Source organism: Oryzias latipes, chromosome 17 (genome assembly GCF_053564925.1).
Source record: "Oryzias latipes strain Hd-rR chromosome 17, Olatipes_Hd-rR_3.1".
Classification (NCBI taxonomy): Eukaryota; Metazoa; Chordata; class Actinopteri; order Beloniformes; family Adrianichthyidae; genus Oryzias; species Oryzias latipes.
In genome coordinates, this window is record NC_136253.1 from 30,353,793 (window position 1) to 30,497,971 (window position 144,179).

General features: G+C 39.0%; 4 protein-coding genes and 2 long non-coding RNA genes across 20 annotated transcripts; 2 read left to right on the forward strand and 4 right to left on the reverse strand.

Moving 5' to 3' along the window:
- Positions 1-5,549: 5,549 nt before the first annotated feature.
- ss18 (SS18 subunit of BAF chromatin remodeling complex) lies at positions 5,550-17,708 on the reverse strand. Of its 7 annotated transcripts, none has more exons than XM_011486884.4 (11): positions 17,311-17,708; positions 16,794-16,870; positions 16,629-16,713; positions 15,157-15,313; positions 13,934-14,164; positions 13,607-13,777; positions 13,250-13,327; positions 12,154-12,276; positions 8,729-8,859; positions 8,245-8,307; positions 5,550-7,035 (listed from the first exon to the last, which is right to left on the reverse strand). In XM_011486884.4, the coding sequence occupies exons 1-10, from the start codon at positions 17,374-17,376 to the stop codon at positions 8,290-8,292; spliced, it is 1,137 nt and encodes a 378-aa protein (XP_011485186.1). In that variant the 5' UTR covers positions 17,377-17,708; the 3' UTR covers positions 5,550-7,035; positions 8,245-8,289. The 7 variants fall into 7 exon arrangements, with proteins under 7 accessions (XP_011485186.1, XP_078791141.1, XP_011485189.1 ...); XM_078935015.1 differs by lacking the exon at positions 17,311-17,708 and adding an exon at positions 17,093-17,292; XM_011486887.4 differs by lacking the exon at positions 13,250-13,327.
- A 325-nt stretch (positions 17,709-18,033) lies between these two features.
- On the forward strand, positions 18,034-21,499 carry psma8 (proteasome 20S subunit alpha 8). The gene is made up of 7 exons (XM_023964803.2): positions 18,034-18,265; positions 19,613-19,739; positions 19,912-20,036; positions 20,157-20,279; positions 20,395-20,514; positions 20,948-21,010; positions 21,118-21,499. The coding sequence occupies exons 1-7, from the start codon at positions 18,164-18,166 to the stop codon at positions 21,211-21,213; spliced, it is 756 nt and encodes a 251-aa protein (XP_023820571.1). The 5' UTR covers positions 18,034-18,163; the 3' UTR covers positions 21,214-21,499.
- An 18,283-nt stretch (positions 21,500-39,782) lies between these two features.
- LOC144986864 (uncharacterized) lies at positions 39,783-41,118 on the reverse strand. The gene is made up of 2 exons (XR_013650725.1): positions 40,908-41,118; positions 39,783-40,573 (listed from the first exon to the last, which is right to left on the reverse strand). It is a non-coding gene; the product is annotated as an uncharacterized LOC144986864 (long non-coding RNA).
- Positions 41,119-50,059: 8,941 nt separating this feature from the next.
- On the reverse strand, positions 50,060-64,045 carry kctd1 (potassium channel tetramerization domain containing 1). 8 transcript variants are annotated; one of them, XM_078935020.1, is made up of 7 exons: positions 63,945-63,961; positions 62,319-62,387; positions 58,694-58,833; positions 56,387-56,565; positions 55,352-55,496; positions 53,743-54,048; positions 50,060-51,086 (listed from the first exon to the last, which is right to left on the reverse strand). In XM_078935020.1, exons 3-7 carry the CDS (start codon positions 58,781-58,783, stop codon positions 50,925-50,927), a joined length of 882 nt encoding a protein of 293 aa, XP_078791146.1. In that variant the 5' UTR covers positions 58,784-58,833; positions 62,319-62,387; positions 63,945-63,961; the 3' UTR covers positions 50,060-50,924. The 8 variants fall into 8 exon arrangements, with proteins under 8 accessions (XP_078791146.1, XP_078791145.1, XP_078791147.1 ...); XM_078935019.1 differs by lacking the exon at positions 63,945-63,961 and adding an exon at positions 62,656-62,793 and having other exon boundaries at positions 62,319-62,546; XM_078935021.1 differs by lacking the exon at positions 63,945-63,961 and adding an exon at positions 60,588-60,698 and having other exon boundaries at positions 62,319-62,454.
- Positions 64,046-68,662: 4,617 nt separating this feature from the next.
- Positions 68,663-73,248, reverse strand: aqp4 (aquaporin 4). 2 transcript variants are annotated; one of them, XM_004079363.5, is made up of 5 exons: positions 73,055-73,248; positions 72,246-72,660; positions 72,004-72,168; positions 71,406-71,486; positions 68,663-70,299 (listed from the first exon to the last, which is right to left on the reverse strand). In XM_004079363.5, exons 1-5 carry the CDS (start codon positions 73,117-73,119, stop codon positions 70,048-70,050), a joined length of 978 nt encoding a protein of 325 aa, XP_004079411.1. In that variant the 5' UTR covers positions 73,120-73,248; the 3' UTR covers positions 68,663-70,047. The 2 variants fall into 2 exon arrangements, with proteins under 2 accessions (XP_004079411.1, XP_011485193.1); XM_011486891.4 differs by having other exon boundaries at positions 72,246-72,663; positions 73,055-73,196.
- A 22,964-nt stretch (positions 73,249-96,212) lies between these two features.
- On the forward strand, positions 96,213-99,749 carry LOC110016903 (uncharacterized). Its single transcript, XR_002292207.2, has 3 exons — positions 96,213-96,353; positions 96,443-96,618; positions 99,302-99,749. It is a non-coding gene; the product is annotated as an uncharacterized LOC110016903 (long non-coding RNA).
- Positions 99,750-144,179: the final 44,430 nt, after the last annotated feature.

Consider the following 144,179-nt stretch of genomic DNA (forward strand, 5'->3'; position numbering starts at 1 on the left):
AAAAAATAACACTTATGTAATGAATAAAATATGAGATTTGCCAAATTTATAAAGCAAATTATGACAATGTTGTATGTTGGATTTTTTTAAATTATATTAGCTCAGCTACAAGGCAAAAGTAAAGCTAGGTTTCCTCATTTCTTTTCATTTAATTCTAACCAGACTTTCATTGACGTCACAAAGTTGGAACCACATGCTCTACCCTGTGGTTTAACCTTTGCAAAAGTAGAGTGTGGAAAACAAGACCCTCAGTCATGTGCACATCACTTCACATTGTTTATCCCAATTACTTTGATTATTCATAACACCATCTTCTCACCATCTCACTGTAGCTGGCCAAACCAGGAAGGTGACTTATATATATCCAGTCATCTACCACAGGGGAAAGAAGTGAGATGTTTGGAGGGGTTCTAAGCTAACATGCACACACACTCACTCTCAAACGACAACCCCTCAGAGCTTGGCAAATCTCCAGAGCCATGCAGGGGTGGCGGAGTACAGCGGGAGCCTGAATGAGAAGCACACATTGTGCACTGAGGGACCCGACCAACCCCGGCCCGAAGGCACAACTCTCAAGGACATCGAGAACTGGGGCAGAGAACTTCCAAGCTTCCCACTGGCAGGGCAGGCAGAGAAAAAAGGAAAGTTTCCAAAGTGTCTCTGCCTGAGTGAAGCTATGTGTGTTGGAAAGGGAAGAACTACAGCTTTGTTTTCTGAACACTGTTATTACAATGATTTTTTTTTTAACATAGACTGATTCTGACCAATGTGGTTTTATTGGATTGTATGGAAAATTAACTTTGTGTACAGATTCTGATCATACTGAACTGGATGTGTTTGACTTTTTCCAAACATGGCAGTTCACAGTTCATTAAAGCCCCCTGTCCAATCATCTGGTCTTTTAATTATGATTATGCAGTTTTCAGGTAAAATTAAAAAAAACATCTCTTGTTTTCTAGGACATAGTTTCCGTAGAGCGGCAGAAGTCCATCAGAAATTTTCCATTTCCCCTCATTTCCCATTATCCCCTTGTTTACATTCTTTCCCACTAGCTCACAGCCTCTCACACCTCCAACCCAACATCCCTGGTGTGACAAAAATGGCGAACAATATATGAGCTATGAAGCTGTACCGTTTTGAGCCAGATGCCACCTCGAATGAAGAAAGTGAAGACATACTGTAGATCTAATTGTCTGCAAGTGGATGCATCAGAATGGATCGGAACAGGGAGCTTATACAGCACACTTAAAAGCTTTTTCTAAAGGCATGTTTTATCTGCTTCTGATTCACAACAATTTGAATAAAGAAATATACTCGGAAAGGCAGTTTTAATTATAATTTTCTTTATATATGTCCTCCATCATAAGAAAAATGCCACAGAAACATGTTAATTAAAGTGGGTCTTTAAATAAGAGCAAAATATCAAGTAATCTTTGAGGAAACATCTAATCTGTATGCAGTGTTTCACATACAATAATAAAAAGCAGCTTACAGCTTTAAAGACTGCTGGAGCATGCAGTGGTAGCAGCAAGCCTCTCTTTCATTGTCCTTCCTGTCATCTCTGCATCAGGGGGAAGGAACCACACTGATTCGAGATGGAGTACCCCCAACCACACCTTACAACATCGACCCATGCCACCATCCTGGGCCTCTAATGGAAGTCCTGGGCATCCAGACGCCTCCCCTGCTCCAACAGGGACGTCAAGTCGTGTTCCTCTCATCACTGGAAGCAGCAGGCCTCGCAGCCCTTCTCTTCTCTCCCTGGGATGGCTTTTTGGAAGATGGCAAGCAGATGTGTCCAGATGAGCACGTTCTAATTTGCAGACCCAGGTTAATGCCCTCCAGAAGCCTCCGAAGATCAATAGCTTTATTTCCCTAAAATACCAACATGGTGTGAGCCGGCTAACGGGGCGCTTTTATTAACACCACAGCTCCAGTGACGACTGGCTTCTATTGATTGTGCCCATGTGCAACTACGTGCGTATTCCAGGGAAGGATCTATTTGTGTCACCCTGGGCGGGGATGGGGCCTCCATTGGAGGAGGAGAAAGCTCAGCCAATGGAAGGTGCCAAAAACATCAAAACAGCCATGTTTACAGATTACCCAAAGGGAAAGCAAATTACAGCAATTATGCAGGCAGTGGGAATACTGATAACATCATACCTGCTTTTTTTATCCAGAGACTTCTTTTTGAGGCTAGACAGCATATAAAACATCATAAAAGTCAAACTGAGTTGGCTGTTAAAGCCCCTAACAAAGACGATCGACAATTTTTCTATTTCCTAATTTCATTCCAAAAATATTCTTTTATTTTGATGCAACATTAATAAAGAAACGTGACACGGACTGTTTTATATTAATAAGTAAAAGCATTTTGATTTTACAGAAAGAAATAAAAGGATTTGCAGACTTTATCAGAGAAAAGAGAACCTACAGAGCGAGAAACCTTATCCAAATCAAGGGCCTTTGTTTGCAGCTGTCGTGACATATTCATAACTAGGGCCATAATAGTCACATTCCTGTTAAATCCCCCAGGGAGCGCAGAGAGAATGGTGTCACATCCAATTACTGCAGCCCACTGTAGAGGTAAATCAACACTCATGCCATGAACTGAGGTGCACACACACTGCAGGAGCAGGAAGAGACAACAGGTATATCAACATTGATGTATTATTGGAAAACATGTTCTTTGGGTAACTTAGAGGTCATATATGGATAATCCAGAGACATGAAATAGACTGGAGGCTGTTGGCTTCCTTATCCTGAGAACTGATGTAAAGAAGATTTAGGGAAGAGTGCAAATGGCATAAAATCCGGATTTTACATTTGTAGTTTTTTTTTTTTTTTTTTTTTTTTTGCCTGTAAGCAGAAATTGGAATTACAGATGAGGATGAGCATCAATCGGGTCACCATGTTCTTTCACACCTTCTGCTCAGCACCAAAAAGATGCTTTTCTGCAGCGCTAAATGATTGCCTTTGTCTTCTCCTCCACAGTAGTCTTTGGAAAGCATGGTGGTTTGGTGGTTGGAGAGTTTCTCAGCAGTGCACAGCCCCATTTCACCCTGGAGTGGTGCAAAGCTCCTGCCCAATAAAGCAGGCTGGATCCCCAGGGCCCCTCCCTCAAGCCTCCAGTCAGCGCTTGTTTTTGCACCATTTATTTAGTGTGACACATCTCCAATTAAACTGTAGAGGCTGCTGCATTCCCCCCCATTACTACCTCTTATACCTCCCCATAGACTTTCTGTCACACCGAGAGTGTGGGTATGAAAGAGTGAAAAGGAGAGCTGGTGGAGGAAAGATAGATCACATCGTGCCTGCTAGCTATGATCACAATGTCATTTTCTCTTCCGTGCTCAGGAGTCCCCCCCCCACAAAAAGCCAGAAAATATAATTATCAAAATATTGAACAAGGTAATCACGTACTTTAATGATGCTGCCATGTTTTTGTTTGGCTTCAAATCGAGGTGAAGGTATGAGGAAATCTTTGACAAACTTTGATAACCCCTGCAACTGTTTGAGATTGTTTTTAAGAATCTGCTGCAGGTAAATCTAGCAGTCAGGTATGTCCATCTTTTTAAGGACATTTCAATCTTAGATAACAGTCTCCTTATCACCTCTTCATCATCTCACAATGGCCCCAGACTCAGTCACAGGAGGAGTGACTTTGTCCGACCCCAATACCGTCTGCGAGAGCGCAGCTGAGGGCAGAAATTGCCAGGAAAGACTGGTGGGGATGCGCCCAAAACGCCGGCTCTGCCAAGCGGCGGGGCCAGGGGGAGCCCCAGTGGCAGCTGGGAAGGGTGGGGCAGCCAGCTGTGGAGCAGCATGGTGTTGGGACTGCGCGTGACCACTAAATTTGAGCAGGGATACACAAACTCACACAAATACAATGTAAACACATAGGCGTAATGACAAAGATGCTTTGTCTCTTCCAACGCTGCATTTACACTAACATTTACATGCACAGGCTCATCACAGCACCAGGTCAATGGCCCCTTTAACACCAAACACCGGCCTCAAGTCATGTGATCTGGCCGCACATCTGGTGTGCCATCTGCATGCCCTCCCCCCCGCACACACACCAAAAGTGACAGGTAGTCCCTTTTCCGCCCCGGAGAAAGCAGAAGGGGAGAGAGGGACGTGGAAGGTAATTCTGAGTGTAAATGCGCTCTGGACCTCTATGGATGCGTCCAGACACGTGATGCTGAGCAGAGCAGGAACGCAAACAGATGTAAGCTCACCACCACAAATATGGACAAAACAGTTGGATCAAACTGTCACCTCCTGACGGCACTGATGCTGCACGGCTCATTCATGAGGGCAGAGCACTGAGCAGCTCTGTTGGAAAGGAAAGCAGTCAAGTTGACCCTATTTAACCGTTCGTATCATATTTGATACATGCATTTCTGAGAACCTCCTCTCATTAGCATGATCCAAACTTTTCCTGAAAACCCATTGTACAGAACCAGGCCCAGATTTACCCAGCCCCACTTTGACATGCAGGTAAAATATCAACGGGGCAAGTCTCGGTGTATTAAGTGTGTCGGATCCCTCAGAGCCCTTAAAATGTTTAGAAAACCATGCTATCATCATATTAATTCATCCATTCATATACCTATCTTTTCCTTTGATCCATTTGATATGTCTTATCATTTTTATGTCCAGTGCTCTTCCTGACAACGCCTGCATTTACCAGGATTGAGACCGGCACATAAGTTTGAGCCCTGTTGAGGCTGCATTCATCTTTCTTTTGTCTTTTATCTTATTATTATATTGTTTTTGTATATACATTTTTTTGTTTTTTGTCTTTATGAATGTAGGTGGCTGGGAGGTTGTGATTTATTTCTGTAATTATTTTGGATTTGGGAAGCCAATCACGACATTTAAGGGGTCACTGTCCAACCCCTACCCATGCCTAAGCAGGCCTTGTATAGAATTTGGAACACGTTTCCGGACTGTGGTGGATTATTTGGGGTTTCAAACTCCAGGTCTCGAGCGCCGACCTCCTGCTGGTTTTGCAGAATTCCTGCCTTATCCGGCGCTGATTACCTGAATCAGGTGTGTTTAGCCAGTAAGGAGTTGGTTGGCTGGTTGGAAAACGTGTTGACACCGGCCCTGGAGGCCTGGATTAATACCCCCCCTGAGGGTCAGAATAAGGGCAGTAAATGGGCATCTCCTGCTCATTTTAAAACGACTGCTTCCATTAAATCTCAAAAACACTTCTGTCAAGATTTCTTCCTAATTTCATGGTGAGAAAAACGTGTCTATTGTTAACCTTTGTATCACTACTTGCTGTATTGAAATAACGCAAAATCGGTTGATATTTCTTTTCAAATAGTTATACCATGTTAAAAATAGGTGGATCACTTCTGAGACAGTGGATGGATAAGGGGCCTTTTCCCTAGTGTCAATATTTTTGGACCTTGAACCAACATTGTTACTTATATTATCTACATCTTATTAAAAAATGCTTTAGCAAATAAATTAATTTTTCTGTCAATTCTTTGATGTAGTGGGTTTCACAGGGTTAAAAAGGTAAACACAAAAAGTATATTAAAGATTTTTCCGATTTATTGTAATGTACAGTTTACATTGCCATGACACGAATGTGACCACAACTTCAAATGGGATCGCAGAATGAAAAATATTAGAACAGCCATATAAACAATAAAAGAGGACACCGGATTCCTCTTCTTTATGATGCTGTACATATGGGATCAATAAAATATGCACCATAATACAGATATCAAGCCAGTGATATAAAACTGCACAACCAGTATTTACCGTGAAAATTAAGGAATCCATTTCAAGAACATTATTTTCACATCTTATCTTACATATTTGACACAAAATGTGTTTTTTTTTTTTATTCACAAATAACACTTTTGAAATGACATCAATGTAGACGGTTATTCCAAGGGCAGATGGGATTCCAGTACTGCCGTCTACCATCTAACAAAACTAAGAGTTATTTGATCTTTCCAAGTCACTTCACTGTAAAAAAATAAAAGGGGGCCTTCAACTCGATAAATTCTGCTACATATTACTTTTCTCAATTCAAATGCCACCTCTGCCTGGCAATATCATAAAAAATGAATTTGTGATCTAAATCTTTTTTTTTTTTAATTTGTCTTAAGGCCAAATTTTGAAAAGAATTTCTCTAAACATCAAAGACTTTCATGTTCCAGACATGCTCTTCATATTTTCTCTGCTTCTGTGCATTTGAATGTGTGTACATGTTGAATGATTTTTTTTTAGTGAGTATTCATACAAAGTCAAAGCCGATGACTTGGCAATCTAATTTAATAGTTACACAGTTTTAACAACAAAGAAAATGTGCTGAAAAGGACTCATTTACCATCAAAGAGCATAAAAAAATAAAAAATACAGACACATACACTTTTTTCTTCTTCGAAATAAACAACATTTAGTACTACTTTTCGAGGTCTTATACAAAGTTAGCTTGATCTAAAAAGCATAAAATATATTTTTACATCATCACATACATCGAGACATGTACCATTGCCTAGCTGGAAGTTCACCTGGTGCGTTTGCACTGTTTCCTCCAAGTCCCTAACCGTTTCCAAACTGCTGGTATTATTGCTTCTTTAGGTGAGGGATGCAGGACTGAGAAACAATGCACCACAGTCGACTGAAACTACATTTGAATCATTTGTTATTTGACGTTTTGACAGCCCGTTTCACAATCTGCAATGCTAAGGATAAGGCGGTTCCATTTTTAAGGCATTGCTTTTTGGAGACATACTGGGGTGAGTCGTGTACTGTAACATTATCGTGCCAATGTGCAAGAGAAATCGGGACAACGTTAAGCAGGCGACTGTGAAAAGCCGTAAAAAGATGCTAAATGTGTCTTGTTTTCTTGGTTTTTGTGGGTATCTAAGCGGAGCTGAGCTGAAACCATCATTAAACAGAATGTTTTGCAGCTGACCAAAAGGTCAAAGCCCAGACAGAGATCAGAAGAGCAGGGGAGGATGCTGTGACCATCTCTCATTGCTGGTAATTTCCATACTGGGCCTGTGGAATAAAGTTTGACAGAACCATGTTATTGACCCTCTCAAAAAACACAAAGAAAAAGCTCATGTTCAAAAATCGCAATAGGGTGCAAAAAGAAAATCATAAATAAATCAATCTGTGGTTTCAAAATAATTTCAGTCATGCCTACAGTGACTAGTGCTGACCAGCAGGTGGCAGCATGGTCACAACTTCAAAGCCATGTTCTATCGGTATACATCAGGCTTTAGCAGCACTACTGAGGAGGATGTTCCTCATGAGTGAACACAACTAAATCTAATAATTGTACAAACAGAAGTGTTTAACACAATCCTAAACAGGGGTCGAAATATGTTTTAGATTTAACCCAAAGTGGAGTGAAAACAAGAAAAAAAAAGAGGTATTTTTAGAAGATATCATTGAATGATTTTTAGGGGTGTAACAGTACACACAATTTTACAATTTAGTATCAATTTCCGTCAGGTCTTTGATTAAAAAAATAAAATTAAATCAGACTTTTCATAAAGTAAAGATGTTTTTGACTGTTGATCATCTTAGGTGCCTTAACTTTGCATTGTTTCCTTAAAAGTACTCTTAAACTACTTCCAGTCAACTCAAAAACAACTACGGTAGGAAAACCCTTACAATTAAAAATAAACATTCATGATTAACTTCAATCATTTGAAAAAGCTAGACAAAGCACTGCTGGTTTGTCCTTTTCATTAATGAAATCACAATATTTGAATTTTTGTCCCTGAAAATACTCAAAATCACAAAAGAATAGCTGAAAATTTTGTTTTGTAGAAATTTAAATTACTAAATGTTTAGATTGTGCAAAAACAAATGGGAACTAAATTGAGAGGCAAGATATTTGTTTGGCAGCACAGGCGCATCACCTGGAGCCCCAGTTTTGAGGAGATCACATGTACCGCTACACCCCAACAATCGCAGCTTCATCACAAGCACATTGTTCGTCGAGTGTTAAAGTTTGAGGAGACGTCTCACTACAGACTACGCATGCTTTTGTTTTGGGACCTCATTTCTGACAATTCGACCCCTGGTTAAAACAACAACAGTAGAGTTAAACAGAAATGGAAGAACTTAAAAAAGGTTGAATCAAAAAATAAAAAAAGAGAAGAAGAGGACAGATAGAAGAAACATTAGAAAATGCAAATTAACTCTAGGTGGTCAAGTGTCTAGATTGGACCCTGAGGTCTTCACAGCAACCATTACCTTTGCTTCTTACAGAGCTAGTCAGGGGTTCAAATCCCCGCTTCCTTATTTCCTCATGTGCCCCTGAATGTTCAAAGATAAAGATATCAACGTGTAGCTCTGGTCCCCACAGAAGACCATGGGAAATACAGGGCAGAAAACGGATTGCACTTTAAACAATGGAGCAAACTGACTCAAGTTTAAGGAAGAATCCTATTTAAAGCCCTGGTATTTCAAAGGAGGCACACCACATGAACCAGAAGAAATAACCAACACTACGGTTAACATTTCAAACACAGCAGCAGCATATACAATCTTCTGGAACAAACAGACTCAACCACCCAATAGGATGTTTGCATGCATAACACAACATGATTCTTGACTTTAAACTTCATTGTCTGTGGTTTCACTGAGAGCTAGAAAAGCATTTTTTCTGGCAATAAACTTGTTTAATTTGTAAGAAAATCGGAATTCCAAACAATCCGGTGACTGCTGCTATACTCACCTGGTCGTAACTGTACGGGCGCTGCTGCTGGCCCTGAGGGGGTCCGGGCTGGGGAGGACGGTAGCCCCCATACTGTTGGCCCTGCCCCTGCGGATAGTTAGGGTACTGTCCCGGAGCACTTTGGGAGGGGCCTAAAGTGAGCACAAACAGATGTAAGGTGGCGCTCTTAAAAGGACGGCTAACTGAAAAACCAACACATTCCATTTCTGATAAACCAAAAGTCTTAATTTTGTCAGTCTGAACCAAAGGACTAGTTGTTCAGCTAAAATAGGGGTCTAAACGTGACTTTTCCACCTCCGTTGTGGATCCCTGGTTAAAGAAAAACAACAAGCTTTTAATATAAGTGACTATAAAGTTAGAAGTAAACTTTATTCAACTCATTCACAGACAGTTGAAGGACAGTATGCATCACTCAGTGAGAAACCTGACTACAGTACCCATAATGCTCCAACAATAAAAGCAATTCGGACACCATGTTCACTACTTTCTTTTTGAAGCCTTATTCTTCTGAATGGTGAAGTGAGAAATTGACCCAAGTGACAATATATTAGGTTAGTATCTATAAAATGTGTGTAAGTATCCCTAAAGTTGTATCTTTTAACACTAACAAAAGAAAAAAAGCAATAAAAATAATTTTCAACAAATATTGACTTTATTTAGCCACAGAAACCCAGTTATAGTCTAAAAGAAAAAAGCTTAAAGTGCCTGAAATAAAAAAATCTATCAGTCCTTATTTAAAATAGAAACATTCTGACCAACTGAACCATTTGATGCTGAGAAAAATAATTTAGTCAATCAATAATATTAAATGTAAATTGATCTGAAACATTAACAGAGCAGCACCAATATATTTAACCTTTTTAGTCTGTAGAGATAGATAAAAACATTGTGCTGATGTTTTTCTAAATGATGGATTGTTTATTTATGATCTCATAAAGTGCAGCGGTTTTCCTGCATTACCTGCTGTCTTTATTTCAAATACTGACACCAACTAAACGACAGGCAGACAAAAAATACATTTATGAAAAATAAAGATGTCATCAAAATATCTATAACAGTTAATGAAGGATGACATTATTAGCATGAACTGAGTAATCTAAAAGCATGTGATGATCCTGGTGGTGCTAATCCAGGCAGTGCTTGCAGCTCTCCGCGTGCCCCATTTCACCTGGCAGCCTGAGCCTACTACCCCTCCCCTTTCGTTCTCACACACGCGTGTGACAGGAGACGGGAGCGCGCAGCTGCAGGGACGGGGATTCAAAAGTTTCAGGCTGTTACAAACTCTGTGTGTGATTTAACAGACAATAGGAACCGAATAGTGGCGCAGATTTTTTCCTCGCACTGAGCCGCTGTCGTCACCACCCCCATGTTAAATTTGCGCCCCGGACATTTGCCCGTATTACCTGTGCCTAAAACCGCCACTACCGCGCGCCCCTCCTGGCATCGCATCGGCGTGTCCCACTATTTGAGAAGCACTGCTTTATAGCAAGGATCAACCGACAGAAGAATATCAAATATTTGCCTAGGCTGCTTCTGAAACATGTTAGCAAGTTATGGATGCAACCAAATGAGTCACACTGAGGTCAGGGAGCAGTTACACATAAAAAAAAAAACAAGCTAAAGAAAATAAATATGTATATATGTATAAAGAGAGAGAGAGACCTATTTATAATCCAGCTCTGTACACAGGAGCCATCTTTGCCGATACTGTGAAGGACCGAGCAAACTAGACTTGGGTGGAAGTCAAATGAGGCCCACGCAGCATCGTTAGGCCCTCCTAATGCCTTATGCTGCTGTGCATAACCTTGTGGGAGCCTGAGAGAGCAGGCGTGTGTATGTGCCAGATGGATCTCACCTCACAGCCTCGGCATCTCAGCTGGCTCATTAATAACTACAGCTCTGGCTCACAAAGAGGGCAACTGACAGAAAGTTCTAGAGAAAACTGCCACAAAGAGAAATCCCTTAAGAGCTCCTGCAAGTAAACCCACACTTCAAATGATATCAGATCCTGATTAAATCATGTTTATTTCTATACTCTTTTTTTTGTTTTTTTTAAGTAAATGCTTAAACCCGGATAGCCTATTGACGCGTACAGGTGCAACAGGCTATCCAGGGCGATGGAGGATCGTAGAGAGGAGCGGCTGCGTCTTAAGGCGAGCACATGTGTGTCCTGAGGCCATCTTAAGGGATGTCATGAGAGCGGAATGTACGATTTCCCTGCGTGTTGGGAAGTGTACTGTCAAGTTTTTGTAAGGATAATGCAAGTTCCACACACTTAGAGCGACCTAACCCCGCACTCTAGTCTTCAGCAAGGTGCGCGTCCTGGCTCCTTACTAACCGCACGCAAACGCTGCACGCAAAGGTGTGCTGGTGATATGTAAATACAAATAGGACACTCGCATAATTGTTTCATTTTCTCATTTGGAGCAGGCAGGCTGCTCGTAAGGAGCACACACTAACCAACGTAGGGGTGGTTTGAATAGACGCATCTCACCAACTTCCCCCTTACTTAAATATGAGTTGTGCAACTCTTCCCTATGACCAGTCGCCCGCATCAGGCCTACAGAAACACATGTGCATGAACATTTTCTTGATATGGGCTCATGGAGCAGTCTACCATCTGCATGCCCCCTTCAGGTTTGCCCATTTTTTTGCCCTCAGACAGCCCATGTCCACTTACAAGGGCAGGTGTTACCGATACTCCAGAGAGATTTACCAGGAAACATTTCAAGTTTGTCTGTAAAACCTACTATTTCGTAAGGATTTATTACATACTCTATTAAAAATGTATTCTTTATTACATTCTCTATTATTAGCTTGGATCTGTCCATCATTCACTTAGATTTATTAAACGCTGTTACATATTAGAGAACTAACAACAAGTCTATTTGTGGTTTAATATTTTTGTTAAGACACTAAACTAATTATAGGAAAACTAAGTAAAACCTGAAGAGTTTGAAGTAAAATAAGGCTCTATTCTTAGAGAAAACTGTTTAAGGTTTGTTTATGCAGTATTTAAAAAAAAAATGTGCCTCTTAATTCTGCAAAAAAAAAAGATATAATAATAATGTAGTTGCGGACCTTTAGAATAAATGTTTTATTTGTTGTTGTTGATGGCATTAGTTCTAAAAGATCCTTAGAGCAAAAACATCTGAAAAATCCCAAATGTTAGTTTATCTGGACTGGCTCTGAATTTTAGAGTTTACAAAAAATTGTTTTGAAATCAGTAAGCGGTCCTCTGATTCCTGAAGAATAGTTTTTAAAGTAAACTGACATGCTAAAACAAGCACTAATGATTTATTTTTCCACTAAGCTCCAATCTCCTCAATATTTGATTATGTCAAGACATGTTCACTGTTTGGTTATTTCACCCATCTGCATTCCAGTGGGACATTGTGGCTTTCTGGGTTTCTGAATGGACTCACCGTAAGCTTGTTGTTGTGGCGGGTAGCCCTGCTGACCTGGGTACTGCTGCTGTGGAGGATAACCCTGCTGCTGAGGGGGGCCTTGCTGGTATGCTTCCTGCTGCTGGCCATACTGGGCATTACCTTCAAGTCAGAGAGGGTACAGTGATGAAGATACACTCATGCAGGGGTATACAAAGCAACTTTAAAGCGATTTTATGGAATTTGAATAAAAAAAAAGAAAATCTAAAAATAGGAGATGCTAATATAACCTTTTTTTTATTTATTTTTTTACTTTGAGTCAAATAATACATGAGGTCATAAAATAAGTACATAGTCAAACAAGTAAAATACCACTTACATTGCATATTATTTTATGACATTACTACCATAATATCTGTATATTCTAGCTGTAGTGTTTCAGCTTCACAGAGGAGATCACAGAATATAGACAACAAATAAACAAAAACAGGTCAAGAGTTTTGTTTTTAGTTTTAAAAACATCTGACTCTGAAAGGCTGTAGAGAAACGGAGAGTCAGTAGAGGAAAAAAAAGGGAATGTTAATTGAACAAAGACAGAAAAGAGTTTCGTATACAGTGTTCCCCCGTGTATTCGCGTTTCACTATTAGCACTCCAGTTCATCACAAAATCTCAGCTCAAGACGCTTGTATAAGACTTTTGCGTCCAAAGAAGGGGCTGGAGTGCATTATAAAGTACGCTGTGGTCAGTCTATTGCTCTGAATAATGTAAAAAAAAATCTTTATGCTGAGCAATATTTCAGTGCTTTTTAATAAATGTTTTACGAAGCATCAGAAAAGTTTCAGAAGGGTTTTTAATGAGTAAGGATTGGTGACGGACATTCTCCAGCCACAGGGGTGGGGGGGTTCTCCGTATTCACGGATGTCTCTGGTTCCTTACCCCCGCGAATAAGGGGGGAATACTGTACCATAATAGGCTTCTGCTGTGATTCTAGTGTGAAATGACCAATTTTGGGGAATTCTTAAAAAAATGCCATATTCCCTAAACATTTGGCTTCCCCAGAAAGTCATCAAGAAACTGATGAGTTTTGGGCTGATGCATCGCCTTTCTTTCCCAGAGGTTGGTGGGTTCACCTACCTTCTGAGGCTCCCTGGCCTGCGTGACTGTACTGGTCCCCATAGTAGTCTTCCTGTCCTGGGTACTGCTGAGGGGGTCCTACATACACACAACATACACACAAGTAGATTCAAGGTGTCGTTGGTATGGGTTTATGTGGGGGTGGGGTAGAGAGGATGGACTCCCTGCCATGAGCTCTAGAGAGACGTGTTCTCTTAGGATCTAAAAAGACTTGATGCTTCAGGGTGCATCAAGGTGTATGTGAACTCCACAAGAAAGGTAAATTGAGAAGAGAAAGAATGGGAGATGAAGGAGGAGGGTTCCAGGGAAGATCGGACTTCAAAACTTCCATGCATAAGACCACTAACAGCTTTATACCTTGCTGTGGGGGTCTGTAGGGGGGCATTGGCCTCTGTCCCATGACGTGGTTCCCCTGGTTGACCTGACCCATCATACCCATAGGGTTCTGTTGTCCTTGGTAGTGCTGTCCACCACTACCTGGAGGCATGTTGTACTGCTGTGACGGAGGCTGCTGATGCATCATCGGACCTGGAATTACCCCAAAATGAGTTAGATATCTCCCTATAATAGACCCATAATAGATAACAGCGCTAAACTTAATACACAAACACCAGTCCCGCACAGCAAGACGCAACAGAAATCAATAAAACTCCACGGATTGCAAGACAGGAAAACTTGCTTCACCTTGACTTGGCTGCATGTTTATGTTTGGTCGAGGTCCATAGTTTCCCATTGGCTGGCCTTGGGTCATACTCATTTGGCTCTGAACCGGCATCCCCTGAGAGGATGGGACAGCATGATTGTAACCCCCCATGGAGCCATGACTGCTGGGGGGCATGTTCATGGAACCACTGGACATGTTTGGAGGCTGGTTGGGGCCTGGACCGGGTCCTTGCATGGGCATGTGATTAGGACCTGAAAGAAAAAAAAGAAGCACAAAATAGTTATGGAAGGTCAAGAACATTGAGTGAAACAGTAATTTACACATAACTTTTCTGTGGCCTGATTTTGGTTTGATTTATTCTAATAAAAACTTAATGGAAATGACCATTTTTCCCGTATTACATTAAAAATTCTAGTGGAATGCTACAACTTTGGAATAATTAGAGTTTGTATTTTTTGATTTCATAAAGGTTCTTGCGAGTTTAACTTACAGATGGATGAACATTTTAGCAATTATGTTTACTTTATCTTCTAATTTAGGCCAGTTTTAAATGCACTGAAGGAACTACAGAAACTTCTTCTAATCTGTAGATGGAAAAATCATTTTGTTTATGATGATATAAATATCTGCTGGAAGTCTAAACACATTAATATGCAAACAAAAGATTGGATTGCAATTGTAAAAAAATTAAAACGCGTATCAGAAAAAAGTTGTATAGTTATCGATCAAATTCTTAAAGCTATTTTTAAAGTAAAACAGCTCTTTCTGCCTTTAAAATGAAGTCTTTGCCTTTGAAAGAGATTCCACATAACCTTTAAAGCAACCCTGATGGATGCAGTTCTTTTCTCTAACTAGTTAAAAAAGTCCACGGAAAACATGTGCTATATATTTACAGCATCAAATTCGTATAAAAAGATGGTTGAGTAATTTTTAGGAGAGTGACTTGATCCCCAATAAAATCTGTTAAACTTTACCCAGAAAAAGAGTTCCAATAAAATATATACCCGTGTATATTTTTTAGATTTATGTATACTTTTGTGCTTAAAAAGAAAACAAAAAAGGTATCAAGTCAAAATCAAGTTCAAGGCCATCACAGCACCCCAACGAATGACATCATCCTTTAGCAGAAGACCTCCCTCTTGGTTCTGCGGTGTTGCTAAGCAACCTGAGCAAGACAGAAACTGGGAGAGAAAAAAGAAAAAGAAAGAAAGACAGAGGAGGACATATTGAGTTAGTGACTTACCAGGCATCTGTCCATTCATCTGGCTCTGCATATGGGGGGCTGGGGGGCCAACACTGACCATTCCCTCAGAGGGCATATTATGACCATGTGGGGGCTGGGGAGGAGGTCCGCTTTGGGTCATGCCACCAGGGCCCATAGGCATGTTTTGAGTGGGTGGCTGAAAGCATTAAAAAAAAGAACAAATATACCAATCAATGGGAAAAATCATATCATCACAAGAAACAAAAAAAAGAAAGCTAAATCAAGTAAAAGTAAACTTATGTGCGTATGATTAGCAAGACATTTAGGCACACATTGACCAACTGCCAAATAAAACAACCTCGTTTAATAAACGTGCTTGTGGCCACATACAATGCCATGTGGATGCATAAAAAAAAACAGAAAGAAAAACAAACTTTTCAAAAATTTAAGGCATGTAAGAAACAATTCATAAATCTTTATGAAAATGCATCTTTGGGAAAGGAGAACCAAAGTTACTCTTTAGCTCACAGAGTCAGACTGTAACTGCCTTCCCTCTAACTATCTCTAACCTTTCTTAAATACGGTGAAAGTAGATATTAGACAACTAGATATTTAAAATTACTTTTAAAATATAATTTTAATGAAATCAAAGATGCTTGCTGGCTTTATTAAAGGAATGTAGCAAATAGCCTTTTTAATAATTGAAAAGAAAAAATGTCTAAGTGACTGAACTTCAGTATGACGGAGAGCTTTAAAAGCAAAGATGTTTCATCAACAAAACAACCAGAATAACTTGAAGGGCATACATCACGCTAGTCAAATACTCCTATGCAAATGTGGACTTGGTTTGGTAAATTGAATTTATATTCTGTTGGATAAATACATAAACTGACCCCTAATTTATAGCAAAGAGCAACACGTGTTTCTGTAATTAAACAAAGAAGTTATACAGGAGTGCTGAAAAACTTGTTTTAACTGTTAAATGCAGAGGTGTAAAAACACAAGTGACCTAATCTCTTACAATGAAAACATTTATTATTGTGGTTGTTTTAAGACTTCTGTCTGCTCTTTTAATGTTTTGCCCTTAGCAATGATCTAGCATGAAGAGCTATTAATTAGTCTTTAAAACAGAAGTGACAATAGTAAGTCTCTGCGTATTTTAATTTGTTCTTTTATTCTATTTAAAAAAAAAAAAAATAGACTATAAAATAAACTAAAAAATCCTCAGTCGAATTCCTAAAAAGAGCTGGATCATGTGAAGTAGTTACAGTCATCACAAAAAATACATTAATAAACCAGAATACATAAGTGTGCAGCCTAAAGTTATTTTCATCTACTTTTCATCTAAACATAACTTTTTTTATCTCTCATTAAATACATGTATGACTTTATATGTATTTTATCATTGCTGCTATGACACCTAAAGTACACAGGGGATCATATGCATGTACCGTAATGTACAGTTTAAAAAAGTGACAGACTAATAACTATGGGCAAGGATGAGTACTCACAGCAGGAAGGAGAGACTGCATGTTCTGATTAGAGTCTGCTATCGTGGCCAAGTACACCAAATTTCTATGAAGCATCTGTTGATACCTGGGGAAAAGACAAGTATTTATTATACTCAACAAACAGATCTGAAACCCATTCAACACAAAGGCTTTTAAAGGACTTACTGTGAACATTCTGCTGTTTTTCCTTTACTCTGGAAGTCCATTATACACTGGATCAGGTGGTTGTTTTCATCAAGTAACTGCAAAAAATAAAAGCTAACATTTAAAAGACGTCTGTGATCAATTGATAAATATAAACAAAGAGCTGGGTAGTATGTGAGTCGTTGGTGTAGGGGTCTATTTTTGTGATTTTTGGTGTGAGATTGTTGCAGTTTCAAAACAAAGGAAAGCGGGTTTGTGAGATGAGAGCGTGCGCTAACAAAAGACTCGTCTTCTTGGCTAGCTTTCGTTTGCTAACAAACCTGCAGGCCTCCATTCATCATTTAAGCAAACAGTCTGTTAAATCCGCTTCGTGTAAACATGGCGTCTCGACTGAAGAGAGTTTCGTATTCTCCGCGCTCTGATCGTGTGACATAGTTCCCGACCTGTCCGCGGTTAGACTTGGACGAACACTGTCAATCTCAACTGCTAACAACGTCTGGTAGCTTCCATAAGAGACGCGCTAAAAGAGATGCAATACCTTCTGTATTCCAGCGGCTGTTATATCACCTTTCCGCTGCCTGTGAGGTGCAAACGCCACCGACATGGTGATACAATAGGGGATGAAAGTAAACTACAGCATAAAAGTCAAAACTAAGCTAGCACTCAAGACAAATCGGTGGAACTCAGATCCCACTAGCCGTACTGAAAACGATGCAGTTTCTAAATTCAGCGGTTCGTGTAGGGGGGGAGGGGGTCTTATTAATTACAATTATTTTTAATATTGAGGTTTTTTTTATGTGAACCAAAACGATATTTAATTTTCCCTACAATATGATCCAAATTGTTTTTATGTATTAGTTAAAATTTAAATGTAATCCTATTTCGACATGATTTTAAAAAGTAGGTTCCCCATATTTCAGGAAGTGGAATGGTCCAACTGAATGCTAAAATGCCAGATAGCAATGAACATTGCTTCACAAAAAATAAATGTTGCTATAATTTAAAAATACAATGTAACTTTAGACATAGAAATAGTAGTGGATCTAATAAGTGGTCATTTGTTTTTTCTTTAAAATATTTTTCAACATCGGCCATTCTGGATTATCTAAGTGCCAAGATGTACCAGAAAATAAAAGTTAATGGATAAAAATTCTAACATTACTGAATGGTTACTTATTCATTAAAAATTAAATATGATGCAATTTATCTTTGCACCAGTGCATGTGTTCGCAGAAAAGTATGTTTTAATCAAAACTTTTGTCCGGTGTAATCTTTTTGGTATCCCAACAGGTCAGAGGTCGGGCGCATGCGCAAATCTTTTGTGCGTCTCTAGCTAACTAGCTGATTCATTTCGCAAAAACCATCACACTGTTTGATTTTCCTTCTACACGATGGCTGCAAGATATGATAGAGCTATTACTGTCTTTTCTCCAGACGGCCATCTCTTTCAAGTAGAGTATGCACAAGAAGCTGTAAAGAAAGGTTCCACTGCGGTAAGTCTTCAGGACAAACTAATGCTAAGGATAACGGTGGCAGTGTCTGTGTTAGCTAGTTAGCGGCTAATAGAAATGTTATACTAATTCATTAAGTGTTCTGATTAACGTTGTTGGTAAACAATGTAAGTTCGGGTTACGACTTAACATTTTGTTGGGCCGCTTACTAGACTTTTTTGTAGTTTGGATGGTAAAATGAGTTTTAGCTTAAACGGGAAAACGTGCCACTGGTTAGCATTTTGTCGCTGTGTCACTCTCGACACACTTTCGGTTCTGATTGAGCAAGGAAAATACAATCGATAATGTTTCACGGGGTAAACATTTCACAAATTGCTAGAAACAAGTATAATTTCATACTTGTTTGTGGAGACAACAAGGGCAAAATGTCTATTACACATTACGACGTTTGAAACTGTCTTGGGATGCAGTTTACTTACTTGTCATAATCCTGCTACCCAGAATCCCTCTCTTCTTCTTCTTAACTATTCGGCAATTTATTCATATTACAGTATGTATATGACACTGTTTATATATAATGAAGTATATAGTATCTGCTCCTTAATATGTCTGGTTCTACAACTCATCAGAAAAAAGGCATAAAACGTCATAAAAAGCATCATCAACAGTTGCAGAAAAAAATAAAATAAAACAGATACATCTGTTACTGTCAACTTAGTGGCTTGAAATCAAGTAAGCTTCAATGCAGTTGGTTCTTAACCACCTGGCTACTTCTTTTCCTTCCAGCTTTTCCCTTCAGTGGTCACCACAGTGAACCATCTTCCTCCATCTAACGCTGTCTCTTGCATCCTCTCCTTTAACACCAGCTACCTTCATGTTTTTGGTCACTGCATCCATAAACCTCTTTTCTGGTTTTCCTTTAGACATCTTGCCAGGCACCTCAGCATCCTTCTACCAATATTTTCACTGTCTTTCCTCTGGACATGTCTGAACCATCTCAGTCTGGCCTCTCTCACGTTAACTCCAAAACCTCCAACATGTGCCCTTTCTCTGATGTCCTCATTCATGATCCAGGATGGATAGAATCAGAAGGCTCTGAAACAAATCACTAATGTTTTTGCTTTCAAGTTAATGCTAAATAATGGTAATGTTAGTGGTTTGATGCAAAGCTGCATCAATGGGCATCAAGGGGTTACATTTAAACGGAGATCTTTATAAAAAAAAAATCAGATTCTTCCAAACAGCAATCAGATCCTGAGGTAAAATATCCAAACAGTTTTAAATGTTGATTTGAAATTGTAATATTCATTACCATCTCTTTTGTAAGATGTTCTGTTATTTTGAATGTATTGTTTAACATCATTGAATTCTGTTTTTCCGTCTGATCAGGTGGGAATCAGAGGCAAAGATATTGTTGTCCTTGGCGTGGAAAAGAAATCTGTAGCGAAGTTGCAGGACGAAAGAACTGTCCGCAAAATCTGTGCACTGGATGAACACGTCTGTATGGCGTTTGCAGGTACTGCTAAGGAAAGGTTTCTGTATGAAGTGTACATTTGCCGTAGATCTGTTGGATGTACATATATTTAATTTTGACATTTTTCTGTCGGGACATTAGTTTTTATACTTTCCCTGTCATGAACATCTTTACTTGTTGTCATTCTATTTCCCAATGTTTTTTTTTTTTACAGGTCTGACAGCAGATGCACGTATCGTGATAAACAGAGCTCGAGTTGAATGTCAGAGTCACAGGCTAACAGTTGAAGATCCAGTCACAGTGGAATATATCACACGATACATTGCCACACTGAAACAGGTGTGTAACTTTATTTTGCTAAATTAAAGATGACAAATGAGTGGATAGTGTTTTCCATCGTAGTTCCTGATTCTTTTTAAAAATCCAGAACTGATGTCTTTGTATCTTTGCTCTTCGTAGCGCTACACCCAAAGCAACGGCCGCAGACCGTTTGGAATCTCTGCGTTAATTGTTGGCTTTGATTATGATGGCACCCCCAGGCTGTATCAGACGGACCCATCAGGAACCTACCACGCCTGGAAGGTCAGTGTTGCTGTTTTTTTTTTTTTTTTTATTGTTCACAAGCATTTTATTGACCTGAATATAAATCCTTATTTTTTATTTGCTTCTGTTTTTTTTTTAATTGGTGGTCAATCAGGCAAATGCGATTGGCCGCAGCGCAAAAACTGTGAGAGAATTTCTGGAGAAGAATTACACAGACGAAGCCATAGCTGGAGATAATGAGGCAATCAAGTTGGCCATCAAAGCTTTGCTTGAGGTAAGGTCACATTAAAGCTCTTCATCCATGTTTTATGTATATTTTTGTTCTTTGTCAGATATAAATTTGGGATTTTTGAAAACTGCTTTTCATTTGCATGTATTTTGTTAAAAGCTTTTAAAACATTTTCTTTTGGAAACAGAGAGGATGTCAATCTGACCAAAAAAATGTGCGTCCTTATTTGTTTATGTATAATTACATTTTTTCTGGTCCATATCTATAAATATGAGCCCAACAATACTTTAACGGAATACTGTGGATGAAAAAGCTGACAAAGTTTGGAGAAAAAGAAAACAAAATAGCTTCCAAATGATTTGTATAATCCCAAAAATATCAAAACAATTTGAAATATGTACCTGATTGTACTTTATTTTTATTTTCCTTAAAATTTCCCTCCAATTTGATTGATTGTTACTTTACATTGTGGTGACAGGTCGTCCAGTCAGGAGGAAAGAATATTGAGCTTGCCGTCATCCGGCGAAATCAACCACTAAAGGTAACCGAAATAATAAAACTCATCATTACATTGACTAATTTTTATTTTATCCAAGCTTGTGTATTAAGTTTGTTGTATCTTCTGTTATCTTTTTTTTTTTTTTACAGATTTTGGAGTCAAAGGAAATCGAGACACTGGTGGCTGAAATCGAGAAAGAAAAGGAGGAAGAGGCAGAGAAGAAGAAGCAGAAAAAATCCACTTGAAACGCTTTGGTCCTTTTTGCCACTTGGATGGAAAAGCATATTTGGGTTTCAAATGTCAGGTTTATTCCTAAATGTCACTGTAAAAGCCTGAATCATAACTTGCTGCAGTGTTTTCATAGATTTTTGGGTCATGCTTTAGCAGCTACAAGAAAAGCCAATAAACAGATCACAGTTTGCTTGGATCTCAAGTTAAGATGTAGGTCTCTTCAACTCAAATCATCAATACAAGTGGACTTGTTTGTATCTTATCTGCAAAATTCATTTCTTAAATAAATTTACAAAGTGATGTTCATGTGTTGTTTTGATTCAAAAGTAAATATTCCTAAAAATAAGTTTAGAAGGATTTTATATTCTCTGCGATTGACTGGCAACCTCACCAGGGTGTAACCTGCCTTCACCCAGAAGTAGCTGGGATAGGCTCCAGCATCCCTGTGACCCCAAATGGGATTCTAAGATGCATGAATGGATTTCAATCTCGGCAGAACACTCTCACTCCTGATCTTTTAACTGTACCAGATGCTGAAAAAGACGGTTCAAGACCTAACCAATATAGGTGACAAAGATAAGTAATCTAGGATCTTTATTTTCAACCTTGCAAAATAATAAAAAAATTGGTTACAATCTAATGGTGAACAAAATAACCCACCCACCTTCTTTTTTCTATTTTTTTTTTTTTAATTTGACCCCAAATTCGCTTATCAAGCAACCAGTGCTCTGAATTCTCAACGACACAATTATGGCCGGCGGTGCAGTAGGGCTGCTTAATGGGATCTTGGCCTCAGACCCCAGTGGGAACTTTCTGTGACTTTAATCTGGAGCCCTTTGAAAAGTTGTGCCATGCTGTGCTGAAGAGCCTGGGGGCTTCCCTCTGACTCCTACCAAAGACATAATGCTGAATGCTGAAGTCCTTCATTTAGACTCATCTTCCTTGAGCCAGGATTTCCTCACCGGTTGTCCTGACTACAGCGATTACACTTTCGTCTTCTTGTTTGGAGTTATCATTTACCATTCAGCTGAATTGTTCAAACCTAAATGCTATTTATGAACAAATTTTGTCTTAAGACCATTAATATTTGATGTTTTACAAGCGAACCATTTATGTACTAATTGCCACACGTTTATTTTAAGGTGGAGCTACATGCAAGTGTTCTGACTGTGCCAGAGGGGAGGTATTTATAAGACAACTGCTTTTTGGTAAATGATGGTTTATTTCAGGTAATCCAGCTTTAGAGGTCGTCTAATCTTTTCTGTTAATGAAGCAAAAGCAACTTTAACTTCGCTCCTGCCTCTACTCCCAGTCCTTTGAAATGCTTGTGGGAAGATTTCTCTTTTTTATTTTTGTTGGCATTGTTGCCCACAATCAGAGCTGCTGTGCCTCAGGCCAAAGTCCATCTCTCTCATTGCTGGCTGCTGCTCATCATTAATGCAGAAAATAATGGCTTCACTAGAGGTCATTGAGGGAGGAACAACGCCTGAGGACATGTACTCTCCAAGCAAGAATGCAAACTGCTGCAGGCCGTCTACGTCGCTCTCTACATGCACACTCTCATTTTACAGGATATTTGTGCATGCATTTAAAATGTTTTAATGCGAAAACAACAGATTAAAAAACAACAATTTGCACATTGCTTTATCTCTTTATCTGCCTTAGCACTTGAGGCAAAGTGTGTTCTCATGCTGCAGATATTCTAATATATAACAGAATCTCTGTTTGTGTATTTTTCTTGAGTCCAACATCAATAGAAAATCTTTTTCCTTTGATTACCAGAACAATTCTCACACTGATTTCTCAGTCACGTGCAGGTTTCACTTTGAGGATCTACAATATATATATATATTTTTTGTCTCTGCACTTTGCTTCCCAGAGGCCAGATTTTAAATCCTGTCCCTTTCAGGATGTTTCAAATGTTTCAGTGCAAAAAAATGTCTTTAGGTCTAAATAAGGTAAGCGCTTCCAGGGAGTAAGCACACACTCTTGCCTCCCCGGGGAGAGATGGTTACATCAGTTCTCCTGTAAGTCTCCCTTCTGCAGAAAAGCTCAACGTTTCCACGTTTAAACCAGCAGAGTGCAGTGTTGCATAAAAGCAGCTCCCATCATATCACTTACAGTTTCTCTCACTCCTTGGTCCTGCAGATTGACGGGATGAACTCTCCTGCTAACAGTGAGCAGAATCTGCTGGTTACTAATGCGTCTTTTCTATTTCTTTTGTCTCTGTTCTTCAGCTCAGGACCACAAAGGCACTCTGAACAATTGAATCCATCAAATGAGTGCTGTTCGGCTTAAAAATTGTCAGATGAAAAATCAACATTGCTCATGTCCTCAAGCGAAGGCCAAGCTGTCAAAGTGTGTTGGGTCATAAAAGGCTACGCTCTCAACACTGTCCCTTTTCTGCTTGTCACATGTCAACAGTTACACTCCAACACTATTTGTGTGCAGCGGATGGGCCTGCTTCTCCCTAATGCCCTTCAGGGCTCAAGCCTTAGTATGAAGGAAAGTTTGGGCACACTGATGTAGAGGCTTGCATCTCCATAAGTGACCCTAATATGTTTTTCTTTTAATGTTCTCTTTTGACTCTTTGCTCCAGGGAAATATTTTGAATATTATCGCACAACACACCTCTTATCTCCTCTGCCCTTAAATCTCTTTTCCCTTTTCTCTCCCTGCCCCGCTCTTCTGCACAGCACACATCGATTTTCAGCCGGTTCTTGAACACACCCTCCACTCTAATCCTACAGAGCAACATTTACAGCTGAGAAACAGATACTGCCATCCTTTTCTGTGGTCATTGCCTTTGTGTTTCCCTGAAAGGATCTGGAATATTAACAGTTTGGGTTAAAATAAAAGCCAAAGGCGTGGTTTAGAGTTATCCCTTAAGAGTTACCTGTCACTTGTTTTGTCTGCAAGAATAATACCTCAGAGTGCATCCTTCTCCGGTTGATATTGGACACCACTGGCCTCGACGGGTACAAGGAAGCCAAGAGGGAAAGGCAGCAAGGATTGAAAGCTAAAATAAACAAATCCCAGGATGCTCCTGGCCAAAATCAAATGGCCCCAGGGTTTCGTGGCCTCTCAGGGCCATGGCAGAAGCCAGTCACACACATCACATAGCATTACTCGGGATGGGGTTACAGGAAAATGTCAGCCGACGCATAAGGAGGAACCATCGGCCCATAGGATAATTTGATTGCCTGAGGGAGGTGCAATCTTGCATTCCCACGATTCCTTTCTTTCCACCCACACCCTCTTTTCATTGTATTTTAGAATCCATCTTTCTTATTGAGTTATTTCAGATGTGCTGTTTGCTCTGATAGCACATACTGCATGCATGTTACTCTCCTGTGTGCTCTAATAAATGCAGATTTGCAAGATTTCTTCAGTAGAAGGCTACAGCGCTTTATTTTTTGAAGCTTTTCCATCAATCCTCATGGGCATTTTATGGGTCACTGGTTTGAAGTGTGGCCTCTGATGTCTTCATTTACTGCCTGACCCTGGTAATATGTTAGTTTACATGCCGTGTGATTGGTCTTGGAACAAATCATATCTGTTGCAGTCTTTCTTGTGACACATTCAGCCAAAACAAACACAGTGACAAGAAAAAAGATGATGTAGATTACATGAAGAAAGTGAACATTTTTGGTTAAAATTGTGTTGTTCGACTGGCGTCCACCCTGAAAGTGCTGCTGCACCTTGGCTGCATGATTTCCAGAATAGTAAAAATGTTTTGTGCGCTAGCAAATGAACACACAGCTGCATATGTGCACGTGCATCAGATAAAGAAGGATGGCGAGAGCAAAAGAAAGAGACAGCAAGAGAGTTCAGCCCAGATATCTGAGTGCGTCTGACAGAGAGGACAGCCCTGCAGGCAGGTCCCAGCCCTTCAGCACCGAAAATGACACATGACTGCTTTGACTTTTGTCATCCCCTGTCTCCTTACGGCCCCAAAACCAAGCCTCCAACAAACACTGAGGCGAGCTGAGCTGCACGCACTCAAAGACACACAGTCACACACTGTATACTGCTTAGATTACATTATCTTTGTCCCCGGGACATGAGCCCTCCTTGTTGGATGACATTTGGGCTTGTGCAGCAGTAAGGTTACCTTTCTTTGCCCCTGAGTTAAAGATGCCTGTCTGCAGCATGCATTCGAAATGAAGGACGGGGAAAAATCAGATGAGAAAGATTTCCAAAAGCACTTTGATCAGAGGCATCAACAGTCACGCACAAACTTGTTAAGCAGTATGTAAATTTGGGCTGATACTGAATAAAGTTGCCAGAATGGCATGAATCCATTGTGCTGCGATGATCAAAATAAAAGAGGGCTTCATACGCTGGAGGGCAAGAAAGTCACAGACATGAAGGTTTTTTCCTTTCCTCCTTTTTTCAACAAAGGGGGCTGATGTGATGCAGAGAGGAGAGAAGAAGGGGAGGGAAATGAAAGATAGGGGAAAGCCTGGAAGGATCTCAATCTAAATTAGCCGGGTAGAAGGAAGACTGTGCTGAGTGAGACATATAATTAAAACCAAAGTGATGAAAACATCAGCACTCATTCTGTTACTTGCTAGATGAATTTCGGAAATCTTGCTGCTGGGATGATCTGAGATGATTCAGAACTAAAGGTAAATCTCACCTATTGTTAACACACACCAATCTCCCCAATTATTCCCGAGTCTCCTTCTTGCCATCTCTTTTTATCTCCCCGCTCTCCTCCAGTTTCTCTCCCTTGTTCCTCCCTTCTCTACTACTGACATCCAGAGATGAATAGATACTGTCACAAGGACCCTTGTAGCCTGTCAGTTTTTAAACAAACGGTTAGTAAAAGGATCACTTTCACAGGAAACCTCTCAGTCCGAGGTTAGATTTTGATGCGTTAGGTTGCAGTGTCCAGTCTGATTAGACTCATCTTAAGATTAAAGCAAGAAAAGCACTTTTTTGTCAGTTTTGTTAGCTAACAAATAAACTTGCAATAGATAATGGTTTTGCACAGTAAAAATGAGAAAATGCCTGTAATTTTATTTGAAAATGTTGCTTCAATGCTGCCTTGACTAAGGCAGACATCATTATAATTACCTGCAAAAAAATCACTTGCAATAATGCTTGAAAATCATAGTTTTATCAAATTCTCTGCATTCAACAGATATAAAACTGCCAAGTGTGGCCTTAACCAAAATACAATACAGATGCAGCATGTTACTTTGACAACAAGTTGGGAAACCTTTATTCACTATTTATCAGGTGCTGCATTCTACATTTACATTAGTGAATAATCAATTTATCCCCAAAGAATTTGACTTTTGCCTTCATGATTTTTTAAAAAGTAATTGTAGCAGCTTTATGTGACGTTCACACCAGCCTCTCCAACAGGTTATCAAGCGGCCACTTCCAATAAAAAGTCTATGTGACCACACCTAAACGCGTGTTTCAGGTTTCGGTGATCGCTACCCAAGTTTTAAAGTCCGCTTTTGGGCTTTACGTACAAAACGCCATTGAATGCACGTTATAAGTTAAACAGTTGAACTTTGACTGATCTCTGATTTGGATGTGATGTATGGAGGGTGTCCTTTTTGAATTCACTGAAGTGCCAATCGTTTGTAAATTGATCATTGAGGAGAAATTAATAATTGTGATCAAGAATTTCATGTAACAGAAAAGAGATGTGAAAGAAAAAAGACTGGAGCAAAATTCATTACATTTGCACCGTTCCGACATTTCACTCCAAGCCTCTTCCAACTGTAGGTACTGTACATGCGCTAGTATTGGGGAGCGACAGTGCAGTGTCCACCACATGCTGAAAGACATTCAAGAACCCTTGTTCTGTGTATTCTTGAACGCATGTCAAATGTCGAACTAAAGTTGTGGCCTCTAAAAATAAATTGGATGGATGAGCATTGGATGAACATTGGTTGAGTTTTTTTTGTTGACACATAATAAGGATTCATTACAAAATAGTTAGGGCTACACCTTTCCTATCCTCTGTAAGGTAAATCAGTGGTTTGTGCTGCTTATAATCTGTACTTTGTGTTTGTCATTAAACCCATAGCTATTTACATAAATGGTAATCTTTTGTTTTCACTTCCTTTATTAGCTGAGAGAATTACAAAAACTCTCTGATCACAATTACACATACATACCAAATAAAAAATAATAATAATTCTGTAGTACTTTTATTTTTTTTTTTACTTCAAGTTTGTCTCCTGTGTTTTCTGTTCGTTTTGGTTGTTTGTGGAGAAGCTCAGCCCTGCTCCTTTCTCCCTCCATTCTTCCCTCCTGAGACCTTGCAGCACCTGTTTTTCATTAAACTCATGTGTACTGTATATATATACTCCTTGTCCTCAGCAGCTCTTTGTCTGATCACTTGAGTCTTGTTCCTGGGTTTGTTCGCCTTCTGCTTTCATGATTGCTCTTCAGTGTTCTTTGTGGCCTCAGGTCCTGGTTTGGGTTTTATGCGGTGAGCCACACAAGTTTGTATTTTTAATGACTTTTATTTAAATTCTCACTTTTGGTTTTTTAACTGTCTTTATATTGATTTGAATAAACCGTTTACCTTTTTTTTGTTGCTTTTATTCTAAACTCCATGTACATAATTTTTGTAACGATCACAATAAAAATACAAAAGTTAAGTGTTACAAGCCTTTTCTTTCTCTGCTTTCCTTTCTTTTTATGTAACTACAAATGGTAACAGAGGGTAAAACTTGCAGCATTTATTTACCTTTTTTTCTTCCAATAACTGAATAATTTTACAACTTTGTTTTTGTTTTCTATCTCAAACTTAAGGTGTCCAAAGTCTTTGGCTCTTCTTGCTGTCCCTAATTTATTCCTCAGTTGTTTCCTAATGAATGTTTTTTCACTACTTAAAATCAAAAGATCATTTTTGTTGTATTGCAATGCCTTAAACTTGTGCTTCCAATTCTGTACAATATTTCTTTAGAAAGTTTTATTTGTTCTGGCAGCTCGGATCTGTAACCAAATATCTGGCAGTCAGAGAGGAAGCATTCCAACTAAGAGCCCTCCTTTTCTCTCCAGTAGCTTATAGTGTACCTCCAGTGATTAACTTCCCCAGACAATAAGGGTACCTGCACCATAGTCCCACAAAAACCAAGCCTGCCTTCTCCCACACAAAAAAAACAAAGAAGAACAGTTCCCACAGGTGAGTCGTTCTTTCTGTCCTGCACCTGCAGTGGGTCTCTCAAAAAGCTCAGTGTGTCTCTCCACACAATGGAGACGGTGCTTTGCCTCTGGCTGCTCTCTCCAGTTGAGAGCCACCTCTCTCCAGAGAATAGAAGAGGAAAACTGCCAGCACTAACAACTGATCCTGGGTGATAAAGGTGCAGATAGGAGAGGATGGTTGAACAAGGCTCATCTCACCCTGGTGGCCACTTCTGCTTCTATCAGCTTCATGGTGGCATGAAAAACCACACAACGATATTTCTTTTATTGTTTTACAATGTCATCCATTCCTGCTTTATTCTGAGTCGGGTCCGTTGGTCTTATGAAGGAACTGTAGTGTGGCGTCACTCATAGAAAATGGCTTACTTCTGACTCCAACCAAATCAAGTCAACTCAGTTGCTTTTTTTTTTGCAATTTATATTCCACCATAGTGGAGCCAGACAACATCAATAAGCATTGATTAGTGCAAGTCTGTCTGAGTAAACATTTCTATAGCAACCCATCTCACCAGTCACGAGTGAGCTTGTGGGAAGTCCACAGCACCACTGAAAACAGGCTTGAGAGAATCTGTCAATCAAATGTTTCGAACCACCTACTTTTTTACTGAGGCATCTTATTGGCCAATTTATAACATAAAGATCTTGTTCTACAGAAAAAAATATTGAAAAACCTGAATAACTTGCAAAAGTAATCATGAAAAAACTATCAAGATTATGTGAATTACAGGTAGTAGCGCAAGAATGGTAATGCTGACAAATATGACTGTTTGTTTCTCAATAAAAGTCTACGGGATTTGGCCTCTTGGACCTGGCAGGTATTTCCTGTTTGGAACTCGAAGGGGGAGAGGTCACTCAGTCCAATTGTCTCAAAGTCAATGGCCGGGTCAATATGACAGCTGGACCATGTCCCAACCACCACAAGGCAGAGTCGGGAAACATGATAGACTGGCCAAAAGGCGCAGAAAAACACATCCATAAACATTTACAAACACTTCTAAGAAGCAGTTTAGTGTCCAAAATCAAGCTTAGAAACACCATTTGTTTTGAACTGTGAAAGGAGGTTGGAGGGCCAAAGAAAGCCCCAATCATGCACAGAAGAAACATCCAAACACCACACCGAAAGGAACCACCAGGATTCAAATGAGATTTTTTCCCTCTGACTGGTAAATGGAGTATAATTGTATAGCACTTTACTACCATACTTGAAGGCCCAAAGTGCTTTACAGTCCCATTCACCCATACACACAACGATGGTGGCTCTGCTGCCTCACATTGGTGCCAACTTATCACCAGGAGCAATGAGGGATTCAGTATCTTAGCCAAGGACACTTAGACACATGGGCGGAGCTGTGCAGACACCAAACCTGCGATCTTCCGATCAGAGGTTGATCGCTCTACCTCTGCCTTTCCCTGTACCGTTCATCTGCACATCATAAAATGCATATCCTCATTTGTGCTTTGATTCAATGCAAATACAACTTTTCATTTGTTTTCCGCTGCAAACACAGAGCTCAGAGCTTTTGAGGCCTTTATTTATAAGCTGTACTGTAGTGCCAGACCAGATGACCCAGCACCAGATCAGTGTAGCACTCATTCTCCCGAGGGCAGCTCACTGGAAGAGCAGTTAGGCGAGACAGCCATCACAGGTCACAGAGGCCACAGCTGGGGGAGCCCTGGGCCAGAGGGCTGACCTGATGTGATTATGTGTACATCCAGCTGCACATTATAAGCTAACACACTGAACTAGCTGTGCACCTGACAGTTTGAAACCTCTTACTCCATATTGTTTTTGTCCATTGAGTGGGGTCTGTTAGAGTAAAACTCCAAGTATTTGTCCTAAGAAAGACCTTGAAAGAAATGGGGTCCGAGCAAGAGTGGCTATTTTATTCCCCTCCACGCCGCTGCAGGCTATGGCTGTATTAATGCAATGGCAGGGATCTTTGAAGTTGTGACTTTATGAGACAAAAGCTAATTTCCTTTCCTTTGTTCATTATCGAGAGAGACTTCCAGCTAGGCGGAAAAGCATGCTGTGCTAATTATTCCATTCATGAGCCGTTTCGAAAGTATGTAATGGATTTCACCAGGCTTTCTACAGGTAAACAAGGCGACATGGTGCACACTTCTGTCGGCATGCTGGTTCAGGGTGATTACACTTCCTGAATTTATTCAATCTTTGCTATCGGAAGAAGAAAAAGTCTCCAAAGACAATCATTGTGGCAGACAGAAAACAATTTATTGGAATGGAACATGGTTAAATCTCTCATTTTGATTTTCCAGGTCACTGATTGGTTGTAAGGGAACCTTAAGTCAGGGCTGATGGCACAACGACACTTTATGTCTCAACAAATATATCCTCTCCTCTCCTTATAAGACCAAAACCCACTTTGCAACTCGTTAGGATCTGAACCCAATTTCACAAATGAGCTTCAGAGTTTGCAGGGCTAAGTTAGGCATGTGACATAATGGGATTTTCATCTTCCCTTAAAACACAACTTGGCAGAGCATGAAGGGAAATGGAACATTTCACATTCCCTCTTTGCCACGTACAAGGATGCCGCCCACAACACCTGAGCGCTCCCAATCTGTAAGACGCATGTGTCCTGTCATGGATGTAAGATTTGTATCCTGCGACATGTGAAAAAAAAGAAAAGTTTAGCTGTGTTACAAGTGAAGCCATATACCTCCTACACTGCGTTCTGACATCCCTACCCTTCCTCCTCCCTCCTCTGCTGCTTTGTTTGTGCTCATTTCATTCTGCGTGCAGCCTCCTGGATAGGCAGGTCAAGGTTTACCCTCGCACCACACACCATTTCCCTCACATGGCGCCTGGGGGAGGAACAAAGGAGGCCTGAGGCAAGGGCAAGCCCAAACAGCTCACACAACACTGCAGCTATAACCATATGTATAAGAGGACTGGGTATACTGAGCAGAGAATCACAAAGTTTGATCTTTTTCTTCCTTTTTCTCTTTGTCTCTCTCCTTCTTTCTGCATTTATTGCTTCAAATCCTTATTTCTCTTCTGCTTTCTATCTTATTGTGTTATTGATTTCCGTCAGTAGTAAGGTATATGTCCATTAACCGACAGATTTAATAGAGCGACAATAGAAAGCTGTTTATTTGTTCCCCCCTATAGTGTTAGTGTTCATTTTGAGAGTCTGATACTAACCCTGGCTAGAAGCTAGTGCTGGATTTTTAGCTGTAAATGGAAAATGCCTGTGGGCTTTTCATTTTCTGGGCCCAGACGTTCCCTTCATGGTGTCGGAGCCCTTGTGTTCACAGAGTTCATGTTTTGCTGCAGGGCTTTTTTTTTATTTTGTTTTATCTCATAGCTTAGACTAGCAGGGCTTTAACTCCCAGAGGACTCCTGCGTAGCAACAGCAGAGATCAACAAAGTAAGTTTGTTTATGTTGGCTGTGTCCGCATGTTGTCGACTTATACATTTCTCAGTCTCCATTTCCTGCCTCTCCTTGCCCCAGGGGAACGGAGCCCTCTAATTGGATCGTGTTCTAATTGAGCCTAATACTGGAGCTAACCGGAGTTGGGCCCTGTGGCTAATGAAGAGCTGAATCAAAACTAAGCACTAAAACTTTGTGCATATATGCGAATACAGAATGCCTGCTTTTTTTTCTGAATATCTTCTCCCCAGTGCATCATTGCTCGTTTCAAATTAAAAGATATTAATTTTACATTCCGCAACACATCTATAATTTCATTCAAGAGCAATCCAAATGTAAAGAAATAACAGAATGAAAACTCATATTTTTGTGTTATTTTAAGACTCAAACTGCTTTTAGCATATCTGCAAATCGCTCAGAGAAAAGTTGCACTGATATTTTAAAGATAATCAATCACTGTATGAAGGAAAACATTCAGTAGACGTGAATAGAGACCATTTGCAGCTTTAACAACTTTATTCATCTTTATTTCAGTTGATCTTGAATGAGAGGAGCTAGCTTTTAGTTTCCATGCCACATCATCGTGAATGTTTTTGACAGTGTTACAGTCACTTGAGGGTCAATTTCACTCTGAATCATTCAAGCAATATCTATTAAGATGCTGCATGGGTTGTAAACAGAAAAATGATGCTAATATCTTAAAAAGGGTAAAACTGGACTCAATTAAAGCAATACTGCCCTAAAACATGCCCAAAGCAATATTCCTCTTTTAGAAAAACGCCAAAGCTGGCATTGGTCTGCCATGTGGACAGTCGTCTCTACTCAGTTGACTGGAAAATAAATTTGATTTATCGGTAAAAGGCACATGTTTCTCAAAATTCTTGATAGTGTGCATAATCTCTGTTTTCAGTGGTTTCATTCCACCTTAAAATAGCTGTATATAACATGCATGCAGCTATTTTGACACGAAAGCCCATATCATGAAACTACCACCACATTGGTTTTCTGATTTCTGCCTGTTTTATTGTTTCAATTATGTCAGGAAGGTGGAATCATCTTCAGTCATTTTCTAATCAAAGTGTTACTTGATATCGAAAATGGGTTTGATTTACCTGTGTTTTGTCATTTTTGTATTATAGTACTCTATTATTTTAAATGCTGGAAATAAATCAAATTACATAAAATCAAGTCTTAATATTACAGGGTTCAATTTGAGGCCTGTTATTTTAAAAGGGTCAAAAAGTTGGACTTTATTGATTCTGAATCAGGTCACAAGGTAAAGAACCCTTTCATCTTAGGAAAATAGACGATCCTTTTGTTGATCTGAAAATAGAAATATAACTCTGCACAACCAACCATAACAAACACCTAGATTAGAATGCTGAATTGTAGACCTGTTCAAACCCTTGACTGTGTTTTATTTGTATTATCCACAGAAGGCTTGAAATTATTTACAGGGTATGTGAGATGTAAATAATTACATCTAATACTGAGAGTAACAGCAGTATCACTTAAAAATAACATATACAAACAAGATTAAGTTGGTAAGAAAAAGGTATGAAATCGAAACAAAGTTAATAACTGGTTTCTCAAACTTTGCCATTTTCTCTTCCTGTTCTCTGCATTTGCCATTTATACATGTGATGAAAACAAAAAGACATCCAATCACAAGTGTGCTTCTATCAAGTCGGGTCAATTTTCAGTTGTCTGAAGGTGAACTACAGTGACGGTTGAAGTGTGTTGTGTGCACTAAACATGTGATAGCCACCTTTTTTAACAGCATTTCAAACAATATCTTAATACATGAACATAATACACTTTTTTAACCACAGAGAAAAAAAACAGCCTAAAAGAGCCAAAATGCCAGGTTTTTATGTTTAAAGCTGTTTGCTCTTCAGACATTTTGTTATTGTTGATTAAAATAAATAATACCAGTAAAGAAAATGAGTTTTTCTGTTAAAAGGCATTTTTATTTACAGTTTTAAATGCCAAATGAAAAATATAGATTGCATCCTTTCTAGAGGAAAGATTTGAACTATACTTTTTCGGCATAAAACTATTAGAATCCATTGTGTATCGATTTGTGGACTGCTTATGGAGATGCGTATCATCATGTGAGACAGAAAGATACACACCCCTAGAATTCAATGAACAACATGGATAACTTCTTTTCATGATTTTTTCCCCCCAAAACTTCAGTTGAATTTTATTTTATCAACAGAAAACATCTACCTTAAAAAAATAAATACTAAAATGTTTTTACTGTGTCAGCTGTGTGTTGGACGATTAAAAAAATCTAACAGTCACTTTTAACATCCAAAGAAGTAAAAAACAAACAACAACTTTCAAATAAGTTGGACAAATTTGCCGGACATGTTTTGGAAAAAATTCCGAAACCAAAAATTACATTGTTGAATTTAAATGTACACAACTTTGTTTCAAAATTAAATCCTACTTTACCTGGAATTTGAGTGTTCATTGGGGTTGCCTTTTTTTCCCCCCTGTCAAGCTTGTTTTTTGGCTCTCACAATTAGAATCTGTCAGTTTTTAACCCTCGTCTATCCTAGGCATTTTAACATTGGGAGTTGGGTCATCTAGACCCACTAGACAGTGCGCTGAACCTTTTTTCTTCAATGATTTGTGATCTTCACTGGTGTCCATGGATTAGATGAAATCTTTCCACCTTTATCCACCTTTGTCATGGTAGGAATAACACGTCAATGTAAGGGTGGGGTCATCTAAGATAGCACAAGGGTTTTTGTTTACTTCCCCAAATTTCATTGTTTACTGTTTCTGTATTAGTTTGATCACTTTCTCAGATTTACATTAATAATTAGTAGTAAAATAATCCAGATTATTGGATGAACATAAAATATCATTATGTAAAATGTGACATGAAAAGCAAAATCTCTGTAAACAGTCCAACTGAGAGATTATTAGGGTGCAATCACAGAAAACAATGATCTCGTTTGATAGGATATGAGGAGATCCATGTATAAACATCATACATCATACATCATACATTGTTGGAGGGCTCTAGTCTTTGACCACCTCTTTAATGGTTATTTAACTCACAAAAACATCACACTCTACAGCTGCTGTGTGAAGCTATTTTCAATTAACCAGGATTTTTGTTAAAATTCTTCTTTTCTTTTTCCAGGCCAGCTTTCAATTCACTGGATGTAAAGTGAAAGCAAAAAGGAGACCACGCATGTGCTGCAGTTTCAACATTTGCGTGGGCAACACTGAAATGAAAATGAATGATGCACGGTTTGTTGCTGGAGGGCTACAAAGAAATGGCCTCTCTTTCGCCTCCAACGGAAAGACTGTCTTTACACGTGAACATGTCCGTGCATCCACTCATCGCTCTGCCTTTTGTATGGAGTTGTGTGTCCTAGATTGGGGGTGGGGGTGGGGGGCACTGAGGAGGCTGAACCATCTTTACATTTCTTCAGAAAAGTTTCCGGAGAAGTTTTAGAAGTTCCAAACCTTCTCAGTTAAAATTGTCCGCTGTGGCTAAAACTGTCTTGGAAAAACTTTTAATTAACATCTTGTGAAAATATTTGTTATAAATATGTACAAATGAACAACAAACTAAGTAGCTGTAGGCCAACAGAAAGCCACTGGAATGAAAAAGTTGCAGGCAGCCCAAACATGTGGATGAACGTACCCGTCTGTGCCTCCTTCTTCCTCTTTTCTATTGAAAAATCTACTCTTTTACCATGGAAGTTGTAAAAATATTTGCATTTAGGAGCTTGCATCAAATAATTTAATTAGCGCTTTTTAACAATCGAGTCACCTTATCTCTAAAAATACAATTTGCCCACTTAGCAACTTTACCCTTGACTTGATCAAAATTTGAATAAGCTAGTCGTGCTCCTGGCTATTCCTCCGGTTGAGGATTAGCTCAGAACTCAGAACAAATGTGTGGAAACCAACTTTATCCATAGTTGACGTGATTTATTGTCGAGCCTTTTTCGCAGTCAGAGGCCTTTGAGGCATTTAAAGTAATGCTACAGATCACTGCTGGCTACCACCAGAGGGGGGTTAGGTGGAGGCGCAGCACTTCAGGTAGTTGCACCCCCCCTCCAGGCTATCTGGCATTTCTCAAAAACAGGAGGGGAGTGCAGTAAATAGTTGCAGAGCTAATATAGGCTTCCAAGTATCTTGCCTCGAGCATGTAGCTCGAGGCCAACAGGAAAATTGGAGACAGATGAAAGAAATATACTTAGGTGGAGCTTTTAGTTGCTCCTATAAAACACGAATGAATGAAAGTCTTTCTTTAAAAAGTGAGGAAGACTTAGCTGCAGATTTTTTTTTGTGTGTGGTATGACCACATAGACCTGTAAAGACCTGAAAAAATATATCTGTGTGTGTGTGTTTTATTTGCTCACAATTATTCAAGACTGCATTGCTTGAGTAGCCCCCAAGCTCTTGTCTTGTTTGTTGACCGTATTAAACAAATGGTCAGAAAGCCCATTACTCAGGCAAGGATGAATGGGAACTGTGTGTCCATATGTATGTTTAGTTTTCATGCCCCGCCCAGGCCCTGCAGGTTTCTCGCCATCCTGTGTCTTGAATGTGAGAGGGCGAGTGATAATTGAACACTGCGGCACTTTTAACAAATGTATTGAAAGGTGGAATCGAAATCCCGTTAATGAGATTTGCCTCCTCGGGCATTGCTTGTGGTTATTTTTTTGATATCATTTTCCAAATCGAATGAATAAGGTTGATTCTTAAATGTGTTCTTTTTTTCTGAGTCACCTCTGCTTTTTGGTCACTGTTTGACAAGGGGCCAGAAACTTTATTAATATGTCAGTTTACGGTGTGGGAGGTTGACTTCAGAACTAAAGGTCTGTCAAACTGAACATAAAAAACAAGATCTAATGGAAAGCCGTTGTGAATTACGAAACAACTCCGGCCCTATACCGAGTTGAACATATTTGTGTTTGGGTTTGTTTACCTCACAAGAAGACTCCTGGCTTAGGGAATGGACCATGAAAATGGCTGCTCTCTTGTGCCTGGAGCGCTCTATATAGATTGGAGTTTTTCATGTGGCAGCTAGGCTGCTGGGATATAAACCCCCCAGGGGATGTGCTCTCATTAAGGCCAGTAGCTAGGGGCACTTTTTTCCCACTTCCTGTGGCCACTGACCTCATTTTCACCCATGGGCTTGCAGCTTCACCACAGCTCTCCTTCTTGGACTCTCTGTCACTCCCAATGACGCCCTGGGCTCTGTCACATGACTTGAGTGACTCCTGACCTGCCTGGCCTCTTGCAGCCCCTCCTCGCCTGTCAGCGAATCAGTTAGAACGATCACGGAAAAGGGTCACACGTGCCCTTCTAAAATGGCGGCAATATCCTTAGGCTTTTGAAGGAAGAAATTTTCCAAGTTGACAGTGTCAAAACATCACATCAGAAATGGACAACTTAGTGTGTCATCTTTTAGCAGTACAGCTGCAGTGTAATTCAAGTGGAAGAAGTTGGAGAAATAAAGTGAAACCAAGTCATCCATCATTTAAAATGATGATGGTCACTTAAAGGAAACGAAAAATTGACATCGGATGTTTCTTTAAAGACTCAGCCTTGAACTTCAGCCAGTGTTGGGTCTTTTTAAAGGTGAATTAAATAAGGGTTGTGCCAATAAATCAAATGAATCAATGAATCAATTAATATTCCTACAATCTGACCAGATTAAACTGTCTGAGGCAAGTTGTTAATTGAATTGAACTATACCATTATACAATGGTTTCGAAGTGAAATAAATCAATATAAACCTAATTGATAATGGAAAATAACATTAGGATTTAGACATTGTAGGTTTGTTTTACTATAACGTAATAATCTGCAAGAATCATTACAGCAGACAACACAGATGCGATGTCAGCAAAAAAAGGATCAAATCAATCATTCCAGTCCAATGTGTGGAAACACTATGAATTTAGCAAAGACATGTGACCACAGAGTGTGCTAGAATGTTCTAAAAATGTTCCCTTTGGATTATTATTGATGTGGAAAAACAACAACTTTGTGAAACTAAAATATGAATGGATTTGCCATTAATTCTGTTTACTTATTTGTTTGTACACATATTGAATTTACACTTGATTCTATTGCAGGAAATACAAATAATCTGGAAAACTTCACCTGCACTGTTCAGTACCAAGTATTTATCTCTGAGTTGAATTTTTGGGTAAAGATGTCCTGAATCGATTCTAGGTCAGTGAATCGGATCATTCAAAAGGAACCATATTATATGAATCGAATCATTGTGAAAATGAATAATTACATCCCAGAATGAATACAAACTCTCAATATTATTGTTTGATTCCTCTTGAGTCTTGTCAGCCGCCACGTTTCCATCATTATGTGGCTCATTTTAGCCACAAGACACGCTGGATTCTGTAGACCCACCTTAGGGTGATCTCGACTTAGGTAGTTAATCACATATCATAAAAAAAAGAGAAAAATCATTAGTGTGAACTTGGGGCATCATTCTGCTGAGCCTGAAGTGAGCAATGAAATATCAATAAAAGTCATCTTGATCTTTTAGTGAAAATCCAAGAGCGCTTTCTCCCTGTTCTTGCTTATTTTATAACACACTTCAAGTTACTATTGTTTTATTTTTTTAAAAAGTGACATTTTATAGGTTAAAATTACAATACTCTTTATACTAATACTGAGCTGCTTAAAGAGTATCATTCTAACAAGGTGAGCTGTGAGGTGGCCCAGCACAGCTGACTGTTAGACGGTGATATCAGATCAGCTTTCATCCATACTTATACCTCCAGGCAAAATAATCTGTCCTCCATTTGTAAGCAATTAGATTATATTTAAAGGCACATACAAAGAAAGCCCACATAAATGGTAACCCCCCCTCCCTTCTTTCCTTGTATATCACTTGCTTCCTCCATATTGAGTTTGTGTTAACATAAGGACAGGAGCAGCCACACATGCATAGATACAGACATACACCCTGTGGCTATAAGGTTCCAGTTGGTATATCTCTGTCTCTGAGCCCCAGTTTGATGCCCTAGTCTCATGGTATCCAACCCCCACTCCTACTGCATCCCCTCAGGCTTTTATGTGTGTGTGTGTGTGTGGAAGATGGCCACTGAACCAAGAGGGCATTGTTTCTCTCCAGCGGTATTTCATAGTTGAGCGTTCACATTTATGCAAACATTCAAATGGATCCTAAAAGTAGAAGTGAGGCCTATAAACGACGTTTCACATTCTCGAATCCTCCCGAAGCTCAAGATGCAACTGTTGTAAAGTATCACACACACGACTGCCACACGTCGAACACATTTTTGCACATGCAGCCGATAATTGTGTGAGCACTGATTGGAAGGCTTCCACGGGAGGTGCAAACTCCATTCAGCCTGCATCAGGTTGTGTGCTACTTAGGCACATATGTGAGTGGAGCAGGGAAGTGAAAAGACAGCGGGCAGCAGGGACAAACCCGTCAGCCACTCAGATCTCATCAGGTCTGTCGGGACACATTGGAGCACAGCAAGCCTGATGGGAGATGGCCCCCAGGGGTGCGAAGCAGGCCAGATGACAAACAGACATAGGGGCAGGAAAGAAAGACGAAAGAATAGAGGATGGCACGTCCTGCCCTTAATGCACAATATGCTCTAGTAACATGCATGCAATTATGAGGAGTAATCCTGACTACGTTCTGCACTAATTATACAGTAACTCATGTACATCAATATATGGTTACTTTGATTCATGCAAACAAACCCACTCCTACCATGAACCGACAGCCATAAAAAGACTTGCATACATGCTCAACAACATGCACACAAACATGTAGCCTGGATCTTGCAGCAGATAACCTACATCTTAAACAACACAGTGCATATGCTAATGTGAGACGTGAAGGCATGATGTGCATGAGCTGCACACGGCGCATATGCTTCTGAGTGTGGGTACATGCACAAATATGCTCGGGTACATATGTCTGCAGGGGCAAAACGGGAAATAGACACTTCTCTTCATGCCTGTTCTTTAATTGGGGCATTTATTGTTTTGTGCTGGTGTTTACTTCATTAAGTTAAGGCACATTTCAGAAATGCAGCGTGTTTCAAGGTTTATATAAGCAAAATTATGCTTTCAGCCATTAAGCTGCAAATTAACATATCTTTATGACTGTGGGATATGCCGGTTGAGGATGCTTTTACATTTTCACACTAATCATCTTGACTTTAACATGTTGGATTTCAGTTTGATTTTCTTTCATCACAAATATTGTTTCCCCCTTTGGCTGTGTGTGTGTCTGCATGTGCATTTTGAATGGAGGTGTTTCAGTGTGCACACACAACTGTGCCTGTGTGCGCCTGTTAGTCGTCCATGGCACCTTCTTGTCAGCCTGACTGTTCTCTTTCTTGGGAAATCAGGGAATGTGTGAGTGAAGGGGATAGAAGGGGTAGATGGGGGGTGGGGGGTGGGTGTTAGAAGAACAAAATGAACTAATGTTGAATATTCCGTATTGGTTTTACTGTAATTCTTTTCTAATTTTTAGTTTATTCAATTTCAGGTCCTTGAGGCTGGTAGGTATGGAAATGAGGTCTGTTCCTCTTTTCTTTTTTTTTTTTACCCTGTGTAAATTGCAGCTATCACCTCAAGCCTTTTGAACAAGATTACCCAGATGGCCTTGCGTGATGTGCCTGAAGTTTTATTTTCCTCCCTTTGCCTGCTTTTCCTTCTTGGCTGCAGGGGGAAAGGAGAGGGAGCTGGGAAGCCTCCTGAAGGCTTTGGGTGAGGCCAGGAGGCAGCAGCTGTGGCAAAGAGAGATCTGGGAGAAACAGAAGAAGAAGAAGAAGAAGAGTTGGGGAGGGAGTGCTTGGGGGCAGATGAGGGTTGTTGTTCTGTGCATGTGTGTATGGAAGGCACAAAAATCTGAAGCTGAGAGCACCAGCCACTGTGAACACTAACCCCAACCTGGCTTGTTTGGCTGGCAAGCGTGCTGGGATAACCTTAGCAGGGTGTGGTGGATGGAAACAGGAAGAACTTGATGGTTTTTCATTTGATCCTTTCCTTACAGAAGTTTATGTTTGCAGATACAGTGTCCGTATGTAAACATGGTTCTACTAACTGCTGATTTGGCAGCACTTACTGTTTAAACCCACCTTCATCTGTCAAGATTTGGTGCAAGCCGCGATGACTGGCATCCTCCTGCCCAGGTGATCGCTGTTGTGGGATTTGTCATTGGGTTTCCTCTCACTGTACTCTGGACATAATCTGCTGCTGATTTTATGCCTGGAGGATGAATATGATTTTAATGCATTACGGTGGCGCAGAGATAGAGAATTATACATACTTAAAGTATTCACCTGTTTATTATTCTATGGTGCAACAGCCTCCATCCACAATAATCTCTAAAAAAGAACACACCCGGTTCCACGATCGTTGATCTTGGCTCAGAGGTAACTGTGAAAAGGGATTCTTACCTGAGATTAAACATCGAAAGAAGCAGGGAGGAGTAGGAGGAGGAGGGGCTGCATTTCATCTTAAATATTCTCAATAAACATATTAAAGGGACACTTTTAGACAGCCTTTAGACATGCTTTTGAAAGTTTTCCTACTTGCAAGTTTGTTGCAACAAAAGGCAATATTAACAAGTAATTCCAGATTTTTCCTCATACCAATGTGCTCTGTTAAGTGCAAAAAAAAAAATGCTCCCTGTGATAAATTAGCAACAGCTTTTTAGATGTTGCAGCCAGAGAGTCAGCACTCAGTTATCACTGTTTATTTTGACTCCCTCAATTTTTTTTTTTTTAAGGTTTTACTCTCCGTCATAATAAATGAATTTTTTCATCTTGTTCTTATTTATTCTCGTGGCTGGAGGTAGAACGTGGTGGTTGATGAGGGGCTGAAATGAACTGAGCCCTAGCCTTAGCCCCAGGGCTGGTGCATATCTTAGCATAAGTGATGGCCAACCGAAGGGCTAGAGCCTGGCTGAGAGCGCCCCCAGGACAGCAACTCTGACAGATCATGTATTTATAGGTCTGTTGAAAGACCTCTATTGTGTCCCACATAGCCTCGGAGCATGTCTGTCCTCTGTATTATAATAAAGCCGCTGGCCTTACCACTATGATGGATGGGTGGGACTCGAATGGCAAGCTCCAGAATCATTAGAGCACTCCTTACTTGCAGGTCTTTCCATGCAAAAGGGTGGTGCAAAGGAGGCTTGCCACTGGTGAGAAACAAAATATAGTTGAGACCTTTTAATCAAGGCTAGGTATGCCTTATTAATTTTCAGCCAAAGGAGGAAGGGAGTGGGAAATAAATAAAAGAGTGAGGGAAGGAGTAAGTTTGCTGATGTCTTTTGCCGAATAATACAAGTGCAATTATCTCAGCGGCTCAAAACGCCCCACAGGGTTTTTTCAATGTAGGTTAGAATGTGGCACCTTCAGCATTTTACACAAAACTTTACTGGTCAGAAAGTGTTACAGCTGAAAATGTAGGCAAACATTTCTGAGTGATGCAGGCTTTTAATGTGAGCACCGAAAAGAAGGGAGAATAAGCAAAATAATGGCATACTTGAAACTTTTGAGCAAACTGGAAAAACATGTTTTAGAGACCACAAGGAAACAAGTTTCTGTCTGTTTCTGACTTACCAACAGAAAGTTTCCTGCTGATATAGGGTGTAGTTAAGACTTCCACGTTCACCCACATGTCATCCAACCTCTTAGATGAAAAGTGAAACAGAAAAGAGGAACATTGGCTTGTGGTTTAAAATCCTGGGAATGCCATGACCTGAATGCCTGAGAGTCAACACCAACATGCGCTGTGCCTCGAGTGTCACAAGCAGAGTGGTCTTTGAGCTGCTTCCCAATCTCGTGTTCTTCCATTACCTCTGGAGTAGAATATAAACGATCCCCTCCAAGTGTGCAGAGTATGGCAAGGGGCCTGCAGGGGTCTAAAACTCTTCACTGCAAGCACAACATAATTCAAGGCCTGACTGATAAATAAACAATGGAAAGCATAGGATGTTGTTGAGCATTACCTCATATTCCCTGCCCTTGGAGCGCAGCCCCATATTGCAGTCCAATCATTAGAGGAAGTCTCCTGGCTGGAGTTGAAAAATGTCGACAAAGAAGGTAAGTTCAGAGCTTTTATCTTCTGTTTGGCAAGATACCAACGTATTATTGAGTGTGCAAGCTGCTTGAGCCCAATTTCTATATAAACATGTTGAACTCCCTGTAATTAAAACGTTTTATTGCAAAAGTAGGATTTTTAGTTGAACTTGAACTCATCTGTCTGCTCAATATGTTACTTCTGGAGTGATAGAAGTCTCGTACAGAATAAATATAAACGTACAATGCCATAACCCAGTGGGCAAGCAGTCAGAACTGAAGAACAAGTGGGACCTTTTCAAATCTGGGTCTAATTTTCCATGATGAAGATAAAAAAAAGTCTGATTTAGTATCCTTATACCACATGTGTCAAACTCAAGGCCCGGGGGCCAAATGTGGCCCGCCATGTTATTGTATGAGGCCCGCGTGAGCATAGACGTTTTTAATTTCTTAAAATAAAATGTTTCTTTAGTTGATTACATATTATTTATGTGTAGCTGTTGTTGTAATTATTCAATGTTTGCAGGTCTTAATGTGTGTATGCAGACAAATTGTTGTCATCAAACCACCAGTTTGATGGAAGGCTGTGTGCAGCCTTTTTTTGTCAAGTTTTACACATGTAATACATGTTCTTTCTAGCTCAGTAGTTTTGTGTTGTTTTTCTTTATTCATTTGGACAGTTTGAACCTTCATTAACGGAGTTATGTGGGTTTTAATAAATGGACAAAATTTGGACAAAATTTAAAAGGATTTATGCTAGAGTAACAAGCAAACATATGTTTTCAATGCAACTGTAATTGTCACTTTACAAAGTTAGAATAAATAAATAATGAGTTTTTTAACATTAAGCAGTACTTACATTTATATCACATTTAGTTACATGTACACGTTGTATCTGGCCCTTTGAGGACAGCCACTATGCTGATGTGGCCCTCGATGAAAATTAATTTGACACCTCTGCCTTATATCTTGTTTTCCCACTTTTACAGCAACAATCTTCATTTTTTCACCTCACACTTGTGTCCAGTTTACCTTAAATTAGACAGTAAGATGAGTGAATGGCTGTTTGGGGAGCAGTGTAACAAACATGAAACTGCAACCATGAAGTAGCAAGTAAAGACATGATTTTCTTTCACTATAATGGACTCACTATAGATTAAAAACTTAAGAAAGGTATTTGGTGCATGTCTTTGTGCATGACTTTTTAGGCAGAGTGATTTTGGGGAAATTTTCCAATGTCACGGTAGGGGTTGAGGGAGTACCCAGGTGCAGAGAGGAGGAGGCAGGAGGTTCCAGGGGAACAAGATAATAACTTAAAAAAAACAACTAAAAAACAAAACCACTGCTGAGGAGGCTTGAGAAACTCAAAAACACTTGAATGGGGAAGTAGCAAGCTATGGACCAGCACAGGAGGAAGGGAAAGACAGAACTTAGATACATACAGACAAACGAGACACAGGTGACAACAATTAGGTCAGAGGGAACCAAAAGTAAAACTCAATACTACAACAAAACAGGAAACCGTTCAAAATAAAACAGGAAACTGAAACTCAAAACATGACCGCATAAAAAAGAACAAAACACAAAAGCAAGAAAAGTAAACCGTAACATCCAATGTGAGTGAGTTGTAGCTAATGCCAACACCAGACTGTTAAAAAATTATTTTTTCTGAAACTAAGGATATTGCTTTGACAATCAGATTCATCCATTTTTAAACTCGCTCATTTAATCTGCAGGGCCTTTTAATAAACTGTGAAAGAGAGTGAACCTCTGCAATTTAAAGACTTTCAGGTACAAAATGAGGAAGATTTCCAAGAGGTACTATCATATTTTAAAGCGATGCCTGCATAAATAGGAAAAACATTTTTAGTCCATGTTGTTAAAAAGTAAATTATATTGCATCTTTCTTTCTTTACCATCCATATTCTTCCATTCTTCTGGGAATTCAGGTCACAGAGAAAACCACAGTTTTATTGGTAAATTGAAACATTCATCCTTTTACATTTTCTTTGCAGCATAGGCTGCTAAATAATTGCAACCAAAAGAGTTCAACTGTGCAGGCAGTGTGACCTTTACTTTCTTATGAGGAGTTATTAAAGCAACAAAATGGTTGCTCTGTCTCTTTCCCCGCATTTATCTACTCAAACAATTATTAAAAAATGTGTTTTCTTTACCTTGAATGCACTTACCATAATAAACATCTAAAGTTGAATCAAGAAGCAAATACATTTTATTTGAATGACACCGTTCGTACGCAAAGACAAGTGATGATACCTTATGGCTGCCTGAGAAGCTTGGTTAGAACCTAAGACATGACAAGAAAATAAAGACTTTTGTTTTCATTCTTACTATTTACATTTACAACAAAAAAACAGTTTTTATTAAGCTGTGTTAACCTTAACTTCTGTGTTTACATCAATACTGGCATTTCCAAGATGGAAAGCAGTGAGTGACACTGGTATTAATACTATCAGCCATGGCAATAGTTACCTTTGTGAGTTGAAAAACATTCTCTGGTTTAAATGTTTTTTTTTTTTTTCTTGAGGCCCTTAATCAACATTTTTTCTTTTTGCGTAAGTATATAAGACATTCATGTGTTTGACAATGACAGACTGTTTCCAAAAATCTTTAAAGTCCCACTCCAATAATTTTTTTATCTATTGTAAAATTGTTCCCAGATATCTATTAATGATGATTATGATGCCTTTAGCCAAAATGAATAATTTTTTAGGGCATAGCTTCTGCAGAGCAGCATTGGTTCATCCGAAATTTACCTCTGGGTTGTGGGCGAGACTGTTGGTGGGGAGAAAGCCTGTCCTCATTTCCCATCATCCCTTTGATAACACTGTCTTCTGCTAGCTCACAGTCCTCACACCCCCAACCTAACAGTAGCGTATGCAAGAAAAATGACAAGCGAGTATAGTTTTGAGCAAGATACCAGCTCAGACAAGGAAAACAGAGATGTGCATGAATCTATTTGTCTGTAAGTGGATGCATTGGAATGGAGCAGAGCTGGGAGGTTGTGGCTTATTGCCATAGTAGCTTCTGGGTCACATGTAAAAACTTTTTCAATTACATTTTTTTGTCTGTTCCATATTCACAACAATTTTTAATTAAAGAAATACAAAAAAAAATAGCATTTTAAGCTTAATTTTTTTTATTTCTGTTCTCCATTATGAGAAAAATGCAACAAGAACATTTTAGAAAAACCAAAAACCTGATTTTCATTGGAGTGGGTCTTTAATGTACATAGTGTTTGGTAAGCAATAAAAAACGTTTTTAACCTCTGTGGTAAAAAAACTTTTCTTTAAATGGAAAAGTTTTGGATATTGTTTAAAGAGGAATAAACTCTCTTAAAATAAGATGCTTTATTTGGAAACTCCTCTAAAGGCCGGTACACACCGGGACGAATGTTCGCCAGGCGTTATTCGCCAGCGTTTTTCGCCACGTTTTTTGTGTTCACACCCAGGCGATTTTCGCTGACGATGAGCCGAGCGAACATGCAATGTCATTCTCTGACATTAGATGGCGCTTAATGTAAAACAGAAATACCCCTGTACACAAGGTGGTGCTGAGCAACTTTGCGCTTCTTAAAGTCGCTTTTCACTCAGAAGAAGAGAGCAAGTTGAGAGCTTGGTTCGGGGATATTTTAGAATGTCCGTCATTATTTCTTCGTGGCAGTGTAGACGTTACTTGGCGTCTATCTTCTTCGCCGTGACGTATGTGTGCTGAGCAAGACAGTTTTGTGTTTGAGCGCCCCCAAGTTGTGTTTTACTGTAACTTCAGAAGCTCCAGACACGTGTGCAAAAGCGCCATTCTCATTGGTCGCATAGTTTTCGACGCGGCGCGTCAAACCAAAAAAACAAACCCGAGGCGTTTTTTAAAAAGTGACGCTTTGACGCATGGCGTTTTTTCGCGTTGGTGTGCACACTCACATTGGTGCCCTTTGTTTAGTCACGAGGCGTTAAACGTCGGCGAATATCGCGGGCGAAATTCGTCCCGGTGTGAACGGGCCTTAACTCCAACCTTTGTTTGAAACTTACTTTGATATAATCTGAATTAACATTTTCTATGTAAAACTTTCGAAGAGATTTTGAGAGCAGAAATTATTTTCCAGTTAGGCTTTTACACCTGAGCTTAAAACTGAAGAATCAAAAACCTCTTGGCTGAACTACTCTGCTAGTTGGGGTCTTTTTGTAGTATGTTCCTGTCAGCACTTGTCCATCAAAACCCATTTAAAGCCTCTGTGACAGCTTTTATCTCACAAATGAACTCATTCTTACACTAGAAATAATAGGTGGAAATGTATGACCATTATATTATAATAAAGGTATTTATGAACCTTCAATCTCTCAGCCTCACTATGAGATACCTTTGAAAATTTGAAATCAGCTCCTGAGGCTGGATGTGGGGGAGGGAGGGAAGGAGAAAAAGGAAGAGAAGAAGAGAAACTGAGAAATGGCAAGGGAGAGGTGTGGGAGTTGTTTCTTTTTTGCCATGGGTTACATTTATAATTATTTCGCGGGCAAAAAATAGTCAATAGTACTTTTTTTTGCAATTAAGGTAGGAGGAATGTGTAGTACAAAATACAGCACTGAAAAGCTAAAAAGAAAAGTTTGAAAAGAGCAATAAATGTAGTCAGAAATCCAGATGTTGTTGATGAAGAACTGACTGTTGGGGTCTGTAGAAGGGTGGTGATCTTGAGAGGGGGTGAGTGAGTCCATCCACTGACCTTCACTTATGATGAGTAAGCAGAGCCTGAGGAGTGGGCAAAGATGGCCAGGGCCACCTTCTCCAGGGCCTTCTCTGCCTTTTGATGACTCTGTCTAATCACTAGAGCAAGTGAAAAAGACGTGATCACAGCCACAACACTGAAGAGGGGAGGATCTCCAATTGCTTTATTCTCCTCCAAGTCTGTCCTTTAAAGTAGTGGAAATCAGTTTCTTAATGCTATTCATCTTTTATTCCAGCAGACTGTGTCCTGAGAGGAGAAAATCTCTAATTCCTTTTAAAGTTAGTCAAAAGTCGGGAAGTGAGAGGCGAGCAGGCTGGACAAGGTCTCATTATACTCAAGCTTTGCCTCAGGTTACACTGTTAAACAAGGTGCAAAAAAATATCTTGCTACTAAGTTAAAAACCAAATTTCTGTTAATACTCTGTGTGAAGCTACTAATAAGACTCATATTTTTCCAAACTTAAACCCACTCATCAGAAATTGAGATAGAATGAAAAAAAACAGCTCTAATCCTTGCATTTGCTTTGGTTTTTAGTTCATTATTGTAAAAAAAAAAAAGCAATTATATTTCGAACTTTCTTTTTGCAGACGTCATTGAATGTCTTCATAAAACATTGATTTCTGTCTCTTGTTTGTAACACATTTTTGTGGGAACAAAACTAATATTAATTAATTCTGTTCAGATGACAAAATGTATTTAGGTAAGTAGGATCCAAGCCATGGCAGTTTCCCTGAATTTTTGGACATCATTCTGTCCAAAACCAAAACTTTGCTATCTCTATGACCACATAAGAAACCTTTGTGCAGTCCTACAGTACCAACTTTCCCTTACTAATGTCTCTATTTACCCACACTGTGATTTTAATGGGAAAAAGTTTAATCTTAGACATTCAGGGTATATTCAGCCGGGAAAAGTCTGTTGGTCTGGACCAAACCCGCTTAATTTGATCCGGATCAAATCCTGAACTGCTTGGTCTGTATCCAGAATGCCTTTCAACCTGACATTTCTATTATGAACCAAAGCTTGCGAACAAAACTAACTGACTAAAGGTCTTTTCAGTCATTGGTCAGGAATTACGATGCCAAAGCATTAAGAGGCAGAAATAATGGAACTGCTACACTTTGCAATCCTTGTCAGTATAATTCACATATTTTATATCAATGTTGATATTATATCAACATCAGGTACAACATTTTTTACTTGCTACTTTGGACTTGCTACTGAGAAGACATCGAGAGGTACGCTGATGAGTGTTTATGACACATAGATTGTCGGAAAAACAGTATGAGAAGTGATGTGTATCACGTAGAAGGCTGTTTTAGTGAGCCTGTATTCATCCAACCCCCTTTCAACAAGTTGCTGTGTACCATTGTTGCTCCGTTACTCTGTTTACATCCCGTAATGCCCGGCTACACTGGCCGTTTTGGTTCAGTTGTTCCGCTCCGAGCACGGAGTGTGTTCAGACTAAGGAAACTCAGAGCGAACCGGGGCTCAGTTGAAACAAATCCAGAACACTTGGAAAGATGGGTCTCAGAGCGGTTCCTGTTCCCAGACCACGGTTTCCTTGAGTGTACTCAAACCGAACATTGGTTCTGGATGATCGGGGTGCATGAACTCTCATTCACTTTAACCCATCCAATAGTGTCCAGTCTGAATACACCTGTAGAAAGAAATGTGATACAAATTGGCAACTTTTCTTTTAATGTGTAAAATCCAAGGATGAACAAATTATTTAAAGACTAGAGAAGGATCCCTGTTGATGGCTACCAACTGTATCGCAAATGCCTAACAAAACAAAGAAAGGAATAATTGGTTATTCATGACAACAAAGGACTGGTGTGCGAGACTGCAGTTGCACCTCTGGTCTTTTAACTTTTAGCTTTAAAGGGAATCTGGGGCAAAGAGGCCCAAAAGGGAGACATATAGCATAAACGGCAGATAGCCAAAGAAAGTGGAGATTCTGCCAAAAGGAACGGAGACAAGATGACAGGGCTCTGTGTGGGATTTCACTTTGGATTTTGGCCCTGCAGGAATATGTGGAAACACAACTGACAGAACTTGCTTGGAGAAGTCAACTCCATTCAATATAAGCAGTGTCCTGTGTAGTCTCCGATGCACCAACATAAACCTCCAAGGTAGAACACCGCTTGATAGTTTGCTTTACTTCTCTGGTTAAAAAGAGCTAAGAAATACCAAGACGTGAAAAAATGTGATTTCACAAAGGTCAAACTGATAAAAAAATGTGAGAAATCCGGAAAGTCCCGCATCATTTTCACACCCTGTAGATGTATGGAAAGTCTGTGCAGCACAGTAAAAAGAGCAGATGACAATTTTAGCCGAGATTTATTTCACATTTTTTTTGCTACATTCCTCTTAAAACTAGGGAGCGTAGGCCAGTAATCTTAGAAATACTTTATATACGTCATATCAACTTGATCATCAGAGAAAAAAAAAAGCGATCTTGTGGTTGGGTAGAACAATAACTTTTAATCTGTTCAGTCATGTCTTAGGCAACAAATTAGCTTTAAAAAATGTAAAAAACACAAACACATATACAATGAAAATGTACAAGACTCAAGGTAAGGTTATGATCCAATTAAATAAGTCCCAATGTTGCACATGAAGTTGAGGTTCATACCCCCCAATGAGGCAAATGGTGTAAAACATTACAAAATAATATCTTTTACTGCCTTAATCAGGAATTTAAACTTTGATGAAACTATTATCTTTTTTTTATTTCATGGCACAAAACATTAAAATAATCTCAACTAATGCAAAACCACTTCATTTGTATCACAATATAAACAATATTAACTGGAAATTCTTTTTGAAATGCATCATTGAAATCAAATTTTTATGACAATTGCAACACTATTTTATTTTAGATTAAATACTTGAAAACCAATTGGGCCAGTTTGTCGGTTTGACAACCAAATCAATCCACCAATAACAACCTAGTCAACGTACAACATCAGCAATAAAAGACTTAATTTATGTTTGTAAATTAGAAATTATATTCAACCTAATGTAGGCTCCAAGTTTTAAAATAAACTTTGTTTGGGTATCCAGCTCTTATAAATCCTTCGGAATTGGTTTAATGGGGGCTAGACAATCACAAATGTCCTTGCAATCTCAAACTTCTCAAATGTCTTGTATCTTCTCATGTCAAAAATCTCCTCTTGCACTTTATTGTTATTCCCTAGATGGTTCTTAAGTTTAAGAAAACTAGAACATCAACAAGGAAATGAAGAAAAATAGTCCACAGAGGTCTGTAGCGTCATACGTTTGACCGCGACAGAAGAGTCTAGTGCCTCCTACAGCTCGGGAGGGTTTTAGTCCAGCTGCTCCTGCTTTATCCTGTTTGAATTAGGGCCTCGCTGATTTGTTCTCCTCAGTTCCCTCCGCAGGACGTACTCGCTGAATTGGGATGAGTCCACGCCTCCACCGCAGGAGCCGGCGATCTCAAAGCCACGTTGTTGGAGACGCTCTAGAACCTGAGGATGAGACAGAAGGGAGAACCTGTGAGTAGGAAATAAAAGGAGGAGCAGAAGCCACTGCAACAAACCATACTTTCTTCTTCTGTTGCATGCATTGATTGTCACCGTTTTACTAAAATGATGACTCTGAAGGATAACCTTTTGTTTAGCATCTCCAGACTGGGAAACTGGGGATTGTACCAAACACCTCCAACACATGCTGTGGCTTGAGTGCTATGTCTGGAGCTGGAAACAGCTTTGAATGTAAGCTGCAGCAGCATATGCTTACTGTGTGATGGGATTTTGGATACGATTTTCACAAGACTTCCACGAAACCAAGAGGCTCTCACGCAGGTGAATGCTCTGTTCTCGTTGTTTTTTTGGGTGTACATGTGTGTTTTTCCATGTGCGTGTCTAGCTGTTCCTGATCTTGCAGCCTTGCAGACATCTACTAACGTGTCTGGGGGGGCTGTAGGATCACATTCCATCGAAGAGGCCCCAGGGAGCAGTGAGGCTTTTCTTTCTGCCACTTGGCTCAATATGGGCTGCTCTGCGAACACCCCTCTCCACAGATTCCCCCCGGGGTCCAAGCCTCCACCAAAACTACAAAGGTCCCCCAACTGCTGGCAGCTCTCTATGCTCCCCTTCCTTCTCTCAAACTCCCCCCGTCCTGCCTCCATTAGCCGCAGATACAGCATTCACCGGCGGCGTGCTTTAATAACCAAACAGGATTATGGGCTCTGCCTGAGGACAACCTGCCAGGGAGCATGCTCACTCTTTGCTTGCTCTCCACGACTCACACACTTCAGAGGCCGGTTTTGTTTGTGTGTTTTTGGGAAGGAGGTGGAAATTTGACTTCAGATGGCAACACAATCCAAATCATTGTGAAATCTTTCTAAACAGGGTCTCTCCTAATCAGTTATTGATAGCTGTCTGAGGTTATTAACATCACTGAATTAGCAAAATATCAATATATTAACCAAAGTAGGGTCATTGCCAAAATGCATGCTGCTCAGAGCCTGGTTTAAGAGCCAGAGAGTGTTTATTGGTACAACACAATTTCTAGATAGTCATCAAGGAAAATTTTGCTGAAGGTACTCCCTTAAATGTTTGCTAATTTTCATTTAGGTGCAAATTACTGTTGATCATTTGGATTTTATGAAGATAGGAAGCAATAGATAAGAATAAGCATAAAGAAGTTTGATGTTATTCTAAATAATCATCGATTCAAAGACCCCTCGGGAGGCAGTATCTGTTTTTTTCACATTTTGTAGGGGTCCTTGTGGCTCATGTAGACTTCATTCACTCAATTCTCATCAACAGTGCATGAGCTAGGGACAAAACCAGCCCTTGCAGCTTATTTTGAGGACTGAAGCTTAGTGCGGACACACAGGCATGTGACGCACTTTAAGAACGCGCTATACGTGGGTTCTTTAAAGTGCGAGTAGCCCACTGTATTCACATTGGACAAGCAGGGAGGGGCTAGCACATGTCCTTCACCTACAGTTAGTAAAGGCTTGGTGAGAAATGTCAAAGTGGTGCAAATCTCGCAAATCTTTCTCCAGGCTTTTTCTTTCACAGCTCTATTCCGACATATAAAAGACTTGGTGTCATAATTTCACCCGGGCACAGACCGCAATTATTAATTTCTCCTCCGTGATCAATTTAATGAATTAATAGGGACACCATTCATACGTCACTACCAAATACTAGTCTCTGGTTGGTGAAAGATCACCCAACCTGCGTTCAGTGAATGCAAGAGCTTTGAATGCAGAACCCCGAAATGCACAAAGTGTTACATCCAATTTTCATTGGAAGTGGTTGCTTGAACATGAGTTGCTGAAGGCAGTGTGAACGTAACTTTACAAGATCTACTGCAATATATAGGCTGCTAAACTAGTTGTTAAAAATTCTGATCTTTCAGGACTCTGAGAACCTCTGTTTTCGCTTCAGACTTAGAAGACTGACAGACAATAAATGCAGGAGTCATCTGCAGGATCCTCAACACAGGAGAGAAAAAGCACAATCAATTACATAGTTTCAAAGGCATGTAAGTGATTTTGCAAATGGGACAATTTTTCTTTTTTCATAACCCACCTGGTAATTTCCCCTTAGTTAACATTCATGTCATCTTCCAAAATGGATTCAGGGCAACATAAACCCACAACTAAAAATGTTAGCACACATTTTTGCAATCATAAATGCCCACAAAAGAGAATAAAACAATGTTTACGCGCATGGATGAAAAAAAAAAAAAGAATCCAACGTCTGAGGCTGACCATCCATCAACTCTGATGTCAGAGTCTGAATTACTATTGCAGTCAGATCACAGGGAAGAAGTAAAAAGTGTGGTCGACTTGTGCGTTGATGCCTTGCTAAAGTGTTGCTTTGATGAACTTATCAAAGAGCTTCTACTCCTGCAGGGCTTTTCTGATGATTTTTGTTCATTTAAAAAAAAAATAAATAAATAAATAAAAAGACTGGAATCAGACGCAAGATCTCTGAAGACCATCACAAAACAGCAGATGAAAGACGCAAGATGAACAGATTACCAACCCTGTCAAACGACTTTGTGGATACATTTAACATATAAAAAGAGAGTAAAAATACACACTGTATACTTGTGTTCATAACTGGACACTTTCAGATTAAAGCTGCCGTGTGCATCCATTACCTGGACTGAGTTGAGATGGCAATAACCATTCAGAGGGAAGCGGATGACGTGTGTGGAGTCATGGTTCCAGCCTGCATTCACTGAGTTACACATGACATCTCCGATCTCTGGAAAAACATCTTCAATGAGGGCCTTGTCCCCGCTAAGTGTGATCCTCTCGCCCAGGTCGGGTGCAACACGCACCACCAAGCACTCGCAAGGACGGGACACCCGGCCCAGCTCCTGATCCTGACGCCAGCGCTCCAGCTCAGCCAGCATGGGCTGCAGCTGGAAGTATCGAGCCTCTTCGTACAACAGGCTGTAGTCCTGGAGAAAACGGTTCAGAAATGGTTTTACAACGCAAATAACACTTTGAAATAAATGTTCAGTGATGTATAATATATCAAATGTGTTAGTAACTATTAATTCATCCTTTTTCTAGAAAAAAGTTTTTCTTCCTCCAGTTTATTTACCGGTAACTGAAAGACAGGGTAATCAATTGTCATAGACCAGTGGACAAAGTGACTGGAATATAAAGGTGACATTTAAAAAGTCAAATGTTAACCTTTCTGTTGCCCCCTCAAAAAATATACAACTGGGACTAAAAAGTAGGCCTGCACAATAAATCACACACTTATCGTTAATGATTGCAATAAATAGTTACGTCAAATGTTTACATGTTAAAACAGTCTCTTGGCAGCTTTAAGTATTTAACGAATCACATAGAGCCCTTAACACATTGGATCAATCGAAAGAAGCCTTTTTATGTTAGTTACCCACCTCCTATGTAGACAAGGGTCATTTGGTGCATAATTTAAGTGATGCTGACTTTTGTTTTAATAAAACTGTTGCGCTGTAATGGAAACTATGTATTTGTTGTTTTTTGGTTGGCTATTTGCTCTTCTATCCCAAGTCACATTGTCATCACAACGTTGATCATTAATATTGCACATTGCAAGTTTTCCTCATATCGCCCTGCTAAAAAGTCAAACTATCCAACCTAAAACAAAAAGGCTTGAATTAAAACACTATTTAGTAAAACCTAAAAAAGTGAAATTGAAAAGGAGATTTATTTAAGTTGAAAGCATTTTTTTTTATTTGCAGACCAGCAACTTTACCATTTTCTTATACTTCTCTCAAAACCTACCAAAGTGAAAAATGGCTTCAAGTTGAGCCTGCGCTTATTTTAACTGGCATACTTTCCACTGATTGAGTTGTGCTGGACAGTCCATCAGATAATGCAGATGTTTGTTTTCTCCAAGGGTAAGTCATTACTGACTCAATGACACATACAAAATATAATAGAGAATGGCTAATGCAGTAAAAAACCATCGTGGACAGACATGGGGGCCAAAAACTGTGCATAGATGCATCAAAAATATATGTTTTTAGTAATGTCATATATCTAAATTTAGCATCTGGGAAACAATGGCAGGTAGGAACCGTAATTGCACACCCTGGTATCGTGTTATTAGTTTATAGTGCACAGACATGGTAACTGCTTTGGGTAACTTGAGGACATCTAGTGACCAAAGGCATTCCACGGCCTCAGCATTCATTGTGAGAGACGAGTTACAGGACTGCTGACTGCTGAGGAGACTTCACAGTTTCTGGGGATTCTCCTACTCACTTTGAAGTCCTCTGGAATGAGGAGCTTGGACGTCCTGAGGAAGTTGAGGATGTAACGGAACATGTGTCCATCCCTGTCAATGAAGTAGTGCTGCTTCAGGCTGTCCAGGACTATTGGTTCTGTGCCATCAAAGAGACGCCCGATTCTAGACAGAGAGAGCAGGGGTGGCAGGTCAAGCATGGGGGGAGAGGTATTGGAGGATAAATAATCCTTAAATGTTAAGTTTTATCTACTCTGCAAATGGCAGAAGTTTATGATGGATCTATGCTTTTTTTATTGTTTTACATCAAAGTCTGACATTGTAATTGAAAACATAAAAACAGACAATATTATTCAGCAGCCTATTTTAATTGGGCATGTTTGCAGCTCCTGACAGAAGCAGAAGACCCTTCTGCTGCTGTAATCTTTGCACCTCTAAACATTAGACTGATTACATTTTTCAACGACCATCCTTCTTCTGAAAATCTTAAAAGAAAAAAGAAACTATTTCACAGAATTTCTAGTCGCTTAAAATTACTTTCCTTTTTATTCTTCCAGATTCAAAGAAAGAAACAAAGGAATGAGACGCAGTGTTGGTCTGGAGAGGTCAAGGCAGCTGGTGCACGTTGCCTGAGGCAGGCTGCCATCACCCCCAGGCCTGAGCTGGGAGCGACAGTGCAGCCTCCCAGCCTCCAGATGGCTCCATGCCCTTCGGCACTTTACTGCTGCTGTGACATCTGTCAGAATAACCAAGTTGCTTTTGTCTGCGCGCTCTGCATTCTGCGGTTGCAGCTCCTACAAACAGTTTGGCCCCTAAAAATAACTGATCTTTTTATTTCATGGGGAATTGTCTTGTGACACACCTGAATGATTAGAAACCAACCTGACAACACTATCTAAAAAGTACATCAAAATTTCTTAATCACATGTGATGTGAAGAGTTGTGACATTTGACTGTTGCTTGATGACATTAAATGTTAAAGAGGTTGACATTAAACTATGAGAAAATCCTCATCAGCCAAGCGCTTCAGCCACAAAATGAAAAGACGGACTTACCTCGACTCTGGAAATTTTGTCAAGGTGGCCAGACTGCTGGTGTACATGTGCCCGCCTACATCAATGTGCACGGGGGCGTTGGACTTGGTGAGCTGTGCAGGTGCAGGGATGCCCTGGTTACTCAAGGGGGACACTGGTGACCGTGTGATCATGGGCCTGGACATGCTGGAGCGGTTATCCTAAAGACATAAAGGTATGGTTCACAGACAGGAAAGATACTGTGCTGCTTCTTCCGTGAATTAAAAAAAAAAGATGAAAACAAAAGAAAACAAATGAAAATGTAAAAATTTATATCTGCCAAGAAAGCCCAGAGTAAAAACTATATTTCCTGCAGGATGGAGCAGCCTGACCTTGACCTGGATGTTGCCACAATCCATAAGCATCTACTCCTGTGGGCCATGATCTCCGAAACCAAATTAATTTGGGGCATCAATCTCTCTTGGAGACGAGCAATAATGACTCTTGATTTGAATACCTTAATAGGATTTTTTTTGGGGGGGTAAGCTACATCATGTTAACCTACAAACACCATTAGGAGACAATTTTCGGAAGAAAACTACTGCATTCCCAAAAGTTTTAGCCCCCTACATGACTGGGATCGTGGAGAGAACTAACCCCTGACAGAGCTACGAGCTTCGACCACATATTCGACACAAATGATTGAGTTTAACAATAAAATAAAAGCTGTAGAAGGCTGTGCGCATTTGGGTTAAATGACGCAGGCGGATAATGTTTCTTTCTTTGGAAGTTCTTTGCGCTCCTTACCTGAGCCGGCATGACTGCGGTAGGAGAGGAATTCACCGAGTGGTCGTTCTGCTTCAGGGATGCTGCGGGGAGAGGCTCTCCTCTGACCGCAAACATCAGCGCGGGCTCCCTGCACTCCGCTGCCCGCATCGGCAGCCGTTTGAGGGACGCGTGCACGGACTCGTCCACAGAACTGACCGGACGCGGGCGCTTCTTCGCTTTCTGATGCGTTAAGTCCATGATATCCGTTTCCTCCATCGCGGCTCAGACGCTGATAAGAGATCGGACGAGGTCTGGGGTTGTTTCGTGAGAGATAAATAGACGCGAATAGGCGCGAGGAGCAGCGAGCGAGCACCGGGAGGAAGAGCGCCGGCGCCGTGGCTGTCACACGGAGCAGTTCCTTTGCAGTGGCGGGGAGAAGTCAAAGCCCCCGACAACATTAGCATTGTAGCGCCTGCGGCTCTTCTGGGCTGTCGCTGCTTCAGTGGCAGGTATGTGTGCCGCATTTTCGGAATAAAACGGATCCTGTCCTACAGTATAGTATGAGATGGTGGGAGTCGGACGCACATCTGGACCCTGCGCAGCTGGCCCTTTGGCCCCTTGGAACGGCGCGGTCACCCCCTCCTCTAATTTCTGCTCCCATTGTTCAGCAGCGTTTTTTTTTTTAATTCAGCCCTACTCTCAGTCAAGATTTCTAAAAAACAAACAGACCCCAAAGCTCAAACAATGATATCACTGTGTTTGACATGCTCAACTACATGGACATGAACGCACCATTTCACTCCCAACCTACTCACCTGATGCTTTCAGGAGCACAACCTTCCTCAGAAATTACAATATCCTTTGCCCCAGTACAATTTGAAATCTGCTTTGCAGTTGAAAGGGATTTAAAAATAAAGTGTATGCTTAAAAAAAACGTGTTTCAGACATCAAAATAATCTTTGTCAAATTTGTGACCCATATCCACATTTTCTTTGTCCTAATTTTGGCAGTTTTCTGAGCCTCTGGGCAAAACCGAGCCCTTCTGACACTTGCCACAACCCATGTCAGACCCCATTGGTCAAAGCTGGTACATGACAGTGAGACTAGGTTAGGCCCAGCTGTTGATTTCCGGACATAGCAGGTGAACACAACAGTCACCACCACGTGTCACATTTTGCCCAGGTTAGGCCAAAATTAGTCTTTTAGTACAAAAAGGTATACCTCAAGACATAGATCACTTTCAGTAACTTTTGTGGGTTTCTAGAAGAAGTAAGTTTAAAAATATTTTATTTTTTTCAAAGTAGTTGTGTAGAATTACACAAAAGCAGCACCTCCGGCGACTTGTGTATATGCATGAGGGTATAAAAACAGACCACAACACGTCCAACTGCACTTAAGACTACTTTCGCTGTGCTCTTCCGGGATAATTTTTCAGAAGAAAATGCAGGGAATCCACAAATTTTAATAACATTCAGATTAAAATTAATTAGTTCAACCACTGGCCTTAAAACATCCACATTTCTGCTTCTCATTGGCAGTGTTGGTTTCACACCTAGACACCCAATTAGCAATTAAGCTTGCCTTTGAGTGTAGGCCTCCAATGCAGTGTGTGATCCTGGTTTGATTTGCATGCCACTTGTGCACGCGCTGATAAGCACAGGCAGCAGCCATACATAGTTTTAAAATTCAACTCCAGAATCCCTCGCAGAAGGCAAAGGGGCCTGCAGGGCATAAGAGAGAGAAATCACATGGCTGCTCTTCAAAAGGGGACCTGTGTAAGGCAGCCGGCAAAGTGCGTGGGATCACACTCAGAATGCAGGTAATTTGTTCCCTGACTAATTTGTAGAGATGGTAGTGTGTGTGTGTGTGCGGAAGTGTGTGCCTGTGGAGAGAAAGTTCTGAAAACAGCTTGGTGGAATTGGATTTCCTCAAAGCCTTGTCATCGCAAAGGTGGATTGGGTGTAAAATCTGTCAGGCATTATGGAAAATTGCAAGAGAGAAAGAAGAGGAAGTGAGAAAGGACAGGTGGTTAGGTGGGCGTCATGTGGGTGTTGAGGGAATGATCTCTTCCATCACAACATCATTCAGAGCTGGTAGAAGTAGGAAAACATTTTCTTACGCTGGTGTCCACATCCTATAAGTGCTAACATTTGGAGAAGTCAGAACTTCAGCTGCATGTGTATGTGCAAACCCTCGCTGAAACGCCAGCAGGAGCCAGTCTGTCTGGTCTATTCCTGCTAAATTATCACCTGATCTCCTTGTTCATGTGCGGTGGCCCCGAAGTGCAAATCACTTAGCCCAAAAACATATATTAAAGATCACAATGACAGTTAAAAAAGGAAAAAAAAATGGTAACAAAACAAAAATTTCATTTCTGAAATTAGACAAGTTTTAGAAACAAAACTCAAGAGAGGGACATGGCTGCAGACAAGATGGAGTCTGACATCATCGGCCGGAAGTGGAAATTATACAATTGACCCTAATCGTAACCCCAACTGTGACCTTAACCTAAAAGAATGGTACAGGAAACTTGTATTAAAGCTTAAAACAGGAAAAGCTGTGACTGTTAGGGTTTCCAGTAAAAAAGTTTTTTTTTTTGAGAATTTTCTGCACCCAGGTCCTCTCGAGACACAAGAAACAAAATATAAATGAAATGGGGGTAAACTTGATGCAGAGAGCAGTTTATGTCTGATCGGAAGATCGCATGTTCGGTTCCGCCCATGTATAGAGGGGTCCTTGGGCAAGACACTGAACCCCATGTTGCTCCAGCTGCTTACAGGTTGGTGCCACTCTGTGAATGTGTGTGTGCATGGCTGAACTTTAGGTCTTCCAAAAAGGTATTAAAGTGCGAATGGGTCTTGAATATCAATATTTATAAAAGTTTTACGATTAGTACAGAGCAAATCCAGTATTGCTTCATGCCAATAACTTTCAGTTAAAATATGGACAAACGTCATTATCCAATCAGCGATGTCTCATGGTACCTATACCATTTCTTGTCTCTTCTTTAGTATTGTTTTAAACAATTTGTGTTTGTTTTGTTTTTTTTAAATGGCGGCATCTTTAATATGTTTTTGCGTCAAGTGATATATGTTGGTCTGATTTGCACTTCGGGGCCACAAATGCCTCGTGTGGCATTTTCCTTTCACTGAAGAACACAAATCTAAACCAGATATTAAGGCTGTTGAAGTCACTCCTTACATCCTTCTCCCCCCCCCCCCCCCCCCCCATGTTTTTTTAAACAAAGATCACAAATTTAAAATTTCAATGAAAAAAATCTAGAAATGCAAGACCACAATCCTGAAAAAAATAATGAATCAGTCTATGGAAGCAACTAAAAGTTGCACAGTAACTTTTCAGTTGTCTCTCCCACAATTCAGCTCTTTGGTGCTTTCAATACATCCTACAACATGGAATTAGCATTTTAGATCAGTGCATTAACATTCAGTTTTCAGGCAAGCAGACTGGTATTTACATAATCTGGATGGGCTGTCTCTGCTCTATTGCCTGTGGCTATTTGTTTCAAATGTCCCCACGCAGGCAGCCACAGACTTTGGCGAACTTCAGTCATCTCCTGTTGTAAAGGCTACAAAATAACAGGTAGTTTAGTGTCACCACAATCTGGCCTGAGGAGGTTTTCAAGGCTGGTTTACCGGACATTTAGGAGTCGGGAAATTGAGTTGAAGTTTCTCCAAAGCCAGAATATCTAAGGCAAAAAACAAAAAACACTCCTAAAAAGTCCCAAAGTTTCTGTTGAATCTGAATTATATTTTATGTAAAAAAAGTGCATTTTAAATGATAGACACATTTAAAAGGCTTAGCGATACCATAAGTTCAACTTTAAAAAAAAACTATTTACACCAGGACTAAAAAAAAGCAGAGGACTGTCCCTTACTTTTTTTTTCTGGTTGAGACTGTTTCAAAATAATCTTGTGGGGCTTCTGCAGCTGTGCATCAGCATGACATCACAGATAAGGAAGTGCGATTCGCTTGGAAGTTTTTTTTTATCCACTTGGAAACTGCTGCAGGCCGTTGGACACAGTGCTGAATGCTTACTGGCACACACCAAAACTGTCCCAAGGCGCGGGAGTGGTGGGACCCCGATATGAAATATAATAACAGCGTTTGGCCTCGAGCGGTCCGGGTTTATAAGTGCTGGCTGTATGCGAAAAACACCCCCTCCCTCTCCCCTCCTTCCCTTCTTTTTAAGTTGTCCTTCATCAGTGGTTTGACGTGGGAACAAGAGCGGCAGCTTTCACACCGTCGAGTCGAGACGAGATGGTTTTTGTTACAGCGCCATCAGGTGATCAGAGCATAAAAACCAACATCCATGCTGACCTTTTTTTTATTCTGCTCGGAGGGGAGGATTGCACTAGATGACCCAAACTTTGCCATTATTTTATAACAGTTTAAAATTTGAGACTAAAAAAAAAAATTAAAAAAAACTAAACTAAACGACAGGACAAAAACAGAAAGTTTGAAATGTGAACTGGAGTGGGATTCTTCCACAGTTGAGTCCATGTTGTAACTCTGAGGCGCATAAGACAAGTCCATCCATCCTGACTTTCTACTAGATTGCGCATCGTGCGTCCAAGAGGCAGAGCGCGGAGAACTAACTCCTATTCCAGCCTCACATAAATACAAAACTGTTAAACACGTCGCTTACATTTAAGGATGATTCACAAATTCTGCATTGACGTGCGTATCCTGTCATACAGACGAAGAAATACGCCCGCGGCGAAATGACTCCACAATCAATGGCGTCTTTCAGTAGATGATCCGGGCCAGCCAGGAAATGGAAATTGTTCACGAGAGTTAAAATAAATACATACATAAAACCCAACAGAAACGACTAACGCACGTTTAAGTAAGTTCTAACAAAGTTAAAAAAGCAACGGAGACTGTGGCGTTTCTCGCAGCTTCTACGCGCCAGGAGCGAATTCACGCGGGGCATGTGGAGTGCCTGCTCGAAGACATCGCAGTCTAATCCGCTGGTCTCGTAACGCAGAGACACCACCGACCACTCCATCCGTGCCGCGCGTACATTTGTACTGTAACCCCGTTACAATAGTCAGGAAATGGTTAATATTTTTAAAGAACTGAGCCGCTCGAACCGCTTGGCACATGCGTAAAAGCTGCTGCGCCTTGATGTCCCAGTCCATCCAACCTCGGAAACGAGAGCCAAACCGAATAAATCTTTTCTTACCTGAAACATGGAGCGTCCTAAAGTGTTTTTTGTCCACCTTTTGCCTCCGATTTGGCCCACGATCTGCTTCTGCTCCCAAACCAGAGAGAAATGCAATAGCTTGGCTAAGGTAGACAGAACAAAATACAGAGAATACTTGCTCCAGGGCTCCGAAACCCCTCAAGGCAAAGATCAGGATACAATTAGCTCATGTCTCTGCCCGAGTCTAAACCAATCTGCAGCAAACAACTGCGAACGAAAGAGGAGATCTTAGTGGCAGAGCTTCAGATTTAGAGTTCATGTATTTTTTTGTATAAAATCAAAGAAATATATTTTTCTTATTTCCCCCCTCACTTGCCTCTTGCCTCCTTGCAGAGAAGCAGATTTTAATCGTTATGATTAGTTTTGATGTAACGTTACCCCAGGCGATTTCTACAAATGGATGGAGTGTTTCTTTGCAAGGGAGGAAAGGCGGCAGATGATGATAATTATATAGATTGTTGGTGGAGTCTTTTGACCCCCCCCCCCCTTTTTTTTACTTGTCCTCTCAGACATCAAACCTGTCTAGTCTGCTCATTTTGCCGCACACAACGTGCGCAACGGACAACTTGTTGATGAAAGTTATTAAACAAATGTATATAGCGACATTTGCCCTGTTTCTTTGCAGTCTTTTCAGCCTCTTTTCTCCCTCTGGACAACCTACAAAGTGACGTAGTTGTATAAATAAGCACTTGCAGCTTGCCTTGCCTCAATCAAGTCTGAATCAGTGCCTGAGGGTGATGTGCGAGCTCATTTCAAATGTTCAACCATGCATGATTTTAGAAAGATTGAGGCACTTCTGAGGCTTTTAGTGTTACTTGGGGACGCGCATAGTACCAAATCTAATCTTAAAAGTTCTTGTTTCTTTTCAGCACTTGCTGTAGAGTTTGCTTAGCCAAACTTTACACCAGAATTTTCCACTCACTGCAAAACTGACGGTTATATTACTTTACATTCTTAACAGTCAGTGAACCCCTGCCAAAGAAACGGTAGGGATAGGCTGAAAATGCTCTCCCGCCCCCTACTGTTGAGAGGATCAAGTTGTAAGCAATAATGTAATTTTACCCGACATGAAAGGCAGAGGTGCATGTGAAAGAGATGAAAAACATTCATGTGAAACAAACATTCACCAACAGATTCTGTGTAAATAAATAAGTGTTTTTTTTAAGCAGGAATGTTTCAGCAGGAGACCGCTGAGTGATGCATGCCATCACACAAAATCTGTCTCTTCATCAAAGCAATGTGCATATCTGGTGATAAACAAGATGGCTTTTGAAGACCGGGTCAGTTATCCTTTTGGATCCGGCATTAAAGGATGCACTTTTTAACCATCGTGTCCCACAAGAAAACAAAGAGAGGATTACAGTGTAACAAAGTTATTCGCCCCAGAGTTTCCTTTCTGCTGCATTTTACACCAAGGTTCAGCAAAGGAAGGACACACACATTTCTGTATGCCTGTAGTCTAAAAACTATGGGGGGGATGGAGAGCTCCCAGCTTTAAAACCCCATCCGTTTTCCATTTTGGGCAGAAATGGAACCCAAATGTAGTCCTCTCACTAAAGCATTTAAAATATGCGTCAGATGCTTAAACTGACAAGAGAGGCTTACTAAAGTCTGCTGTTGGCTCCCCAAAGGCTGTTGCTCCACAATGTGAATGTGCAGAGTTTAACTTGGATTAGACCAAATTTACAATGACTACAACAGGCAATGCTGTGGTTGGCTGAAAGTGTTTTTTCTTTTTTTTTTTGAGGGCAAATTATCCAGATTAGTTACAGATGTGAGCTTGCCCTGCCTATACAGATAGAGTCACGTGAATTGCACCATAGCCGCTGTAAATACCGCTGTCAAAGCAGAAAATTAAGTGAGAAATTCAGGAAAACTACGGAAAAGAAAGGAGAAATAAGAAAAACGTTGTTTTATGTCACATTGTTTTTCAGAAATAATGCTCTTCTTTTGTATGGAGCCCTGGATATTACATAAAAAAAGTCCCCACAAATGTTAATCTGTGGCAAAAAATTAGCATAACGTGGCCACAATTTAGTACTTTGGTGCTACAAATGATCATTTTATTAGCATTATGTGGGAACAAATTAGCTTTTTGTGAGCACAAATAAGAATTTTGTTAGCATTTTGTGTGCATAAATTATTTCTTGGCCACAAATGAGCATGTATTCAGAAGTCCATTGGTCCAAGTTGAGTTCTCTTAATTTGGTTTGGATCAAGTCCTAAACCTTGCCCTTGGTCTGTATTCAGACTATTCTGTTTCTAAACCAAAGGTTGTAAACAAAACGACTCATTGGCCAGGAACTACGAGGGCGGGGCAAAGCAACGAAAAAAAATATGGAAGTCCTGGTCTGTGAAATCCTCATTGGGATCCTCCTTCTCTGTTTATATCCTGGAATGCCCGGCTACAGTGGCCATTTGGTCCAGTTATTCTGCTCTGAGCACAGAGCTTGTTCAGACTGAGAAAACCTTAGAGCTAACCAAAGCTCAGTCCAATTGGAAGCAAACCAAGACCACCTCGAAAGATGGCTCTGTCTCCTGGTCCCAAACCTCCGTCTACTTGGGTGTATTCAAACTGTAAAGATTGTTGCGGATTGTCGGTGAAACGAACTTTGCTTCACTTTACTCTTAATTCAGTTTAAAGGAACCAAATGTGTCCAGTCTGAATACACCCTTAGAATTTTAATAGCATTTTGTGCGCACAAATTTAAATTTCATGGACACAAATTAGTAGTAGGAATTGAAAATTCTAAAATACTAATTGTAGGCCACATAATACTCATTTGTGGTCACGAAATACTATTTTGAAGCCACAAAATGCAAGTAAAATTCTAATTTATGGTCACAAATTATTAATTTAAGGGAGCAATTTACTATTTTTTCTTTTTTGACACCATGTCCAGGGCTCCATACTTTTGTCTTATTTTGAAAGGAAACCCAACAATTCCTCCTTTTGTAAAATACATTTTCTATCTTAAAATGATACATTTTCATCCTTTTTTGTTTTTGTTTTTGGATGTGCAGTGTTTAAGGGTTTTCCAGTCAAAAAGGTGGTGTGTGTTAGTAGCTTATATTGATTTATGTCAGCTCACGATTTATGCCGACCTCACTCAGTTGCTCAGTGGACTCAGTGACTCTTCTTCACTTGCGACTTTGCTGCAGTAGACTTCACAATTATCAAGCACCTGCCACTAACAGTCAAATTGCTCATTGTTTGTTTACCTCATGCAGAAATGTAATAGAGTTCAGTAAATAAAAAGCATAGTTATGATTATTATTTAAAGGGAGTGTGGTCAAGAAGTTTTCCACATCAATTAATATCCTTTCTGAAAGGATTTTTCCCTTACCAGACACTCCTCATTCCTTTTTTTTTTTTTTGGTTGACTTAAGAACATCAAATCATGTATTTATGAAACTCTCCTTTCGTTTGGTCACATTGCTGCAAGAAAAGGGCAGGTCAGCCTCAAACTTCACGCAGATCTATCTGAAAAGAAAATCTAGTTTCAAGAAAGTTTCAGACACAAGGGCGTTTAACATTTTCCAGAAATGCACTATGTAAAATAAAAAAATATATAGTTCTTTGTTAACACCTATAATAGACTTTCAATGAACCTGAACATGTGAAACCAAATTCTACAAAACTAAGTTTGGCAAGAAGCACCTTCAAATTGTTCATTCTTGTGTCACATAATGTAACTAAATGATGCAAATAATCACTGTACATTGGGACAGCTGCTCTTTGCAAGTTACTGTCGACATGGAGATGTTGCTGTAGCCTCAGACCACGGTAATAACTGCTCCTATGCTCGCTGCTCTGATGGCCTTTGGTTATGTAAGAGAGTGGGATGGATAAGGCAAAGTGCTGAAGCCGTTCCAGATCCTGACTCAGTTTGCCCTGCAGGGTTGCACAGTTTTAGGCCAGAACCGTTCATCAAATATTATCTTTGGCACAATGAAATGTAGCTCTGGAGAATGTCTCTGCTGCTGTCGTGTTGTCCAAGTCATGCCATCATGGCCTCCGAGGAGAAGACAGTAATTCTTCGAGAGAAGAGCTCCTTTATTCAGTTAATAGTAAAAAACAAGCTCATGGTTTATGTGTCAGTGTCTTTCTGGAGCAGACTAAACTCAGTTGAGACTAGACTCAGGAGGAAAATAAATGTACTTTTGAAATACTTGACCAAAAATGTTACATTTGAAGTGTTGTGAAGTTCCCTGTTTGGTCTTGTTGTTCTCCACTTGTTGGCATCTCTATGAGGCCCAAACGCAACCATCCCACCCACACTGGACAGAGGAGTCGGTGACACTACTGTGGGGGGGAACAGAGAAGAAAGGAGGGGGCTGCTTGGGTAATGCTGGGAGGCTCTAATAAAATGTAATCCTATTATATAGTTCCCACTAGAGGGCAACAATAATAAAGGTTTCCCTAATAACATGAGCAGACCAAACCCAAATGGAAAACAGCTCCTCAGGTCAAGTCCCACACTTGTACATATATCCTCTCATTAACCCAATTGCTGATGGGCCACATTACACCGACAGGCCTTTGAGATTTAGCCATGATGGCGAGGCAAGAGTTAAGTCAAACAAATGTGTTTCATCAAACTGCAGTTTGGGCTGCTCTGCATAAAGGAATTGGAGGGGGAGGAAGAGGAGGAGTGAGGGAATGTGTGCGGGTGGGAAGTTGGAAGCAGAGCCTGGAGGAAACCAATCAGAACGTCTCCACCCGCCCTCCCCGTGTCAAAGCCACCGGGGTCTCAGGTGTGTGTTACATGAGCTAATACCTCCCAAACTTGATTGTTTGTGTCAGAGTAATCAGAGTTTGGTAAATTACCAATTTGGAAATGATAGTCCTATCACTGGTAAACAAAATCACAATATGGTACCCCCCAAACGGGAAATGATGAGACTTGATAGCTTGGTGAACCCCAGAAATATTGCAGTGTTTAATTTCTCTTTGTGAGCTGAAGTGAAAGAAAGATTTGTTTGTAAAGTTGTGGAAGAGTTGGAACATCAGGAGGACGGATCCTTATGAACAAGCTTGCAAAGGAGGCTTGAGTGAAATTCTGCAAAAAAAAATCTCAACTTTCATTTCTCTGCTGGAAAAGGACAAAAAACATAATCTCATCTTTTCATAATTTGATAACATAATGAATGAGTTATTTCCCTTCCTTGCTATCTCACAAAAATGCTGCAAAAATATTCATCATAAGTGACAAGGTGAGTGAGAATATCAATCATATTCTCAAGACAGCTTGAGTTATTAAGTGAGCCAGTGTAACAGTATTACAAAACCCAGAATAACAAAGTTATTTATCTCTCTCTGTGTGCATGTGGAGATGTGTGCATGAGTGTTTATGTGGATGACAGCATCAGATGGAGAGTGTCGCATGCCTTCCTGTTCCTGTACCGCCCTCCAACCCCAGAGCCGCAGACTCAAGGCGGTTTCCAGAATCAAACAATTTCACGCAGCTACTGGAGGAGGAAATGAACTGAGCCCAGAGCAATAATAAAATTATACAAATGTTATTACAGACTTGCCTGCTACTGTCCTACTTTAATTCAAATTTGGGCACTCCAGGCGGTGCTGGTGGCAGAGACCTTCCTGAATAAATCAACATTAGCTTACGTCTAAATTATTAAGGAAGTGGGAGACTTTCTTGTTTATAGTATGAATTATTAAACAAGTGTTTAACGCTGTTTTTCTTCATGAATCCCCAAATATTAATTGCTAATGACATTTAAGGTGTATGCTGTGTCTTTTTGCCCTCTTTGCTGTTTGCTGAAAATGAGGAATTTGAGAATTCAACTCGCAGGTCTGCTCTTTTCCAGACAAACAAACTTCGAAGTGCAAATAAATCTTTGAAACTATCATAAAGCCGCGATTAGTTTTCTCATTGAACGTAAGCAAGGCGACATCAATGATTATAATGTGTTTTCTCTGTAACACCTTGCTAAAATGTCATCCAAGACAGTGACAAACAGACAGCTGAGAAATCTGTGCTTATTATCCTGCCAGCTCCTATTTGTTTCCCATAATCAGGATGTCTGCAGCAACATTTAGGAAGTTTGTCAGAGGACTCGCATCTGATTAGCAGAATACAAGGTCTTATGGTTTAAACAAGACTGAGGAAACAATGAAGGACAGACATCTTCCTATGATGAAATCTATTCATGATCTTCAGGTGACAGGTCATTTAATCTGTCTGAGCCTGTAATCCAGATCAAATCTTTAAAGACAAAAATCTCTCATGCATCACTACCATGAATATTTGTTTTAATTAAAAAACACTTTTTCAAGAAATAAGTATAAAAAAACACAAAAATGTATTTACAACTCTTTATTTAATAGCAAATTGAGGCAATGCCACACTGAATTAATGACCTGGTTAAATTTCAAATTGAATTACCACACCAAGGCTTATGAAAAAAAAAAAACTGACATTTGTCCACCCAGGCCTAAATCTTCACATCTGAGGCTCACGGCTGCCCTCGTCTGGATGAAACCAAACAAGGAAATCTCTTTATTAATGCAGGAGATTCACTCTTTGGCCAGCAGGCGAGGCAGTTGCTACATGTGAGAGCGCACAAAAGGTGGTGTGTCAGACAGAATATAGTCTGTGTGGGTATAAACACAATGTTGATTTAGCGTCTAAATTATAGCACTCAAGCCTTGAAAACATTAAGCATACAGCTTGCAGTAGAATCTTTCACAGAAAACAATATAGAGGTATTGTGAAAGACATAAAGTGTAAACATTCTTTTACAGATTACCTTTTATTTCTAAAGTAAAATTTTCCACTATGTTACTATCCAGAATTAGTTATTTTTTTGAAAATAATTAATATAAATCCAGATGTAAAATACCTAGCCCATCATCAGTATAAATCTGCCTGTTGTTTCACAGTCAAAACAAAACAACAACAAAAAGAATATTTTTTACGATGCATTTTATGTTGCAGAGAAAATCTAAAGCTCTTCTGTTGATGCATTTTAGAACATGCAGACACAAAGAAGAAAACTAGCATCTAATTTCTAATCTGTCCAAACAAGAAATAAGACATAGTCCTAATGGAAAAAAAAAAAAAATTAAATACTTGAAGAAAGTGTAAAGAACATTACAAAATATCTGTGAAAATGTGTTAAAAATTCTAAATTAACATTGCTAAAGTGGAATAAAGCAAAGACTGTACAGCTATAAAGGAGTGATTGGATCCCAATGAAAGGCATAAACAGCAGAGTTTGCATTAAATTAATGGCCTCGCTGATGCACTGAAAATGGAGAATGCTGCCATACAACTGTGTTATCACAGCTTGTCAGAGCTGTCTTACATTTCTTGGGATGTATACTGTGCTTAATGATCACATGGACAATTTTTCTTTCTAACACATGCACAGAAGGCAGACTAAATGTGACACTAATCCCAAATTAACAAGGCTACGTTCTCTTCTTCTTCACGTCTCCAATTCAGAGTGATGACCCCATGTAATTGGTTGACCCCACACATATTTCTTAATACCAGTCTGCCGTCCTACATGATATAGAATAATGCACAGACTTGTTCTCAGAGAGCCATGAGGAGATTTTGTCTGGATTAAATGTTGTACAGATTTGACACAGACAAAAAAATAAAAAATAACAAACATGCTCTGCTCCAAAGGTTGTCTCTTTTCACTACAAGTTGGTCTCCATCTCCAGTGCATGTGATAGTCATACCGAAGACAGCACTTCTCCCGTTGAGTCATGGAACAGCTCTTTTTTCTCCGCTTTTTCCAGATCGATGTTGTGTCCGGAGACAGACTTGACTCCAAGGTCTTCAGTTTCCACTTCTTTGTAAGTCCCTGATGGGGTCTTCTTGAAGATTTGCTGCATTCTCTTCTTTATCTCAGGGTCGGGGCAGTACAGGTACTCATAAAAACCTGCAGCCAGCAGCCCTCCAAGAATGGGACCTAGCCAATACACCTACAAAACAAAGGAGAGGCTTTGGTTAATGGATCATTGCAAACATCAGGGATCCAACGAATGACTTTCCTCACAATTTTGTTTAAAAGGTATAACATACTGTTTGGTTTTCAACTGAGAATTGTGGCATCCCAGGTAAACATAAAAATAAATTTAAGCCTTAATAAATGTAGGCCTTGTATGGCCTTCAGGTGCTAGCCGCCCTCGTCACCCCCTTTTACCTGCCCTTACTGGCTGAGCAACTGCTTCAGGCCCTTCACTTTTCTCTTCTGCCTCTAACAGCCTGGTCAGAGCTGCTCATTACAAATTCATGAAAAAACTCTTTTTCAAAATGGCGGATTTTTTGAGGGTTTTTTATTTTTTATTTTGGTCACTTAAGGGTGATGACCAGGTCTACGTAATTCTTAGAAGAATTAGCAAAAGTACATATTTGAATTTTCTTGGCAACAGAGGTTTTTTGTAAACCACGCCCACATGCCTAATATAGTCATATCGCATGTGATATTGTTTTGTTTAGCTTGAGCTAGGCATTCAAGTTTTAAAATTTCACAATATTTCAATAAAAATATGAAAGCAAAAGGGAAACGCCACTTGGAGGAGTTTGCAACGCTTACGTGGTTCAAGATCAATTAACTTCAACAATCCCAGTGATGCTCAGGGAGTTAGGAGGCAATAGATGCCAATCCCTTAAGGGGGAGTTTAAATTTGGAGGTGGACCTAAAGGTGTTTTTGTTTCTTCAAAATTCAAAATTGCCGCCTCTTCCCGGGGTCAAAGGTCAACAAAATATTGTGCAAAATTGTAAAAATCGTGACACTTTGGCACAAGACAGCCTCCGAACCGTAGGTCCTCTTACCATGTTGGATATTCACAATGTCAAAAATCATTTTCACCGGGTACTAGGTGCATGCAAATTCTGGTGAGTTTTTGGGAATGTGGCAGGTCAACATTTTTGCTCAAAGGCACTTTTAAACGACATTATGCGTAGAAAAAATTATAACACAACCTATGATGTAACGGGCTCTTCTTTTGGACAAGTCAAAACACATGACACCTACAGCCATGACAGACAGAAAAAAAAAAGAAAACTTTATTAAGTTTTTCTCACCCAATGGTTCTCAAAGTTAAGTGTGACCACGGCTGGCCCAAAAGAGCGAGCGGGGTTCATGCTGGCTCCGGTATAAGGAATCTACAGAAAACAATAGCATTGTTTCAATCACCAATATATAAGAATCAGTGCTTCTTTTTGACTCACTTTTATCTACTGATAATTCATAAACGCTATAGCATAAATGTACGCTCTCCACCTGTGTGAAACAGACCAGGCTTACAGGGTAGTATGAGAGATGACTTCTTTTTCTCTGAGCATTTGGTCTGCAGGGTTTAGGACGCCCCGAGAGAATGGTTGCCATGCGATAGCAGCCTCTGGTACAGATTCTCACACGTGGGTGTGAATCAGTAAGAAGCATACTGAATCACACATGGAGGAATAGATGCTTAATGCACCTGTTCTCTCTTAGCTAAAGAAGATTGCTTTCAGAGACGTTCTTGTTTAGCACTTTTTTATTCCTGAGAACAATGTTATCCGGAATCATCTTTTTTATATTAAAAAATGATTTTGTGCAAGATTTTAATTTGGATTTTTAATTAAGCTCTTTAAGCTGCATTTATAGCTTTATTTAGCAACATTTTGAACAGGTACTCACTCCAAATAAATGGCCTATAGCCACTGCTAGTCCAATGGCCAAGCTTGGAGATCCACTCAGATCTGTACGCTTGGAATCACAGGTGGCAAAGATGGTGAAGACCAGCTCAAAGGTGATGAGGAGCTCCACAAGAAGGGCATTTCCCAAAGCAACATTAGTGTTCACCTTGAAAATAGAACATTTCAACTGATTTAATGACTGAAAACCATTCATATAATATAGATTTTAGTTGGAACCCCTACCTTGGTCACACCAAGGGATCCTCTAACAGTGTCAGGTGTTACTAGGTACAAAATCCCGGCTCCAGTTATAGCTCCCAGGCATTGAGCTGCCACATAGAACAGAGCCTTTGCCAGGCTCAGCTTTCTGGTCACAACCATGGCTGCTGTGACAGCGGGATTGATGTGCCCGCCACTTATGTGGCCAAAACACTGCACCATAGTGGCTATGCTGAGACCAAAGCACAAGGAGATGAGGACCAAGTCAGCTGGGGGAGGTTTCTCCTCCCCTGCAGCCCAGTTAATAGTGGAGCCCAAACCGAGGAGGACAAAGATGACAGAGGCCAGGTATTCTCCAGAAACAGCCCTCCAGAATTCCTTGGTCCAGATCCCTTTAAAAGCCACCATTATGTTCTGAGAGATACAGCAGGACAGGAACCTGCTGGCCAAAAGAATAATGAGAAAAATGATTAGCTTACTTGTATATTCTTAGTGTGTGCACATTGCTAGGAATTTGCTGAACTCTATCAGAGCTGTTGCCTCTGGCCAAAACATTTATAACCTCATGTGAGATTTAAGCAAGTAACTTACTTTCACTGACAAAATGCCAAAGCGAACATTCTTAAGCATTGTGTATGAGGGCAAATGATCATCCTCTCAAGTCAAACTAGACAACAGCTAATTAATGGCAGGGTTTAATTTAAGTCAAAATGCTGGAAGAATCCAAAACTTTGCACCTCTGTTACTGAAGTGCATGACTAATAAAAATATCTAGTAAAATTTACTAAAAATTGAATGCATTAACACAGCAATAATCACTAGCACCAACTTACCAAAAGTAACGATGTGTTCTGTTTCCGTCTGCCTCCGTTGCATGTAATGAGTTATTTTCATTCATTAGTCCTGCAGATTTACTTCACTGAACTGACAGGGACTTGTCTCCCTTCATCACAGCTACTTGACTGGAAGTCCTCACAAAAACGCAGCAGGTTGCGTGAGTGCAGGAATCGGAGCGGAGAGAGTGCCTGTCAGATCAACGCGAGTCACTCTTTGTGTCCTGGGACTGCATCCAGTAGCTTTATTGGGTTACTACCCATGCATCCACTCATGGGAATAGAAGTGAGAGCTTAGGGGGAGGAGTAGAGAACATGTTTGCAGTTCAAATGTGACTGCACTGCAAGTCATACACACTGAGGGTTTTTGGTCAAATCATAAACGCATTTTAGAGAAAAAAAAACAAGTTGACAAGAAGTTATAGCATGCAAAAATTACTTGAAACCATGACCACACTTCAAAAAGTAAAGAAAGTAAAAGACCCTTGTAAAAAGAGCAATAGCAGATTTTTAATAATCTTTAAGAATTTAAGTATTTAATTTAACAATACATGTCTTGGTAATGAGAATTTTATTCTTCAAATAAGAATTCTTGATAAGACCATTTTTCTGACCCCATTGACAAGAGATCCTTATCAAAGGAAAACTGTTCAACCTTTAAGAATTTTTTACCTTTTTATTTTCAGGGAGGCTGTTTATGCGGGACAACTGGACTAGAAAGGCATTCATTGACTAAACTTACTCAACTTTAACACACTCAAAAAATAACTTTTTTGTGTACAGTACAAATTAATTAGTTACAAATGTGTCAAAAAAAGAAACAAATAAAAAAAACTTTGATAGAATGTTTCCTTTGTGTAATATAAAACTTGCTCAGCTGCTGCTATGTGTCCAATCAACACTGCAGCGATTCATTCCATTTCAATTAAAAAACAGCCAAAGGCCAAAGGTCAGCCAAATGTCACACAGGTGATGCACTTTAAATATGGTGAAAAAAGGGGTTTTAATATTTGATATTTCTTAGAAGCTATCAGTTTATTTTGTTTTGTTTAAAAAAAATCTTAACAATGTTCTAAACTTCTTGGATTTTTATTTTGCTCTCTGACATGTTTTTTTTTTATTTCAAACGGCCTGCAAAATTAAAAGGATAGATGGTTTAGTCAAGACTAGATGGCCATTATATGTGAAGAAATTGAAATTTCGTCATAATTGTGTTTCTAAAAATGGTAAAATTTTACATTCAAGGATAAAATTTAAGATATTTCTGACCGGAAATTTGGCCCCCAAACGTATTTACCTACAGAGTTTGTGACATGATCTTGTCCTGTTATTGGACAAACATATCTGAGCCCACGATTAAGGAGTATAGCTGTCTGAAAGCTTAGTGTTGACCTTTTCTGTTATTAACCATTTTGGATTCTGAAGGGGAAGTCCAGAACAGAAATTTCAAAGTACCTTCCTCCATCTCCCATTCATATTTCCACAAGTTTTTCTTTCTCTATTCACCTTCCCATCCATTGACCTTGTGTCACCAGAGAAACTGGTTTTCCACATCTTGCAGGTATTTCTGTTTGATTTAATCAGCTACAGATGCTCTGCAGCATGACTGCTGAGATGGAATTCAACCCCAGCCAACACATGCTTACTTTGTCCCTCTGCCCAACAACATCTCCAACCACTCCAGTCTGAGCACTGTCTCCTTTGGCTTCCACTTCCTTCCTGCAAAAACTTTAGGAGCTGCTCTCTACACAATTGTGTCCTGGGTTGTGATTTGGTCATCTTGGGAATTGTTTAACCTAGTTAAACCTCTCCGGTTAGACTTGTTACCGGGAGCCCTGGCTCCCCTCTTTCATGCAAAACCACACTAAGAGTAATGGTTAGTTTAACCAGGTAAGTCACTTGAAAATCAATTCTCATTAACGTTGAAAAAATATTATTTCACTAACCCAATCATGATGCATTGCTCTCCAAAATATTCCAAAACTTCGAACAGAATTCTTTGTGCTGCAGAGCCAAATGTATTTGTTACATTTAGAAAAGCTATTCATGCCATTTTTTCTTTTCTGTCTTTGCTGCCTGTAAATATTCTGGTCAGGGTATTATTGCATCTTTAAATCAGGATTAATATCCTAACAAGTTGGCAGAATCTCTCTCTTTTAAAATAAATATTCCTCCTGCTCTTTTTCCGGATTTAGGCCCAGTCTCAGTCCTCCACACTACTCTCATTAGCCACCGCAAAAATCTCAGCACAGTTGTTGCATTCTTATAAAAATTTTAAGAATCACCATTTAGCTAATGATGTTGCTGACCTGGTGTAGCTAACTGTTATCTCCACCTTTTAAGGAGTTAGTGGTCTTTTCATGGTCTACCAATCCAAAAAGGCAAACATCCACAGTTCAAGTTTATTGTGTGTGTTTTTTTTGTCTCCAAATTTATTCAAATTGTGTAGGAAGCACAGGCAACGGATCACTTAGTGTATTTACTGGAAGTTTAAACCTTCCGACCAACCAGTGAAGAGGGTCACAATAACTCAGGAGAAACCCAAGAACATTCCATTTCCAGAATCCACTGAATCCCATTTAGGGTCATGGGACTGCTAAGCACTCTGTGTTATACTTTATATGAAAAATGCTTTATAAATAAAGTTTGATTGATTGATTGATTGCTAGATCCAACCCTACTTTTGACTTACTCACTTATTTAACTGTTAGCCTAATTACTTACTTTGTAAGTAAGTAATTAAGTGAGAAAGTAAATCAATCAATAAATACCGGTAAATCCTTTCAAAGCAAACCATCAGATCTGGCTGCATTTATGTTTAAAGAGACAATATCTTAAAAAACATAAAAAATAAAAACTTACCATAACTTTTAATCTCTTGATGCCTGCATTTTTTGTAAAATATTTGCATTCAAACCACTAAACAAATACTTTTAAGAAATCAGAATTAATGGCTCATGCAAACAACATGTTAGTAACATTGCCTGAAAGGACAACGGTGCAAGTTGCCCTGTATTGATACATGTCACATGTTAATGTTTGGCAGTTACTCATGTCATTTCAGCTGTTTTTCTGTTGTGCATCAAAGACCAGAAGGTGAAGTGAAGGTGATATTGAGATGGTTTCAAGGCCAATTTAAAACCAAGACTCACATTTATTTTTCTGAACACTTAAGTCAAGTATTAAAGAAAATAAATAAATAAACAGAAACATTTAAGGTCAAGTATGTGCCTGCTTTTATTTGATGCTGTAATTGGGGTCCTAACTCTACACCTCCCATCACAGCCTTGTGATGGGAGGTGTAGAATGCACTATGTAGTGAATGCACTATGTGTCGCTATGATGCACGACTCAACAACTGTAAATGGTTTACTTGATACCTTAGACTTCCTGCAATGTATTTTCAGCTCTACTTTTTCAAAGAGGACAGCAACACGGCAACGTGAGCAGAGCAGATTGGAGAAGCTCGTTGATTTATGATGCCGTCTCACCACACAAAATCTGTTCCATTCACTTTCAGCTGCTGTGTCTGAAGGAAAGGGGAAGCTTGTCACTGCAAATAGCATTGTTGCAACAAATAAAACTCACCTACATTTAGATTTTGGCAGATTTATTAACACCTTAACACGTTCTGTGTTACACCTAAGTGTAACAGATGAATATATAAATCATGTTGTAAAATAAGCAAAAGAACACAAGGCTGCTCTATACTGGTTCTTGACATGTACAACATTTTTCCCAGCTGCACTGCTGGCTGCTGTTAACCTGGATCAGGTGTGTTCAGTCAGTTGCAAAAGTGAAAACACATGAGTCAGGAGTAAGCAAGTCATGGAGAGGCTGAAAAAAGGCTAGGGAGTGGTTGTGAAAAGGGTTCATGACTCAAAGCTTTAAGAATATTATAACAGAATAATTACAGTAACAAGATGTGATCCCATAACTTCAATGCAGGGAAGTCATTTTGATATTTTAACATCTAACTTTAGATGTAAAGACATATTGCTTTAGAGTAAGAAGAGACAGTGTTGACACCCATCATTCCTTCCACCATAGTGAGCATCTTGTTTCATGTCCAGCTTTGATACCTTTAAAATTAAAAATAGCACGGTTCGTTTAAAAAAAATCCAAACATGTGCATTGCATGATAAATATGCATGAATGGAGTTTTATTTACAATAGTAAACATGACCATGAGGCTCATTTCAGATTGAAATGTAAATCTCTATTCTAAACACAGTTAAATATTGATGGGCTACAGAAAAAGTCTAAAACTGTTTCTCGGTTTCATGAGGAATTCTTTTCCTGGATCTTTTCCTTCAGGCCCTACAGACATCAGAGGAGACTCCTCTTATACTCATTAAAATCTTGCCTTAATTCTTTGGATTTGCATACATTTCATTTGCAGTTAATGTTTGTTGACACAGTGTGTGTTGTGTTTGATTAGGAAGCTGCCCTCTAGATCATCCACCTTTGTTTTAAAGAAAGCTAGATAAAGTATTTCTTTTTTTAATAAAAACTCTTATGTAACTTTTTTTGGTGAATCTTCATAAGATTTGTTAATGTAAAGACGCTGACATACACGCTTGTTTGTTGTTTGGCTGCTCTCTTTGGGGGTCATCTTTCCTTTTTCTTCCCATTCTTTATCCTCTCCAATGTCTTCCTCATTTAATTCTTACTTTGCCTTCCGTTCCTCACCTGTACAGATCCATGTCATACAAATCCTTATCCACCCTTTATTTGGTTTTTGCCACCTCCACCTTCACCGTTGCTGCCTTTCCCAATAACAGTCAAACTTTTTTTAGCCAACACTTTCTTCTTAACAATCACCTCTTTCTGCTCGCTACACATACTCAGGATCACCTCATTCATCTCCCTCCAGAATTCCTCCCGCAGTTCAAATCCTAACATGGGGACAAAACCACAAACAACATTTGAGTTCACACCTTCAGACTCCTCACCATACCTTTTTCTCTTTACCTCACAAATTCCCAGCAAACTCCTGCTTCAGGATCACTTTTCCTCCTCCATTCCTCTTTCCATCCACATCATGATAAAACAGCTTCTGGTCTATAAGCCTTGCACCATTTTCATCTGGACGTGCCTTCCTCCTCACCTTTGACCTCTGATCAGCATCACCTGTGGTGATTAATGTTAACGTGGTATGGCTGTTCTTTGCTTGGGTTGAATAATCAATTTGACTTCAGTTTAAATTAGATGCGTTTACTTGACACCTTCACACTAAACTACTGAATTGTGCCCCCTTGTGGTTGCATTCACAATGTAAAAATACAATATTGTAACATTACACTCTCTTCACTGGCTGCCTGTCTTTTAGGATCATTTTTAAGACATTACTTTTGGTTTTTAAATGTTTGAATGGTCTGGCACCTCAGTATCTTTCTGAGCTTTTACATGTTTATCGTCCACGTCGAATCCTACGATTTAAAGATCAAATGCTTTTAATGGTTCCCAGGACTCAGCTTGTGACTCGGGAAGACAGAGCCTTTTCAGTGGCGGCTCCTAAACTCTGGAATATTCTCCCCTTTTCTGTGAGGTCTGCCAGAACTGTCAGTAATATTAAAACACTTTTAAAAACTCCTTTTTTTTCCCTCAGGCTTTTAACTCCAGTGAGCAGATGTAGTGGGCCAGCTTGTTAATTTTGTTATTGCTTTTATTGTTTTGTACATTTTATTGTTTAATTGATTATATGTCTTATTGTTTTTGTTTCTTAATGTATCATATTGTTTGTGATTGTATTTGATTTTATGCTAAGTAGTTTGGTTGCCTCTGCTATTATAAGTGCTGGACAAATAATAAATTGATTGATTAATTTGTTGACACTAACATACAAATTTTTGTATTTTTTCTTATTGTTTCAGACATCAAAGGTGTAATCTATATTTTTGATGTTCTTTAATCTGCTAACTAGTCACATAAGTATCAATAAAAATAAATACATAAATAAATGTTCAAAAAAACCAAGTGTTATGACTCGGGATGCAACGATTCACTTTAACTAAAGTTTGGTTTTGGTTTGATATATGATACAAAACAACAAAAAAAAAAAATCAGAATAAATCCTTTTTTCAATTGGGTAATAAGCAAGTACTGATGAAGAAAAACCTTTCCGTTGGCTTATACTAAGCCTGGTGTAATGTAACAAATCAATAAATAATAAATCTTTCTTAAATCAGCCTCATATATGTTTGATACTTTCAACACCAGTATGCAGTAGAGATGCATCGATTCACTTTCCCCATAATTCGGTTCAATAATGTGATACACAATTCGGTTTTAAACATAATCCTTAGTTATGACACAAGGTCTAACCTGCAGTCATAATCAAAACACAAGAACACACAATGAAACAAAAACAAAACAACAAACAGGCTCTCATTCAGGATGAACTTCAACCTAAATTTTTAGGAATCTTTGCCTCCTTCAATGTTTTATGAGCAGATCTCACAACCATGCTTTGTTAGACTCAACCTTTGTCTTTTGCGATCTCCACCTCAGAGTGAGGCGAATCCCAACAGTATTATCAAACCCATGGTGCCTCCAAGAGAGACAAATTAGAGGTCTTCTTTTGGATAATGGAATTTGTGATTTTTTTTTTAAGGAAATAAATGAATGAAAGAAACAATTCAGTTCTGCAAGCCTGTTTGACCTTTGACACCCACCGTCACTAAGTCGAGTAAGGCTTTTTTTCTTTTGCTGGCTGATTCAAAAAAAAATATGCCAATGGGTCAAGAACATTTGACTTACTTCCTGGGAGCAATTTTTTTTCTTTAGTTGTGTTTATTGAGAACTTTAAAGAGTTGCATTTATTAAATTTTTCTAGTCTCCTGAAATTTACATATAAGACTTGCTCCTCAGGTTGAGAGCCGCCACATTTCCATATTCCTTCCTGAGGTTGATGCAGTTATGAAAGTAACAAAGGTTGCAGTTCTTTAAATGACCACTGGAGGCTTGTGTGAATTCCCTCCCATGTTAAGTCATTCTTCCCATCAAAAGTGAACTAATTTGCATTTACATTTGAAAAAAAAACTACCATGTTTACTGTCATATATTTTCCATAATAACCAGTTAAACTAGACATTTTGATTTTATTAGATCTTAAATTTCTGCCTTGCTTCTGCCATCTAATTTATCTCTGTATAACAAGAGGGGCATTAAAGGACATAGAAAAGACTGCTCTGCCCGACAAACACAGCTTGAAGAGGTCCTACTGTTTGCTGCAGTGCGAAGAGGGAACATTCCATTTAAGCTTCATTACTCCTATTCAGTCACAGCATATTCAGATTTTCTACTTGGTCTAAGCTGATCAACAGCGTCACTGCAAAAACAATAATCTGGGTCAGCTCAGATAGTGTTTGGGAGACAATTTGAAAACATGCAGAAGGAATGGCACAGTTTAACATTTTTAGGTGTTATAAATGTTTGAATTAACTTTTTACACAGCTCAAATACATGAGGGACAGGAAGGTAAAGCAGGTATGTCATTATTCGCCTATATTTAACTGTTTCATAGTGTTTTTCAATGAACACATGACAACAGAGAGGTTTTGGGATGCAAACAAAGGCGGTTTAAATATTGACAAAAAAATAAATAAAATAAATTATGAGGTGGTTGATCATTACTTTTATTGGTCACCCCATGAACCAGTATTTGTCTAAAACATTTAAATTTGCTAATTCAGTTCAATTGAATTAAAACTGTATTAAGCTCAAAGGGGAAATGAGAATTCACAACTGATAAAAGATTCAAAGAGTTGATTAATGATTGATTTGTTAAAGACTAATGAACAGTGCAGGTGGACTTTCACTGTAAGAATGAATGAGTTCCAACAGCAGAACCATTGTTGTTCTCTTTTATCATTACATGCACTGGAGCGGTTTGCTCTAGTTTACTTTACAGGGCACTAAAATGCAAATTCATGTGGAAAAATGCAGCCATGGACATCTTTGGGGGCTCTACCAACATTCACAGGGCCACATTTGAGTTTACAACACACAAGTGGTTGTGCTCTGCCTCATGCAGAGCTGCAGTGTTTCTGAAAAATGTTTAAAAAGTGGTTTATTTCTCAAAAATGCATTTAAAGCAATCATGTCACACTTCAACTCCCTCATGTTTTAAGCCGTGACAAAAAATTACATCGTCTTCATCGCTGGTCTTCATCTGCTGAAGATTTAATTTTTTTGACCCTATTTTCTCCCTCTCTATTTGTTCCACTTTCTGTCTCATTTAATTCTTTTCACTTCAAAGAGGTTCAGACAGGAATTTTCCACTCCTCTTTTTTTCCAGTGGATCCCAGAAAAAGGAGAAAAAAAGTTTTAATGCAGACAAAGAAGGTTTCTGATGCAAAAAGTTAAACAGCTAATATTTTACCACCTTCAACTTACACACTTTTTTTTTAAATCACAACCACTCAGTTGGAAAATTGCAAAACTGCACATGAACTTTCCACCACCCACATTTTCATTATGTCTCTGACCTCTTTTATACAAGACGGGGTATAACAGAGCGCCTCTCAGAGGGTCACGTCTCCAGTGACAAACATTTGATCAAGATTGTGTCTCTGCAAAAATGTTCCACAGCTCTGCTCTCCGTTTGTAATCCATCAACCAGAAAGCAAAGACCATAAATGTCTTGTTTTCATAGCAACTATGCCATGTTGAGAGGTTTTATACTCATCTCCTTCTGTCTTTAAAACCAGCAAAGAAAAAGACAACAAGGGTTTAAAGTTGTATTGTGCACATAGACCAGTTTCTAAGGATTCAATTGGAAAAATTGACAAGGATGAAAAATAAAAAAACATGTAACTGATGAAGAAATAACCATTGAATAATAAGAAAAGGAAACTCCAATACCCATGTACACACACCTACATAAATAAACACATATGACACACATGATCATATACTTATAAAGCTCTTTACTGTCTTCTCAGAAGGCCTAAAGTGCTTTACATTCACAGTCCCATTCATCCATTCACACACACTCACACACTGATGGCTGATCTGCTGCCAAACACTGGTGCCAACCTATAACCACCAGGAGCAAGGTGGGGTTCGTTGTCTTGCAGGAACTGAATTTACAATTTTACGATCAGAAGTCGACCGCTCTACCTCTGCCCCACGGCCCACCCCCAAATGGATCCCCACACAACTCAGATACTGTATGTCACAGTTTATCTGTGTTTTTATATATATACACAGTGGTGGACTAAAGTCTTGGTACCCCTCAGTTAAAGAAAGAAAGTCCACAATGCTCACTGAAATGACTTGAAACGTTCAAAAGTAACAATAAATTAAAATTTGTTGAAAATTAAATAATCAAAATCAGCCATTACTTTTGAGTTGTTGATTAACAGAATTATTTAAAAAAACAAACTAATGAAATAGGGCTGGACAAAAATGATGGTACCTCCTTAAAAGACTGAGAACTAATTGGCCAGGGATCATGATGAACTCATGTCCTTTAATTAATATATATATATATATATATATATATATATATATATATATATATATATATATATATATATATATATATATATATATATATATATATATATATATATATATATATCACTGTATAAATATGGCGTTTGTGTAATCACGGTACTTCGTGCAAAATTCGTATTGCTCTTTTTTAAAGTATTGAACATGAATTCCCACAAACTTCTATGCAATAGGAAAAATATAGTAACTAGATGGTAGACAATGATGTGATACCAATATGATGACATGATAACTGGTCATAGACATGAAGGAGGCCAAACAAAGATAATCCTTGGTTGATTTACAGTAAGTGAAGAACAAACTGGGAGTGAGAGGGTTAAACTGGCTCTGTGTTCCTAATCTCTCTTCACACCAAACGTCTCCCTTCACTGTGAACAGAGGGCCGGTGGTTGTTAAGTCTCAGCACATAAGAGGGTCAGACTGCTGTTGAAACTGTCAGATTGAGAGACAAGGTGTAGTACAGTTAAATGACTGTGGTGGGTGGTGGATGCCCTGCAGTATGACATGCTGGGACAATCACAGGCTCTCTCTATCCTGATCCACTGCAGTCGCTGCACTGAATCAAATGTGCAGCAGCCTGTTTCACATGGAAGTATCCTTAACCAACAGACCTGGAGGAAAAGTGTAGATTTTTTTGTCTCAACTTCTGTGGAGGTGTGATGTTTCTTTTTTTTTTTTTTAAGTTCCTTTTTTTAAGCGAATATCGATATTCTGAGCAACAATCTGCAAATGTCTGTTATTTAACATGGTGGAAATGGGGATATTTAAGATTAACAATGCAGAGTTCACAAGTTTAAAAATGTTCATTTCAAAAACATAGATATTTAAAATACCTTTGTGTTGTTCTGATCTATGCAAACAAAGTAAACGTTCTTTTAAATCTTAAAGATTTGTCAGAATTAACCTTGTGTAAACTTTGATTGCTCACGCTAGTGTTACACTGACAGCCTCTGAACTGAGCAGCATGATGGCTGGATCACTATCACGAGCATTGAGCTTGACTCTCTGCTCATTGATCCCGGCCTGCATGCTCTTGGGATAAATAAGATCAGCTCATAACTCATAGACTAATCTGCGAATACTGTGTGAGATCCTGAGATGCAGAAAAAAAATCAACTGAAGTTGCCAACAATGTGAAGGATACACATATTCCATAAACTATGAACCATACAACACCCACATAAAAGAGGTGTGTGTTTCTCATGTATCAGCACATCAAGAGAGAACGGGGGCTCCTGGAGGCAAAAGAGGGAAGCACTTATAATTGATTTTAGGGCAGAAGGTGACCAATGATGAAAACGTCAGAGAAAAATTAAAGATGGCTAAAGACATAACACTTTTTAGCAAAAGCTTTCTGACCAGTTATTATGGCTGGAATGACAAACAAAAATGTTTTTATTTTTTATAATACAAAGTAGACGATTTCCAGTAGTAGATACACATTTTTTTATCGATTGTTGAATTCAAATGAACACATTTTGATGATTATTTTCCTTATTATGTTTGTTTGTTTGCAGCATCCCAAGGATAATGGGTTTATCAAAACACAACAAAAACACATTTTGTGTTTGTGCATCTCCACAGACACACTAAACACTTGTGAGCCAGCATTTGAAATTGGGCATTTTAAGTCTGCACTTATTATGTCATTTGCAGTTTCTTTTAGGTCTATAAGAGGATTTTCAGACGCTGAACATTTGGCCATTCTGAACGCAATTTATCTGCTGTTAATCCAGAATGTTGTGTATGAATTATCTTTTTGCGAATAATAAAGGCTACAGTCACTCTTGAATAACTCCACTTAAGGTTGGAAATGAACGGAAAATAAATGTAAAATCTTTAGGAAAGTATTTTTTTTTTTGGATGAGCCAACACGTAAACAAATCATCCATTTTCTTAACCCAATAAATTGCTTTTGGGGTCACAGGGTTGCTGAAGCCTGTCCTTGTTACTGATGGGCAAAGGTGGGGTACACCCTGGACAGGTCACCAATCTGTCACAGGGCACACAAGCACGCCCACTTTACAGTAACCAATCAACCTTTGAAGCATGCTTTTGGACTGTGGGAGGAAGCCAGAGCACCTGGAGAAAACCCAAACATGGACAGGGAAAACATGCAAACTCCACACAGGAAGGTCCCATCTAATTATTCTATATTTTCTATAATTGGCTTAAAAAATTGTTTTAAAACATAATTAAACCTCCTGCTAGATTTCCTTGTTCATATAAAATGTTTTTAAAAAGAGACAAATTACGAATTTGAGTGAAAATTTTAAATATGCATGAAAAAAGTCTATAATCTTTGGGGTATGGGCTCTGAGCCGATGATGTCTTGTATGGATCAGTGAGCCCCAGAGCCTGGAGCCATGGTGTTAAGAGGCCAGGCAAAGTATGGTTCAGGTGGAGAACAGGGTTGAGGCCCAGCGAACCTTCTAGCATACAGAGAGAGACAACTATCCATGAATTTAAAGGTACGAATTTGATTGGCTCAGAAGAAACGCAGGCTATGTGGTTTTTTGGTAAAACCTTGTGCTATCCTAGGCACTTTAACATTGGGAGTTGGGTCATCTAGACCCACTAGACAGTGCGCTGAACCTTTTTTCTTCAATGATTTGTGAACCTCACTGGTGTCCATGGATTACATGGAATCTTTCCACCTCTATCATGGTGGGGAGAACGCGTCAATGTAAAGGTGGGGTCATCTAAGATAGCACAAGGGTTAAATTGAAGGCCTAAAGGATAATGGCGGGTAGAGTGACGGAACAACCCAGCATACCCCCAAGTGAGGTAAATTTTTATTTTAGAAACTGCGCCAAAGCTTCACTACTTCACTTATTTTCACTATCACACTAAATCTTTTACTTACTTACTGTAAAAACCTGCAATCTAACCTTAATTAACAACAATATTTAACGTGCCAGTGGCAAAAGATAATATCCATAATAAAATGGCAACAAATGTTTATACATATTTAAGTAGTTTTTTTTTATTTTAGTCATTTATTTTCCGCATAACAGTTTGGTACACACAGACATGCAAAAAAAAAAATACAAAACATTATTTTGACTGAATGCTATAGGTGATGATGTCGCTTTCAGAGCATCCAGAAGGGTCGGGGTAGTTTTCCATCAAGGCGGTCTGTCAATATTTATTGTTCCGCTTGTTCCACCAAGAAGAGAACTGATTTCTGAAATTGTTGCAGCTGCTAAATGCAGTCACATGATGGCGCCAGTGTGCTTTCAAACACATTTACCCCAGCTATACCGTTGAATCCTGCATGAGCCCCACAGCTTTACAGTCTTTGTAACAGTCTTAATGGTGGATGTACTGACAAAGCATGAACTCCTCACCAGCCTTTGGAAGCTGTTTATGATCTGTTTTATTTCTCTTAAAATGACATTTTGCTTCCTACAAAGGCACATTCATATTGTACGATGACTGTTTGTGTACATTTTTATGTTTTTGGTTTGTTTTTGCCCTTTTGTGCGTTTACTGAACTGTAATCATGAACGCACCACGCTGAACCTATTGGGCAATTTTAAGATCATGCACAGTTTAAAATGTTATGAAGGTTACTGCAAAAGCAAAATGGAAGGTTCTTCCAAACGTGTAAACCTCAAAAGCGTTTTGTTCTTTTACAAATTTTAAATTCTATCTCTTTCCCAAAGAGCTTTACAGTGTTTCATGTCCTGTGTTTTTGCGATCAGGCTTTGCAATGGATATTTGTGCACACAGTGGGGTTTGCTGCCTATGGCTACATGCTGCTGAGAAACGGAGGAGGTTGCACTGTGAATCAGAAGTGGTGAAACTGTTAAAATAGTCTGTTTTTTGTTTAAAAGAAAAAAAGAGAAAGCATGTTGTGTTCAAAGAAAGGTAGGGGGAGTTGGCACAGTGGACTTGTTGCCTGGTCTAAGTAGATATGACAGGTTTTCACCCAAGAGAACACTTGGTGTGACACATAAGAGGCTCGCCGGGCCATTTGTCACATGGTCCTGCAACTTAAGAAAACACACATGTTAGGGTCGCACACATGGCCAGTACTGGCCTAATTCTGCCTACGAGAAAGCACACACATACAGCAAACATACAAACAAACACTTTTATGTCAGGAGAAAGTCAGCTTTTTTTTTTTTTTTTTTTTACCAAAAGAGGAGTTTGAAGGTAAGTAAAATCTCAAAGAAGGTGTAAGTGCAAAGCTTTAAAAAAGAAAAGTCTTAAAAAATACAGTGAAGTCCCACACAGCCTTTCAGTTTCCTTGCATCCAAACTTTTTTTTTCCCTTCACGTTTCAAGATATTAACAATGTTTATACATTACACCATTAACTAAATATGCAGGAGATATCTATTTGGAAGAGCATAGCTAGAGGAATTCTCTGCACTGTCACTATGTTGTAATAAAAATAATAATAATCATATTTGACACTGCCACATCCTCCAGAAACAACTTCAGCTGTCAGGCCTCTTTTGCGGTGCTCTCATCCCTGAAGCCTTTTTGTTTAATTTTCAGCCTCTAGCTGCCGTCAGCCTCCCTTCAGACTGAGCAAAAGTGATGTTATATTTTTGAATGAATAATGGGATAATATGCATGAAATCAGGGATGATTGTCTCTGTTACACGAACCGCAACCTTCCAGTTAAATTCCGAGCACAGCGTCTCACGTGATGCCGGTGTCTACCTGATCTACAAAGGGAAATTCAATGGAAGAAGCAGAGCTGTGGAGCATATCCCATTATTGAACAAGCCAAAGGCCAGCCCCTGTAGGAGAAAAACCATCTTTTCATGCACTGTAGTCGCAAGCTATTGTATATAGGCATAAATTTATGAGCCTAAAACTGCTTCTTGGGCAATAAACAGTGAGGGAAAGAGGAGAGTATAGATCACAGCGTTCTACGTATAAATCCATGGGATGCAAACTCCCTTTTATGTGAGCAGTGTTCTTAGCCTGGAAACACTGACAGAACAGTCATTTGGAATGAAAATCAGTGGCAGAAAGTGAACCGTAGGGTTCTTGATGTGTGCGATGTGGGAGCATGTGAAGGGCAGACACAATGCTGACTTTGGCTTAAAGCCTCTGGCATCCTGACTTTTCCCACATGGCAATGCATTATGGCAACACTTTCCAGTCCCTGCATAGTACAAGAGAAAATGTCACAACAAATGAGAGTTAGTGTGTACTGTGATCTGATTGAAAAGTTTGAGGGTAAAAGTGTAGCCTCGATTCTGCACAGAAAAAAACAAAACAAACCATCCTTAACACGGTGAAATGCTCACATAAAAAAACAAAAAAAGCAGAAGGTGACAAAATCTCTGAAGCACAAATTGTTTTAAGCGCCGTACTCGCTGTGCATGGATAATTAAGTGCCTTTGTTCATGTGCCATCTTCTCTGATATAATTCAATCCATAGTCACTAAGTAGCACATGCTTATCACTGAGCCTGTCACTTAAAATCATTAGCATAAGCGCCGATGATGCAGCACAAACTTTGACAGCCTTCTTTGCCTTCTTGTTTTTCTCAAACTTAGCCACGCTCTTCGATCAAAGTGACTCCTTCTAACTCAACTGCCTTCAGAACCATCACTGCAATAATGAGAAAAATATTCAGGATTACTCTGGTAAACAGAAAACCCTCAGCCATGTCACACAATGTTCTAAGTCTGACTTCTAAGCAGCTTTGAGTGTGTGATAGTCAGTAAATTCAATTATTAGTTTGTAGCAACTTTCAATAAAATACAGATCTTTTAAGATTTGTTTGGAGTGCATCATGCTTTATTTTGTTTGTCTACGTTGCAATTGTTTGGTGCAAGAGCTGAGAGAGGATTTTCCTCCAAAACGAGTGATATCATTTTAATACTATATTGATACAATGATTTCCTGAGAAAATAATCTACGAATTAAGTCCAGAGAAACACAACTGCAGACTGTGCTTAAAGGAATATGTCATGCAAAAGCATTATTTGAGCTTTTAAGTGTTTTATAATTCTAATTCCTCACCAAACACAACGCCAAAGTGTTATTTTGATCAGATATCCGAGTATTCTTCTAAAAACCTGCGCTCACCTCCCAATCCAGGAAAATGAGCGGGTTCTCACATTGTTTTTTTTTTTTTTCTAATTTGTCCTGTCCAACAGCTAGGCAGGCAGATGAGAGCTGAGGGCCTCTTGTGTTGGACATATTTTACTTTAACAAGAGGGGTTATTAATCTTCAGACAAACCAAAGGTATGTCTGAATAAACCCCTTTTGTAATTGAGGCCAAACTTTATTAATTTCAATCATGTCTGAAAATCTTTGGTGTTGGACCGGACGGAAAAGGAAAGAGGGGAAGAAGAGAGAGGGACGTTAGAGAGAGGGGGGGGTAGGAGGGTGATAATAGGAAGGGAAGGGGGGTAAGACCATGAAGCAGCATAAAGCAACAAGTTTACTGGTTGTTAATCATTATGGTAAGGTTCAAATGTAGTACAAAAAGGGCGGGGCCTATCCACACACACACTCAAATGTTATAAACACACCTGCTAGCTGCAAAAATGTCCACCTGTCGACATGTACACAAAACAGATAGTGTTCACACGCATACTTATGCCTTAAAACCAACTAGTGTGAAATATTTCAGTCATTCAATCATGCAAACTGTTAGTGCAAAGGTGAGCTAACACCTGTGCTCAGGTGAGTGTTTATGTTCTTCTAAAATGGATGGTGGAACGTGACAAGAAGGAGGGAGAGTGCCCAGCCATCCCCACCCCAAGACCCCCACCGCAGCAGCAGCGGCAGCCGAAATCCCCCCAACGCCACACGGGAACCGGCAGGGAACAACCGCCGCCCGGGCGACCAAGCCCGCCACCCAGGCCAGGGCCAGCAGGACCGCCGCAAGGCCCCCAGAGCCAGAGAGCAGGGAGGCACGGAGGGAAAGAGAGCGCCGCCCCAGCCCAACCAGGAGAGCAGCCCCCCCGCTGCGCCGGGAGCGCCCAACGCAGGGCCCCACCGGAGAAGGACGCCCACAGCCCCAGACGAGTACCCCACCACCACCCAGGAGTTCCGGGCATCCCCCCGCCCCCACCCCAGGTACGAGCCAGGACCCCCCAAGGGAGACCCGCTCCGCACTCCAGGCAGCCATCCGCCCGGCCCACAGTTGGTCCAGGGAGGAGCAAGGCAGGGGCCCGCCGCCCCCGCCCAGGAGGGGGAACCCCGGGGAAAAAAGAGGGCCCACAAGGGATGTTATAAATACGGCCCGACCAGGCTCGGCCATGTTGGAAGTTTGGCGGGGCCCAGCGCTCAGGGGCAAGGACCAGGACCCACCCCCCAGGGACACGAACACCCCCGGCTCAGGTGTAATATGAACCCCCCCACCGTGCGGAGAGAGCACCGCCGGGCCCAGGGAGCCGGCACCCAAGGGACACGGCCGCCATCGCCAAGGGGCCCGCACCCCCCACCAGGGAAGGGGTAGGGGACAGATGGACCCAGGTCCCACCTTCCTTGCAAAATGTGTGTGCGTGGATGTGTGTTTGAAAGGGTGTGTGTGTGCATGTGTGTGTGTTTATGTTGGAATGTATATGTTGAAGGGGGAGGGGTGTTTGTACTAAGGGGGGTGCAGTTAAAATTGGCAAGTAGGGCACTAAGGGGACATCTCCTGATTACTCACAGTGATGTCCCCTCACCCTCCCCACCAAGTGGCCCTAAATGTCTAAGGGTTCTCACATTGTGACGTAGACCAGTGAGAACCGTCCCTTCCAGGAAGAGCATGTGCTGCCAGCACCGCTCCCAGGCTAACACACACACACCCACTTTTTTGCGGAGCTTGCGGGTGATCATCAAAAACGCTTACATTTTAAATGCACAGTATGCAAATCTGTCTTTGCAAAACTTCGGATGGTGTTTGTTTTTTGTGGGCGAATTGCAGACAAACTGCCGAGGCCGGCTCTAAGTTGACGTCATGAAATGGGCGGCACCCACAAGAAGCAAAGGCGGAGCCTCAGAGATCAAATCAGCTTACTTCCAGGTAGGAAAATGAGCTGTGAAAATAACTCATATTTAATAAAACGTGCGTTCTTTAGGGTGTCAAAGTTAATATATTATCATGCAAGTGGAAATAGTTTACTCTGAAAGGCTTAAAAAAGCACGATATAGACCCCTTAAAAGGAAGTTTGTTTCCTGTCAGAGTTTCACAGCTGGGCTTTGTTAATTACCAAGCTTGTGTCATGTTGTTAACAGTCTTAACGTGTGTTTGCACGGTCTGAAGAATATGTGAGATATTTCTCCACAGTCATCCTTCATAATGCACGTATAGAAAAAGGTTGCTGATAGGACACATCAGTCATGTGTTTATTCCCAAGTGTTGAAACTTGCTATAATGTCCTGACTTTGAAAAGGTTGAACTTTTTTTATGCGAAAACTCAAAACACCCCAGAGTAACTAGAGACAAGGCAATCAGAAATCAAACCGATTTGTTGCCATGGCGCAAAGTGGGTAAAGGATCCACTTTCTTCAGGGAAACATTATCAGAGACGTGCTGAAAATTCATTGGTGTCCTCTTGTTAGGTTGTTTTATCGTGACACTGTTTATGTAGGTTTGCACCCGTCTTGTTTTCTAGTGTCAGCTTCTCACAAGCAGAAAGCCATTGAAAAGCTGTGAAAATGTGTCCAAGTTGCACTCAGGGGTCCCATGATGAGCTGGAAAGCTGATTTAAGGAAAAGCAGAATAATTACTCCCACCAAGGGGGAACACGTTTTTATTTATATATTTTTATTCCAACAAGCAATTTCACTGAGAAGGTGCCAGGAATCCCCCCTTCCCCCCTCTCTTTTTGCATTTAAACTTTAAAAAATGCCTTCTTTTATTTATTCTTTACTCTTTGAATTTTCAGCCATAAACTAAGTTGCATGTTAGAATAATAACCACTTGAGTTCACAAGTCAGGCAGACACAGTGTCCTTGAGCTGCGTGCATTCACACACTGAAGGTCTTGCATTAGTCTCCAGAGACTATGGGTGACTAAAGATTAACTTCATCCCTGAACATTATGAGGTATGTCAGTATTATAATGAGAATGTCCCGTCAAATTTCTTTTGACCTTTAGCTTGAATATTCCCTCTGTGTGTGTACTTTACAAAAAAATCAATACATATATCATGGTGCCATTTATATATATATTTTGTGCACAATTGCCAGTGGCCACAATTTGTGCTTCCCCCGGCACAAGTCAGGAACCTGTTAATATCTCTAAAAACATATACCGTAAGTTATGCTATAATTTATTGTGCAAACTGAGAATTCTATCAAGTCTACAAAGTCAGTAAGAAAAACTTTAAATTTAAACAGTTGAATGTATCTTAATCCTGATATCTCTCGTCTAACTTCCCTTTCGAACATTACATTGGACAGAAATGCAAAGAAGTCAGCCGATTTTCTTTCCTCATTTCTGTCCAATGGGTAACACGTGTTTCTTTCCCTCTTACATGAGGGAATGCATCTCCATACATGGTCCACAAATCATTACATAAAAATTTTTTACTAACGTTTTGGCTATATGGTCCAATATTTTCTACCTAAATTGATACAATCAGGGGGTCTATTATCTGAGGCTCTGGAGAAAATGCTAAACAAACAAACAAAAAAATAGGTCTGTAGTTTTGGTTAATTTATTTTACCGGTAGTTATAGTTAGTTACTTACCAAGGTTGTGGTGAAATAAGTTTTGTTCTTTTTTTATTTTTAACGGGTCAGATAATTGAGCAAAGTGAGAGTAAAAGTTTATTTTACTGTCAGACAGGTTTAGAATAATCTGAAAGAATATTTGCTCTTATAGTCGTTGCCTTTTAAATGCAAAGTTCTTAAAGTATACAGTTGCATTTATGAGTGTAGATTAAAAAAATAAATCGACGCCAATGTTATCATGTTTATATTCAATAGTAAAAGGAGAAAAGGGCTGACGGTGCATCAAAGCCAAATACAGAAAATGTCACGTTTAACTGTCTTGCATTTTTTTTATTCAAGCAAATGTGCTGCAGCAGGAGGATCTTATTTGACACAAGGTCTATTTTATTTTGAAAAGAAATGTGCATTTGCTGCTGCAAAAAGCACAAGTTACATGCCATTATGCCCTACATGCCCCTTTCACAAAGGTGCCCCACATTTTCGTGATCATGTTCCACTTTTTTGCAACAACACTGTATCCAAGCAGGTTTGGAGTAAAACACATTAGCATGCAATGTGCACAACCAACTCCCTGCAGACTCCCCCCCCCCCAACATTTGGCTTGTGAAGGCCTTTCTTTGGGCCCAGACAAAAGTTTCTGAAATGGAAAAAAGAAATGTTTTAATTCTGAGATGATACAAACATTAATGTATTATCTGAAGACTAAGGGTTTATTACAGAGGTAGTGTCTGAAGTACCAATAAGGGAACCTCCTGACAAAAAGTAATATCGCTGTTTGTATCAGCTGGAAGTAAATTGAAAAAAGAAGCAGGGAAACAGACCAAAATGAGAAAGAGGGAGCAATCTATGGCTGCCACGAACGTACAAAACATTTCTTTCTCTGGCGGGGATGTTGGCTACATGCAGGAGGGTGTGTGTGTTGTGAAAATAACAGCTGCATCAAATATTCCATCTGGCTGTTTATACATTTATCTCCAACTGATTTTATACAGAAAAATGTCAATGGTAAACTTTTACATTTACATCTTGTTATCAGCAACATACTTTTTGGGGAGCTCTTCAGCAAATAATCTCTGTTAAAAGCAACCAATAACAGCAATGAGGATGCAGGAGTCCTCCAGTCTCACGTAACTTACAGATATCTCAGTAATACATTTACTTTCATGCAAAGCTTCTTTCTGAGTGCACCATAAATAATTTGATTATTTGTAGTTATTTATTCAATTTTAACTCATTTATAAATTTTCACTTAACAACAAGAACTCAAAAATGCCTTTGGTGAACTACTGGTCTAGAAAATGCTTGTAAAAAGAAAAAATAACCTCTATTAAAATATTTTAATACAAAGGTCAAGAGAAACTGTACTCTACTATTGTCTGTATGTAAGCCATACACATTACTTCATTGTGCTCATATTTCATGCTCTTTTTCAGAATACTGTAGTTAATGCAAAAAAGTCTCAAATGTTACCTTTTCCATCACATTTATCATGACCTCATATTCATGTTGTAACTAAAAAAGAAAGCCAACCATTCAACACTGTATGCTTAGTTTGCATTTAGGTAACTATTTCCTGCAAAGAGAGATGAAAATTGAAAAACAATGAACAAGTTACACAACATAGCTGGAAAATTCGGGGGGGGGGGGTGAAATTGAATGGCTGTCAACAGAATTCTGGGGGATTTGACAGATGACTTTGCATTGCGAAAAGCCTGGTGAGTGGGGCCATAAAGTAATTTGAACTTTAGTTATGGCATTGGCACTGACAGCTGTGCTTTCAACACCTGTGCTCTCATATGTGTCGTGCAGTGCCACCAAATACCATTTTAATCTGTTAAAGTGCTCCCAGAACAGACTTTTCCACATATGCCGGTCTGTTTACCCCAATGTTTCCTTCAGCTCATCTCAAGCTGCTAATTGTTTTAAGGTTGCATTAAAGTACCTGTTAACTCATCAACCTTGCGTTGTTCTGATATTTATTTATAGTCCTCTATGCCACTGGGCCACAGCTGGCTAATTTGCTTCTCCTCCTAAATCTGGGATGTTGAATGGCATCTGGCAGAAGGCTGGCAAAAAACCTTTGTGGTCAAATGCATAAAAAAGTATTTTTCTGATCAACTCAAGCTAGAAGTCAGTGATTTTGATGCGTGTTCTGTCAGTGGAACTTAAATTTTCACGTTTCTCAGTGTTCATCAACACATATTCATTCGAGGAGCAGAGACCATTTGTCCTGTGGAGGAGGAAACGACCAGATGAGTGATGTGGCCAGATGGTAATCTTTCTTGTTATGTAACCTCATCTATTATTTTTGGCTATTGTAAATTATTTTAGATTGCCCCAGACTCCCTGAAATACCGTACATGCTTCTGACAGTTGGTTTTATGATGGAGCGTCGGGCCTGTGCTGCTACCGTGAATGGGACCTCCACCTGTTCTTCCTGCTGTAGCTGGAGCTGATGCACATTACAAAACAAGGAAATGGCTATAGCTTGTGATTTAACGCCCTTAAATACTCACACCAATCATCTTTTGATCTATTTCTATGTCATGCTTTTTTTTAAGCCTTTCAGAGTAAACTACAGTACAGACCAAAAGTTTGGACACACCTTCTCATTCAAATGAATGGTAAGGTGTGTCCAAACTTTTGGTCTGTAATGTAAATCCATATAATTTAATTTTGGGACACAAAAGAACACATTTTTAATGAAATACAAGTTATTTTCCTGAGTTTGTTTTCTACCTGGGAGTAAGACGACTCGATCTCTGAGGCACCAGCTTTCGCTCTGTGTGGGTGCCGCTTATTTCATGACGTCAGCCTAGAGTCAGCTTCAGCAGCGTGTCTGCGTCTCGCCCTTAAAAACAAAATACATCCGAATTTTTGCAAAGATGGATGTACGTCCTATGCATTTCAAATGAAAGCATTTTTGGTGATCCCCGCTAGCTCCGTGAAGAAAATGGATGTTTCTGTTAGTCTGGGTGTGGTGCTGACAGTGCAGTCTCTTCCTGGAAGGGGCTGTTCTCACCGGTCTAAAACACAACGTTTTTGTGGATTTGGAGGGGCTGGTGCTCACAGAGGGTGGAAGAATTAACATTATAATAAATTTAAAAGCTCAAAAAATGATTTAACATGAAATAAATTGGCCATTTAAAAGTGTACCCAGTGGTCTTTTAGTTACAATAGTAGCATAAGTAAAAGGAAAAACAAAAAAGCCGTCATTTTATGGGACATGGTTTCTGCAGAGCGACTGTTGAAATTCACCTCTGAGTTGTAGGTAGGAAGGTTGGCGTTGAGCTACCTCCTTTCCCTCCCCGTTGCTGAGAAGCAGAGAGCTTGCGGCCCACCCACCGTAATTTCTGCATCACAGATTAGCTTTTTTTCTAACAGCGTTTTTTTCATCTGCTCCTGATTCACAACTATTTGAAGGAAGAAATACTCAGACATACAATGTAGAGCTTAATTTTTTAAAACAAATGTCTTCTATCATCAGAAAAATAAACATGTTAACACAATTTCTATGGGAGTGGTTCTTCACTGCGTGACAACCTTAAATATTTAAATTACCAAAGACTTCTGTGGGAGTCTTTATTTTGTGTGGAGGTGATTTTTCTGGTTTGGCTTTTTTGTTGTTCCATCTGTTGAAATGTGCACAGTTTTCTGGTTCATTTGAGTTCCTTTTCCTTTTCTTTTTCGCATGTCTGCTGATTTGCTCCAGGTGTGTCATTTGCCAAACACCTGAGGCTCATTTTCCTCATCAGTTCACTTTTTTATTTAAGCTGGGTGTCTCCCCCCTGTCTTTATTTAGTACTTCATTTGTCTCTTTCATAAAAGCCCAAAAAAATATTAAAGCAACATTTGATGTTCTTTTGGATGAGTAATTTGGGGAAATAAATGATCAAGCTGTCAGAACACCTGCGTTTGAATCCTCCTTCAGCTCAGCCTGTGATCTTCTCATCTGAGTTATTGTTGAAATGTCCATTCATGAGTAGAGTCACGGTAATTGTTGGACCCCATCCCAGCTCTCAAAGGAGCATGGTGGGGTGGAAACCCTGGGCAGGATGCCAGTCCATCACGGGGCTGCAGACCAACACTTATGCTCACTTCCGAGGGCCAGTTTGGAGTCAACACTCAATGTATGAAATGTGTTAATTATTCATTTTTCAAGATAAGGCAGCTACTATTTAGTTTCCAGGGTTTGTTTCTCACTTTGGGCATTTCACAGCTTAGAAAGCAAGAAGATAGGGAAGTTTTGGTGCAGACTCATCAGAATGCAAAGTCTTCTGACAGCAAGTCAGGAGCTAAGGTGGAGCTTGGCTGAACTCCCTGGGAGAAAGCAAGAGGTCAGGACAAAAAAGACAGCTTTGCATCTGAGACAGTGGGGAATTCATGGATGACCACGTAAGGATCTTTATCATCTTGTTACATTTTCAGGCATTGTTAGTGGAATACATGATTAGGAAAGAGTTGGTGCTGCATAGAGAGAGGACGGTTCCGCTTAAGACTAAACCAACTTCAGTGAAATAGTAGTCTGTAAATGGTAATGAGGTAGTTTGCGTTCCTCGTTATCCAGCCCTCCACAGCAAGTCTGAATCAAACAAGTTTTATTATATATCCTCTTTAAATCAAATTATCAATTTAACCACAGTCTTTTAGAGCACAAGGTCTTGTCGTTCTGGTTAAGTGTAATTTTCTTTCTGCTGAAAAAAATTGAAACTGCAGACTGCAATTACAGAGCGTGATTAAAGAAGACCTGACAATATTAAATTAGCACCACACAATAGACTGACTTGTTGAAATCTGCCAATTGTAAAAAAGTAGGAAGTGTTTTCTCTGCGCTGTGCTTTCATTTTACAGTATTAAGTATTTGGCAAAAAACTGTGGGCAGTTAAACTTCATATCTTTTATTATAACGTATTCAAACAACCCTTTTGTTGCCTTGATGACACAGATTCATGGTACAACTTAAAGAAAGACGAGTTTTGTCAGTTGGACTGTATAAAAGCATCATTTTATAATGACCCACTGATGAAAATGGTGTTTTTGGTGTTTTTAACATGTTCTTGTAACAGTTTTCTGATGATGGAGGCCATATTTAAAGACAATTAAGCTCATAATTGCATCTCGCAGTATCTCTTTATGTAAATCATTGTGAATCAGGAGCTGATGAAAAAATTCATCCAATATTGCTCGCCATTTTTGTTGCAATACTAATATAAACGTGGATTTTGTAAGTTAGAGTGATAGAGTGTGAACAAAGGCATGATGGGAATTCAGGGCAGGCTTACTCTCGGCCAACAGTCCTGCCCACAGCTCAGAGGCAAATTTACTGATACTATGATCTAGAAAATGTTTTTAATTTTGCCTGAAAACTGCAAAGACCACTGGGAATGCTTTTAAAATAGATCAAAAAGATGATTGGAGTGGTTAAACCTTCATAAAATGCTCTATTTTAAATAAAATTGGGCTAAAATCTGAATTTTCTGTGTTTCAGAGGGGGATTTTGCAAAACTGTCCATCATGACTTCACACAGAGACTAAATTAATCCAGACAGAAGTCTGTTGTATTCTCACTGAACAAATAAACAGTTGCACGACTAACAGATGTATTCACAGTTTCTTTTATAATGTTTTACAGTAGAAAAATCCTTTTTGTGCAAATAGGACTTTTACTACGGACCAACTCTTTTCTGTTGTGTGTCTGTAGGCTGTTTGCGCTTCTGTGTACATATTTGGGATTGGTTACAGTATAACTTTTTAAAAAAAATGGATGTTCGTGTAAAATGATAGAAGATTAGGATCAGTTCAAAAGCAGAGCAAACTCCCTGCTTGCATGGCAGACCCATGGGTTTATGCAGTTTATGTTAAATTGTCTCCCTGCCGTGACTGTGCAGCAACATAACCTTTATCCTCTCTGCAAAGCTTCCCACAGAGCAGCAGTGATGACATTCCCTCCATGGTTTCTTCTCATTTGTTTTGAGCTGACAGAGTGGAAAGTGGTGTGATGCTTTGCCGCTGAGGTCCATCCATTTAAAGATTTGACTTCTTGTCTGATTTTGGATGCCCCTCTGCATGTCACAGTGGTACTGAACTGTGTTTGTCAGCAATCTGTTAGCTTTAACAAATCTTCTTGTTCGATTGTCACCTTTCCCGGCTTCTTGCATGCTTTGCTCACGGTGCTACCGTGACTAAACCGAAGATGCTGTTATGACAATTTGATAGTGCGCTTTACTGATATTTTTAATTAGTAAATGATCAAAAAAATACACCACAATTGGACTTGGTTAGATCACTTCTTGGGCAAATTAGTCAATTATTAAACCTGTTAGGTCTGTTTGCCTGCTGTACACTCATGCATTATTCATAGCATGACTCACTGTCTGGTGATGAGCGTTTGTGAAATTTGTCCTTAAAGTATTCATATGCAGAACATATTTTTGGTAAAAATCCATAGAAAATGACAGAAACTTTCTCATTTTTATGACTTTCTGAACAAAATCTAGCAGATTTTGAAGCTAAAAAGAGTTCAAAGGTCATGTCATTGTTAAGAACAATACTTAAGTTTAAGATATAAATACATTTTAATAGAAAAACTAATGGTTCTAATTATGTATTTTCTTGAAATATTTCAGATAAATCATTTTCACTAAGGTCTTTGAAACCAGTAAAGAAAAATGTTGACAATTTAGAGTCAATGCCAAAGCTTTGTAAATACTCTTAACTCCTTCAACTCTATACATAAAAATCTGCCGTCATGAACTTTTCTCATCACATGTGAACGGACCTAAAAGGTATAGTGCCTGCAAGATGACAAGAATTACACAGAAGGTCATTTATTTATTTTTTGAGAAACTGACAAAATAACTGAACTGAGAGAAAACTTAAAACCAAAATAAAGATCTGACCTACCTGTCTAACAGGGTAATGAGGATGGTAAGGAATGATAAGCGAAGCAACTATTTTTTTTTTTGCTATTTTGAAAGGATAAAAGAATATAATGTGTTTATTTTACAAGAAAATGTGTTTTTTCGTGCAGCCTTGAGATCAGATAATCTTCCTAATGCATTTCTTTTCATGCTATCAGAAACTTCCACACCAAAGCCTCCATCCTGCTACGGTGATGGGCTTGAGCTGGTCAGATGTGAAGAGAATAACAGCTGTGTGGTATCTGCGCCTGATGTCAGGAGCGGGCCTTGAAACAGGAGTGGGCTGACTCAGTCACTGACGCCGCCGACGCTGACATCCAAACAAAGAGACAGCGGAAATAAGCCATGGCATGGAATCAACAAACAGCTGTCAACGATCCCTGCGTTACACTGATGGGCTCCACGCAGCTTAAACGGGAAAGGACAGATGGACACGCTCCATTTGGGTGACAGACTGCACAGCCCTGGGAAAGGTGTGGGGACGGACAGCTTCTTTACAGAGGAAATCTGTTTGACACTTTTAAGTCTTGATGCTAAAACACATTAGGCAGATGGGGGGGGAGGAATTGTAGCCCTGCCATTAGTTAAAAATATCAAAAAAAATAATGTGTAGACTCCAGAGATTTCAATTGGATTGGTGAATGCATTTTACTTTGTCATAAGAAAAGCGTCAATCATGATTTAAACTCATCAGGATCTTTGGTTTCAACACACGACGAGTAATTGAATGTCACTGTTGGTTTAGAAATTGCAAAATTTGATTCTCAGTATTCTTTGCTCATTTAATAAAAATATAATCAAAACAAATGTTGTTTATCGTTGAAGAAGCTATTCCCTGATAATGCTGCCACAGTTATTGCAGGCTGTCTTGGCTGCAAAAACAAAATGTTATTTTATACCCCCTGCACTCATCATCGCTTACAATTTATTTACTTGACATTGAGGAGTCCTACTCGTTTCGTCTGTTAAGTCTTGATCAAATCTAATCTCGGTTTTCATATGAGAAAGAATTCAGGTATCCTTGAACACACTTTACTACTTGTGTGTGTCACCAAAACTTTAAAAACAGAACTACATGTGTTACGGTGTCCTAGCTCTATATCTTCCCTTAGAACAGAGATCAGCAACCTTTAGCACTTAGAAGCGCATTTGGGTCAATTCAACACTGACTACAACCCAGCAAGAGTCACAAAGTCTGACTTCACCCTTTTGAAAAACAAAAAAACATAGATTTGTATCTATGTTATGGTTTCTTTTATGATAAATATATATTAAAAAACTGTTTTTGGTATAAATAAAATATAATCATAAAGATAAAATAGTTTTTTTTTTTAAACTATGAAAATGTTTAAATAGTATATTCACAATACTTCCTTTCAAAATGCATCTCAATGCAGCAGCTGTGGTGTTAATCATTTAATCACTGGATGCGTAAAGCAAACATGTTTTTATTTTGCTAATATTGTTCTTGCATTTTACTGATATATTTATTTTTTTGTAATCTTGTTAACACACTGTAAAGCGCTTTAAACTGCAATGCATGAAAAGTGTTTTTTAAAAATAAATAAAGCTTGATTGATTGCTTGTTATCGCACTGATATGGTTACTGCTTTTAATCTCGTTGTGCATGCTGACAGTAAAAATAAAGGCTGATCTTATACTCATCTCATCTCATCTTAATTTATCTTAACTTGTCTTCACTGAAATCGTTTAAAATATAGAATATGATGACACACATAAATCTGTCAAAATGTTTGACTTGCACTGTCCTGTAACTGTTTTTTATGAGTTGAATACATTTTGAGTTATTTTACATTACTTTCTTTCTACTTTACTGCTCACTAACTTTTTTATTTACAGTTACTTTTTTAAATCACAAGGTTTATTTTAGGCTACACGGTGGTGCAGTGGTTAGTGCTCTTGCCTCACAGCAAGAAGGCCCATGGTTCAAGTCCCAGCTGGGGGCCCTGAAACAGAACATCAATGGGGGACCTTTCTGTGTGGAGTTTGCATGTTCTCCCCATGGGTTTTCTCCGGGGACTCCAGCTTCCTCTCACTGTCCAAAAACATGCTTCATAGGTTAATTGGTCACTCCAAATTGTCCCAAGGTGTGTGATTTGTGTGACCCTGCAACAGACTGGCGACCTGTCCAGGGTGTCCCCTGCCTGCCTTCACCCATAAGTGGCCGGCATAGGCTCCGGCAGCACCTTGACCCCGAAGGGGATAAACAGAAGAGAATGAATTAGCTTTATTTTATTTTTTTAGCCAGAGTCACAATGGAGGTGTTAAAGAGCCACATGTGGGTCTGGAACCACAGGTTGCAGACAATTGCCTAAGATGAACCTTTTTTTTAATTTACTTTTTATCAGTGACAGATTTTTTTTCAGCTGAAATTATTTCACTTTTCTAACAGCCTATATGGTACAACATCCATACTCCAATCGGCTGTATGTGACAAAGATGTAATCTGTTAATCAGACAAAGTGGGATACTAGCTCGATCACTGGGTTTTTCTCACTTGTCTCACTGCAGTAAGTGATGATGGTGGTTAATTTTGAAGTCAGCAGAGACAGTTTGTTGACCAGCTGTCTGCATTTTTGCTGCATTGTGTGAACAAATACAGGCCATCAATTCCCAGAACATATTTGTCGTTTTAATATTTCAGGACTAATAGACAATTGAAAAAGGTAAACAGCATAAAAAACAGTTATTTTGCCTGCAAGATTAAAGGAAGACCATGGCAGCAGCTGTTTTACTTCAGCCTTGGTGACAACAGGGTTTCATTGGAACAGCATGCAGATGGACAATATTGTGTTAATCAGGATTTTTGTGTGAAACTGCAAGACAAATGCATGTAACATGAAATAGGCCAAATAAAACATGACTGTTAAATGAAAACAAGGGAAATCATTATTTTTCTTCAAGACGAAGGCATGCTGTCTGCTAATGTGGCTAACCTTGAGTGACTGAGCGCAAAAACAGTAGTGTTTTGAAACGTTGCACAACTGGAGGTGGATCGAGATCGGTGATTGCTTTTCAAAGGCGGAGTTCATCCTATGATTCTGAACGGTGCTAATTAATGAGCCACCCTCCAGGAAACAGCGTCGTTTTGACCTATTCCTGTTTGTGGAATCGCATTTAATCTGTTCCTGTCTGCAGATTTGAAACATGTCATTCAGTTTGTGTTTTGCTCCCAGGAAAGATTGGCAGACGGAGGGAACGCTGGGCATCCTCCCTTCCACATCAAAACGACAGTGGCTTTCATTAACCGTTCAAAGCAGAGCGAATATTTTTAAGAAAACAACCATTTCTACTGCTTGTTTGTCAAACCAGTAATTTGTTCATTTGTCGTGGCATGGGGGAATTGTCTTTTTTTTGTTTGAACTTCTTGCCTGCCTGAGTGACATGCTTCCAGCAACCCAGGCGTTTTGTAACAGTTTGTAACAGACAGCGAACCCCGAGGCATTTCCTTGGGTGCTGAACTATTTAATACAAACGAGGAATAGGCTCTGGAATTCTTTTCATTGTCAGCCTCATTTAAATAATTTGCGATTATTTTAAATAATACAACATTGAAAAAAAGATATTTTGTTTCATAAAAACACATACATTTTATGATTAGGGAGTACAAGTGAAGTTTTTTTTGTTTAAATTTCAGATTGAAGGGCTGCTTTTTTTAAAAATAAAAACTTTAGTGCTTTCTTGTTTTTGTTCAAGGACTCTGCTGGCAAGGTTGAATCAGAAAAGAATTGGCATTACCTTTTAAAGCTTCCAACATCAAAACAAACTTTTCAAGCACCTTGTGGTAACGTGTCAATTGAATTAGTTTTTTTGAATCATCTATGTTAAAAGTTAAAGTATCCACCCACTCAGTGGTGGTTTCGACAGATGTAATGAACCTTAACAGCCCAAAAACTAGATTGCATTTTCAGAATTAAATTATTAAATTTGCTGTGTTTTAATTGCTGCATGTTTTTTTTAACAGTTTAGAATAAAAAACTAGTCCTTTGCACTATTTTGTTACAGTTTTGACATTTTTCTAATCAGTTACAGCTTTCTACTTCTTCTTTTTCTGTGTTCCACATTTCGTGCAAATAGACAATTCAACATTTAAAAAACATTTAAAATCATTTTAATTGAGTGATCATTGAAATAAAAATGCAAAAAAAAGAAAGAAATTAATTTGAAGTAAGCTTCAAGTTACACTGCAGATGTAAAGTCTTGAAAAGAAACTAATCAAATGCAGCTGAAAACAGGTGGGTCTTTAACCAGGATTTAAACTGTTTCAGCTGATCTGAGGCTTTCTGGAAGTCTGTTCCAGATATGTGGAGCATAGAAGCTGATTACAGCTTCTCCATGTTTGGTTTGGACTCTAGGCACTTACAAAAGACAGGATCCAGATGACCGGAGAGGTCTGATTGGTGCATACTGGGTCAGGAGTTCAATCGTGTATTTTGGTGCTAAACCCTTAAAAGCTTTATAAATCAATAACATATAACGTCAATAATCCTCATTGTAAAGACTTCAAAACTGGACTGATGTGGTCTGCTTTTTTGGTTCTTCTGGGAACCCAAGCCGCAGAGTTCTGAATAAGCTGCAGTTTCCTGATTGATTTTTTTTTTGATAGACCTGAAAAAACACTGTTACAAAAGTCAGGTTGACTAAAGATGAACACATGTACTAGTTTTTCTAGGTCGTGATTAGACATCACATCCTCAATCCTTGAAATATTTTTAGTTGGCTGATCTTGTGACTAGCTTAATGTATTTATCAAACTTTAGGTCTGTGTTCATTACTAAACCCACTTACCCTTGACTGTTTTAGGGTAACATTTTCACCCTACACGCTCACTTAGCAGTCCATGACCTTGATATTTTGTGCAGGCCACCTGCATGTCCTCAAACAGGTTAGATAGATAGATAGATAGATAGATAGATAGATAGATAGATAGATAGATAGATAGATAGATAGATAGATAGATAGATAGATAGATAGATAGATAGATAGATAGATAGATAGATAGATAGATAGATAGATAGATAGATAGATAGATAGATAGATAGATAGATAGATAGATAGATAGATAGATAGATAGATAGATAGATAGATAGATAGATAGATAGATAGATAGATAGATAGATAGATAGATAGAAACTTTATGAATCTCCCAAAGGAGAAATTCAGGTGTCCGGTGGCAAAACACACAACCACACACAATAAACAACTGTCAAAAGACAGTTCCCAAAATAATATCAGTTCATATCAGGCAGGTCCATTAAACAGCCTGATAGCTGTAGGGACAAATGAGTTCTTAAAGCGCTCTGTCCTGCAGCGCAGTGAAAGGAGCCTTTTACTCCATGAGCTCCTCTGACCAGACATCGTGTTGTGCAAGGGATGTCTGGGATTGTCCAGGATGCTCTGAGTCAAGGCCCTCATCCTGCAGCACAGATCCCAGAGAGTCCACCCTCCTCCCGATCACAGATGCACATCTCTTAATCAGTTTGTCCAATCGAGTGCAATCCCGTGTGGACATACTGCCACCCCAGCATACAACCCCATAGAAGACAGCACTCGCCACAACCGACTGATAAAAGAGGAGCAACATGTCAGTACATACATCAAAGGACCTCAGCTTTCTCAGGAAGAACAGCCCTTTCAGTTTGACCCTTTCAGTCATATCCACCCATTGTGACTAAGACTTGTGACTCATAACAAACACAGCTTAATGAAAAAAAGGCTCACAAATGATCTTACTTAATTCACTTTCAAGCAGTTTAAAGCATTCCAATGTCATGCAGAAATGGTTCTATCTTTTACCTTTAACAAATTAAAATATTTGAAAGATTGTAAATTTGTTTGGGCTTTTGAACTTCAGACATGTTTAGCTTTATTTTCTTAAAGAATTGCACAATATATGAGAGCACAATCGGTCATAAAGCCTATCGTCAAAAGATATTTGTGAATAAAGGTTCTACTTATTCTTTAACTGTTTCACAACCAAACCGTATAAAGCAGGATCATTAAAGAGGCCTTTAAAAAACAAATGCTATATGAAAAACCTAATTGGAACCTCAAGCTAAGACTCAAAAATCTCCAATTAAAGAAGTATGTGGTTCAATTTTGGCACAGATCAAACTTTTGATTATATCTTATGAACGTGTTAGTTGCAAAGTGTTCCTCTTGATCCCATTAAATCAGATTCAAGAAGTCCTAAATCTGCTGGAAGCCTCAAGATATTCAAAACCAGTCAATGAAAACTACTTTATAGGTCATTTTGCAACTCTGTAAACTATTAGATAGAATGTATTTTTATAGAAACCTTTAACATCATGAACTACACTATGAAGTAAAAAAAAAAAAAAAGCATCTGCAGCAGTTGATAGACACTTGCTGTCCTAGTTTGCTTGTATGATACTTGAAGAAGCAAGTAGAAAAATAATGATCAAAGTGAGAGTAAGCACCTGCTCCTTCTTTAACTGTATGATTATCAGCGTGGGGGAATGTGTAAAATTAATCATTTTGTTTTGCTTGCTTTTATTTTATTCAAACCGTCAAAGTCAGCTGCTGGTTTGCTAGAAAATAAATGGATTTTCCAATAAAAGTTTTGTAAGCTGTAAAAGTGACACTTTTAAGTTTGTCTTGCAAGAGCAAAACTGTGCAGCTAGATAAATAAATCTTCTGGCTGTGCGGTGGCAACGGAAAACTGCATTTTCCAGCTCAATTTATTGCTAAAAATTAGAATTATTGCAAAATGCAATTACTAAAGATGCCCCTGAATAAAATGCCAGTGATGGATGAAGTTGATGACATCAATAAATCACTCTAACAATGGTCAAACATCCATAAATTCAAGAAAAAGTACATAGAAACATTTGTCACACAACAGAGAGATAAGAGGATCTGGGTGTTCAAACAAATTCCAAATAGTAGGATGTGTGAATTTGGAAAAACATATTTTTTCTGATGATAATCCATGACATATTTATAATAAAGGTTACTGATATGGCGTAAAAATATTCTGATAAAAAATAAATAAGCTATACTGATTCCTGATCTTACTGATCTGTTACATGTCATGGGATGCAAACAAATGTTTATAGAAATGATCTGAAAGTATGAAAGTATATTCAAAGGGTAATCAATGAGAACTCAATTTTGTTACTTGTTGTTTAAAAAGTGTCGATTTGGAACCAAAATATGTCACTTTTCACTGTTTCTTTATCTCTTTATCACTTTTGAGAATAGAGACTGTCAGTCGGGGTCATTTGTGGCCCCCCTTGTGTCAAGCTTAATAGACCACTGGGAATATTTTTATGAAAAAAGAAAAAAAAAAACGTCATAGAAGGTCCTTTTAAAAACCCACTGCAATGAAAATTGTGGTTTTTGTGTTTTTTTCTTGTAAAATTTTTCTCATGATGGAGGACAATAAGCATCTTTGCGTCTCATAATATTTTTATATATTGCGCCTCATTTAATAGATTTTCCCTCTCAAATTACACTCAAATCCATAAGAGGGTATTAAAAATACATAATAAAAAATAATCAAAGTATTTTGGCAGTGTGTGTGCTTTGATGCTGCTCCCGACACATAGGTGACCGCCAATCATTTGCGCGGATTACGCCCAATGCTGGAAAAAATAAACTAAACATTTTATGTACGTGCAGGCTGTCACCCTCATGGTCAAAATGGCTTAATTCAGAGTATAAAGATGAACACGGGACGGTTCTGGAAGAATAGGAAGATTCTTACTTTTTTACTGAACGGAATGGCAAGTCTCTATGTTTCTTTTTATGAGCTTTTGGAAGCAGTAAAATTGTTCTCTTCCTGATCTGACACAAATTGTTTCCTTTATTAATATGTTGAAGCTTTTCAAAGTGCACAATCAAAATGGCAATCATTCCACTTTCCTTCTTTGCGGAGCTCTCAGCAGAAGGCTCCAATCCAAATGAATAAAGCGCAGAACGTGACACTGTTGCGCAACTGGACGGAAACTTTACATTGCGGTTTGAGGACTTGCAGCAGAAACGGCCGCAGATCACTTTTGTCATCGATCGTTTAATGCAGAAACTGACTGCCTGAGATCCCCGCTTGTCACTGATGAGGCAGCAAGTGAACCGTGGATGATTGAGCTGAAATCTATTTTGAAAGAAGGCCCTGTTACATTTTGGAGAACTGTGCCAACAGAAAAATACCCGCTCTCAAGCTGCTGTTGATGTTCTCCTCAATATATGTCTGTGAGTCCCTGTTTATTACCTTGAAACAAACACGTGAAATCAAGGCATCGGTTCGTTCTGACTGACAGTTACGTAAAGGAACTGCTCAGAGAGGAGAGGCCTGATCTATAGAGGAATCATGTAGAGGATTACTAGAAACAAGAGATGCCAGAAATTCCACTGAGGTCATCATTCCATCATGAGGTCATCACTCTTGCTGGAGTGAATTTTTCACTCCAGCAAAGTAAAAAAATTCTGAGATGTAGTTTGGAAAACACACCTGACTGAGCATGCTTGTGTGAATAGTGGGGCGACCTGGGGCTTAGCCCCGTCAGCCCCTAAGACTCATGGGAAGTGGGGAATCTTGGGTGTAAAACCATGAGTGGGGTTGTGAGCAGAAGTTAGTTCCATGCGGTTGGCACTTAGTGAGTGTGATCAAAGAAATGGCTCTCTGATTGGAAAGAAGGAGCATGGAAAGCTCTTCAATGCATCCAGTTATCCGGCATCTCAGCGCTTGGTTCCCTCCTACAGTGATGTACGCACTGAGCCATTATAATATTATAATATTACAATAATAATTATCAGCTTTTCAAAAAGTCAATCATTAAATTTTAAATGAAAAAAAATACTAAAGCAAATATTTTGAATGAAGATTTAAATTAAATTTATGCTACAGACATCTGAAATGTAATGTATTTCATGTGTTTATTGTGATTATGAGTTACTTAGAAACCAGAATGCTGCTCTGTCCAGATGTTTAAGTATTTGTTGGTGTAAGGGTCATTGAAAGAGGAATGTTGAGATACAAAGAATTACCAGTTAAATACTGTTAGATGAATGGTGAAATATTCAGTTTTTATAATCGTAAATGTGCCTCACCAGCCATTAGCCTCACTAGACGTCACTGAGTAGTTGTGTGTGTCAGAGAGAGGCAAAGAAAAGAGTGAGAAAGAGTGTGTGTGCGTGCGTGTGTGTGTATGTATGAGATGAGAGAGAGGTGCCTGTGTGTGTGGAGGGGGTATCTGACCTCCAGGGTAGTCGCTGTGTTAACTCTGGCTAAGCTGCATTTGATGTGTGTACAGTATTGACGGTGGACACTTTCCTTGAAATAAACACAAGGACAATACTTGCTGTTATATTGTAGGAAGGGGAGTGTTTTATGGAAAATAATACAGCTTTAATGGCCTGTTTGTGTGTGTACGTCTCGGCAGGCCAGTGTGTGGTGTGGCTCTTTGACTCTCACAGTGAAAAAATTCGGCTCTTGGTGTCAAACTTGTTCGCCACCCCTGACATATGTGAAGAAAAAAAGGATTGAAACTGTGTTTCTGTGTATTTATATTTTCAAATTGCTGTGAATCAGGAGCAGACAAAGTTTGAAAAAAGCTGGTAGTTGCTACATACAAACTACAATTGGCAGGCCATAAGCTCAATGTTCTGCTGCATTTGGATGCTCCACCCACAGACATATAGAACCTTTAACATCTCAGTTTTCCTTGTTTGAACTGACGTCTGACTCAAAACTGTTTGATTGGAAAGCTCAAATATTGCTCGCAATTTTTGTTGTACTATAATGTTAGGTTAGGGATGTGACGGACTGTAAGCCAGCTGGAGAGAGTGTAAACAAAGGGATGATGGGAAGTCAGGGGAGACTTACTCCATGCAAATGGTCCCACCGACAACAGAAGCAAATTTCTGATGAACAACTGCCGCTCCACAGAAACTCCCAGAATAGGACAACGCTTTTTGGATTTTGCCTAAAAACTGCAAAATCCTAATTAAAAGACCACTGGGAACACTTTTACGATAGACACTAGTGTCACGTGGGATGTAAGGATTAATTTTACCAATGATTCGATTCATATCATAATTTGTGTTTGCTCATACAATTCATAGTGGAGATGGGCTCGTTGAATGATCCGATTCACGAACCTAAAATCGATCCAGGACATCTTCAGTCATAAATTCAGAGATAAATACCTGGGTACTGAACATTGCTGGTAAAATTTTTGTCACATTCCTTGTATTTATTGCAAGCTAATCAAGTGTAAGTTAGATATGTCCACAAACAAACAAGTTAACAAGAAATAATGGCAAATGACCTGTTCCCAGATGAGCTGAAGAAAATGGATGGATGGGCATTTTAGATGGACGCTGTGGAATCTACATCAGTTTTTATTTTGTTTGTTTTTTAACAAAATTGACCTTTAAAGTGTCTCACAGCAATTTCAGTAACAGGAATCAGCGGGGTGTCAACATGTGTATATTAACTCGTATTTTTTATGGATATCAAGCTATGTTAAAGATCAACTGCCTCAAATGCTCCACATTGGAGGCAATTAAATGAGGAATCAGACTGCCTAACACTTTAACTGTTCTAATTATTCTCAAACTTCTCGATGTGTGATCTTCCGTGGAAACATGCACGGAATCCAGAAGTGAATAAAATCTTAAAGGAGCTCATCCTCTTCAGGGGGATGGAGCCCTAACGAGCTCAACCGCCTTTGAGTTGCCTGGAGACAGAAGCAGGGTTATAAAAGCATTAAAAAGGGAAATCAAGTCCTCGTGAACACAGCGCAAAAAAAAAAAAAAAAAAAGAAAAAGAAAACAGGCTGCAGAGATGCTGTGGGTGGCGGTTACAGAGAGTGTGGGGCTGCTAAGGACAAATGTTGGAGAAGACTGAGGATCTGGGATCAAAAGCATAATCGACAATCAGTAAGGCAGCGACATTTAGTCAAAGCTGATTTAATGCCATATACAGACCTAAATCTTTGGAAAGCATTTCCTATAAGATACTGTCGCGGGAGTCCGAGGCTTAACAATGACATTTTGAAGCACAGTAGTACCATGCACTCCATTTCCTCCCCTAATTACAGAGTGAATTACAGCAGTGTTTATTAATATATAGTGTCAGGCGTTGTCAAGAGTTATATTTCTACCACTAATCTCATTAACCTTTTTCAACTCTTCTCAGTCTTCTCTTTCCTTTTCCCTAACAAGCACAATTACTGTCTTGCAGCTACTATTGCAGTCAAATTGCAGTTTACATCAAAGTCCTGCCCACTAATTCTTAAAGTATACAACAACTATTAAAAAAGACTTGCAAAAACACATCTGTAATGAATTATAGAATTATAATTTCCTGTCCAACCCTTGAAATTACTAAGCATTATTTAAAAGCTACAATATACTAATTAGCTGGTCCCAGTCCTGTATAAATCCACAGTTTAATAGGATTTTGCCACAATTTGTTGTTGACCCTGCTTTATGTTTGAATCTGTATAAGTTAATAAAAGGTTAAATAAATATACAGGAGCACCAGTAGCATCTGAAAGCCTCTATGTTGTGATTAGCACTCTATAAACATCAAGGTGCTGCATTCACAATTCCCAACCTTCACAAAGGCTTTTTACATCAGGCTTTTTAGTGAAAACGTTAACAAGGTTTTTTAAAGTTCATCATTAAAAAAGAAAACAGGATTGAGTTTCACAGTATTTTTGGACCTTTTTATGAGTGAGCAACTGCAAAAAGAAATACAGCTACATCAATCTTCATTGGAGAACTTTGTAGAATTTAAGCAAAGATGGAAAAGGTGGATACAAAATAAAAACATTAAAGGTATACATTGTTTTTTTTTTCTTATATGTTGATCAGAAAACTTTGATTGTCTGACGATGACCAAAATGTCAGATTTAATGGTAGTTTTTATTTATCTGGTTGGAAAATGCTAAAAGACAATTTTCTTCTAAAAAGGCTTCTGAAAAAGCCCCAAAAATGGCACTGGTGTTTTTTGAAGCCAACATATTTTTTATTCCAAAGTTAAATGGGCTGACGTTTGGTGAAAGTATAGAAACCAGGATAGAATGAACACCAATCGTCTCTCTAATATGTTAGGTGTCTCTGAGAAACTCTGAAGGTTCTTCAACGAACAAAACGTCTCTATCAGTGTCAACGATAAACTGAGACAAAAACTGTTCCATCCAGAGCAGTAAGAAGACCACCACTTTGTACATTTGATGATCTTAACAACCCCTCCAAGACAGGATGGAACAACACAGAAGAGCCAGAACATCAGACCAGGACTCAGCAGTTCACCTGAAAGACCTTGGACATCCACTCAAAGACAAAAGTCACATTCTGAACAAAAGTTCTAAAATTTTTAAATTTCTTGAAGACGTTTTGCCTCTCATCCGAGCGGCTTCTTCAGTTCTGTCCGACTGGTGTTGAGCTAGATATAAATGTACTCTTAGAGTCTGTCCTTTCATTCTGGACAAATAGTGCAAAGGATGAGTCAAGGAAGTCAAAATGGAGAAAACTTCTCTCAAGGGGGTGAGAAATTTGGTCTGAGACATTTTCCTGTCTACACAGCAAATTCTACCGGATTGATTCAACTCCACTGGAGTCAATTTCAACACTTATAAAGTGTCTATATGAGTCCACACCTCAAAGTGTCAATAAGTCTTGCAAGTGTTGAGCCTTTTCCACTAAAATTGAGTTGTTTGTTTACATCTGTTTACATGACATGTAGTTTTTTAACTTTTTTGCCATACTTTTGGTCAATTTCTCCTCTGTGAAATGAATAAAGTTAAATTCATTTAGCACATAAAATAACTGGAATACAAAGCAGATAAAACTAAAGATGGTGTTGTTGTACGTAGTATTTTATGAGCAGCAAAACATCTTCTGAGACTGAATCCAAATTCATCCCCTACCCCTCTGGCTCCTCCCTATTGCTTAAAATCCAGGCATTTGAAGCTGTAGTGGTGTCTGTGTTTTTTTAGGGAGGAGCCATGGTGACTTAAGGCTGGAGAAACACTTTTCTTCATGTGGTTGTGCTCTGAAGCACGGAGGTTTACATTTAAATGTAAAAATTGAGTTTTTGGTTTTTGTATGACTTTTAAAAAAACAATACTGCTATGTATTTTCCGAGCACTGGCAGCTAAGCACTAACGTAGCTCACTGGTTACTTTTGATGACATCGTCAAGTGGTAGTGATGTCCAACTACATGTTTGAATAGTGTAGCAGAAGGGCTTCATCCAGACGGAACTGGGGGACGGCTGCGGGCGCGAGACGAGCCAGAGATGAGGTCCACGATCAGGTACAGGAGCACAGACGAACCAACTGGAATCTGGAAATCACTCCCGCTCCCCTGGAGGGAGGTGGAAAACAAGGACAACACATAAATCGCACTGTACCAAACAAAGGCAAGAAGATCCAAATGATACATAAAAGTTCAAGAATAAAGGAGAGTAGAAGTAGATGAGAATAGATGACAGAACCCCAATGCACCATACTTTCCCCAACTTCTAACTTCTAGCAGCCAACAACTAATTGTCATTGAAAAACACATTAATAGAAAATTGAATGTCCTATAGCACATATTGCAGATGGTAATAATAATGACAATAATAGAAAATCTACATTTTTACATTATCAATATGGATACAATATAGTATTAATCTAAGCAGGGGGAATAGCCTGCCCCGGCCCAGTTTATGAAACTATTTTCCCTCTGCTTAGGGCGCAGAGATATGTGTTTAATGGATGTAATGAAAATTATAATTATTCCCCCAAACTTCATCACAGTAGGTTAGTGTAATCTAAGCAGTACTATGACCTTTTGTAAAATTATTTCAAATGAGAATCATCTTAAACTGTGATAAATGTTGAAAACTCAAGCAAAGAACTTAACTTTTTTGATTTTGATGACCAAAAAGATAAGAAACACTTTTGAAAAATTGTAGTAATGCAAAAAAGCATGTATGAAAGGTTCTGCATTTAGAATATTCTAGCATTTAAACACTTTACTCACAAATGTTTTCCTCTTTTCCTCAGCTCTGAGTAAACCTTCTGTCCTTAAATTGCATTTTTAAAATCTGGACTCTAAGATATGTTATGGCACTAACATGCATTGTGGTTCCATTGTAGAGTAACCCAATTAGTTTATTTTCTGAAAATATATCATGGTAAAAAAATAAAAGAAACAAAAAAATACAAATATTCTGCTGGAATAGGACGATAATCATTTCTGGATAAGAACTGTCACTCTACAATATGATGTAATCTGACTGTGTTATATTTAGAAAGTTCTCAGAAACATATAAACAGGAATATATCTATTGCTGTAACCCATGTAAGCAAGATCGTCAGAACGAATACCCGGAATACTCATCATTTGGATTAGAATCTGCAGGTAAACACGTGGAAGATTGTTACTATATTTTTAAAAATTCTATTGTAAACTCTTATGTCTCACATTTATTCTGAATAATAGGTTTTTAAGACACAGAATGGAGGAGACTTTTGTGTATCAATGCTGGAAGTTCACATTTCTGCAATGTTTGATTATTGTTACATCAGTCCAAAAAAGCTGCATTGTTGGTGCTGTAGCCTTTGTGCTTCATCACAGAGGTGTGCGCACAATGCAGGGCACCAAACAGTCCATGTTCCTTTGGCAGAACCAGGCCCATAAGAACATCACAAGGCGGCCTCCATGTGCCAACACCCATATAAGATGGATGTAAATTGTTCAGGACTCCAAGGGAATGAAATCTGCCAAGAAAAGACGGAGATGTGGATGTAGGCCAGCAAAAGGATGGACTGGGATCATGTGTGTCCAAAGATGAACAGCCCAGCACGGCCAACTTTGTGTCACAATTTACATAACTCTAATCCTGTCACAGTGGATTTACAATTTTCCAACTAAACAGAGGACAAAAGTATGCACATTTCAGGACTGAAGGCAAGCAAACAAGATTTTGTGTTTGTTTAAAATACTCAATTCTGTTGACTGGTAAAACTTAATAAATGGCCTTAAAGAAAGCAAACCGTTACTCCTGTTTTCAAGGCGTCCTCATTTAAAATGATCTTTTTTGGAAAATTGGTTAAATAAAAGTGTATTGAAAGAATAGTACAATAGTGAAATAAAAGTATGGCATTATTTCTGAGCAGACTTTAATTAACCTTGGAGTTGTTGTTTAAGTGAAGCTGCTCCACAGAGAAACGCCCTATAGATGAGAATTTGTTGCTTTTCAAGCATAACATGGTGACAAAGCAGTATGGAATGATTGAGGAAATAATAATGCTGCACATTAGTGTAGTGGTTCGCACTCCTGCTTTACAGTGAGAAGTCTTTGGTTCAAATCCCAGCTCAGACCTTTCTCTGTGGAGTTTGAACATCCTCCCCTTGAATGTGTGGGTCTCCTCCTACACTCCAAAAACATGCTTCATTAGTTAATTGGTGATATCATATTGCTTCTAGCTGCAAAGGACTGGCAACCTGTTTGGTGTGTAGCCTGCCTTAGCCCAACAGTTGCTGAGTTGACTCCATCATCCCCATGACCCTGAAAGAGATACAACAGGTTCTCAAGATGGATGGATACAGGAAAAATAAATGGTGTATCCTTTTTGTACTTGTGTGGCAAGGTACTTTTTATTTTCATCACACTAAGAAACAGTGGAATTATAATAGGCTACATATTTTATAAAATAAATCTGTCCATAATTAGCTTAGATAATTTTAGAGCCGATTGATATTAAACTAACAAACTTTGCTGATTTGATGCAATCTTGCTACCCTGTACTTACACTTCAAAATTATTTTAATAAAACAGATTTAAAAACAACGCTTTAAAAGCTTTAAAACTGTACTGTGAATGTTTGGATTTTTTTTTTTACAACAGATCAATGTCATTTTTTTATCCTTAATCAAAGGATGGAAAAGGGTGATTATTTTCACCACAGTTACGGCACGACTCAACTAAGAACTGATGAACTATTGACGTTGATCTAACATCAAACGAAGCCACGCACAGCATGAGGTCTTGTTTTCCAGCATATCCGGACTGCCTAATATATATATTTTTACACAATTGATGTTTTTTATGCACACCAACGTGTATATTGGAGACCAACAAGGGTTAAAAAAAAGAACAGTAAAACAAAGTTTGGCTCAAAACTGAATAATAATAATAGTTTTACAACAAACCAGAATACACTTTTTGAAAGTCTTTCAACTGTCAGTGCAGCTCAATGCAGCCTTCTCCTTTAAGGTTTACCTGTAAAGATACACAAAAATACTGAAAGCTGTGGTCGCCAGCAACTTATTTTGTCAGGTAATTCATGTTAATTTATTGACAATATTTAACTGTAAACTATAGGTATATATAACGTCCATATACAATGCCACCGTAAACTACACCAACATGAGCTTCAAAATGTTGAAAAAAATGATTCCACATTTTCTTGTGAAATAGTTTCTGACACTTATAAAACGGACAAGCCAAGACATGAATTTTTCAGCAAAAACAGCAGTGTAAAAACACATTTGTGACTGACATTTAGAGATGCATTAAAACAAAAGAAACAGTGAGAGAAAAAGGCATGCATCTATTCAGATTTGTACAGCTCACCTATGTATATGAATGTGCAGCTCAACTACGTATATGAATTTCTACTTAACACATCAGGCTTTTCAATTACGTGTCAATACTTTAATCTGAACAAGCTTGTTTGACTTCTTAGAAACCATCATTTTATGGCTGGTCTTTGATCTCCACTCTGCATTAACTCCAACTATGGTATTGGGTCTGCCTAAACAGAAATAATAAATCGACTGCATTTATAACATAAAAGACTTTCACTTTGGTCTTGACCTCATGAAAAAAAGTCTGTCATTTTTCAAATTAAGGCTTCAAAATAATAGAGCAAATTATGAGGATCTTTCTTTGCGGATGAATGTAAAAACTACGCTGTCTTATCTCAGATGATGGAATACTTAACCAAACTCATTACAAGAATGAGGTTATGAATATTGACAGTAAACAAGAACTGGACCAGGTAAGTGTGACGTCACCCATCGAAAATGTATTTTTTCTGGCTCTGGAGAAATGAAGTCAATGCAGTGAAAGTTTTATTTATTTATTTATTTTTTTTTTGCGATACATATGTTGGAGCCAGACAATATCAAAAAGCAGTGATTGGTCCAACTAGGTCTAAGTCATTCGTTTTCATGGCAACCATTCTCACCAGTCAAAACTGTGCATTTTGAAAGTCCACACCCCTACCACTTGAAAGCAGGCTAAGGAGAATTTTGGGTGTGGGGGGCATGGGGTATTGTATACTTTTATTGATGCATCTGATTGGTCATCTTATAACATGAATCTTCTTTCTCTTTCGGCTTTTCCCATCTGGGGTCGCCACAGTGAAACAACCTCTCCTTTGAGGATGAGTTGCATGGTTAACTTGGCAATGTTTTACACTGGATGCCCTTCCTGACGCAACCCTCTCAATTATCTGGGCTTGGGACCAGCACAGAAGCAGAGAAGGGAACAGGGAGCAGCCTGGATTTGAGCCCTGGTTTCATCGATGGAAGGCGCTGCAAACCAGCACGAGCTAAACCGGCTCCTGCCAGTTTATAACATGAATAACTTGCAATAAATCAAAAATTGCATATCTAAACAATTAAATGTACAAATTATATACAATTATATATATATATATATATATATATATATATATATATATATATATATATATATATATATATATATATATATATATATATTTATAAATATATATTATTTATATTTATATGTGTGACAACTAAAATAAGGATTATTCTGGATTATTCTGGGTTATGATCGTTATCGTCCCTTTATTATGACTCTTATTTCTGGCTCCAGAAAAGCAACACATGGAAAATGGCTCCAGTTTGATTGTTTGTCATTTAGTACCTTTAGTACTTTACATTCACAGTCCCATTCATCTATGCAGAAAGTCACACACTGATGGTGGCTCTGCTGCTGAACACTGCCGCCAACCTAGAACCGTCAGGAGCAATGCTGGGTTTCAGGGTTTTGGTCAAGGACACTCCTACCTACACACGGGGTAAGGGGGGGGGGGCATGAAATCTTCCAATAGGACAGTGGCCGCTGTACCTTTGCACCCCCCCCCCTCCAAACAAACCTTGTTTGCTATGACTTTTTAAAAATAACGCCACCCTAAAATAAAATGGTGCAGCCAGAAATTTAGAGGAGAAAAACGATAAGATATTATTGTTCACAAACAAATGTTGAATGCATCAACAGTTCCTGGGAGAACTTTACTCCTCCTTGAACTAGGACCCACCCCCATCCCCCCCATACCATTGTCTATAAATCTTAGCCCCTCCCACAGTCCAATTAACCAAACATTTCTTCAAAACTAATTCCAACCTTTGCTAACACAGGTTAGAAAATTCCTAAAAAATAATCAAAAAAAGGGATATATTTTAAACAATATGTAAATTGTTGAAATAAAAAATACAATATAAAAAATCTGTACAAAAAAGAAAAGGAAGTGAAGTCACTTCCTGTTTTGCTGGTGTGGATAGATATGTATGATGACATGTGCAATGCTCCAGTTTGATACTTTGTGGTGGGAAGAGTTTGACGGTGAGTACAATTCTTCAGGTGTGCATTTAGAGTGAAGGGTGACAGGTAGGTGTGTGTCAGGTGCGAATTCTAGACTGCTGACGGACTAAAAGATGAAAGGGGGGAAAAAAAACAATCCAGCTGCTTTAACACACTCATTGTTGAAAATCAATCTTATTTTACAGCAGTTCATAATGCAACCAATAATATTTTAAACATTTTGATGGTAATCATATTCATTTGATTCTTTTTTAGGATCTCCACTTGAAAGTGCTGCTATGTCGCATAAACATCATTTCAGCAACTCACTTTTGGTATCACTTAAAAATCTGCTAATTCTTATACTGGGATTATTTCTTTATCCTTCTTTTGAGGTAGTTGTTGCTGTTGTTTCTGTTGTTGCTCTTTCTAGAGGAGACCTCTTTAGATATTTGGGGCATGTCAACTTTTTTTTTTCCATTTACATTTTTGCATGATATAGAGCGACTTCATTGTCTATGGAAAATGAAAACAGTAAATCAAGATGAAACAACGTTCTCGAAATGATTACAGCCTTCCGGGAGAAAACAAGAGAGGAACACAGACCTTGGATAATTTGATTGGCATCTATTTTGATGGCTGCTGAAGTGTCCAGGTGCCCTCTTATCTAATTCTCTGTTCGGCTGGGAGACTGGAGTCTATAACAGCCTCGTTATGAAGGCTTGTTAAATTCATTATGAAAGAAGGAAGCAGGAGCAAGAGCTCAGTTATTCTGACATTCTTCAGGCTTTGCAGAGGAAAAAAGGTTTAATTTTTATTAGATTTCATTAGAAAACACCTCTCTTTTCACAAGCAGTTTAAAAGATGAAATGCTGTTTTGTTCTTTTGCAGTGTTCAGTGCCCACACTGAGATGTTTTGTGGCAGAAATTGAAATAAAGCAATTGCAAACTGAATGCACAGTTTTGCTTCAGAGTTTTAAGATCATTTATATAACACAACTTTTACTAATAGATGAGGGATGTCTTTTAGACAGTGTAAATCCATGGAAGTGACACAGCCACCCACACTATATCACTGAATACTGCCACTGTCTGCCTTCAGCACCTTTTCAGACACTGAATAAATTACCACAGTTCCGAACAGATGATGGTGCCTCACTGACTTTCTTTTTGACAAAAAAAAAAGGTTGAATTTGACAAGAAAAGGCAATTATATCATGTTGATAGTAACTGTAGGATGCTAAATAAAGGAACAACCATACACATGCAGTTTTTTTAGGATATGTATCCAGCTCAGCTCCCACCAGGGGGTCTGTCCTCTCAATATGGAGAGTCTTCACTGAGAACACCTGGGACTTATAGAACCACTTGGAGTGCCGTCATTTTGAGAAACTTTGCAACTGTTAGAGTTGTTGATGGTAGACAGGAGAATTGCAAAAAAGAAGTCAAACATTTTGTAGGATAGGGTGAGCGGCTATTCTCTTAATGTGGACAAATATGGAGGGGGGGATGATGACATTTAGGAGGACAAGAGACATATTTTTTTTTAGTCAGGAAAAAAACCTGGAAGTTCTAAAGAGCAACGGACATCTGTGTGAGAACAGGAATAACAGAAATGATAAAGAATGGCATTTTATGAATTTCTACCAAATGTGGTATCTGCGGCAGTTACCTTTGCCTCTTTGTTCGCGAAAAGCTTCAAATAGTATGTTTGTTGCTGGTACTGCTTGGTGGGTGCACACCTTCTAAATTCTTTAGTCAAGTCTAAATCATCCCAAATGCTTTCAACTGTTAACTTTCCTCCCACTGCAACAGGAAGCACTTCCTGGTTAGTTAAGGACCTGATCATATACAAAGAAAGACTATTTTTATGCCTGCTTTATATTTTTGTCAGGAGATTGCAAAGTTATTTCTTTAGACTGTTATGCTACATTCATACCGGAAACACGGGTTTGAGCAACTTAATCTGGTGGAAAGTCTGTTTAAATGCAAACATTTGTACATTAAAAAATGTGGCTTCTGCATTTAAAACTCACATTCACACATCACTACGCAAGTCTGTTTGCTAGCTTTATGCGCGGTTGAACGTGCACTGAAAGTTAAACCAGTTGAACTTTGAGCAAAGTGAAAGAGAGTTTGCATTGGGATTTGGTAGTGACGTATAGGTAGCATCCTTTACAAAACATAGAAGTACCACCTGTTTGAAAATAAATCATAAGGGAGAAATTATTAAGTGTGGTTTGTGACCAGCAGGATTTACACGACACCAAGTCTTTCATATATTAAAATAGATATGTGAAAGGAAAACTGAGCAAAATGTGAGAGATTTGCACCGCTTCTACATTTCACACCAAGCCTCCTCTAACTGTGAGGACATGCCGTAGTACCGACTAGCGACAGTCCAGTGTGAACACCGCATCCTAGAAGAACCTGTGTTCAGCACGGTCTTGAACGTGCATCATATGCCCATTATAAAGTGAACTTAATTTGCGCATTAAATTTACATCCTCTGCCTCTCTTTAGACTGGCATCAAATACACAGCTGGTCACTTGTTTATAAATGTGTTCATAAATCTGATGCTCCTGGCCCGTGTGTGTGTGCTTGTGTGTGTGGGTGTGCACGTGTGTGTGTGTGTGGGGGGGGGGGGGGTCTAAATTACAGTCTAAATTATTTTTTGCCACATAACTACATAGAAGCATTGACTGTATCTGTATACAGTCAATGCTTGGAAGACAGATGACATTGAGAGATCAGATTTATTTTTTGAAAGAGCTTTACAAAAGCATTGTTAATTATGTCTCTGTATCTGGGTGCATGAGATCACATGACATCATTCAGACTCTCCCAGTACGGTGAGGTTCAGCATCTACTGCAGGAGCTGGGTCTGAATTATGGCTATTTTTGGCAGCCCTTCTATTTCTCTGTGACCCCTATTAATGACTTGCTGACCAGTGGTTGTCAAAAAAAAAATAAGAATAAAGTTAAGAGGATATTTTTATTATTGTCTCAGTACAAATAAGAAAAGTATGATGAAGTTCAGGAAGATGAGGATCATGTCGGTTTTGGACTCCACCCGTTGGTTACGTCATCAATGCGTCTCGGGCCAAAGCTGAGTCGCTGCTGCTAGACTGCCACCTCCAACAACCGAATAGCGCCATAGGATCTCTGATTGCGTCTGTACATTGACTTAACATTGAAACAGGTCACCCTGGTGCATGAATTGCGTTCATTGTTAAAGTAGCTTAATGGCATCAGCAGCTTGTAACAGGCTTCTGTTCTGCTGATTTAATTTACAAGTAGCCAGTTATTCTTTGAGGAAATACAGTTATCTAATAGCTACACTGCTAATTTGAAGTGAACTCTTGAAAGAACGTTGCAACTTCTTCAGTGTACTCTTCCTTGTTTTCTTGCTCATCACCATTGAGGATTTGGAAGATGGTTGGTGTGTCTTATCCAGAGTTAATACAGTGGCAATATCTCTTGTTTAGTTACAGGAAATAAATACCTTATAATATGGAGCCAAGTCTTGGAGTATTGAAGTAGCCGGAAGCTCAAAGCAGGTGAAGAAGAAAGAGGTCTGATTCTCTGCAGAGGAAGGCTTAAGGACAATGATAGCTCATATACAAATATATATTTATATATACACAAATATCATAAACCATGCTGTACAGCCTCATTTTAATGTCTTTTAGTGAGGTAGGTGGAAAAGTAGAAAGACTATTTCTATTTTGATCATTCCATTGCTCTTAATTTACAGGTAAATTATTTCAATATACTGTAGCACAACTCTCAATCTTTAACTGGGCTTTAAACATAAAGTAAAAAATTAAAAACTTTTATATTTTACAAGTTTTAATATTAAAAGCCTGTAAAAACATTCATGAACATTGCATATGAGCTGGTTTGATGGTATGCTGTTTTCTCACATGCATTTTATGTCTCTTTAATTTAAACAGTTGAGCAATTAGAATTCTGTGAGAAACGTATCCCTGAGTTTGCATGCTCTGCTGTCAGCCCTTCAACCTCACACTGCTAAATATCAATCAATCTCACCGTGGCACACGATGTGACTCTTCATTCCAACCTCCCCTACTTTACCCCAAGCAATCAACTGATTGTTCTTCAGCCTCAGAGCCATTCCAAAGTCACCCCACAGACTTCAGCTGAAATGTCAAATAATTAGCAGCACTCTACTTGCCTGCATGCCTATCAAATACAAAGAAGATCCCAGCTGCATTGTTTCTGCCAGTCCACACAAACATGAGTGCAAAAACAGCGACATCAGAGGCCTTCAAAGCTGTCTGTGAACCGCTGTTGATGCTAAAGGTGCTGCCATCTAAAAGAAAAACATCAAAACAAGAAAAGCGATATTGCAATTCAGATGATACCTCTTCCTCGATGTGTACGTCAATGCTTCTTCTTTATTCCCAGTGGGGTGCTTGTTTATGGTGCCCTTTGCTTATTATTCATCATGTTATCTTTTTTGTTTCATGCTGCTCCAATGTGTTACCTCAGCAGGACGCATGTCAAAAAGCGGCCAGTCTGCTTGCATGCCATGTTTATATAAGTGTGTATCCATCTCTGCTGGAACAATGGCAAAATATGATGGACAGTTGAAACAACAAGTTATAAATATTTTTAAAAGGAAAAACTGTATGCAGGGACCATAAAGATAGTTCAAGCTTGATCATAAATGTTTCAAAGGGGATTTTTTTTATTTTATTCCATTGATTTTTTGTTCTTGCAACACATTGATTGTAGCACAAGAAAGAGATGGAAGAAATAACCCCACTTTTTTTGCCTCTTGGTGTGTAATTTTCCCGATTTTGCAACAGCAGCCTTCAAGAAAAAGAGAGTTGCAGGAAGTACAGTCTATTTTGTGGGATGGATTCTCAGACTCAGCCAGTAAACTGCAGCAGCTATTGAAGAGTATTATGGGCTCTTTGATTTGGTAGCACTGAGAGATTTCACAGCCCTGAAGGGAAACAAAAGCTTTATATCTGGTGAAAACCTTAAAGACACATGGATATCCTTATAGGATGTGCTTTGATTCAAGCATGTATTCTGTTAGAATGGGGATAATGGTTTCATGTTAAAAGATGACGATGCAAGGTAGCCCAGCCCTTTTCACTCTCAGTTCTGACATGTTCCTGAAAGGAGAGGAAAAAATTACCAAATTATTTCCTAATGTAAAAAAACAACACTTTGAGTCAGTTTGGGCCATTTTTCACATTTTATTCTTTCCCACAGCTTCAAACTCGCTCATTGTGATTCAACAGGAATATTCAAACCCCTCAGCACGTCATTTTTGATCAACACTTTATGCCATGGAGAAGTCATTGCTTGGTGATTATTTCAGACAATTTTTTCCTTTTCGTTTTCATTACACAACTTCAAGGTTTGTGGCTGACATTCCATGCATTCTTGTGTTTTCCACTTCTCCAACAATATGTTCCTAAGGCAATTCTTCCCTGCTACAAAGTGCCTGACAGCCTGTCCTGTATTGTATTCCACACAAAAAAGCAATTTCTTGACAGGGCTGGTTTATAATGACAGTCGTACTGCATAAAGATCAAAGCTCCTATCAGGAAGTGAGCCCACAGTAACATTGTTTGTGCTCTCTTCACAGCACGAAACAAAGCTTGTCTTGTTTGTGTGTTTCAGTAAAAGTTGTTTATTACTCTTCCATCACAAGAAAGAAGAAGAAAAAAAGATAGTGACAGTAACCTAAGATCTTACAGGCCACAGACACAAAATCTTCGATTTGACAGTAGGGAAGCTGTAGAATATTCTCTGTTGTTTGTGTGCATATTTAAAAATCAAAATAATTAGTGTTAATACAGAGATCTATGTTCTTTTTTCCCCTTTAATTTCTGTTTTTTTCTTGAACAAAAATAGTTTATTGAATGAAGGTGAAGGCTTGACATACAAATATTTAATAACTAATTACTCTGTATTTCACATTTGGATTCCACGATATAAAAACCTTATTATTTTTTTCTTGTTTTTACACCAAGTGTGGATTCTCACTTGTAATTTTGCTTCAACAGTACATGTACAACGAATTAAAGGGGGAATTCAGACTGGACATAATTTATTTCGCTTAAAGTGAACCAGAGTTCGTTTCTCCTGAAAATTCAGAACAAATTTTAGGATCGCAGACACAGGCTCACTGACCCAACTTTGAAGGTGGTCTCGGTTTGTTTCCAATCGGACTTCACTTCGGTTTGCTCTGCAACTCATTGAAATGTGGTCGGATGAATGCAGGCCCACTGAGACTACTTTTAATGTGATACACATTGCTTCTCCCACTGTTTTGCTCACAATTTGTCATAAAATTTATCAGCGTACCATCATAGCTGACGTCTCCTCAGTAACTGCCTTGCACCATGCCTCTGGTGTACCAAAATAAAAAGGGTTGTACCTGACGTTGATTCAGACGTTCATAATTGGTCCGCGAAATAGAAATTTTGAATAAGTGAATTATCCTGACAAGGTTTGCAAAGCGCAGGGTTTCCATCATTTCTTTCTCTTTTTTGCTTTGCCCCGCCCTCATCATCCCTGCCCAATGAGTGAAGAGATCTTTTGTCACATGGTTTTGTTTACAAGCATTGGTCCGGAAAAGAAATCCCCAGTTGTAGGCAGTCTAAATGCAGTCCAAATGCAACGTTCAGGACTTTATCTTAAGCAGACTCAGCCCAGACCAAGTGATTTTTTTAGTCTGAAAACACCCTTAGTTTTCTTCCCTTGTGGTTGGGAGAGTGTGATAACTCTGTGGCCCTGTTTTTTTATTTTTTTGTATCCACAAGTGTAAACAACTGGAACCAAATCTAGAATTTTCATTTTTTTTAAAGGGCCACCTAGTACTTGAAGGCCTGCACTCCTAATTTCGAACTATACAAGAAAAAGTCATAAATGCTGCAATGGCATTTATGAGGGTTAATCAAACATGAACAGCGATGAAATGCACAAAATTATCCTCCCAAAACGAACAGCTCAACTTTGTGACTTTCTGTGGAAATGATTTACGTTTGAAAAATTCATAAAGCAATCCATCTCTCTTTGTAACCTCTTTTCAGCTATCTTTTCACACAGCAGGTACTATACAATTCCAAACTTCATTTGCATCCGCCTGGATTATCATTCTAACCCACGTTTGTGACCAGCAACATAACAAGGGCTCAGTGCATACATTTAAAAAAAATCCATCAATTCATTCTAAGTAGGGTCATAGCTGCCTGCTATCCCGTTAAATGTGGGACTTATCTCACTAAATCACCACCACCCAGCAAAGAGGCAGAGGGGTGGAAAACCCCCTCGCTCAAAGAGATGCTCCAGAAACCAACAAAAAATGTATTTATTCTCAACATGCACATGCAAAAAAAAAAAGTTTGAAAACAAAAGTCAAAAATCTTAAATTTAAGATTTAAAATGAGCTTATTTTGACCAACCATAAGGGATCGCTGAGTCTGGTTTAACTCCACAGGAGGAAAAGTGCAAGTCTTGAAAAAAAAAACAATCTTTAAAGGCCATGTACTGTAAAAGAGTGATATGTAAATCCAATCCATCAGCAAATCAAAAGAAAACCATTCCAAAACCTAATGGAAGCAGTATAAGTGACTTTCTTCACAGCTGCATTAAAGGCTACACATTATTTTACTTATGGATGCTAAATCAGGGCCAAATGCAAACTGTCACACAACCAAAATCCAAATGTATAAACCTCGTAAATTTGATCCTCCGACATTTTTGTATTGAATCACCAGCAAAATGGCCGAAGCTTTTCTTTCGAAAAAAGGAATTAATGATATCATGAGTATCTGACAAAGTAGGGGTCCTGCTCTGTGAAGAGCAGTAGAGTAGGCCCTGCGCTTCCCTGTGATGGGAGGGCGCTGCTACAATGACCCCCGTGGACGGGCTGGCCTTGGAATAAATGGAGTCCCATGATTCTGTTTCTGTACAGCACTACTGAGCCAGACTGTTTACTTATAGCTGCAGTTCGTAAGTCTTTGTTCAGTTTTGTTAAAAGGGTTATCAGAATCAGAATTGGGGGGCACTGGGTGGGTGGAGGGAGAAACCAGGGAGGGGTGGGAATTTTGTTCGAAAGTCTTGCTTATTTTTTTGTTTTTTTTGTGTGAGTCTCTGTTTTGAAACACTTTTTTTCATTTTTAATAAGTCATGTATTTGCTTTTAAAGTGTTTTGTGTTTCTAACGAATCAAAGCCACAAAACGAATAAATGAAGTTTGAAATTTGAAGTGTGAAAAGTTTAAAGACCCATCGTAAAAGGGAACTGAAAGTTCCCAGTGGTCTTTTAAGTATGATTGTGCCATTTTTAGCCAAACTCCAAAAATATGTGTCATTTTTTAGGACACAATTTCTGCAGAGCAGGAGTTCATTAGAACTAAAGTTGTGAGCTGAGTTAAGTTGTGGGCGGGGACAACTCTTCCCGTCACCCATTACTGAATGCTCTGTTTACACGCTCTCCCGCTAGCTTTCATTCCCTCACAACCCCAACCTAACATTGCTGGTGCAACAAAAATTGTGAGCAACATGGGAGTTATCCAGCCAAATGCCAGCTCAGACGAGGAAAACGCAGATCTAGTCGTCCACAAACAGATGCATCAGAATGGAACAGAGCAGGGAGCTTTTGGCCCGTACATTGTATTTGCAACGCCACAATTACAATGTTCTTTAAACTGAATTCTTTTTAGATTCAATGAATAGAAATGCAATTTTAAGCTGACATTTCTTTAAATATGTCCTCCATAACGGGAAAAATGGCACAAGAACATCTTAAAAGCACTAAAATTATGATTTGCATTGGAGTGGGTCTTTAATGGTTGTTAATATGTTTCCGTATGACTTCTTCTTGTTAAATAAAGATATGTCTATTGGAAGCCATATACTGTATTACTCAAAAGAGTTAGTTTAAAGACAGTTTTCTGGAAGTTAAGATGCACATAAACTCAAGTAAACAAGGTTGGCTGTTCAATACTTTTGTGTTTTGACTTTTTTTATTTTTTATTAACACCATGTCCCATATCTTTAAACATCAAAGAGAGAAATGTTGATTTTTTTTTTTTTACATAAATCTAGAGTAGTAGCCTAATTAAATTATAATCTTTCGTAGCAGGATGGGAGTTTTTTTTTTTTAAACAGAACCATTACATTTGAATAGAGCAGCATTTTCATCTGTTCTAACCAGAATAAAAGAAGTAATAAAGTTTTCTGCTGTGATATCATCATTTAGCTTCAACAAGTGGTCACCAAGCAGCACAGTTTTCTGCGCTTGGGGCAAATATAGTTCACATTAAAATGATGCAATAAAGAGTAAGAATGTTTTCATTTCCAGAAAACGCTGATATCTTATCTTTTGTCTGAAGGTAGGATGAATTCCACCAAATAGTCTCCACACATCAGTGCCTAATTAGTAATCAGTAGAAGAGTTTGGGTGCTTATAAAATCGAAAGAGAAGACCTCCACAATACTTCTGTTTTCCTTATGTTTCTTTTCCTCTGCCTCAAGCTGATGCTCTCAACAAAGTACTGCTATTTAAATCAATACATCCCTCATTACGGAATGATGAATATTTCATCACTGAGACTATTACTTCAAATGAATAATTTAAGTGTGTTATATCAGTCGGGGTTGGAGGGTTGGTGGTACCCTGGTCCCAAAAGCTTTTTTATACCCAATCACTTCAGTTGAGGCTCTTTAAAACATTGCATAACCTCACAAAAGGCTTTGGCTTTGGTTCAGTGATTGTACTTTCTGAAAATGCCATGGTCACAGTTCAAACCACTGACAGCTATGATATCGCCAGCTCCAATTAACTCCATGATCTAAGATTAAAGTTTCACTGAGCACATTTCTCTTTATATTAATGAATTCAAGTCTGGTATAAATCCTGATAAATATATGTATGCTAATTATAATGCAAAAGCTAAGTTATCACATATACAAAGGATAAAAAATAGGCAATACCACATCCAAGTATCAGCAGTGGGGTGTTTTCTATGTGCCTGTTGTCCTGGACACATTCTGAAAAGTTTATTGATGAAAAAATGTTTCTTTTTTCTAAATATTTTCCTTTATTTGAACTTTGTTTTTGCTTTAATCACCTCAGAAAAAAATGCAGGTAAAAAAACAAAAATTCACCAGTTTCCATCAAAGATAAATAACGAGAAGCTCAAACACACCAACAAGGAACTATAAATTCTGAAAACTTAAAGCAGACTGAGCTCAGCAATACTACAGAAAGGATATCCTTATTATCAGTGACACGAAATTTCCTATCATACGTTAAATATCGAGCAAGTAGATTTTTAACCTTCAGGATTTCCACAGGGAAAAAGGATGAATCCACTTCCTCGTCTGAAATTCATCAAAATGGAGATAAGAGTTCTTTCAAGTGTTGAGCTGTGCAGAGTATTAAATAAGACGAGGTCAAACTGAGTGTTCGTGTAAGATTATGGAAATGTCACTCTTTTTTGCCTTTCTCAGTTCTGTAGTTAAGCACACGGAACAGCGCTTCAGTGCATCGAACACAGATGGATGGGATGATTTCATGTGAGGCACCAGCTGCAGCCACATGTCTGCTGGTTGTTGATTTTCAATCCAGCAGGTTATAATTTCTGAGGTATTACCTCCATTAGTGTTGATAGCTCTTCTGAAGCTTGAGTCTGCAATGACACGTCAACTGTGAATGAAGATAGGGGGAAAATGGGTATTTAAAATTCTGAAGTCTTTTTTTTTTAATGGTTAAACCTAAAAACAGGCCATTTATTAAGTTAACCTAACTTTTAAATAAAGGAACTTCAGCTCACTATAAGACTTTTTATTGAAAAGTATTATACTGTATACTGAAGAGGCAGTTCCTCATGACTCTGGCTGTGTAAATTCAAGTTAAAACCAAATAGTGTCAATGGAAAGTGATTGATTCTGGATGTACAGTACAGACCAAAAGTTTGGATACACCTTCTCATTCAGAGTGTTCTTTATTTTCATGACTATGAAAATTGTAGATTCATTTATGTACTTAACAAAAAAGTGTGAAATAACTGAAAATGTCATATTGTAGGTTCTTCATAGCAGCCACCTTGTGCTTTGATTATTGCTTTGCACACTCTTGGCATTCTCTTGATGAGCTTCAAGAGGTAGTCACCTGAAATTTTTTTCACTTCACAGGTGTGTCCTGTCATCTTTAAAAGGGGGAAGTATTGCCTTATAAATGGGGTTGGGACCATCAGTTGTGTTGTGCAGAATACACAGCTGGATACACATCAGCTGTGTATCCACATCAGCTGGTCCTACTGAATAGACTGTTAGAATTTGTATTATGGCAAGAAAAAAGCAGCTAAGTACAGAAAAACGAGTAGCCATCATTACTTTAAGAAATGAAGGTCAGTCAGTCCAAAACATTGGGATAACTTTGAAAGTGTTCCCAAGTGCAGTCACAAAAACCATCAAGCGCTACAAAGAAACTGGTTCACATGCGGACCGCCCCAGGAAAGGAAGACCAAGAGTCACCTCTGCTGCAGAGGATAAGTTCATCCGAGTCACCAGCCTCAGAAATCGCAGGTTAACAGCAGCTCAGATTAGAGACCAGGGGCCTCATTTATAAACGTTGCGTACGCACAAAAGAAGGCGTACGCCACTTTCTACGCAATAGTTGAGATTTATAAAAAGCAAACTTGACGGGAAAATGTGCGGTCCTTCACGGAAGCTCTGACCCAGGCGTACGCACAAAAACGGGTGAAATGAGAAACGGCGACACCGTCGGCAGATGGAAGAAACACGTGAAAGTGAAAATGACAATACTGCCTCTCATAAATAACATGAAGACTTCACAAAGAAAGTCTTACAATTAACAGCCTACACGAACACCCGTTTGATCGATCAGCAGTGAAAAAAAAATCAAACGAAAATTACAACAGAAATTCAAATGAACACTTATTTGCAAAAAGAAAAGGGAAATTTGTTCTGCAATATTGGCATGTTGTGCAATTTATCCTCATAAAATAAATATAAATAAATAAATAAAGTTAACAGAACGAAATAATGTACAAAACTGATATTCCCGTCAGTGTGTCCGTCTGGCGGAGCAGATATAGGTGCAATTAGACAGACAGATGGATAGATAGAGAGAGATGCATTAATTGTCCACTAGGGAAAGTTGTTTTCATATTAAAACATTTCTTCATAAGCTACGGAATTATGGTATTCATACATATGCCTTTAGTTTGTTTTATTTTTGATGAAACAATGTATGGCGTATGTCTCAACCATTCAGAAAGCAACAAGAAACAAGAAATTACATTTGCGCAGATCAATTTCCCATTTCCACGTCGATTATTACCGACATCTGTAGCTTGTCAGATGTAATTAAATGGATGGAAATAAAATGCCCCATCACAATGCGTAATGACGCACAATGGCTGATCTTGCGCTCTTAGAAGATGTGGCAAATGGAAGAATTCGGAGTGAACGCATCTTTAGACAGCAAGAAAACTTGCTGGCAAACGAGGATGAGTGGCTTATGAGCCGGTTCCGACTTCGTCGAGCCGTCCTGTTGGACCTCTGCGGGCTTTTGGGGGTGTGTCACCCGGTGCATCTGGCGCGTCGTGTCCCCCTCCGCCTCAGTCACCACTCGACTAAGGGATTCCCCAATTCTTGCCGCTAGTCTCTCATCAAGAGGGGTCAGCTCCGGTGTCGTCGTCGTCGTCCCCCCCCCCCCCCCCCCCCCATCCCGTGGCAAAAACACTCTGGCGATGCAGCGCCAGAGGTTTTTTTGCCTCGACTTTGATGTCCGACCATTTCTCTTTTTATTTCGGCCACGGTCCGAGGTTGTGAGGCTACAGCATTTAAGGCGTCTGCCACCGTCTGCCACTCACGTGGCTTTTAGGCATTAGTAATGCCCACACTGTGCCCCAAACAACAGTTTTCTCCTCTTTTCCACCTCGCCAACGATAACTTCTACTTCACATTGAGTGAAGTTACGTTTTTTTGATTTCCTCTCGGTGTTTGCCATGATTTAGCAATCAATGAATATTCATTTGTGGGCGTTTCACGGACTATTTATGGGCAACTATGGGCGTGTCATACAGCCGCAAAAGCTGCGCTGCATTTAGAATTGGTTGTGATTTATTAAGGGAAAGATGCGTAGGATGTGCGTGCGCACGGTTTTATAAATCCGAATATTTCTGTGCGTACGCACGTCCTATGTTTTATCCGTACGCCACTTCTGACGCAAATCCTACGCAAAGTTTTATAAATGAGGCCCCAGGTCAATGGCACACAGAGTTCTAGCATCAGACACATCTCTACAACAACTGTTAAAAGGAGACTGTGTGAATCAGGCCTTCATGGTAGAATATCTGCTAGGAAACCACTGTTAAAGAAAGGCAACAAGCAGAAGAGACTTATTTCGGCTAAAGAACACAAGGAATGGACTTTATACCAGTGGAAATCTGTGCTTTGGTCTGATGAGTCCAAATTTGAGATTTTTGCTTCCAACCACTGTCTTTGTGCGATGCAGAAAAGGTGAACGGATGGACTCTACATGCCTGGTTCCCACTGTGAAGCATGAAGGAGGAGGTGTGATGGTGTGGGGGTGCTTTGCTGGTGACGCTGTTGGGGATTTATTCAAAATTGAAGGCATCCTGAACCAGCATGGCTACCACAGCATCTTGCAGCGAAATGCTATTCCATCCGGTTTGCGTTTAGTTGGATCATCATTTATTTTTCAACAGCACAATGACCCCAAACTCACCTCCACACACCTTTGTCCCCCTTTCCTAGCTTCTTTCATTCTTTTTCACACTCTCCATTACTACGGACTGTTGATGCCAGATACTTAAAATCCTTCTCCTTCTTTATCTCTTCTCCCTGTAACCTCACTCTTCCACGTGGGTCCCTCTCATTCACACACATGTGCTCCGTCTTGCTGAAGCTTAATTCCTCGGCTTGAAACAGACTGTTGGGGAAAAAAAGGCCAAACCAGAATGGGACTTGCAGGTGTCCACATGAAATAGGAAGATTTTAGCCCACTCGGTGAGCAAAAATGTTCATGCACATCTTTTTTTCCTGTGGGAATTCTGCAGGAGACAGAATGTAGTGAATATTTATTCAAAATGCAAGGGTACATAAGGGTGAATAAGGGGAAACCCACGCCGGTTTTTCATTTTTTTTCAACCCCTCTCAAGCCCTCCTTCCTGAACAAGTAGCCTGTTTGTGCTGTTCATGTAATAAGGATGCGCTCAACGTAGTTTGTGTCGGCATCCTACGGGTGTCCTGTGGGCACTTACTAACACGTATCAACAGTATCACTTGCACGCCCTGTGTGTGCGTCATTCACGTGCTGTCAGTAAGGGGCCAGTACTCGCACTTTTCTAACGATTAGAATGTGACGTAAGTAAATCGTACGACAGCATTATCCAGACATGACAAATGCGTGAAACTTACATTTGCATTTTTAAATATCTGCATGTGTCTATGGGTTTAATCAACATTTTACAGTTAAGCATTTGTTTGCATACAATCAGGTATACAAGTTACATTCATTAAAGACCTGTTCTGATGCAAATTGTGTTTTTAACATCTTGTGGCATATTTCTGATGATGGAGGACATATAGGAAGAAAATTATGCTTGAAATTGCATTTTTGAGTATTTCTTTTACCAAATTGTGATTCAGGAGGAGACAAGAAATGCAGGGAAGAAAAGAGTTTATTTGTGATGTAGAGAATACACTCCTTGCTCTGTTCCACTCTGGAATGGGGGGGGGGGGGGGGGGGGTGCTCTATATGCTCTGCAGAAACTATGTCCTAGAAAACGTCACAGGACCTTTGATTAAAATGGCTTTATCCTAATTATAAGAATGGAACCCTTAACAATAGATCAAAAGATGATCAGGGTCTTTAAGTCTTTACATATCCATCTGTTTTAGTTTGGCACAGCACAGTTCATGCAGCGGCTCTTTAATTGCTGCTCGCATTCCTCTTCAGCTGTGAGCAACAGTATAAGCCTCTCCAACAGAACGTCCTTCCATCTCCCTCCAAAACCGATGGCAAAAGTAACCAATCAAGATCGATCCCTCCCCTGACTCTCACATATCTCTCTATCCTCCATCCAAGTGACCTGCTGAATGACAAACTGAACTGTTCTCACTGGATCAATGGCTCATAAGTATAAAGCAATTTCCTTTACAAACTGCACTCTGGGAAATAAACAGACTCACTGCCTTGGGAACCCAACACCGTGTGAGCTTCAGCAGCCCATTATTCATTTTAATGTTTCCAAACTTTGATGGATATTGCAAACTTTGAAGATAATAATAAACATTTAGTCTAGCAAAAGAAGAAAAAAACATATCAGGAAATGTTTTCTACAGGATGCATCAAGAGAAATAACAGTCAATCCTCTTAAGACGACCTCCTTTTTATCTCAGAGGATCTTTGCTGTGTTTATAGACATAGCATGAGAATTCACACTTTACCTTAATACAAGACTTTTTTTCATTTTTTAAAATTGAATATTAGCTTGTATAATAATTAAGTGTATAAAACCACACTCAAAGCTCAGAATTGTCTCCCAGCACAGATACGAGGGCGGACAGAATCATAACTTCTAAATGTACTTTTTACAGCAGCATCAAAATGCATTACAATTAGATGGATGAAAACAGAGCCACCCACCCTAGATACCTGGATTCAGAAAGTAAGAGAACTCTTTAAATTGGAAAGAATAACTTTCCTATTAAGAAATCAAATGCAAAACTTTAATGTAAGATGGGGCCCAGCAAAATCATTGATACTGTCATCAGCTTGATAATACCTCTAGCTCAGGGGTCGGGAACCTTTTTGGCCAAGAGAGCCATAAACGCCACATATTTTGAAATGTAATTTCGAAAGAGCCATACAATAATGTAGTGTCCCTTTCCCACACTGAGGCACGGAGACTTAACCTCTTTTAAGGTTCTTTATTCGGGTTACTGCAGACCGCGACAAACGCCGAACAATTAATTCAGCAACTCCTGAATCTCTCCCGCCGAGACGAGACGAGAGCGCGTCTCCCAACTTTATATTCCCCTGCTCCCGCTGCAGCCCTCCCCTTTCCCTTATTCGGCCCATAGCTGAACCCCATTGGTCCAAACTACCTAACAACAGGCTGAGCGACAGAACTGAGGGCCAATCAGATCTCTGCATGATCGATGCGTTCCATGAACTCCAGAACTTTTAACGCGGCCCAACAGCCATCCAACTCAGTCCGCGACAATATGTTTAAAACTAAAATACAAGTGAATGTGTGCATTTGATGTAATTTCAACCTTTTTAAAGTACAATAAGTCTGTGGATTCTTTTTAATAACATTGTTATGCTGTTTCTAATAAATGATGAGTATTTCTCGTGGTAGTTTTGCTGATGGTCTAGTCTGGTTTACGTGGTGAGTTTCTGCTTCATGCAGGCGTTGAGACTTTAAACGTGATCTTAGGTTGGTATGAATGTTTTGTAGATGTGAGACAGACTGCTCACATGCGGACCTGGAGCCAAACACACACTCACACGCTGCAGTGAGTGACAGGCAGTGGGTTTTACGTTTTTACAATCCCTGCGCGATTCACCTGCTGCCTGTCCCCACAACCCCTCAGCCCCACCCTCTGCTTTCTCCCTCACACATCCCGTCCCCGCTACTGCGCGCTCTTTCTCAGAGACGGGAGCGCGCAGTTTTAGGCACGGCAATTCACAGGTTTCCGGGTGGTACAAACTCTGTGAATTAATAGACAATTTTAAACTTATACTAGCGCTGGCGCAGATTTGTCTCTCTAAGCACCGCTACTACTGCGCGCCTCTGCCATCGCATCGCGCACGAGAAGGACTGGTCTAATGAAGAAAAAAAATTTGAATTAAAGATTTGTCTGCGAGCCACATGTGACCATCAAAAGAGCCATATATGGCTCGCGAGCCATAGGTTCCCGACCCCTGCTCTAGCTAGTCAAATGCTATCATGTTTAGATTTTAAATTTCTGTTTAAAGTGAAGAATCTTATAGTAATTCAACTTCCTTTGTGTATCCTTGTTCGAATGTACCCACTGTATTCAGGTTGATTATTGTGTAAACCATAGAGACAACTGTGTGTAATGCTCTGTTGCAAAACGTTTGAATAAAATATAAGTTCTCAAAAAAAAAAAAAAAGATCAGAATTGTCTGCTCTTTATTAGACGTCTCTGTTTACAATTCAAAGGCCAGAAAAACAAAGAATTTCTATTATTAACAGATAAATAATTATTTTTTTAGTATGACTTTGATAGAAATAAGAGGGTGGCATTTTTTTATCTTTGTTAAATTAATTTTTCAAGTCAAATGAAGTATTAACTTAATTTATAAAAAGTAATCAGTAAAGGCGGCGTGAAGATTTAAAGGCTAAATCAATCAACCAACCCATAATACTGGGGCAGATAGCTGCAAAACAAACAGACACATTAGCTGACCCTTTTGTGAGTTCTTCTACTTTGAAAGGCACAAAGGCCGTCTTTGAGGAAAAACAAAACAAAAACGTACATCTTCAAGATTTAATTGCTCTGTCCTTCAATCATACTCTACCTCTCCATCAATGAAGAAAACCACTGTGACTGACAAAAACAAGACCATTAGTCAGTAGTGCCACTGCTTCCACTTTTGCATGAGAGAAAAGAACAGAATAATTTCAGCAGCAGATGAGTTTGTTTTGAAAAGAAGCAAAAGAGGCTTAAAAAGGTTTTGCTTTGTGGATTTTTATATAATAAAAGATGATTACATTTTTTTCTCCACAGACCTTTTCTTCTTTTTAAAATTTTCTTTATGTACCTAACATGGTCTGAAGGTCAACGTCTAGGGTTCACTGTGTTGCTGTGGTAACTTTGCAGCAGTTGAAACAAAGTTATTTTTTAATCGGGGAGTGTTTTAACCAGCCAGGAGTCTGCTGAAAACAATGTGTGGCATCTGTGTTTACAGATGGTGTACACATATTTGTATGTAAGGGATTTTAGTGTTAGGTTCTGCTTTTTTAAAAATATTTTTTCTATTTTCACATTTATTTATTCTTGTTCTTCTCATCTCTGAGTAAAGAAATGGGGCTCTGCAGAAAAGTGCTGCTTTGTTGATGCTATGCAGTGTTTTTATCCAAATATATTTGACGTTTTTACAAGCGGACATGGTTTCACCTGAAGTTGAGGGAAAATCCCTCCAGTTTTTATTTACTTTTCAGGAAATATTAATGACTAAACTAAATACTTTTTTTCAGACAGCTTGATAATTAGTGTTGCCAAAACTTTCAGTAATAATCAGTATTTCTCTAATAGTATTGCAATTTAATAAAATATAGAAGCTCCACTGTCACCAACATCCTTTTTAAAAGTAATATCAGTATTTCCTTGTTGGAGAACACTCTCCTTACGATTGTAAAAACAAATTTTTCTATTTCACTGTTTCATTTTTAAACACAAACTTACATCATATTAAAGTCTGACGCATAATTCAGAGCAAATGTTCAACTTATTTAGCATGGATTTCTGATGACAGCTTTATGGTTGAGGGATTCGGCTCATTGATTAAACCAGCTTGTGAACTGCTTTCTCATCAAGGATGGTTGTTTGTGTTCATACTGCTGCAGAGAAGTGCCAAAAAGGTTTCAAATACTATTTCACCATCTGAGCTTGATTAAAATCATTCCAAGTTTATTTCATGTTCCAATTGTAAACCTAATTTTACCAGAAAGACAGTTTCTCAAAGTATCTTAACTGCTGATGTGGGTTTCACAGAAATAAATCACACTTAGTTTCTACATTATATATTCACATAAATGAACGTTTGGCCGTCCCGATGTTTGCCCTCACAGCTTACTTATGAAGTTGTGAGAATTTCCTATATTTTATCTGAAGTGATTAAAACAGAATATAGTACAAAATTAAAAGTATTCCAGAATCAGTCATTCCGAGGTTTTCTAAGCTTGGGATCAAATACATTAAACACATGTGTCACAAGTGTCCTAGTGTTTTTGAACTTGTCATTTTTGTGCATTTTAAGACATTTTTTTCTTTTTAAGAAAATTCACACAGGAGCAAAAACCTTGTAACTAACTTTTCAAGGAAATTAAAAATGATATAAAAGATTAGCTTTCATCTAAAAACTCATAAACCTTCAAATCACATCTTTCTAAGCTATGACGGCGTGTAACCGGTAAGATGCTGATGGAAAAAGACTGTAGATACACAGACATGTGAGAAGATTTAGGATGACAGCTGTGAAGATGTGGACACACGTGTGCTTTCAGTGGAACATATATTGTTTAAGGAGCACATGTTTCCTGAGTTCCAGCACATCCTCAGAGATAAGTAGAATGCACTGCAGTCAGTTGTGAAGTCAACCAAATGAAAGAAGTTTTCAATCCTTGAATAGTCTCGCCCAGACGCCGTGCATCTGCCAACTCTGCGTCTGTCAAGAAATTTACAGACGCCTTTCAAGGCTGCTGTCACTTCCTTATGCTCAGTTTAACGGAATTTGTCGGTTACCTTACCTGAACTTAGTTTAGTTATCATCCAAAAGAAAAAAAATATACTCTCTCTCTATATATATATATATATATTTTTTTTTTTAATAAAACAACATTTCACTTAAAAAGGATGGATTGATGTTAAATCACAAACTGACATGTTGCATTATGAGTCATCTGAGCAGGTGTTGTTTCTGGGGTCCTTTTGGTTCATAATGTTTTCATGCATTCAAAGGCAAACGGTACAAACATTTTTCACCGCGGTGACATCTGCTTTTTTAACAACGTCATTTCCATAAATCAAAGGCCTTCCTCATTTACCCACCGCTGTTACATCTGAGTAATAGCTGTGTTTGTAACAGTGTTAAGCAGCATAAAAAACTTACAGAAAACGTTTGCTGTACAGCTGGGATGTTTTTAATTTGCAGTTGTGGGGCATATTCTAACACAAGTTGATCCTGTTAAAGAGCAATATTTTTTTAACTAAATGTAAAATTAAAAAAAAGAAACGTCTTTTTTATTTATTGGAATGTCGGCCCATCTGTTTGGGGAACGAAAAGAACTAAGAAAGTCTCTTTGTGTTTTTAAGGTACAGCAGAACCATTTTTTCCTCTGTGCTCATTTATATTTATACCTAAACTGTTTTTCTCTGTTTTGCACTTTTGTTCTTTTGTAGAAAACATCAAATCCTCAACAAGGTAGCCGTTTCTTTAACTGTTTTTCAGACAACAAAAACTGGACGTTATTATAGCCTTTATGGTTGGAGGTATACAAAAGTGCTCCACACAGAAAACAATCCCAAAAAGTTAGTTTTTATGAAAATGTGATATTGTAAAATTTAGGCAGCAATTTCCCACAATGCAATTCTAAAGTGCAGCACAGTTTTCAGCTCAGCTAGAAATTCTTTGTTTTCCTGTTTGATTCCTTCTTATAAAGCATCATTAAATTTAATGCCTTGTGTCTTGTTTCACATCTGCAATCTGTTATTGAAGAATTACATTAATAATGCATCCAAGTATGTCGGAAAGAAATAGTTGCATGTAAAAAGAAGACACTTAAAAAGTTTTTTGTTTTTTTTCACAAACAGGAATTCATAAATAAAGAAATTGCTCATTTAAAAATCATACTGGTCTTGTGGACCCCTCTGAGTGATAATACAATGCCGAGGATCGCTACCAGCAGTGATTTTGATATAGCTGTCCCTCAGTAAGTTTCTTAAGAATCCAATAATAACCAGTCATCCGTTAGAAAATTACTCAAAAGCTAAAACATGCTGAAACGTACCAATGATCCATCTCGTAAACGGGCCAGTACCCTGAAGTCGGCCTGAAAGGCTCAGAGAAATGGTGAAAATCTCTGGAGGGATATGTTAGACTCAATAGAACTCATTTGTAATGGAAAATGTTAAAGTTCATAAGAAGAGAGCAAGAAAAAGCTGGGAAGTGTTGCTGGGATAAAGCTTTTTCTCCCTGAACCAGGTACAGCCGCATAGTTTATGCTGACAAAAGTTGCATCTGAACAAGCCACAGGGCTTGTGGAACAATGACCTTCACACAGAGAAGGCCAAACATGTCTGTTTCCTTGTTAAAACCAAAAACAATGTATCAACAAAACCAGCTCTAAAAAACAAAAAAGTTTTTTTTTAGCTGAAGATGTTTCTTAAAATTTTAGAGTAAAGTGTGAGTCAGAACTCAACAACATTTTCATTTTTTTTGGGAGATTGATCCCAACTACGGCAACAGTTCTGACCCAGATATAACTTAAACCCCTGATTAATACGCTGTTGCAGAATTGTGGGACTTAAACAGGAACTAATTCAAAAAACCCTGCCTAAACTAATGCTGCCTTGTTTAGAAAAAGATTTTTGCTTTATTTCTAAGGGGCCTATGCCATACTATTCTTAAGCCTTTTATAGTAAACAATATTCATGTATATGATCGTATATTACCTTTGGCACACACAAATAATTACATTTTTAATAAATATGTGTTATTTTCCTTAAGACGATTGTCTTAAGGCCACATTGGGCCACAGATCACACACCCATGCACACTCACACTACTAAGACACATTATTAACTGTGTCTTAAGCTTTTTCTAAAAATCATATCGTCGTGTGCAATCACTAAAGCCGTTAGCTGCGTTGTATGGCTTGTTGTGTGACCTGCAGGAATTACTCGCACCCCCCATTGACCCACCCTCATCAGCTAAGCGGCTGCTACATGCCCCTCATTTTCCCCTTCTGCTACACCCTGGTTAGAGGCGCACATGACAAATACATAGAAAATACAATAATAATATTTTGTTTTTCAAAATTGGCAGCATTTCTGTTGGTTTTATCTCAATAGCAACTGTTTTAAATGAGTATATGTAAAACTTAGAAGTACATTTTTGGATTTCTTTGGCAATGTTTTTTGCTAACCAAACCCCCATTCTTAATACGGTCATATTTAATGTCACATACTGTCGTTCAGCTTGAGCCAACAACTCATATTAAATGTTCACAATATTTCTGTAAAAAATGTGGCCGGAGCCTATCCCGCCACTTGTGGGCAAAGGCAGGTGCATCCTGGACAGGTTGCCAGTCTGTTGCAGGGCCACAATCACACACCCATGCACTCTCACATTCACACCTTGGGACAATTTTTTGGAGGGGTTGATCATTATGTCAAAAATTCATTTTTACCGGGTACTATTTTTAGTATGTGGCTGGGGCAGTTTTTGTTCAAAGGTGCGGTAAGAAAGAAGAATTGCAAAAACAATATAGTCCTTGCAGTCCAGGACCGCAACATGATAAGATTGTAAGGGTTTAAGAAGATGCAAAACTATGGATACCTTTTCCTGTGGCCTGGGAATTGCAGAGTTGTAAGTTATGCCCCAACTGCACAAAGTTTAAGTTGTTCATCATCCACTGCTGTTTCTGTTTTCATTTATTATCCATCACTCTTGAGTGTTTAGCCACTCCTACTTAAAAAAACAGTCTTCCTAATCAATAAATCCATGAACTTTACATTTTTATGATGAAAAAGACAGCAGGAGAACCATTTTTTGGGGTAAATGTAGCATTAAAAATGCAATAATTCCTATGGGAGACTTGATCTCCAGGAAGAACCATTTTGAGAACCTCCTACTTGCTGTTTTGACACTCTATTATCCATGTAAACGCTCCGTGTGTTGCTTCTCAATACACGGAGTTCTCTTTTGCACATGAATCGTCAAAGTGTTTGGGGATCGTTTCATTCTTAAGCAGTGGGGTTTAGCAAACACATTCATTTTAGGTTATGCACATTTTTGATGCCAGCAGAAAAGGAAGACACCAGAAAGAGGGGGAGGAACAGATGTGATCGAAGGGAAAAGAGGAGGAGTGAAGAAAAGAGTGGGAGGGGGAGGAAAAAGGAAAGAGAAATACAAAGAGACAGGCAGAAAAGCACACAAAGACTAAAGAGGCAAAATCCCTCATAGCATGTAGTACTTTTGGGTGATAAATGTGCAGGAAGAGTTATCATTAACACTGTTAATAATGAGCACAGCCTTGCACAAAAGCACAAATAGCACTTTACACTGGCAGAGATTGTTAGTGAATGACAAAGGCTGAAATCAAAAGCAGCATCTCGAACTGCAAAGGTAATAAAGACCAGCTTGGATTTCCTCTGGAACAACGTATTTTTCTGATTTAAAATAAAAGTACCATTTCTGCATATTTTTGCATGCATCCCGCTTTCGAAAATACATATGGATAAAGAAATTATGTACACAAACATTCGAAGCCAAGAGAGTTATGAGAAGAAAGTATGTTTAAATTAAGAAAGGAATAGAAATACTTACAGTGTGAGAATTGGGAGACGAGCTTTGCCTGATAATTGCAGGATTTAACCATTAAGCAGGCTATTTAGTCAGTCTTTATCTCCCTCTTAAAGCCTTCAGCCAATCCCATACAATGGAGATAAATATGTCCATCTCCTCTGCACTGCTAATATGCCAGCACCTTCCTTTGGGTAAATATCTCTTTGTTTTTAAAGGTCATGTCCTAAATACGGATTCATAGCTCATGCAAGAGGGCAGATGTTCTTGAATGAGAGGTCACTTAAACAAAGCAATATCCATCCACACGCCGTTTCTCTTATCTGTAATCTTCCAAACCATCCATGCTGTGTGTCTGTTATTTACTCTTTTTTTTATGTGGATCAGCAGGAAGCAGCAGGTTATGGTTAGATTTCAGAAACGCCGCGGAGATAAGTATTTTTTTCCACTATGATATGCAAAACACTTTATCCTTTGTTTGGTCTCTGGGGGAACATCTCAAATGGCTGAATTTTCTCATTATGCGTGTCCTGTGAAAATATGTTTTCCGCACATATAAAATGCACAATTCAAAGGTAGCAATTCCACTGCAGAGAACAGAACGGAGGTAAACATTTGTCACACTCTAATTGTCTCTCGACAAAAAACAACAACATTGAGATGTTACAGAAAAGAGTGACAGGACTTCACTTAAATGGTCCCTTCAGAGTTAATTGTGGTATTACCTCGGGCCGCTGGTATTTGTGCAGGATTGAAATTTGGCCTTTTTTGTTCCATGCTGTTTCAATAAAGCGCTTGCAGCCTAATTATTGCAGTTGTGGTTTTGAATCTTGTAGGGCAGTGGTCCCCGATCTTTTTTCAGGCCACGGACGGGTTGAATGCCAGACAAAATTTTCATGGGCCGGTCTGTACAAAGCTGAATTGGGATCTGTTTTTTTATTTTATTTTTTTCTTAGCTTCCAGTGTCCCCTAACTTTTGAGGGTAAGGTTTATCTTCGTCCTCTGTAAAATATTGGCAGATGTTGTAAGTTTTATGTGTACATCAGGTTTAATGTGGAACCGTTAAAATTTGATATAGATTTTCCCTTAATCTATAACTGTCAGAGTGGAAGCTAAAAAAAATGCCAACTTCAGTTTCATCTGACTTTTAAGGTGCGACAGATAAATAAAAAAGTCACTATAATCTTCTAATTATAACGACGTGAATCCACCATTTGGGCAAGTTTATTAGCAATATCCTCGTAACATTAGACAGTCAGTTGCTGAATATTAGGCATTATTATAATTATTAGTATGGTGTGTAGGAATAACTGTCAGAATTCATCCATATTTTGAGTTAAAAACTCTGTTTTTTGTTGGTTAAATGCATTTTTTCTTTTTTTAAAGTTAAAGGCTTGTCTTCTCTTTCTTTTCTGCCAAAAGAAACTTTCTTAAATATGTTTGTTTTTTGGTTAACTTTGGTAACTTGGGGGTTTCAAATTAGCAGTCGGTGCAGCCGCTTTGAGAAAATAGCGGATGGACTTTTTGACTGGATTTTTTGACAGGCTGCAGAGTGGCACAGTGGTTGGAGTTCTTGCCTCACAGCAAGAAGGCCCCCAGTTGACCTGAAACAGAACACCAATGGCGAACCTTTATGTGAGCCGTTTGCATGTTCTCCCTGTACATGTGTGGGTTTACTATGGGGACTCTGGCTTCCTCCCACCGTCCAGAAACATGCTTCATAGGTTAGTTGGTCACTCTAAATTGTGAATGTGAGTGTGTATGGGTGTGTGATTCGTGACCTGTCCAGGGTGTCCCCTGTGTCACCCAAGATAGGCTCCTGCAGCCTCGTGACCCCAAAAGGGACAAAATGGCATAGAAGATGAATGAATGAAAGAAATTATTTTTGAAACGGGACAAAGAACTGAAACTAAAAAACCTGAGGTACATTTTTGCTTTTCAGTCCAGCTCCAAAATGTTCCATGGGCCAGTCCTGGTCTGCAGCACCGGGGGTTGGGGCTCACTGTTGTAGAGTGACTGGATTTTTTTTTAAAGAGTCACAGTATGGACATTGGGTTCTACTGACCAAAAGCCAAGAACCAAAAAAGATATAGTTGAACTCAATAACCTAAAAATAAATCATAAAAAAACAATGGAAAAAGTATATTGTGATTCATTTTGAAAAAAACATTTCAGCTCTGCAGTCATTGCTATATTTGAAGGAATTCAGAAAAATCATAGCTTTTGAAAAGAAGGTCAAGTATGTGGGTTTGGGAGTATAAGCACAATTAAATCTTAAAATCATCCATTTTCAAAACATTACATCTTTTTTTGCAGTGCAACAAATTTTTCATAGATTTTTTCCCCATCGTAAAAGATGGTGTTTTTCATGTAACAAACACAATACATCTTTTACATTTCAGTTTTTCAAGGTTGAACTTCAAGTACAATCCTAGCAAAGTATTTTTGACCTGCGACACATAAAACTGTACCTGTCACTTTTATTTGCCTTTTTCTGCTTTTTAAGACATGTCTAAAAGCGTTGACTGTTTTTATTTCAAGCAAATATTACTCTTCTGTTTTCTTAAGGTGGAAAATAACCCCTTCAGCATGCTTTCCAGAGAAAAAGAATCTCTTCAACTGCATTTTAGAGATTTTACCTAAAGCGGCCCCAAGAAAAAGAGGTTCAGATCACTTGATTTTTCTTTTTTTTTAGATTTAGGAAGAACAATAACCCGAAGAGGGGGAGTGGATGGCATGTCAGTGAATAGTTTAAAGTAGAATGTAGCATAACCATAAAACAATTTTATTAAGACAAATTGCATCAAGAAAACTTGATGTAAAGAATTAGCAAGAAAGCATGATTCACATTATCATTTGATGAAAGTGACAGAATTAATGTTTTAAAGCAACAAAAAATGACCCCATGCCTTGATATTTATCATGCTTTTCAAGAACATATCTCTGGAAGGATTCCATGAATAAGAAAAAACAAATGATGACAATGTTCTGCAAGCCCGTGTGAGATGTCAGTTATTCAGTTAAAGTCCCACTCCAGTGAAAATGGTGTTTTTGGTGAATTTAAGATGTTCTTGTAGCATTTTTCTCATGAGGGGAGGACATATA

Bases quoted from the DNA above. Each gene is read 5' to 3' on its own strand.
- psma8 (XM_023964803.2), top strand. From the start codon at position 18,164: ATGGCTGCAAGATATGATAGAGCTATTACTGTCTTTTCTCCAGACGGC. The intron at 19,740-19,911 runs GTACTGCTAAGG...TTTTTTTTACAG, and splicing joins CGTCTGTATGGCGTTTGCAG to GTCTGACAGCAGATGCACGT. The intron at 21,011-21,117 runs GTAACCGAAATA...TTTTTTTTACAG, and splicing joins GGCGAAATCAACCACTAAAG to ATTTTGGAGTCAAAGGAAAT.
- aqp4 (XM_011486891.4), bottom strand. From the start codon at position 73,119: ATGAATGAAAATAACTCATTACATGCAACGGAGGCAGACGGAAACAGA. The intron at 72,169-72,245 runs GTAGGGGTTCCA...TCTATTTTCAAG, and splicing joins GATCCCTTGGTGTGACCAAG to GTGAACACTAATGTTGCTTT. The intron at 71,487-72,003 runs GTGAGTACCTGT...TGTTTTCTGTAG, and splicing joins CTATAGGCCATTTATTTGGA to ATTCCTTATACCGGAGCCAG.
- ss18 (XM_004079266.5), bottom strand. From the start codon at position 17,376: ATGTCGGTGGCGTTTGCACCTCACAGGCAGCGGAAAGGTGATATAACA. The intron at 15,314-16,628 runs GTGAGTACTCAT...TAATGCTTTCAG, and splicing joins TGCAGTCTCTCCTTCCTGCT to CCACCCACTCAAAACATGCC. The intron at 8,860-12,153 runs GTGAGTCCATTC...TGCTCACTTTAG, and splicing joins GCCACAACAACAAGCTTACG to GCCCCTCCCAAAGTGCTCCG.
- kctd1 (XM_004079268.5), bottom strand. From the start codon at position 57,388: ATGGAGGAAACGGATATCATGGACTTAACGCATCAGAAAGCGAAGAAG. The intron at 56,566-57,151 runs GTAAGGAGCGCA...TTATGTCTTTAG, and splicing joins CCGCAGTCATGCCGGCTCAG to GATAACCGCTCCAGCATGTC. The intron at 55,497-56,386 runs GTAAGTCCGTCT...CTCTCTGTCTAG, and splicing joins ACAAAATTTCCAGAGTCGAG to AATCGGGCGTCTCTTTGATG.